General features: G+C 37.9%; 1 protein-coding gene and 1 long non-coding RNA gene across 6 annotated transcripts; one reads left to right on the top strand and one right to left on the bottom strand.

The window, feature by feature from the left end:
* The first annotated feature begins 60,096 nt into the window (after window positions 1-60,096).
* Window positions 60,097-107,269, top strand: LOC309579095. 2 transcript variants are annotated; one of them, XR_014226862.1, is made up of 4 exons: window positions 60,097-60,394; window positions 62,505-62,598; window positions 94,716-94,791; window positions 107,136-107,269. It is a non-coding gene; the product is annotated as an uncharacterized lncRNA (long non-coding RNA). The 2 variants fall into 2 exon arrangements; XR_014226863.1 differs by lacking the exon at window positions 107,136-107,269 and adding an exon at window positions 105,649-105,774.
* MRTFB (myocardin related transcription factor B) lies at window positions 64,247-134,647 on the bottom strand. Of its 4 annotated transcripts, XM_082292134.1 has the most exons (17): window positions 134,610-134,647; window positions 131,470-131,514; window positions 115,827-116,000; window positions 92,279-92,344; window positions 91,247-91,302; window positions 90,607-90,682; window positions 89,407-89,568; window positions 88,698-88,882; window positions 83,920-84,060; window positions 82,236-82,483; window positions 80,501-80,654; window positions 77,314-78,336; window positions 75,802-75,957; window positions 73,231-73,389; window positions 72,810-72,947; window positions 71,335-71,395; window positions 64,247-69,636 (listed from the first exon to the last, which is right to left on the bottom strand). In XM_082292134.1, the coding sequence occupies exons 3-17, from the start codon at window positions 115,978-115,980 to the stop codon at window positions 69,098-69,100; spliced, it is 3,318 nt and encodes a 1,105-aa protein (XP_082148260.1). In that variant the 5' UTR covers window positions 115,981-116,000; window positions 131,470-131,514; window positions 134,610-134,647; the 3' UTR covers window positions 64,247-69,097. The 4 variants fall into 4 exon arrangements, with proteins under 4 accessions (XP_082148260.1, XP_082148262.1, XP_082148263.1 ...); XM_082292136.1 differs by lacking the exon at window positions 75,802-75,957; XM_082292137.1 differs by lacking the exons at window positions 115,827-116,000; window positions 134,610-134,647.
* Window positions 134,648-143,311: the final 8,664 nt, after the last annotated feature.

Raw genomic sequence — 143,311 nt, 5'->3', positions numbered from 1 at the left:
TTGAATCCTAATCTGTGATCTGTTTTTAATCCATTGAATGACTGAAAATACGATTGTATTAAAGTTGATTGCTTCAAAAAAATTTTTTTGAAGTTAGCAGTTCCTTTTATAAGCCTCAAAAAGCTTTGCACTGTTACTGAGGTAAGAATGGCTATTTTGTTTGATTCTGAATATGTTACAACTTTGAATATTTCTTTCAAATTGGATTTTACACTTAGAATGTTTAAGGATGACTGAACATGTTTAGTTCATGTATATACTCAGGGGGGTGGAGTTTTTTTAAATTAGATGTTAGATGACTTAATTGTAGGATGCTTCTTACTTCAAAAATAAGTCTGCTCCAAGCATATGCATGTGTCTACCATTTAAAATTTTTGCACTAGGGGAAGTTTCTTGCCTCATTTGTAATAAATAACTGATGCATATTTGCTAACAATATCACAGTAATGTAAAATTGACTCTCCATTCTGTTTAGAAAAGGTTTGCGCTTCAGCCTTTCCTTTCAATTCTCTCATATGCTCGATTTAATTTCAGTTATCCTATTTTTGATGTGCTGTTGAGAAGCTGCCAGTTACGATTAGAAACTTCTTACTACAATAGCGTAGAATTGCTGAAAGTGGAAATAATAGTTCAGTTGTTTGGTCCTGTGCTGAGCATGTTGTCTTCAATGAATGATGCAGTGTTGCAAAGAGATGATTTACCAGAGAATTTCACCTCAGTATTACTGGGCTCCCTCACCTGTAGTCTAACCACCCTTTCTGCTGGGTTGTGCCATACTCCCCTGAGGTTTTACAGTAGTTGTTACTAAAACAGATTAAAGGATGCTGGTACTAAATGATGAGTCTGTGAAGAAGTTAATGGGAAGTGTTTATATTTTGGCAAATTTTAGGAGGTAAATGAGGTGTTGCTTGAAATGTTTAGCATTCCATTCTCATAGAACAGATCACTGTATTTTTAGTACTTCAGTCAGGTTTCTTAATTGAAGTAAATTCTTCTGTCTCGTAGAGGGTGCAGCACTAAGATGTTCTGAAGTGTTTATAACATCTTAATAATAATTTGTAATGGATATTTGCAACTATGCTGAGAGGAATTTTTGAGACTCACACCTTTGGTTTTAATAATGTCCAAGAACAGGAATTTAACATCTTATTGTTCATCTAATTCATGTCTAACATGAAATTTGGGATGAGGATGTGTCTGAAGTAAAGTGGCGATTCAGTGGCAGAATCACTTCTTTAATGTCTTTTAGCTTCTTTATGCCTTCTTTTTGCCTTTTGAAAAAAGAGCTAGAAGAATTAGACTAAATATAAACTAAGTATGAAAATATTTTAGGCTGATGGTTTTAACAAATACCTCTTTCCTTGCAACTACTTTGAAAAGTATTTTGAAACACTGATGATGACAGTAGTAGTAAGTCAATTAGGTATGAAGACTAGCTCATACTAAAATCTAAATTAATGTAGTTTATCCTGAAAAAAATTATAGCAGCAGCTATACAAACTCTACAAAACTGTTGAATTTGTAAGAAGACTAAAGAACAGAATGATGCTCAATTTAATATATTTCCATACTAGTAGCACTCAAATGTTAGCAGGTGGAGCTGTTTTTCTGCTGTGGAAGTAATCTGTGAAAGATGTGTGTTTGAAATTGCTACTCCAACATATAAAATAGATCTAATAAGCAACAGTAAAAAGTAGCATTTTCTGAGGAAAGTGTACTATTTTTCATGGCAAAAAAAGGCTTCAGTGTTCTGAGAGGATTCCCAGTATAGTCTGGCAATTTTTGAAGACATGCTGAATGTACAAACTCATATTTGAAGAGACATTGTCTGGTTTATTTTTGTGTGTATGATACCTAATCTTAGGGTGTGAGTTTTATGAGCACGAGCTAGAAGCTTTTGTGCATGTGTCCCAGTATCTTCAAAAGCATACAGACTTTCTTATTCTGGCTTGCCAAAACAGGCACTCAGACCCGTGTATTTTGGTGAAACAGAAGATTTTCTGTCAGTAGATGCTTTTCAATCTAGTGTAGATGTTTTCTCATATAAGGAATTTGGAAAGTTCTGTGTTTTTCTTCTACAGGAGTTCAGACAAGAAAAGAATTGTGATATGTCCTGAATTCCAGTTTCTTAAATAAAGGTTCTTCCCTGCGTTCCTTCCTGAGCATATTTCAACAGTTTTAGGTAATGCACAACTAATTTAAAGGTGGCTATCCCATTCTCATCTACTTCTATTTACAAAATGCTCCCTTATGTTAACTAAAGAAAACACTTTCTTGTTTCCTGAATGCATTTCTGAAAACAAACACACACAGAAACACAGCATTTAGAAATGCAGTAAAAAAACCTTTGAAAAATGTTGAATGTTTGCATTACATACAGTTTTACTTGTGTGTATTTTACCTTTATATTTAGGAATAAATTATTGGGATAAACGTTGTGCTTTGAATTGAACCTGGAGTACAATTTCAAATGTAATCACACAGTTTAAGGTAGGTTTGTGAACTGTAATCAATATTTATAGCTCTATTACTCATTTTGGCAAATAGGCTTCACGTTGTTTCTCTCTGCAAGAACTGAAATTATCACTGTGTTTGAAATTGCAGTCTCTTTACCTCTCACGGGCTGTTGTATGACTCAGGCAATCTGTGTAATCTCAGTGTGTTCATGGGTAGAGCACTGCATCTCCACATGCAGAATATTTACCTGAAGTGGAACATAAAATGAATAATCTGGCATGGTGACTGTTTAACTTACTGCAAGGATTGTGTTCAGCTGTGCTGCCACCAGTGCAAGGGGATTCCTGCAAGCGGGAAGGCTGGGGGCACTGACAAAGAGCTCATCTAACAGCCTGAGAACTGTGTATTGTCAAACATGATCAAAGCTAGAGAAAACTGCAAGAGTTTTGCTTGGAGGTAAAACCCAAAACCAAAACCAAAAAAATCCTACTATTCCTGAAGAAAAATGGACAAAGGTTATCAGTAAAGATGAGAAGAAGTGAATTAGTTGTTGAACTCTTGCCTATGTCTTCACATTTAATGTTTCTTAAACAGAACTGAAAAGTCTTGTGCAGGTAAAATTTTGTGCAGGGATGCCCTTTGACAAATGTGACATTAGAGTGAGAAAAGATAAAGTTTTTTTCCTGTCTTGTTGAATAGCATGCAATTCTATCAACACTGCCTGGAAGTGTTGAGCATTCAGCTGGACCACAGCATATAGATGTTTCACACTGGGGAAGATTTTATGTGTCTTGTCCTTATTAGCGACAACTAATTCATAGTCACTGATATACTACTGTTTAACATGAATGTAATAGTGTAACAAGCTCTAAGGTTGCTACTAGTTGTTTGCACAGCTCTTCTATTAAATGCCAATACTATGGTATTTATATCACAAACCTTTACAAGAACCTAGGGGGTTTTTTATGTTAGCAAACAGTACACAAACATTTAGTCAAATAGACACTGGAAAATGAAAGAAATGGTTTGTATTGTACAAATTCCTTTACTTGAGTCTTTTTACATCCTTAATAAGAACCCTGACACCTCATTTAGTCATTTAATTTTAGTTTGTAAAAGTGAGAAATATTTTCTTATCAAGCATTCCTAGTAGGTTTACTATCTGTATGTTTCTTTGGGACAGCTGGAAGATGCTAGATATACTTTAAGTTTTTCAGCTTTCTGCTTAGTTTTTCAGTTTATAGATAATTACTGTTAGCAGATTTTGCTGAGAAAGCCATCATGCAGTCTTTGAAGAGAATATTCAGTTTCTATTCCATCCTGGTTTTGGGAGGTCTTGGTCGTATTGCAAGGCACATTCTAAAAATAAAATACAAAAATGTGTTGTCTAGCTCTAGATGGGAGTATGTGATGACTGCAGATGTGTATATGATATGCACAGGAAGAATAAGGCCAAGCATTGGCATCTCAGTACTGTGGGAAACAGAACAGAGTAAGTGATCTTTCTGGCCTATAAATCTGACTGGAGTTATACTTGCTAACAGTCCAACTGTAGAAACTTCTGGGAAAAAACAGCAGGAAGCTGACACTTGTCTAGTGTTCTGAGTAATGTAAGTGCCAGCTAACTCATTTTCAGGAAACTTGGGGGTTTGTCCTTTTTTCTTAATGCTGAAATATATTTGCATATCAGATAGCTTTAGAGTTCAGTCTGGCAAAAAGGTCAGATGATTTTCAAGTTTCCTCTAAGGAGAAGTGAGTTGCTTGCCAAGTTTAATGTAGTCTAACCTAGAAAAACAGAAAGTAAAAATGTTTACTGTAGTGAGATGTAAATACAAGTACTTGTAGTAGATCAGAAAAATTTGCAAGACTTGTGAGTTTTATATATTTTTCATTGCTGCTCTTGCTTTGTGTATTCTGAACCTACCAGACATCAGTGTTTACTCCATAGATTAGGAGAGCCCTACTAAGATCTATCTATATTCAAACTAAAAAAAATCCCACCACACTGAATTTTCAAAACTTTTAGTGTAAACCACACAGAGCTATTATTGTAGATTACAAGCTGAGGGTGCTGCCATGTTCCAGACTTTTTTCTGTGGAACAGAAATCAGTGTGAATGATTCTGAGAGAAATTCCGAACTGTGCCAGTGATCTCTCTGGTTGGGTGGATCCAATTTAGCATGCTCTGTCTGGGTTTTAGGTAACTGAAATTATTACTGGAAACTGGAATGGAAAAAATGGGTAATATAAATAAGTTAAAGCATCCATAATCATAGATACACAGTATCTGCTTAGTAATAAAACCAAGGCAGGGAGTTAACAGCCCTTATAAAATTTGAAATATCCAAACAGAAGAATAACTGGAGAATTGACATAGTTGAATTGAAAATCATGAGTGCTTTACTTATATTTCATTAGAAGAAGGTAATGGCTTAGTGATTAAATAATATTATGCCACATTCAAAATCATAGTCTCCCACTCCCCCTTCATTTCCTGAAGTCTGAGCCATGTTTAAATCACAGTAGAACTGCTTGGCACTTAGTCATATTCAGACATGCCAGTTCATGCACTTCTCTGTGATCCAGCTCACTCTCACGTGGCTGCAACTGTCTCACACCTTTCATGCTCTGGAAGATGTTTTTTTCTTTTAGCACTGAGTTGAGAGGGAACTACAAATGCAAGGCTTGGAGTTTGAGCAGCTGCCTGAGTTCCCTTGTACAACGCCCAATTCTTATGCCATACGTGCTACTGGATATTGTATTCTACATTATCCTGAACTTGGAAGCTGAAAAGTCTCTAGAAATCATTTGTCTGAAACTAAAGCAATTCTTCATAGAGTGATTTGTCTCTCTTCCACCCTGGAATGTTTATCACAAGTTTAACACTGAAATTCCTGGTTGGTGGGAATCTGCAAACATTTTGATCTTTGTTATTATATGCACTTAGTTGAGATTTTATAACAAATATGAATAATGAATTTTTCTTCTCCTTCAGTTTATTTGTATTTCCACTGCTCTGATGAGGATTATACAGCAGCATACAACTTAACCAGAACAGTTCACAAATGCATATTCAAACTTGGTGTAGAATAAGATACAATTTAAAGGATTTCTTGGCTTCGCAGTGCTTTTTGTTCTTGAGACACAATCTTATTCTCAGAAGACAGAAATCCTTAATTATTGGTACTATATGTAAGTAGCTGTGGCTGGGAGACTCAAAATTGAGTCAACCTGCAGAGATTTAAAGTGTTTTGTAAATGTGAATTTAATATTGTATTTAGCTGAAGTTTTTAGTTGAGGATGATTCTTCAGGGAAGCTGTGAAGATTTACAGCATTGTAAGGGGAAACAGTACAGTATTTCCTGTCTTTGCTTGCTCTAGATAGAGTAAATTGCTCTGGCAATTTTACTGGCACTTCTTTCAGTTTACTATAAAATCGTATCACAATCAACTTCACATTTTTCCAACAAAATCAAACCAGAAAAATGAATATTTCAATAGATCCCAGGACTAGAACAGCTCTAGCACTTAATCTGATGGTTATTGTAGAGCTGTTTTAATGCTACAAAGTTACTAGAGGATGTTCTACTTAACTTATGTTTCATTCGTGTAATATGTGTGTTCTATTATCTAGTTTTGTTCTGTTATTCTTCCCTTTAATAGCCACCTAAAAGGAACAGCCACTGAATTGCTAAAAATGAGGATGAATGACACATTGTAAGGAAAGAGGCTCTATGCCAAATTCCACACATTTACACTGCCAACATTTATCCACAATGTTGGCAAAGTGGAGAAACACTTCTGAGCTGCTCTGTTATTTATGAGACAGATAATTTTTTTTCCTGGTAGGATGGTGCTGGATAATCTGATTTTCGTCACTGTCAGCTTAGCCACCAGTTTTTAGGGTGACATTGGGCAACACACTTTAACCCTTCTGTGTCTCTGGTTTCTCCATCTGTAAAATGGAAATGATAATTACATATCTGAAGCTACTCTGAGACTGAATTCAGCTAAGCTCCATAAGTATATTTTATTTTCATGTGAGGCATTATTGCATATTAAAAGAATAATTGCTTAAATGAATTTAGTACTTCTTTACTCGGGACTACGTGAATTTTTTCCATGAAAGCAGTACATGGTGAATTAACTTGTTTTACATCTATTATAAATTTTTTGACAAAATCAGGTATGACAGTTTTCTTCAATTTCATTTGACAAATATGATCATAAACACTTATTCCATAAACACATAAACAAGTTCTTCTGCCTCATTTGTTCTTTCTGAAATCATTCCTGGATCTGTCTGCACTGTAAAATACCATGTTTTTGTGTCTTGGTCCTTTCCCCTTCCCTCTGCCTCCATAGTGTTTTAACTAAGCTGTGTTATTCTGTATTTTAATTCACTGTGTGGGGACAGTGTTGTTTTATAGAGTCTTAGTTTATGCAGTGATCTCGCTCCCTGCCCCTCTCCACCTTCTTGTCCTGAAAAGACCTGCAATGCAACTTTTCCTGGTAAACTCCCAGCACAGAGCATGGAGTTAGAAATGTGTGTTCATTCGGTGAGGATGTTAGTTTAAACAATGTGTATGAAGGTTTTGTGAATTTGGAACGTAATCACTGTGTAAGAGATTTCATATAGAAGCTCATTCTGAGCAGTTCCCTTAGGCAAAAATACAAATTCTTACTTTTTGAGATGTCTTCACAACAGTAGGCACTGAAAGCATGCCTGGGGTCCCACAGATAAATATTCACTGTAAACCTACCTGGGCAGTTACATTGCTACACAGAAGCTGGTTTTTAATGCAACTTGAATGGTGCACAGGAATAATGCAGGTGGGAGGAGGTAGGGGAAATGAAGTATAAGAACAATTAGAATAGCTGTTCTTAGAAATCATAGTCCAAGTGTTCTTGGTTAATATTTCTGTATTCATGCAGGAATGGAGGTCTGTGGGACAACATAAACTTTTCATCTTGATATTTGTAGGAAAAGGCAAAATGTTTTTAAAATGCTTTGAATAAATACACAAAAATACTTTCCAGTGACATTTAGTATCTGCTACAGTTCTCTTCAAATATTCTCCTGGTGTAGTTTAAGCATCATGTAAGCACAAAGAGAAGGGTTTATCCTGTTGCATGTGGTCAGTGTTGTGAGACATACTAATTTCAGTTCACATCTAGTGCATTCCGTCTTCCCTAACAGACAGACCAGGACTCTGAGGTTCAGGCCACTTACTTGGAATGCTCTGATTGCATTACAAATGGGAGTAAGTTGAATCTGGATTTTGTTTGTTTTAATAATCTAATTATTATTTTTGCTTTTGAGTTTGTATGGAAGACAGAGCATACCAAAGAAGAAACAATGCTTCAATTTATTTTTTATTTCAACTTCCATGTATTCTCTCTTTGTATCCTTACAGTTTTATTTTTTGAATGAAGACTTTAACATTTATTTCACATTCAAGTTTTTTTTAAAGTTTCTACAAAGTCTTTCTTTTGTTTTATTCCAGTATAGTGTTTTCTCTTGTGCTGTGTTTGGACTTAATAGAACATCTAAGCAAAAAGTAAAGATTGCTTTTTTTATAAGTCGCGTACATTCTGCCAACTACGCACATTATCGGTGAGCCAGATATCTCCAGGAGAAGCCTTGTGAAGGTGGCTTGAAGGTGTCTGGGATATAAAAACCACACAGAGTAGAAACTCATAAAATACATTATTTATGCAGAGAGAGTTCTTTGAGTGTAGAGAAAAAGTCTCTGGGGCTCACAAAGAAAGGTAGCAAACTATAAAAAAATTTTTTAATTTGCTTAGGATATAATTCTTCATGTAATATATGCAGTGCCTGTAAAGTGCAGTATCCACGTCTGTAATAGAAGCACCTCAGGCTTGAACTTCAGCTTACTTTGGTCCAAAATAATTTAGCCAAGTTGAACCATACATAAGTCACTTACACTTTTTTTTAAATTTACAGTGTAAAGTTAAAAATGTTTTGCTGTGATATCAGTGTTGAATGTGTGCAGTAAAAGAGGGATTTTTGTGCAAATTAACTTTAGCATTTATAGCTTCCTGACCTTCATCTGACTTTTTTTTCGAAGTTGCAGTCTTAGATTGCTGCATCAGAAAATCACCTTTTTAAACAGAAATACTGTAATTAATGCTTCTGATTAAAAGCTTGTGGAGTCCTGGAGTACACAATGCTCTCAATTTAAAAGGTGAACATTTGTTAGTTTTCACATTATTTCCCTTGCCCTGAAGTAGTAGTGTGTGGACATGCATGTAACTTTAGTATCACAGGAACTTCTGAAGAAATCTTTCTTCTCCTAGTGCTGGGCTGTTGGACCCTCATGTGACAATGGGACAGACGGCATTGTTGGAGTGTGCATGAGGAGTGACTTGACCACCTTATGAAGCCTTGTAGGTAAAGAAAGGGAGAATGGAAAAGGCAAGTGCAATCAAGACTAATAGAATTGCAGTGTTGAAACACCACCCAACAGGCTTGCTTCAGTTGGAGGTTCTTTCTCCTTAAATATACAAGGAAGAGATTTATTAATATAAAGTAAAAATACGAATACCTTTCTTTTTTGTATTTTTAAAAAGTAACCTTTAGTTAGTTTCTTTAGTGTAGATCACATAAATAGGATCAGGAGTTTTTCCAAGATGAGGGAATATGAAGATGCTACAAAGTATATTGTGGGAATTATCTCCTCTAAAGGAATAGCTACATCTTAGATGAGCTATTGCCATTACAGTAAAAGCAATCAGAGTAACCTTCAAACCGTGCTAACATTGAATTATTTGGATTTTATAAGTTTTTGATTATATGCAACAGAGTTGATTGAGATTGCACTACAGTTATATGACAAGTCCCTTATGATAAAGGTACACATCGAAATGTGACTGTGGTTAAAACATCTGAGTGATTTTAATAGCAAGCTTTCCCTTGGTGGAAGATAGTGGGCAGGAGAAGTGTATTTAAGCCACCTATTTAAAATAATTTTGAAGTACAAAGCAAATTTTCCTTTATGGTCTGATGCTTAGGAGTTCAAGGAGCATTTGGACAATGCTCTCAGGCATATGGTGGGATTGTTGGGGTGTCCTGCACAGGGCCGGGAGTTGGACTCGATGATCCTTGTTGGGTCCCTTCCAACTCAGGATATTCTATGATTCCATGAAAATATGTAATAAATAAGTGGGAATTAAGAAAATACCATCTTTATTTGCAGAAGAGCCAAATGATGTAACAAGCTACTTTCTATTTCAGGATGACCTAATTAGTATATTAAGGCCAGGGTTTCCAAAGATTCATTGGTCTGACCTTCCTGAAAACTTTTTCTTCTTTCCCAAAAGCATACTGTAATTTCTTTGACCTCAATTTAAAAATCTTCAGTGCAGAATTCAAAGTCTTTAGGGACTTTGTATAGACCAAGTACAAACTGTGTGTTATTAACTGCTTTTTAATAAAAAGACCAATTTTATAAACAAGACACTCCAAATGTATTCAGGGCTGAACTTAATTTCACTTTTGCACAGGCTTATGCAAACCAATAGATGTTTGAAATTACTGAGTCAATAAATAGCAGTATATAATGAGATTTTGGTAACTAAATCAACTTCAGACAAGTTAGAGTTCAAGCCTTGTGCAAACAGGTGCAATTGAAGTGGCTTGAATGGATTTGATTATTGATGTTTCTTGGGTGGCTGAAAGAGACTGAGATAAAGCTTTTTGAGAGGCTGCACATAAGGGGGAGTTGCCAGTGTGTTTCCCCACGGAATTTTAAGATGTAAGTTTTACCTTGTGGAGAAATTTTCTATTTGAAATATTATAAATTTGCCATTGTTGCGCTTGCCAATGTTGTGTTACATTTGCAGCATGAGACCTCCTAATTTACCGCCCATTAGCTTGAGCTGTTTTGCCCATATACAATTAGAAATTATTAAATATGGTTTCAGTTAAACAATTTTCCCCTGAAAAGCTCAAATGGAATTTTAATTCAATAAATATCACCATTGGGAAGCCATCTGTTTGAAAAAGATCTAGGACTTGGAATCTAATATTTGTGTTTGCATTACCTGATATTGCATTGTTGACTCTTGCATTCATAATTATGTGAAACCCACACACAGGATATAAAAATACTGGGATTTATATAGTAACTCTAATAAATGTTTGTGATTATTTGTTTGCTGCTATAAATTGTCAGAACACCAATCAGTTGATCTCCTAACTTGCATTTCCCTAAAGAAATTTAATGTTCACAGTCTCCATCACTTCCCTAACCGATAATTATTTTTCATAAGTTAAGTGGAGAAATAATGTCATACACATGGCAAACTGTAAAAAACTTCATGTTTTGTTACCTTTTCCTTAGCAGTTTCCCATTTGGTGCTTTACTTTGGATGGTATATAAAGCCAATAAGCAGGTGGAAATTGGGTCATAGGAATCTTTCTGGTGCCAAAAACCAACTTAATGGAAACTGTTAAACATAGCTGTATTTTGTAAAGGAGCTTTACTGTTCTCATTTGACTTTGGCATAATGTTCTGTATTATGTATGTTTGAAACAATTGTAAATTAATGCTGAATCCAGTTGGCTCTCATCAGCCCCTGTCAACAGCAAACGCATTTCATACAGATATATGTTCACTGGAAATAGGAAGTCTTTTATTTGAAATGTTACAGCTTTACTTTTACATTTTTATGATATTTAAATTTCAATATTCTTAATCTAGACAAGAGCTGAAGCTGTAAAATTTGTCTACTGAAAGCTATTTGTTAGCTTAATGCTTACTTTGAAAATTATTAAATAAAAACAGGTTTTTGAGTAGGACTGACAGTTGAATGGGTGATATTTAATGCTGCACAGAAGTCTTAAATTTTCTGCTATTTTCATACCTGACTGACTGTCCTTAAAGACAGGTTTTTTGAAAGTCAGTATACAGCAACTACTGTTGTACTGTTGCTGTGTGCTTTTGGTGTACAAAAGTGGTAATTCAGAGGTTGACTTTGACATCCTGAAGTGGAGGGCTATTTTCTACATGAGTATGGAGTTCCAAAAGATATCTGAACTTCATATTTCACTCAGCTTTGCTTTTCCTTGTTCTTCTCCCTTGAGATTCAAGCCTACAATTCACTTTTTTTCTCAAGTAGATACTCATAATGAGAAAATAAATTAGAATGCATTCTGTACTATTCAGAGTACTAGTAGCAGGTCTTAGCTATTTGAATTATATAATAATTTATTTGTCATTAAATGGATATGTGCTTCCAAAAAAGGGAATTCATATAAAGATTTTACAGATCATATCCTATCCTACACTGACAGGAATAATAGTTGAAATAAAAATCAGGTTTATATCTGCAAGAAAAAAAAATTGAAATGCTGTAAAGGAAATATTTCTGGAGAAGTATTGTACTAATCAAGATTTTGCAAGATTTGCCATACAGTTGAAAGTTTCATTTACTTTTAAAAGTTTGGCAAGATGAGCAATTTTTTTGAGAACATGCAGATCTATTGTTAAACTCTAAATGCCTCTCAAAAGAAAAGACAAACATTTCATAATCTCTGTATCAGGATTTGTGGTAATGCAAATTCATGATATATGTTAATGCTTCCATCATTAGCCTTGATGTCTAATTTTGCAAAACATTAAATTTTCCATGAGCTAAGTGACACAAATTTTGCCATACTTTAATTTTTGTCTGAGTAATAAACCCAAAACAAGCTAGAATGCTCTGAAGTGACATACACAAAACTCTGTCAGATTTATTGATGTAAAATGTTTCAGAGTTTGTTTGTCACAGTTTGTCAGGGTTAGGGGTGAGTTAAAACTGTTTCTGGAATTTTAACATGTGAGTCACAGTGAGATCTTCAATAACGAATGTTTTGACCAGGTGTCCCAGGTGAAAAAAAAATTGGCCACTTAGATCTCACTGAAGAACAGTTCTATAGTTCTCTCTTGACCTTACTTTTTTATTAATGTTTTATTGTTTCCTGTATGGAGAGAAAAAACCCAACCAACATTCACACAGCTTCTTTTATGGTCATGCATGATTCACCACTATGGCAATCAAGCAAACCTTGGAAGAACACTGTGTGAGGGTTTGCCAGTGCTTTGAAGTGCAGGCAGCCAGAGCTGTTTGGACATGGTTTGACTTGAATTTTGTGCTAATGTGTGATTTCCAAAGTTCCTGCTTGTGGTTCTCCACCCAGAAAAAAAGAAGAAAATCACAATGCACCCTCATACTTTTTTCCTACAAACAAGTAAGAAATATGTAAAATGAAGAGGCATTGAAAGTATTAAAAATGCAAATTGCTATCTTATGAATAAATAATTCTTATGAGTAAAGAAGTCAAAGACAGAAATAGTTACCTATAATGTTAAGAAAACAGCTCTGAATGTTGTCCTGATCCTATTTTTGGTATATCTACAAATGGTTTGAAATTCCAGTTTAGTAGCTTGGATGTAATTTTACAATATATTGAAGAATATAGATTTCATTGGGAGCAAGTATTTGTCTCAGGTACGAAATCTTCCTCTGGCATAGAAAGAACAGACAAGTAACAGCTGAAATTTTGTAGAAGTTATTTAATGAAGAGCATCTCTGTAGTGACGATCCACTTGTAAGTATGACTGAATGGAAGGTTTCCTGAAATAATCATAATTATGTTAACTTTTATTGAAAGTGAAAATTTGACAACTGACCTGCAAATTTCAACTGATGCGATAGTGAGAAGAAACAGGCTTGTCACAGGCTTCATAGTGTCCAGTCAGCTGGAAATGCATTGCTTTGTTTCCATTCTTTCTCTTGAAGCCCATATACCTTTAAGCTTTGTTTGATCTAAGTGGAAAGCAGATTTCTCTCTGGTTCAGCTTTCAGTCAGATTATTTGTCTTCTATTCCTTGGTAAGTGTGAGACTTTGCTGGCTGCTTGCACGTGTGCCCCCCGCCAAGGATGAGCACTGACAGCTGTGTCACTACGTTCTCTGAAAGATTAAGCACAGCTTTTCCTTTTGCCCCCCTTTTACTCACTCAGGGTTTATAGTTCACCTCTTAGAAAGATGTGATAGTTGAAGGAGACAAGGACAGGTGTAAAAATTTCATAAAATCAATGATTCTTTGTATTAGCTGGCGTCTATCATACAGCTGAGAAAACACTGAATATACTGTGTATACTTCCCTTCCTCAGTTTTAATGTTGTTTTGGGCATAGTCTGTGCACTCTGTGGCGTGCACTTCTGTATATAGCTTTGCTAAATTATGATACATACATGTCTGTGTCACAGTTCTGAAGCCAGTTTCCTTTTCATTTGGCCAGCCCTCAGTTAGCAAAGCACACCTCACTGTTCCTTCTCCATGCACAAGTTTTCCATCTTTCTGTGATCCACAGCACTTCTGAAATGCTTTAGCTTTTGAGGTCTGGTTGTAGCTGTTGATCTTCCTTTCATTTTTGAGGGAAATCTGTAGCTTAAGACCCTGGCTTGCAGGAAGAGTTTGGGTGAATTTGTTGCCGTCTGGCTCAGACATTCCATTGTCATTTTATGTTCCCTCTTAACTGGAGGCTGCTAGGGTGGGACATTTTCCACAGCCCCACGTCTGAGACATGGATTAGTCAGCCCTGACAGCATATGGCTGATTTCACATCCTTTTAATACCTCTTAGGTATTTAATGATACAGCAGTTTCATAACCACGAACACAATTCCTACTTCACACACAGATAGATTTCCCACGTTGGCACAGAGCTTTTCCAAAGGTAATTTCTTAACAGTTCTGGGCATTTTACCTACAAGCTGCGCTGGTGGCATTCTCTATTTCATACAATACTTACTCACCTGACTGCTTCTTATGTGAAGAGTATGTAAGAGGTGTTAGTGTGGAATAAAATATGAAAAGTGAGAATTACCACACCACATAACTTCTAAGTAGAAAGGTGATTTACAAAGCCAGCAGCTGCTTTATATAAATCTTAAGATATAACCAGTACTTCTCTGAGCAAGAGAATCTCATACTGATTATGAATCAGAAACATGAGAAAAACTAATAGACACATAGAAGGCTAGAAGCTTGGAAACATAATTTTGGCTTCGAAAGTTGTGGTTTCAAAATCACAGAATCGCCAGGTTGGAAGAGACCTCTAAGAACATTGAGTCCAACCCTAACACCTCAACTAAACCATGGCACCAAGTGCCCCATCCAATCTTTTTTTAAACACTTCCAGGAGTGGTGATTCCACCACCTCCCCGGGCAGCCACATCTTTTTTTTTTCCTGTTGTTGTTTCAAAGAGAATAATAGCATTATCTGTTATTTTTGACTTGCACACAGTAAACTTCCAGATAGGAATGGTCATCTTGATCCTGGCTTCATACTCCTTCCTTGCTGTTATACCAGTTCAGGGAAGTGAACTGGCAGAAAATAATTCCCTTTTTGTAAGGATAACATCTTACTTGGTTCATTCCTTGAGCTTACTAAAAAAGATAAGCAGGGTCCTTTTGACCAGCATCTTGTCAGGAGATGCTGGTTTGGGGAGAGGGAGTAAGAATGTGTGACCAGAGACAAGAGGAGCCCCTAATGTTAGTGCCTAAGGACTTGCATTGCATTAGCTCCTTCACTTTCTCTGTCATGTTGAGCATTTTCAAATTAAATTGCATTACTTAGATTTTTCCCAGACTATTGTACATATGAACTTACTAGCTAAAACTCATAGTGTTAAAAACTCTTTAGAAGGAAGAATTATTAAGAGGTAATTTTAAGTGTTCCAATTTTATATCAATGTACATTTTATTATATCTGCTTGTATCTCATAGCGTTAAATATATTTCTTGTATATGAGGAATATAATTGAAAGAAATTTTATGCTTCAGATTCAGTGGGATTAATGTTTTGGCACTCAGTCCAAAAGTCTACAAATTCTAAATGAGTACTCCTAGAAGTTGTGCTGCTGTACTAAGTATCCACATGTGATAGTCTGGGATGTAGTTTGGATAACTACGAATACCACAGCAATCCTTAAAACAAACAAACACATGAAGTCCAAAGAAATAACAACTTAGAAAATCAACATGGTAAGCTTCTTCAAATTTTTTTTTAAAAGTAAACTAGGGACGTGTGTTCTGTATTATCCTTATTGAAAAACAAAGGTCTGGCAACTTTATTCTTTGAAATAGTGGAATGACCCAAAGGCTTGGAATTGAGATTTGATATTGGCAGGAAAGCAACCTGCCCATTGAGCATGTGCTTGTTGTTATTTCTGTGAAAAATCTATGTATTTAACCAAGATTTAACCCTTTTGGGAATAACTCCTAGTACGACCGCTAGATTTAAACAGTGAAATCTTTGATAATTGTATTCCCAATTATTTCCATAACCTCTCTCCACACGAAATATGTGCATACGAGCTCCACTGAGCTGTTGGATATGCACTGTCCCCTCACAGGTCTCAGTGTGACTGGACTGCAGATATTTGGGCATAATGAATTGAGAAATCTTTAACTGCTGTAGAAGGTAATTCAGCTGAACCCAACAAGCTCAGGAAGGCAGTTCTATCTACTGGGGCTTGAGGATGATAAAAAGTTAGTAAAAGGAGTGACATCTTAAGACTATCACAACTGTCTCTGAAGTGTTTGACCACATCTGGGGAACAGGTAGGTGAATTTCTTGGTTCCAGAGTTCACTTCATCTGTCAGCTCTGCAGCTTAGCTGTCCCATTCTAGGGCTGCAGAGCCACAGGAATATTGGCTTTGTGGTCATTGCGGGTCATGCGTCTGTGTGTTAAAATTTTAAAAATAGCAGCTTCATTTCACTTGCTCAGCAGTGATCTTTAGATTTGCCCCCCAGTTTTTATCCTGAGGAATTAGCATAAAAGGTTATGAACCTAAATTTTGGATATGGCTAGCATGAAAAAAGTGCAGTGTGTGAAAGGTTGGTCTTATTTGATATTACCAGCAGTTAATGGTTACAAAGTGTTTGCAGTTACTCAATCTTTTCACCTGCTGCTAAGAGACTTAAGAGACACAACAGTTAAATCTGATTATAATGGTTTAAAGGATGTTTTTCCAAGGCATTCTGGAAAACTACTGAACAGCAAAAGTTCTGAACTTGCTTTGTCTTTGTGAGTTAGAGATTTTTCTTTACAGAATCAATTTTATGTGTGAACCACCTTATATGAGTTACTGGTAGCTGTATAAATGAATTATTTTCAATGATTTAGCATGAATTCTGCTCTCTGTAATTTCTTTCACTCCTTGTAGTAGTTATTAAATAAGTATGAAATGTAATTATTTTAATTTTACAGAAATCCTGAGTAATTTAGGATTTCTCTAAGAATCCAGATGTTTGAAAAAACCATTTTTTAAAAGAAGTAATTCACTGGGATGGGAACATCAGTTTAATGTTGACCTTTCTCAGGCCTTTATCATCTTTAATAATTAAGATTTTTCATGACTAATTTTTTATGATTAGTCTGTTTAAATATTGGGTTCCTGACTGCACTATGACTAAGTGGTCTGGATACTTACATCTTAAACTGAGACCAGAAAGAATTCATCATTCATACAAAACTATGCAGTGAAATAAATCTCGAGCAACAAAATTCTAATCATCTCATAAGCACACATTAGTGCACATATAAAGCTACACATGGAACTTGCAAAGGGGAATCAGGAAGTCATCTCTCACCTTGTGCTGTCTCCAGTGTCTGTCAAAAATTAGTGCAAATGACTGTTAAAATACTGAGTACAAAATCTTAGTTTAAGTTACAGTTCACACACAAATGAATATGTATGTCAAGTGCCACAAAGGAAAGAATAAGGCCCCAAAAATCACTTCCTTTTAACTCCAGGTACTTGTTATTTTATGCTTTCATTTTATTGACATAAACATAATATTTAGAATGAAATAAACTACGTGTAAACAATTCTTTTATGTTGATTATCTTTTTCTCCTGAGCCTATTGAATCTTTGCAAAGCTTATGCAAGGATTCTATCATGTTCAATATTAGGCTTATCTGCTAAGAATGCTCTCCACTTGCTAAAAAGCTTCTCAGTTCCTGTCAGTCCTGGGAAAATACCTGGGAAAATTTCTAGTAACTCAAAATATTTTGGATAATTGACTTTCTGATAAATCAGTGCCATAATTAAACTCTAGTGAGTTTGCTGCATCCTTTGCATCTTGCCTATTAGATCTACCCCTTTTTTAAAGCATATTTTCATTAACAGTGCACTTCTTGAAAACAGCAACATTATTTACAATTTAAAAATGTGAAATTACTAATATGTAATGTTGCTTAAAAAGAAATTAACAATTTGTCCTTTGTATCAATTGATCTGTATGGACAGTCTGTTAGAAAATTGTAACTGAAGAGACAGAAAAGGAAGGGGGTTTTGGCTTTTGCTTTTCTTTTTAAATATTCCATTTAGTGAGTAATTATTCCATGGTTCTCCTATGCCAAGTATTCAAACAGCTTGATATCTATTCCAATGAGAAATTAAGCAGGTTTTTTAATGTTAATTTTAGCTTATGGTAGTGAGGACAATGTATTTTAAATATGCAGAAAATATAAAGCAAACTGTCTTAGTTTAGTGAAAAAAGAAGTACATAGACAATCCCATGCATTACTGCCAAAAGCATGACTTATAAATGAATAAAAATAGTGTATGGGTTGAATTCCATTCCTTGTTTTCCGTTACAGAATGGGATGTTTTCTTTTTTACATGAGTGGCAATGAAAGTGCATGAATTAAAAAGCAACAAAAAAACCCCCACCCAAAAACCAACCAAACAAAAACAACCCCAAAAAGAACCCTAAAAAAGAATTGCAGTTATTTCATAGAGCAATTTCTGTCTCATGGAGACCACAGTCTGAGAAGCTCTGATTAGAAAGGTTAGATTTTAACCAGCTGAATTTCATTGAAAACTTGGAGAATGAGAGAAATGGCAGTACAAAAAAATTTTTCTTGATAACCAGAGAGAGACTCACTTACCACATTCCCATAGTACAAATATTTGTGTGACTAGGTTTTCTGGTTCTTTTTTTGCCTACTCTGAGTCCTTGACAGCTTTTCTGTGTGGCTTTCTAATGTGGAATTCTTCTGGGCTTTTCCTAGAGAAGCACTGAAGAACACGAGAGAAGCACAAAGATTTTATTTCTCATGTTTTATTACCAGCTCCTCATTACCTTTACCTGCTGTATTATAAATGCACACACTGTGAGATAATACAAATAAAGGCACAGCACATAACAGAGATGTATAAAGAGTTTCAGAAAGCAGAGGTTCTAACCGAGGGGCATTATTTTGTACATGTGATTTGGGACCATGGAAAAAGAATTAGAAGTCTTGCTTAAAACTTCTGAAATTACTCAGGATTTTGTGGAGTGTTTAATTCAGATGTTTTTATTTCAAATTGTTCAAGTCTAAAAGCTAGCTAAAGGACTTTACAAAGGTATGTAATTTTGTCAGTGATCAATTGTATAGAAGAATATATCTTCAATGTCAAAATAGATGAAAAATCATAATGGTTGTATTTTAGTTTCATAAGCCTTTCAGAAAGTGAGAAACATCAAAAAATTGGGTGAATATGTGTGGTTTTGAATTTATTTTTGAGATGAAAATGGATATTTGAACAGCTGTGGTATGTCAGGGACTTGAGTGGATAAAGAGGAAATAAGCCAACAGAAACAGAATATTTGTGGGGATTTTAAATATTATATAAATAACATGTGCCATCCTTGAAACAATGCTACAGGGTACATCAGAGATATTCAGGACAGATTTGTAGTCATTGGTATTGTTCCCAGGGGAGTTCTTTTCCACACTGCTGTAGTCCATAGCTGTGCAAGTGTCCCTGAGTCCCTCCATGAGCATCATCTCCTCCTGAGGAACAGTCACCCCAGGAAAGTGCAGTGGAAAGAACACCTCTGTTCCCGAGGTCAGAACTGCTGCTGGTACAGATTCTGGGTTTTTTCTGACTGTAGCCACCATAAAGTACCACAATGTGTACACAGTAACCACTTAAGTCCACTATACTCTCAAGAGACAAGATACTGTTGCAAATTCTCACTAGCAGAGAAAAAATGCAGTGCTAGGAGAACAGTGCTTTTCCTCCAGCTTCTCAGGAAATAATTTGTAGTTATTTTAGCACTGAGAGACCAACAATCAGATTATTCAAATTTGTTTTACCAAGAAGCTAGGCAGGAAAGGTAGTCAGTGTTACAAATTATCTTCTTATCAGGTTTGCTATCCTGCTTACCTGTTCCAAACTCTACATTGACAAATTCCATTTTAGCAACTTGGAATTTGTCCCCTTTACTTCTGAAGCCAGATGAGAGGGAAATGTCTGTATATTTTCAGTTACCACAGAAATCTTTGTTTTACAGAAATCTTTAGAATTATTTTAAAATTTCCTTTCTATTGAAACCTTTCTTTTAAGATTTTTTTTTTTGGGGGGGGGGGGGGGAGTGGAAGGAATCTTTTTAAAATTCCTACTAATATAATTGTATCAAATGTAATATACTTTCATAATCATAATAATAATTAAATATTAGAATGGAGTACAGAGGTATTGACAATAACAGATTGAAAAACAGTAAGACTAAAATTATAGAAGAGGCCTACTAATTATTTACAGTCAGCTTGATGTTATCAGAGATTCTCAATACATAAATTGTCGCAGGAGTTGATATTTACAGGACACGTAGTACTTACCATCTTATATATTCCTTACAATACAATTCCCAAATATTATGATGAACCAAAAAGGGGAAAAAAAAGAAAAGAAAAAGGTGCTCTTGTTTGGGGGTTTTTGTTGTTGGTTTTGAGGTTTTTTTAAATGAAAAGGTGGAACTTTCCTTTTAAAAAAGATATGTATAATAATAATAATAATAAAATAGCAGACTTGTTGAGGCAAACACATTGAAGTCATTCAGAAAAATAACTGCATGACATCATGGGAGAAAGATAGAACCAAAAAAGGATAAGTTTTGTACGCCAAATAGCTTCTATTCATTCCCAAAGAATTTGTCCTACTCGCACAAGAATTGGGAGAAAGAAAGAAAGAAATAAAACCTTTGTCGTTGGAAGCTCACAAAACACAAATATGTTGTCCCAGATAGAAAAGGTCAAAAAAGTAAAAAAAAAAAATAAAATAAAGCCATGATTCTAATCATGAATGCTTACTGAGAAATACTGAACTGCTGCTTAAAAAAACAGTTCAAGTTACTCCCAGTAATCCAAAGAACTCCCAGAGCCATTGTGAATCCCTATATTCTTTCATTATCTTACATTTTCAGCAAACTAGTATAGGATGATTTTTGACACATTTTTCTGTCTTGATCACTCAGAGCAGCAGGAAGAATTTTACACCTTTATGAATTTAGCAAGGTGATTCCCAGACACTTTCTTGGCACTAGGAAATGTCAGAAACATGGGCTGCTCCACAAGCTGATCTGTGCCCTGTAGCTTATCCTGTTCTTAGCAAATAATTGTATTGTCTAAACCCACCTGCATAGTTCAGGAGGAAATGAAGCCTTTGGGTTCAGAAGGCTTCCAGGACTAAAGTACTACATAGTCTCAGGTTTCATGCCCCTTGACACATCCAGGTTACTTTGAAATAAATGCTGTGCTAAATACCATGAGGTAAATCTTGCTCTTCTGCCACAGGCCTGTTTATCTGTTTCTTTACCTGTCCTATTATTATTTTGTGGCTTTCTGTACTTCAAGGGCATCTGTCTCTGGACAGGTACCTGCTCCCTGCCTCTTTTTTGCCTCTACGTTGTCTAATGATGACCACTTGCCATCACTGCTCCTTCCCTCCTGTTGTTTGCAATTTTCACATCATGTAGTTCAATCCATTATCTTAATAGAAATCTTATTTGTCCTTGAATGCATGCAGTATGCTTAAAAATGAGTATATTATCAAATTAACATATAGAAGTCCTTGAAATTGATGTTTCTGAGGATGTTGTTAAGTTCATGCACTATGTTAGTCACAGAGTTCTCCTTTTATTAAACAGAATGAAGGAGCTGCTCTTGTCGAGAAGAAAATAGAACAGCAAAAAAAAAGGTGTCAGAAGTTTACAAAAGCAGGAAGGTAATATCAATAGGGAAGTGGCTGTGTTGTCTGAAATCTGAAAAGGAACTTGTTGAAATGGATATAGCTGGACAAGATTAGGATAGTTGGGTACCTTTTAGTGCACATATATAAGTAATCACAATTATTTTCTTGAATTGTACTGGGGCTACCTTCAGAAGGTGGTCCATCTTAAAGTAGTGTTATTGTCATGCTGGAATGTAGTTTCCAGGAATAACACCTAAGGCTTCAGGGATATACTGGTGCTTAAAAGCAGATTTGCTGGCTTCCTGGCATATAGACTTTGATAAGCTTCATTTACAAAATAATGACATAGAGTATTTGAGACACTTTTAGCTTTGTGATTTAAAGCCAAACAACAGTAATCCTAAAGTGCCGAAACACTAGGAAGGAAGTGCCATTCTTAGAGGAACTTAGATCATGAAAATTGCTCTTTAAGACCGTGCAGAGTTTGAAGGCAGCAGACCAAATCAGACTAAAAATGTGGCTGTAATGATGAGCAGTGCCATTTGAATGTTTTACAGTACTAGTATGAGATTTCTGAACTTCTGGGCACAGGCTTTGTACCGTGGAAACATGGTATTACTGTTACCAATAATTTTGGTTCCATTTGTTTATATGCATGTGTGGATTTAAAATCACAGTTGTACTGTGGCATGTATGTATCTTAGGTACTTCATATGTATTTTCCTAATGACAAAGTTTTAATGTTAAAGTTAAGGAACATTTTTCACTTGTGAAGGATGTGAGTCTAAACTTCTCAGCAATTTTTTTGTTAAGACAAGATGCATCCTTTATGTCACTTTTGGAGGGAGGTGAAGTGACATTACCTACACACATTCCGATGAAAGCTACATTTTGCTGCAAACTTGAAGAGTAAATGTTAGTTTAAAATAATTTTTTTGCTACCATTATGCTTACAAAGAATTTCCGTAGTAGTAATGTTGTTTCCATGATAGTCTTCAATGCTACATGATGTGCTACACAATACAAATTGGCCTACTACCTGTAGGCTTACATTTGATTTGCTGCTGTCTGTAGTTATGCAGGATTGGTTCTAGGGAATCACCAGTTAAAAAAACTCAAATAACACCATTAATTTCAGAGCTATGAGTTGTGTGTATTCAAACATCCATTTCTGATGGACCAGTTCCCAGGTAATTTCTGTGAGCTGATTGTTCTGAGCCTTGCTCAACTCAGAAATTAAGTTTTTATGTCTTCTGTAACAATGTTCTCTCTCCACCTTTTTAAAAATTGGCTGTTTAGTCTCAGTTTGTTATTCTAGAGTTCCTGAAGAGTCAGTTCCCAGGGAATGGCCACCATTTTTTTCCCGGTAAAGAAGTAGTCACTTCCAGAAGGCAGCTTTTCTGCTTTCCATTTTCCCCAGATTGTGCAGACAGTGCAGGTTTAGATGAACAATTTTATTGGTGTATCTACAAAAAATCAATTCCCCTGAATCATGACGGTAAGGGTCCTGCTTCTTCTGCTTTGTTTTCTTACAATGATAGAAAGCACTGAGAAAGTCTTCCAATTAGTATTTTATGCTGGCAGAGTCCTCTTTAGAAAGCCTGTGTGAAATACACATATGTGGTAGCAACTAAAAAAGGAAAGACCTTTTCTTCTGCACTGTCCAGAAAGAATTCCACATCCTTATTAAATTCACTCTAAAAATGTAACTGAACAAGCCTGCAGATTTACTTAGTAAATTGTCATCTAAATCCATTGAGCAAAGAAGTGTTTACTGTAATAGTCCAGAAATCTTTATAAGTGTAATAGTTAATCCCTTACAATTCAGGCCCAACAAAAATGTGTGCCAATATTACTTTCTCATAATTGAAGCATATTCATCTTTCTAAACAGATGAAATGCATTTGTCATATTTATCAGGAGATCTAGGGAGAAAAACACAGCTTTCTATCTGAACCTTTAGAAAGAGTAAGGGAGTTGTAGGTGGGGCATAAAAAAGGAGTCATGACAACTTTTTTTTTTCATGTAGGTACAAGGAAACACCACCCACAAAGGTAATCAAGGTCTATATTTAGGAATAGCTTTCAAAAACTTATGGTTCAGATTACTTCAATTGCCAGCACTTCAGAGCCTGATTCCCGAAATGAGAAAATGATACGTGGAGAATAAATAGAAGCACATTCAGTGTTTCATTTTTTGGCATTATTAATACATTTTAGATGGCATGTACTAGTAAAACGCAGAGCACAGCATTGGAATTTGGATCAAATTATACGTTTTATTTGTTTTGTTTCTTCCAACAGAGATAAATTAAAACAAATCCTGTGTGAGCTGGTTTGAGTTCAGCATTTTGCAACCAGTGCAGTTAAGTAAGCAATTGAACTAACCTATACACTGTTTGTCAAATCTTTTCTTATAAACTAATGAATTTGAGTACATAAAAAGCTCTTCTTACTGTTATATTCCAAGTGGTGTATGTGGTGATACATAAAATAAACATCCATAGAGAAAAACCACTTTTAGTTTTTATAGTTAGTAGATTGATGTTAAAGGGAAATCCAAAACTCCCTGCAAATGAATTTTAACCCATAAGCCCAGTAAAACAATGGCCAAGTATGCAATCTGCCTCACAAAAAGATTGTTTAATGTCTTCACTGCTCTAAAAGAACTTGGTGTGGCCTTCAATCTCAAAGACAACTTCACCTGTTGCAAAGGTTGACTGAATTATCAAAACATGTCATAGAATAAGAAGTTCAAGGTGTTATTTCTTTTATTTTTTAAAGCCATGTGCAGCTGTAAAGGTTTTGCTTCTATACATTGGAATAGAAAGAAGAGTTTTCACATGACAGTATTATTGCAAAGGATTTTAGGCATGAACTGATTGTGGATTTTTTAACCATTTTGAAGATTAGCAATATGAACAAGGTATTTTAATAATAATGCCATTAATAATGTATTTGTTAATAAAGTGGAAGATTTAAAAATTATTAGTAATAGCAGAATATGAAATTGAACGTCGTGGGGGATGGTCAAAAAGGAAGGGGACAGCAGAACACAAAGCTGCTACAGCATTATCCTGTTAGAGTTGTAAAGGGTAACCAGGCATGTTAAAAACAGTATAAGGTTAAGAGGAAAAATGAAGAAACAAACCTATTTTAAAAGCATTTGATCAAATTAGATGTCTTTTACTATTGCAGACTACAAAGAACAGGTGAATTTTCCTGTAACTTAACTGCAAGTACTACTTTTATTCAGTAATCCAAGTCATTTCTCTTTCACTAAGTATGAAAATAAAAAATTGTAGAATAAACTAAGGAAAATAATTTTCTGTCATCCAGAAGATAAGCAAGAAGTGAGTAACAGGATGAGTTTGTGAACAACAAACCGAGTTAAGCGAGTTTGATTTCCCTCTACAACAGGGTAGCAGCTCTTGTGAACGAGGAATAGGCAGCTATATATTTTAATTTTAATAAAGCTTTTGAAAAATGTCTCAATCTATCTAGAGAAATGCAATCTAGGTCATACATTGACAACATTAAGTGCTGTATGCCAGATTGAATTTCCCTCTCCAAATTATGTGATTAAGTTGTGAGATGTCACATCTCACACAAGATGCTTTGTGCTGGTAATGTTGCCTCTCAAATTTGGTGGCTTCTCATACATGACCCGGTGAGTGTGCAGTGAGCCCTGCTGTAAGGGCAGGCACGAGGACAGAGACACAAACAGAGGATGAGAGCACTGTAACACGCAATAGCTCAAAGAAGCTGAGCTCTGCCTGCTAGCCAGCTTTGTTAGCTCTCCTGATAACAACTGGAAAGGCTACTGAAAACCCAATATTTACTGAACATACTCTGTTTTGAACAGGTGCAATATAACTGTGCATCTGTCTTCTGGACTTTCTCACAGCAAGTCAAAATATATACAAAAGTTTCTGTTACTCTTGCTGTAGATTTAGTGGTGTTTGAAAAGTACTCATAATATTATTAGCTGTGGAAACCTTTTGCTTCTTGGTCCATAGCAAGTGGAACTGCTCAGCAGTGAAAATGTGAAGAGATGTATTTGGAACCAGTGCTCACAGCTTGAGAAATAACAGGTGATAATGAATCAACACCAACAGCTAACTGTTCATTCTGTGCTAAACTGTCCAAAGCTTGGCTTGGAAGCACAAGAATTAATTAGCTGATGTTAGGAATAGAAGCAATGATCAGTAATGGACCACCTGGGCATATTCATGTTCACTGAAGTCAGTGGATAGTGCTGATGTCAGCAAGAGAGAGCAGGACTGATGCAAGCCAAGAAAGTAAAGAGTGACCTGGGTCTGCTTCTGAGTTTTGTTTTGGAGGTAGATTAGTAGCAGAGTTTTCTGTCTGGTGAATGACTCTGATCTGTTACTCATCAACTAAATAAGCCAACACAGAATTAAAACAAAGCAACTCTCCTGCAAATGAAGCAGAGTGCGGGTGCCAGCTGTGCTCAGCTTTTGCTCCAGAGTGAACCTGTCAGCCTGCACATTCAGACAGTTGTTATCACTATATGTGGGGAGAGGATCAAAGAAAAGATATTGAGAACAACTCAGATAAAGTCTTCTGGAGTCCAAATCCAAACAATTCATTTATGTGAGAGCAGCAAAAAATCTTCATGAAAAGTTGGAAAATACTTCCATAACAGTAAGGAGGAAGTATTCTTCTGTTAGCACATCTTCATTCAGTCATTCACAGACTGTATTTTGTCCAGCATAACTTTAGGTGCTGGTTTGTAAATTTTGAGTGTAGTCATCTTAAGAGGTCTCATGTCATCATCAGAAAGTTACTTTCGGAGCAAGTAAGTTTTCAGTGCTCAGCCTTCCTAAAGTTTCAGTTGCCTATGGAAGTAGCTTTCTTTCTGGCTTGGAGTCACTCCACAGCTGGAGCCAGTTACAGATGCTTTTGACAGGTGTAAAATACCTCTGACACAAAGGGCTTCTGAGCTTAACTCCACACAAATGCAACAGCTGCATTTCCCCTCAAGTCCCTCCTGTCTTAGAGGTATAGCGAGGAACAGGTGAGAGGATCATAGCTAAAATACATCATGGACTGAATGCTCTCAGCTCTGGCTGTTCTGTGCCATTAGGGAACCTCTGCACAAGAATGAAAATCTGTGTTTGATTAGGTCTGCAGTAGGTCCTTAGTCCAAGGGATCATGCCCTTGGGTATGATTTGAAGCATGGTGCTTAACAAGGTATATTTTGCTTCCTCAACCTGAAGAGAGGATTGGTCATGAGCAACAGACTACCTCAAAGTTTATACCAGCTAGCACATGGCAGAGATGTTGCCTTGTCATCTTTGGGCACTATCTGTAATATTTTCTTATATTTAAATTTTTTTCAGTTTGACTATCAAGCATACACACACTCTCCCCAACCACCTTTTTGAGGTCTTCCTTTCTAATCGTCATTTTTCAGTCACTGTTGAGATAATTAACAAAAATGAATAAGAAAACTGGAAATTGTGAGTTTAATAATCATTAATATTATTATATTTCGGATTGTGTTAATTTTTTTCTTTGTAGAAATAGTAAGTGAGGGCAGGGGCTGGGTATACCCCACAGTGGCATACAAGACATAATTTTAGTAAATTACAGCAAAGCAATTAGAGAATGAACTTAGTTTTACTGCTATTTTCTGGACTTTTTTACTGCTATTTTCTGGACTTCTTTATACCAAATAAAATACTTGGTTTCATAATTATAGGTAATAAGAAAAAAATTGAAGAAACTAATGACCAAACAAAAACATGTTTCATATTTGATCGTTTAGATACAAACTAAATTTCCTTTCATATGACAAAAATTGCATTAAAACTGCTGTTAATTACAGTACCTCTTAGTTCCATAAGTAGTGTATCTTTAAAAAGAAAGCTCAGTAAATTGGCTTAAAGTCAAGATGGTTTAAACTGCAGAGCTCACGCTGAGCATGGCAAAGCATCCAGTGATGCAAAGGACCTTTGAAAGGAAGTTGTACAGTATAGATTTGTAGAGCTTTGAATCTAAAGATGAGTTGAATGGAGCTCATAGAAGTAGTAAGACTACACAGGGATATTTCTGCTTTGAATGGCTTGGTAGGAATGTATCAAGGATGCACACAAAGAATAAGGGAGCAGTAGTATCTTCCACTGGGATTCCAGATATCTGCTGCAGAATATTAGGAATTGTTTTGGAAGCAAGGGCTTTCTGACACTTTTATTAGGTGATCCAGATATTTCTTGATCCAATAAAGATGTGATCCTATGAATCTGCTCTAGGTGTACCTGCTTCATGATCTCCAGAGATCCCTTCCAACCCCAACTGTTCGGTGCTTCTCTGTGACAAATGTCTGAGACAGCCACTGTCCTGCCTACCACAGCCAGCCACAGAGCAAAGAATTACTCGGCTAAGAAAAGCCAACATTTCATTAACCCATCAGGTGTAAAAGCACGAGGAAAGCAGAAAAGATGTGCAAAGTAAAATAAAGCTTTACGAGAAGACCCCAGAGGACTACAGTAGAGGTGAAGAGAATATAGTCAGCCTTTACAAAATCATGGTTAACCAGCATTGGGCTGAACAAGATAAAATGTGGGAAGAGGAGTATACTGGTATGATCTGGCTTATTGACATACTTGTATACAAATACTTTGACTAGCATGGGTAATTGTAATAACTTAAATATCAAAAGTCCTAGCAAGAATTTGCTGCAAGACACTACAATTAGTAACTCACATTTTAAAATGTTGATAAAACAGCAGAATTCAGCAAGACTGCTGTTTTTACAGGACATTAAAGGATAGCTATTAAAACTTTCTGTCCTGCACATGAGTATTTTGAATGATGCAAATTACAGTTCTGTGCTTCCCTCCAAAGGTCTGTAGGCAATAAGATTTCTCTTTCCAAATGTCGTTTTTTTTCTTTAAAGAATGTGTGTTCATGATTAAACCAAGCTTGCTCTCCTACCTAATTTTTTGGAGAAGAACCATCTTTCTATTGGTGTATTATAGGAATGAAGCTCCCTCCCCCGTCACAGAAGATGGCACAATTCAGAAGAAGTTGTTTCAGAACATTCTCAGTTTAATTACAGGATCAGTGAACACAGCAACATTTTCTTGGCAACAGGTAGAAAAGCTGGCAGTTACTCCGTTTCTCTGGAGCAGTTTCTTGGCATTACATCCCTGCACTAGAAACTTGGATTTCATTTCTTACTGTTTTTTTCTGTTCCCCTGCTTCATTTCCTCTTTATCAGTTTTCTCCTAGTGGTACATAAAAATAACATGCTGCATTGTTTGTTATGAAGAAAAAATTATCTCATTTGCTGTTAAAATTCATAAACAGCAATGGAATGTGGTAAGAATCCTATGCATATGCATTATCTCATAATAAATAAGGTAAATGAAGATCATGAAGAAGAGATAAGTGTTGAATGTTAAACTGCTGCAATTGTCGTGGCTAAACTTATATATTAAAATATATTACATGCATAAGAAAAAATCAGTTAGGTTTATAATGTAAATCTACTGGTACATCAGGCAAGAGAAAACCTTTAGGGTAGAAAGACAGAGAATAGCCACCAGCAGTACTCATGACTTATGGTAGTGTTTAATCGCTGTAGCCTTACTGCCCCACTGCTCCATGGAGTTCATATCTATTGATGACTGCGTATATTAAGTTGAATTTAATACTTGGAAGTAGATATCATATATTATGAACAGTGTTTTTCAGAAAAAAACCTATTGTTCTCCTTCCCTTGTCCCTTTGAGAGACAAAACAAAATAAATAAGAGATGTAACTGCTGACTGAAAAGAAAGATGGTGTAAGTCCTGTGTATCTTTACTTTTCTGTACTTCAATATAGTCATACACAGAGAATATGAAGAATTAATCAACAATCTGCACTGGATCAATGATGGAGCTCTCTGGGCAAAGATGAGCCATAAAGAATGGCACACTTAATAGTAACTGAAAGAAGTTTTAGGAAATAATTTGTATACCTGTCTAGCATTCAAAACCATCTCACTTTTTGCTATTTACTTACCTTTGTTTTTATCATTGTAGCTTTTAATGCAATCCCAAAATAGTTTTAGTAATAATTTTCTCTTCATAAATAAAATGTATTATTGCTCAGATACATCATTATTTTTGTGTTTGTACAGCATATGGAAGATACAAACAGATTCTTCATGGAGCATGCCATGCCTGTACTCTGGCATTATAATGTTAGTTCGTTTTTGTAGCTCTACACAAGCTCATTTCATCCAAAGGGAAAAACCAGCATTAGAAATGTTTCTTTTCTGTCGTCCTTTCCGCTTACTTAATGCCATTGTACAACAGTAATTGAATGTGACTCCCCTTACTGATCCGCATCATGTCCATTGTCACATCTCGAAACAGTTTCTGGTTTTACAGTTTCTAGGACTGGAAGGAGTACTAAGATAATGAAATTTTTTCAATTTTTTTTTGTCTTAGGAAGTAATTTTGCCCTAGTGCCAAAGTAAAATATTTAAATTCCTATTTTGAGGTCTGCAAATCAGAAAGTAGGACAGTACTTTATTAGGTTAGGATGTTAACACTGTGTTTGTGTTGAATGCAGAGCTTTAGAGTTGGGGTTTCTTAATATGAATTGTGAAACAGTTTCTGCACATTTTTACCCTTCCATAAAAACAAAACAAAATATTTTCAGAGGTAGTGAGGAACAGGACCAGAAGAGTTAACAGTCAAACAGTACAGCTTCTGGAGAACTTTAAACTTGTCCTTTAAAAACTCAGCACAGTTGTAGCCTACAATTTCAGTTTAAATTTTTGTATGATGCTATGAAGTGTTTACAAGACTTTGCAGTGTTTTTCACCAAGTCTGGAAAAAATACATTAAAGTTCTTTCCAAAAGTGTTGATTACCTGGATGTAGCTCTCACGTAAGTGCCTTGAGCTTATCCCTAATAAATAATGTTTTTTAAGACAGGGGTGGCATAGATCTCTACCCACAAATGCTAGATTTTCTGCATAATTTCTGTATACTGTAGTCTGTCAGGAAAACTGTTAATAGAACTAGAGAATGTTTCTTTTTCTGCAGAGACACCTCCATTCTGGGGCAAGATTCTGTTTATCTGATTATGTACATAGAAAATATTAAATTCAATGCCCTGTGTCTTCAAATAGTTTATTGAATCAGGCTGGTATTACTTAGAGTCATTTGCTGAACCTGGGTGCTAAATTATGCAAGTCCTTGGAAGCAAGACTCATGTTCAGCTACTCACTTGTTCAGGTATGTCACTAAATTATGCCTCAAAACAGGGCTGTACTGAACCTTTATGATATTTTTGTATATTTAAAAAATTTTTAAATATCTACATACAGTATCTGAATTTGATTTCAAAGGATTTGTCTGAGAAAGACAAACTGGAATGTTATTCCATTGGTTTTAGTTCTTTTTCAGAACTCATTTGAGCACTTAGAGAAGAATTTTCTATTTAATGCTACTTTTAGTAGTATTCTTCTCAGATTTTAGTACTCTTCTCATATGTTCTTTCTTTGGAAAGAATATTAAAGATGGATTTGCTCTTTTCATCTTGTTTCTTCTTTTCCTCTTTTCTACATTCTTACACTACAGTGTATATAATGATAAATATGAGAGTAATGCCTGCTGATTTTGACTCACTTTGGATGATAAATATGAGTAAACACTAATGATTTTGACTCACTTGTGATTTTCTTTTAGGGCTTTCTCCTTTTATTTTCAGGCTTAATCATGGCTATTTAAAAAATATTTGCTGTCTTCACAGAAGTTCCCAAAGGATTTTTGACTATGACTTGGGTGTGTCCTGTTATTCTTACATGTATAATTGATCCACATATACATGTTGGTAATTAACTGCCAGTTAAGTACAAATCTCCTTATTTTTTTCCAAATATAAAATACACTCTTTTCCTATCATGCTGTGCCACACTTAAAACAGTGTTTGAGGAATTAACCCCATCTTTATTTAGATGTGCTCATCCTGGTAAAAGATAAAAAAATATTTTGGTAGCTAAACTTAATAGGCTTTTAATTGTTCTACTTTTACTAGATTTAGTATCACAATTTGGTGCAAGAATATAATCTTTTTTCCTGAGGTGCCCAAGATTGTCATGTTTCCAGATTGAAAGTACTTAGAAGTCCAGACTTATTTCAGCAATTTTCTGTACTCTGAATCTAGAGTGAATATTCTGTTTCCACTTTCAAATGTGAAGAAATAGTTTCTTTTTTCTTTTAAAAGTCTTTGTTTTATTTATTCCTAAGAGAATATTTACTTAATCACTGGTATTTACTATGACTACTCAATAGTGTGTGTGCTTCTGCAAATTTTGCAGAAGTTGTAAGTCACTTATTTGCAGAGTAGAGGCTTACCATTAGTCTGGTTATCTTACAATTTTCTGATAATAAATGTGAGAAAAAAGTTTTTTCTGAACTGAAATTGTGGCCATTTATAACTTACTTTTGACCCATTCTAGTGTAGAAAGCAAGAAAATTTGTTTCCAATTTTTCACATATCTCATTTTCAGTTTGATTTTTATTTTTCACAATTATTTTCATATGCTGTTTTCTTTTAACTGAGTTGTATTATTGCCATTTACAATATCAACCCACACAAGAGTGAGGGATAGAGAACAGAAAGAAAAAGTAAGAATAAACAACTTATAATCATAATAATTCTTAATTAGCTGCTGCTTTAGATCCTTTAAACATGGTGATAATTAATGTGGAAAGCTCTGGAAGCCTTCATAAGCTAGCTTGATCATCTGAAGAATGCCGGTACATATTAGGGAAAGTTCATGATTCATACACAAGGATTAAGCCAAGAGAATCTCGTGACCTAAGCAGCCTGGCTCTCCAGTGGTAAAAATGGGATTTTCTTATCTTATGAAAAACAGTAATTGTGACAGACAGCAGGGATGGAAGCAGACAGGACACGTTTGGTTTTGGAGCGAGCAACACGTGGGGTGTGGGGACATCGCTGTTTTGGCACATTGCTGGTACCATGATAGAAATACACTTAAACTGCAGCACACAAAGTGTTCCACAGGGATGAATCAGAACATTCCTGAGAAATGGTAGTGAGGACAATTGTAACATGAAATGTGAGGGAGTTTTATGTTCAACATCTGAGTTATCCTTAAGAAATTTTTAGTCATTTGCCTGATTGCTCTTCCCTGGGTGCTAAGCACTTAAACCCAAACACATGAATATGTGTCACAGTGTGGTAGGTGGACAATACTGGATGTAAGATTTGGAGGGATGACATGAAATCTAATCCTATTTCTAATAGTAAATATTGACTTGACAGAGTCAGTCAGCTTCAATACTTCAATTTCCACAACTGCGTTAATAATTAAACTTTTGATCTGTATGTTTAGAGCCTTGAAAAGAAAAGGCATTTGAGATATGAACAATAAGGGATGCACAGCATAAGTGAGCATTGCAAACCAACTCCCTGAGAGAGTCACATAAACACACTATCCTTTTGCAGAGCTCATTGATATAAACAATCTTGGTTATATTTAGATGCCTTGCCACCTCTATTCTTCCCTCCTTTTTTTAGTGCTCTATCTCACTGTATTTGACAAATTGGAGGGGAAAATGAAAGTACAAAAGCTGTAACCATCATCACTTTTTAACAGGAATCTGCATTCACAAGCATGAGAGAAGTAAAACACATATTGCTTTCATTTCCTTCTAAGAGTGGATGAATATCAGCAGGCAAAAATGTAATCACTGTATATAATTGATGATCCTCTTGGCTTCTTTAAAAACCATGCTGGCAAATTCCTTAGCCTTCCCAATGCTGAGATTTCTGGTAGGCATTGAGGGTTTCAGTGGTAGCTTTTTTGGGAACTGCAGAGGTGGGGTCACAGCAAACTCGTTTTTGTACAGTCTTGTATCGTACAAAGCAGTTATAAGGAATGATGCTGTAAGTGACATACACAGGCAAGCCACTCACTTTAATATTACATCAGGGGGTTGGTTTGAGTTCTGTGGAGAAAATACATTTAAAGCTTCTTGCAAAGAGATGATTTCTAGGAAAAATTTCCCATCATTACACTCTTGTGCTTTGCCGTGACCCCTCACATTTATGTGTATTTACACCTTCCTTTGCCATCCTGTTGAGTTGAAGTTGAAATAAAAAAGTCATACAATGAAAAAGTATAATCCATAGCAGTACATACAGTAAATTCCATTACTACTATAAATGATATCTTTGCTACTATTAGCTAGAGATATCTTATTTACTAGCATTTTTTTCCTATAATCATTGTATGTGCAAGAAGGTGTCTGCCGCAGACAAAAGTGGGCCCTAGGGCATTTGTGAGGATTATATAGTCTTTCAAAAATCTATACAGTTTGTATTGGGAAAAGTATTTTGTTCATGTTTTATTCTCATTCCAAAGTTATGCTCATTGTGAATATCTAAATACACATAATATACATGATCCTCACACTTGCACGGACACAAATTACCTCAGTTTTCAACGTAGCTTTAAATAACAGAATATTTTTCCCTTAGGAAAGGAATAAGCAAAACAAGGATTATGGCAAAATTTAGATACTTTCATTTTCCCATAAACATTGTAAAACAAAAGCAAAATATACTTTTATTTATTTTCTGTTGAGTCAAAAGAATAAAAATTCTTCAGTTCTCCATGGCATTGCATCCAGGCAGTCCGGTTCCTCTGTGGAGTTCCATCATTGAATTACATTCGGTGAAGATTACAGAGCTTCTTGCAAAAGCAGAGTTTGCCCAGGGAAGAATATCACATTTATATATCACAAATAAAAAACTACTGCTAGAATGTTATAAAGATTTAGGATTTAGATTTTGGAGCCAAAGACACCTCTATACTTATTGTCTTCTTCTTTATGACTATTGCCACTATCCATAATTCATAATTATAAAGGATTTCTTCATAATAGGAAATGGGCTGAACAACTCAATTTTAGAAATACCTGGAAAACAGAGATTATTGGAAAAACAATGCTGCATTTTGCTGAGTTTTAACTTGCAGTATTTATTTTGACAACCTTTAAAAATTTCATGTAAGTAACAGAAACTCAGTCTTTATCAACATTTTCGGAATATGGTGTATGGACTCTGTATATTCCCCCAATGCCCTTAAATTCCACAGAGTGGGGCTCCCCACAGAGTGCTCTGCAGCAAGCTTGTATCAGAGAACAGCTATTTGCTAAATCTTTCTAAAAATAAGTAACTTGGGCATTTTTGTTAACAGTAGTTAATTTGAACAACCTCATTGTAATGTGTCTTAATTAAGAGATACCTGTTTTTCCCAACTATAAGCCATTTTTAGATAACAAACCAATCCAGGTTTACAAAGCTCTGACGTAAGGCTGAAATGCATTTTTTCAAATGGAGCAGATTTCATTACTAAATCAAACCTTCCCACAAACAGAACAGATAGCAGAAACTCTAATAACACATCCATAAGTCTTTCATTAAAAGCTGACACAGATATAGCAAAGATAACTAAAGTCATGTGGTTATTTAAATAGATTTTTCAGAGCATAAATATTTTTCACAGTGAAATTATAGTAAAGTCTCTCAGAAAATTGTTGCAAAGCTGATTTTCTTGTAAAAGTGAGAGAGATTTCTGCAGTATTTATATACTCTTACACATGATAAATGGTGTCAGTGCTGTCTTTTTTATTAGCATGTCTTTCCTACAGTATTTATGACTTAAGAGGATTAATAGTATTGGCTGCAGTCAAATTGAGTGCTGAGAGCACTGTGAAGGCTTCTCCTACGTATTTTAACTAAACTATTGCATTTTAGGAGAGACTCTTAGGCTAACAACAGAGTTTGCCTTTTCCAGTAAATCCTTAAAAGATTTTCTATTGCAATTTTTCCATGCTTCAAATGTGCTTTTTACATTATTCACTATAGTCAAGCACTTGCTTTGAGGATAAACCTTATGCTACATTCTACGATGGGGAGTAAGAGTTACATTAATAATGGGTGTTAAGAAGAGTGTAAATATTGAGTGAAAATGTATATGTGTATAATTGAAATATGGAATCAATTATTTGTTGTGCAAAGTGTGAAATAACACCTACAAGCAATACATCTGAACATGAGTTTTAAGGACAAAATGTAGTTTTCCCAGATGATTTCTGGATTATGCTCCTCATTTGATAGTGGTCTGCAGCTCAAAGCAAGTACCTGAGATGTGTCTCATCATCACAACAGCTCTTTATTTGGTGTAACTACTGGAGCAATGTAAAATAACATAGTTATCAGGCAACATGCTTTTTTATAACAAAGTCAAGCAGTCTCCTTCTTGCCTGAGGTCACAGCCTGGCCCAGACAGTGTTTGGTGTGAAGGGACATACAGATACAGATACACAGCCGTGGGACACTTCGCCCTCACACACACAAATTCTCATTAGAGTGGCAACTCCCACTGCAGCAAAGGAGCCTGTTTAGATGCAGAATTAAGTGTAGGATTTATGGTTAATTTGTTGTGCCCTCTCCTGCTAAACCAACAGGAGTATTCCAGAGGAATGAGTACAAAGAAATTGCCAATAGTAATATCTAGAAGGTCATCGTCCTTATTTATTCAGTGTGTTAATCCAGCTATCAGAGTCCGTGTTCCATAGAGAACCTCCTCTGGGACAGGCACCAGCCGTTTTTAACAACCAGCATTTACAGTCTCCAATATTTTATCACTCTGCATTTAATAGGAGAGGGAACCTTCCTTGTTCAGCACAGTTTTACAAACTGGGATCTTAGTTTTATGAATACAGCAAAAGCTTTTCACTTTGGTAAATAATTAAGCATGAAAATTTTAGCATGGATAATTCCTTCACTTTTGTAATGGTTTCACATACTTCAGACTTACTAATTCTCCAGATTCCAAATGAATCACGGCCAAAATCTCTCAAGTTTCATGTTATTACCTGTCACCAGTACTATTTGCTGTGTTGAAATGAAACCAAAATCAGCTCAGGCACACTGAATGTGTTAAAGAGAATTTGATCCAGGTTTCTAGTTGATTTAAAAGCAAAACAGCCTGTTCAAATCAAGACTCTTTTCATAAAGTGAGATTTGGTTTTCAACTCGCACCAATCTATGTAACACTCATAATTTATAAAAGTGATTTTTAGGGTGAAATATAGAAACAGGGACTTAGAATAAAATGTTCTGTCAAAAGAATGTTTTGACGTATTTCATTAGAAGCAAAATGGTCTTTTACAAATCTATTTATTTGAAGGTATGCTAAACTTATGGTTGTGCAGATCAGCTTCTGATTTCAAAGCCTTGTAGAGATGTCAGGTAATAGAGACACCTGTTTCTGCTGTTCTTGATTTTCAGTAGGGATTCTCTAATTAAAGAAATTTGATAGTTTCATTATAATTTATACCACAGGGATTTTTACAACAAAATGTTTAGTGTACACTCTTATACTGTAGAAAGTTTTATCAATATGATAATAATGACATAAAAATCTTACTGCCAGTAATTTTACAGAGGCAATTACTAACTGTTTTGTCATTTAGACTTTATCTTTAATCATGTAACTTCTTGTGAGTCAAATGTCTAGTTGCTTTATTTATTATGTGATATTAGCCTTGTCTAGTACAATTTAGAATGTGTTTACAGGTGGAAATTATTTCTGCATGATAAACGCATTATATTTTCTATATTCATGCTCAATTTTCTGTTGTCATATAGAGTATCTGTAGGTTGCAGGAATAGATTTGTGCAGTTTATAAGTTGGTGTCATAAACAGAGTAGGCAGCAACAATGAGACAATAATAGAATACTCCATTTTTTTCAGGATTTCTTCTGATCTTGTATGTAAGAAAAATAATATGCTGACTTTTCATTTTTTAATCCTCCAAGGAACATAGTGACTTTAAGGATAATTAATCCCTCCTTACTTTGAGTGTCTAAAATCTAGGGACCATGATGAACAAGAAGACTGTTTATCAGTGAAGAGTAATGAATACTGTCAAAGAGTGATTCATCCTCTCACATGATAAGCATCTAAGGTAGGTAGGACTCAAAGAGGAATTTGCTGAGTTTTGAAAGATTCTACTCTGAATCTGGATTTACCTACAAAACCAGACACCATCTTTAGGGGGGTTAAGCTGTTAGGTAACCCTACAATTATTGAAATGTGGGTTTTATAGAAAGGGGGTATTTCCTTTCCATCTACTAAAGCAAACCATAAGTGTGTATATATAGCTATATATATCTAAATATGTACTGGTTAGGTCTTGCTCCTTAAATGATCATTTTAATCACTTAAATTTGACCTTGGCTAAAAACAATCAATATGGCTGTAAATCTAAAAATTAAGTAGAAATAGATACTTCATTTATAGGAGTACAGATAAGGTATTTCCCATATTATCAAAAATCATTTAATAAAGATTTATTAAATTTTTAGATTTTGTTTCTTCACTAAGAACTAAATTAGTCATGCTCTGTAGGAATACTTTCTAATACTCTACTCAGTTTATACTCCTCTGTAAAGACCTTACTATTCAGCTCTGTAGTATTTTTTTTTCTATAGAGGAGGACTATATTCTTTCAATTCCCTTCATCTTTACATTCCGTTTGCTGCTTTACTAGGATTAACAAAGCGTTCCAAGTATTTTAACAGGAAAGTAATACATTCACAAAAATTCTCATTAAATCCTTATCTTCAAGTTACAAAAGACTGCACTTTTTAATGATTAAAAACCACATACTGAAGCAGCACATACTTAGAGAATGATTCTGACAGTACTTTGGTTGGACAGATTTGGGAAGATCCCTCTCTTCGCTACCACATTGTTGTGTCTTGGAGTTCTTTTACTGCCGTAATAAAGACTGAATTATTACTCAGGGACATAACGTGTTTATCAAAGCCTAATGAACACATCTGTTATTAAAACAATTCCAATATGGAAATGTGCAGTTTTAAATTTAGAGGATCAAATGATATTTGTGTTTGTACGAGGTAAGGCTACAAATACAGCTAAATAGCACCTTTGCATCAAAGGTTTGTTGCCTTGCAAGATTTATGTCTGTTTCATTAAAATCTGTAAGGATTCTTAATTCATACTATATTATTTTTAAAATTCAGAAGAAACTCTATGTAATTCTAATCAGTACTGGAATACATGATGTAAGAGCAGACGAGGTGCATTATCTGAGCAGAGATAAACACCAGAACTTGTTGGGATGAATTCCTGTGTAGTACTCCTGGTGCACCACCTCAGAGCCATTACTTCAGAAAAGTTTCTCTACCTCCAAATAAACAGAATTCCCTACAACACATTCTGAAATGAGGAGTTTCAGAATCAGGGCCTGCTCACAATATGCATCCTCCAAAAAAAAACCCCAAAACTGCTGGCCTATTGTTTTAGATCAGGGGCCCTTGAAGTGCCTTTGTAGATTACTTTTGCAATAATGTATGACACCCAACCTAACCTAATAAAATCTATTTTAAAAAGTTTAAAAAATCTGTTTTAGGCAAGAAGAAGAGTCTAAAGTGCTACATCAGTGATCTTTTATGATATATGAGCTTTATTTTACCTTAAACATTAAATCTGTCAGACCCAATTTAAGACAATATTATCAAACAATATTCTCTTCCATTTTATCTTAGTTTTGTTAGCTCCTTACAGCACAAACTGTGCAAAATATTCTTAAACCTCAGAAGACAAATGCTATCTGTCTGTTTTCTGTGCTTGCCATATGTGATCTATTCATCTTAGGAAATACCCTCAGCTAAGTTGTTGGTGTGAATTTGAAAGACAGTTGATTCTTTAAGCAGTGTGATGCTCCTGTAGGCAGCCAGTCAGTTCATCTGGGACATTTCTTGTTGTTCCTGCATTCTCACAGGTTACTATTTATGATACGGGCTTGCATAAATTCCCTTGATCCACTGGTAAAAAGCCAATGGAATGATGATCCATTAGTATCCTGCTTTCTTCTTGCCACAGGGAAGGTACAGTAGTTTCATAAGATGTGCTACCTGCTGATTATCACAATATAGACTATGACAAAACAGATATCTGCTGATTATCACAATACAAAGGCCTGCTGCTGTGAAATACCACACAGTTGGGAGGAATTTCATTGCACTGCAAGAAGATTTTAACTTCACAAAAGGCTTAAATTGAAATGTACACCTTACAGACCATCCTCCCAGACTGCTCACATTCTGAATCTTTTAGAGCTACTCTTAGCACCAGTTGCTTAATAGTGAAACTGTCTCCTGTATCAAGAGACCTCTAATTTTAGTGTCCTTTTTCATGAAGGCTGTATCCCACACCTGAATTTACACATACATGTCACTGTCTGGTCTGATGTCTAATTTTTAATATTCTGGATTGGATAATCAAAAGAATCCAGAATAAGCAACTAAATATGTGAATTTAATAAAAAACTGATTGAAAAATAATCTAATAAATTATTGAACTTATTTAATTAATTGAAAATATCTAGCATGCCAATAGCAATACTTCTGTGCAATTAGCCTCAGAGCAGTTCAATTTAAAAAATAATAACCCCTAGTTGACTAATATTAATATGGTGAATAAAAATACTACCAAGAAAACTGTTTATCCTTTCAAGGAAGCCAAGAATCTGCACACAAACAATTTCTGTCTTGTAGAAGAATGTGTCTGAGAATACAGAGGAAAAAAAGCCCGTGCTCTTTCTCCTTCAAAACAGACAGGAGTGTGTTTATTTTCACCAAATATACACGCGTGACACTCTTATGAGTATTCAGTTGCTGTAAGAGCAAAACTTTTTTATTCTTTTCCATAAACATCCTGCACATGCATCTCCCATGACTGTGCCCTCAATAAAGGAGGCAGGAAGTCATGACTGTCAGTGTATTCAGTTGCGAGCTCGCAGTGAGAAGCCAAGGCAAAGGACACAATTCTTACACAATGGGCAAAGGTACCTACATTCCACAGTGCCAAGCAACCATCAGTTCCAGAAGTTCCTAGTCCTTACCCTTGCCTTACTTCGGGCATCTGGGAATCATTGAAATCTTGCAAATAACTGAAAGTATTACCTGACTTGTCACTGACCACATCTTGCTAAAGTGTACATTTGATCTTATCCTAATTTTCTTGTCCCTTTTACCCCATATTGTGAGACAGGATATTAAAATAAGCTCTTCTTATGCCTTTGACAAAGTGTAACAACATTTGCCAGACAAAATGTCGGAATTTTCTCCTAAATGTGTTATTATTATTTCTCTAGAGCCATAAAAATTGGCATACCACAAATGACAGGGGTGCCTTAAAGTCTGTCTTAGTGGAGGAAAGGGATTATAGAATAGTATGGTTACTTTTGTAAGGAAAAAAAAAAGAATCTAAAATAATTGTTCAATAAAATACATGATACAAAAAAAGTCATTACAGTGTAGGATATGTCTCTTCCTGCAATCTAGAAAGACCTTTTTCCTTATGTTTTTATCATCTGTGATTAATATACTCACATACAGGTTTTGCCAGTAAACTCTGATCCTACATCACTGCCTTATCTCTTTGTTTTTCCTTGTTTATATTATACTGCACAGCCTTACAAAAAGGAAACTAAAAGTGACATTTGGGATGTATGGCAGGATTTTTAATATTTACTTTGGCAGATCTTGGTTAAAATACAGATTTGGTGACAATATCAAGAGCCAAACACTATCAATGTAAGGCATGTAGGCCTTACAGAAAAATAATCAGGCAAAAATTTAATTAGGCAAGTGCTAAATCAAGGGATACTTAAATGCACCATATTTAGTTTTCAATAACTACGACAGACAAAACCATGAAAACAAGATCTCAACATCTACAGCAGAACAGTTTTTGGCATTGACCAGTTATTTTTCATTTTTCAGCAGCACATCAGAACTTTCTACCACATTTATCTCTTGCTCAAATGAACTAATAAACTCCTGATACAACTCTTAATACCCCTTATCAACTTGTCACGCATGGCAGTGTTTGTTAACTTGCAACAAGAAAATGTTTATCTTTTTGCTACAGTGAAAGCAAGCAGCAGAACTGAAAGTTGATGTAAGAAGCAGCTGGTAAGTGGCCTGCAGTCTGGAGACTTTGCTTTACTCTTCTACTTTTTGTTCCCATGCCTTTTCTCAGCCCAAATTTTTCTGTATTCCTGATGCTGAAGATTGGCAATAATGATTTACAGCCTAAAAAATATTCCAAAATCAGGTACAGCGCCTTGAATTTATTATTTTTTCTTTCCAACCTCTTAACACCTGAGTGTTAAACACATACATCAGGACTGGGAGATGCAGAATCATCACACAGAACAGAAACAAAGTCCCTGTCTCCCAAATATGTTTAAAACTCCACGTTTCTGCTGTAACACTGCCATAGTCTGGTGCGTTAACATAAAATACTGAATTATTTTTAAATGTTCTGTCAGTAGAACAGGAAAACACATTTTTCTGTTCTCTGTAAAAAGATGAAAATATATAAAAATGTCAATACCACCCCATATTGTGCTTCATTAGAAATGTTACATTTTTTTTGTGCAATGGGATAAACTTGCTGTTAGAGGAATTGTGATATACTCTGCAGATTTGCTGTTCGAGGGTACTGCTCTGCTCGTATTCCTAGTGAAATCAGTTAAAACTGTTGCTAAAGCCTGACTGTTTTGTTTGCCAACCAGAGTTGTAGGCAGCTTTTCAGTTCCATTATTAACAGTGATAAAGGAAATTCTCTGAGGGAGCTGGGTGAGATGAAACTCAAGATGCAGCAGTTCACCATCTCTTGCTATCTTGTGGGTGACATCTGAGAAAAAGTCAGTGAAACCATAAAATAGCAATAATAAAAGTGCAGTGGGCTGTGCTTGCTGAGCAGCCGCAGCTGCAGCACAAAGGACAGAGGCACAGGGCGCCCTGCAGGAGGGAATGGTGTCCCCCAAGTCCCGCCAGGTGCCGGGGGGCTGCCAGGCACGGCCCCAGCCCCGCCACCGTCTCTCGGGGTGTGGTGGGACAGCCTGGCAAAGGTGGCCTTTGGGACACTGCCTCCACACCTGGCACGGCCAGGTCCTGCTTTACACGAAAACCCAGAGGCTTGAGTTGCCTAATTGGTGTCATTTTTCCACTCACACAACCCCCTCCGGGATGTTTGCAAGAGGTGTTATCAGGAAATTGCAGCTGTGGCTCCGTCTTTACTTCCTGGCAGGAGGAGTTACCTTTGGCTTTGGGTGGGTTTTTTTGACTTCTTGGAACTTTCTGTTTATTAACTGGATAATCTGGAAAGGAGGAGGTAGGAATGGAGCTGGTACAGAAAGATACTGTGTTTAAGGCCAGAGCTGACTATTCCAGATCAAAACGCATTCTGGAATGAGGTCGCAGCTGTATTGCTCCCTCCGACAGGTGAAGTGCTGGCAGATGCACCACCTTAGGTTCTGGCACTTAGGTTCTGGTCAGGACATTTGGCACTCCCCCCTCACTGGCCAAAGGACAAATCAGGGCCTAGACATCGAATCCAGAACCTCCTGCTGCAACATCCATCTCCTGGTGCTCAGACTGGAATCAGAACTCTATAGCTTTCACTTCAGATATATTCTAAGAAGAGGGGTTGTTTCCTTTTTGGTTTTAGTTTTTAAGGCCCAGAGTCTTAAAAGAATAAAACTGTGACATTCCAGCATAAATTAGAATAACTATAAGATGATTTTATACAAATTATCAAGGTACCAAATCTAGATTATTTGAATATGAGCTCAGATTATATCACAAAGTCTATGTTTGATTCAGACTACAGTCTGGGGACTTTGTGGGCTCACTCAGTTCTCCATATTGCCAACTGCAGTCATGGGATAATTTTGTTATGGATTAGTTCAGCACTCCAAAAATGACTAGCACAGATTCCCTGGCTTCATATAGGAATATCTTATTGCTTCCTCTGAATCAAAAGTGACCTGCTGCAATTCTGTTTGGTATTTACTCTGTTCTCACAGCTGAGATCTCCAAAAGCCTCAGACAGCAGTCATAGCAATGCTGTAGATTTTGCTTTTAAAGGAATATACAAAATACAATTTATCTGTGGAAAAGCAAGGAAAATTTTGAAGTAGATTTTCCTTAAAAAAAAAAAATAACAACCCAAGCCCCAGTAGCCAACAACAAAATTTTAGTTAAGAATTCCAGTTTCTCAGTTGATTATTTATTGGGTAATATCACCTGTTAAGTCTAACTACTGAATAAATTAATCATCTTCAAATATTTCAGCTTCTATTTTAATTTCTGAAATATAAAATAGGTCATCTTGATGAAAGCTGATTATAAAATATGTGGTTTCTTTTAATGATTTTTATTCACTTTCATTGATTCCTTGTATTGCTACAGTGTATGCACACAGTTTACTTCCAGCTATAGCCGAAATTATGTCAGCCATGGACTTCATAACTGACATTTGTACTTGTTGATAATACAATGATAAAGATCCACTTTAGTCAGAACCTTGGCACTAATGATTTAAAAATGGGAATAAAATTGTTTGCATACATTCAAAAGTTAACGAAAAATAAAACCATTTACACATCTTTAATCAGGTGTAAATGGCAACAAATTAACAAAATCTGAAACAGTTTAATATAATTGAGAAATGTAGTAGTGGCCATTTATTGATGGAGTCTATGTTTGCATTCACTTCTGCTCCCATAAGTAAGCATTCAGTGAAAAGATCCATTGCAGGCTGTGATGAATCTTTCCTTCACCTTTCTCCTGGCCACATTCTGGTGCTTTATTCTATAGACTTATTTACAGCATCTGGTTTCTCTCTTGCAGTTGCTACTCCTCTTGCTTTAGCTCTTTTCCACCTCTTTCTCTAGGCCAGTATGGAACTATTTGAGCTTTCCTGAGCAGCCTCCTTGTGCCACAGCCCAGTGCTGCTGCCTGTGCTCAAAGCCTGGCTCTGGAGTCACCTCCCTACAGATAACAGCACAGGAGCTGCACAGGGACCCCTCAGAATGGGCTGGAGCAGAATTGACAGTCTCTTAATTCAGAAAGAAACTGGATCTAACATACTGGAAGTGAAACAATATAGCAAGTAAATAAATAGACACTATTAAAATGGATCAGCCAAGTTCTGTGTTCTGAATAACATTTTAAATAGTGTACACACAGTTGAGGCAGTGTTCAGAACTTGAGATAAAAATGGGCTTATTCAATACATAAATGAGATTAGTGTCTCTTATTCAGCCTATTTAATAACTGCATGACTTTTCTTCTATTTTTGTTTATCTAATATGAGACTGCTGGTAATCACAAGAATTTAATATATCAGAAAAAACTAAAATGCTGTTAATGCTCTTCCATTTTGTAAAAGAATCAAAGAATTCTCATATTACTCATTTCTTGGCACATAAAAAATATTTAATATCTTTTCCACTGTAGAAATTCTACTTGAAAAATTACCTAGTTGCTACTGTCCTAACTTTTAGAGCAATTTGTTGATTCATGTTAATGTCTCTCGGCCCTATAATTAAAAGAAATCAAAATCCCTAAGAAGAGGCCAATAGAGATCTGTGCTTTGCTCATATTTAAGAAAACAATCAGAGGAAAAAAAAAATCTTTTACAAAATGTTTAATACTGAAATCTACTCACAGCCTATTCCCAGAATGCTATTAGCTTCAGTGGACAGCTTTACAGATGAGTTTTGCAGTTTTTCCTCTTGGGCTGTATCAGAGCCAAAGATTTTTGTGACATACTATTTCATACCAAAATGATTTAAAGACTTAAACAATTTGAAGCAAGTATTTGAATTCAGAAGTTTAAGCATGCATCTCAAACCATGTGCTTGACCCTCATTTTCTAATGCTTATTCTTCAGTGATAAAAATGTGTAAAAAAGATGACAGTTGTATGTCAGGTGATTCCTAGTAGATGTAAAAGGGACTGGAATATCATGTTACTTGTTTTGATCCTGTTCCTTGAATTTAATCTCGGGGTTGCTAGCTGTAAACATATATTTTTCTTGAAAGTAGTGTCCTACAATAAATGTATTCTTACATACTTACAGAGCACACATTCAGAAGGAATCTAACTTTTGCTACAACCTCTATGTATATAAGCAGGTATATATGCAAGAATGAGCTCTTCAATCAACAAGTTATTCATGCAAGAAATTATATGAATGATTGCTTACGCTAGGAAAAAAAATAATTCTGATATCCTTGAAAGATTAAATATAAAATGGTAACATAGGACAAATAGAAAATTAGATCAGTTGTAATGCTCAAATCTATTACAGTATTCTTTACATAGTACTGTGACTAGCATAGCCTTCAAAAGACTTTTATGGAAATCTCCACTCGGATCATATTAAGTCTTCTGTATAAAGGTGATATGATTTGTAGTTCAGAGAGTGCTCCCTTCACTGGTCCTTAATACTGCAGAACTCCAGAGAATATTTGCTGTTGCATGCTTTTTCTTCTAAGCATTTTCAATTAGATGCAGAGTCTTTACCTAGGAGTGTCACTTGGAAATAAAAAGAATGCTGAACATACACCTTGGCATGTTTAGAATAAAAACATGCAAAAAACCTTTATGAATAATATTAATAGCTCAATTAATTTCATTACCTTGTAAGTAACTGTAATTATAAGGCAGCTGGATAAGCCTCAAGCCAGTCTGTGTTATACCTTCCATTTATGTCAGAAGTTACTAGGGATCATCTTGTGATCAGTAGTCCAAATAGGAACACTGAAATATTGATATGAATATTTCAAATTAATGTAATGACTGTGTTTTCTACTCTCTGTCTATACATGAATTTGAAATGCTGTTGCATGTTGCAGTGTTTTGTGTTGAAGGACATATGCCAGCATGTTTTGACCTGTGAGTACAATATTGTTCAACACTGCTCATTCTGTCCTTCTAGAAAGGAATTTTCTTGTTACTGTAGTATTTCTCTGGCAGCAAAAGTTCTGAGCCTCAGTCGTATCAGCAAGCCTACTTTGTGACCTGTAGGACGTGGCTTGACCTGTGAGATTTTTGCTGCATGAAAAATGAAACACACTCCTATAGCAGAATGAAGAAGAACATCTCCCTGGAGATTAAACTTAAATATAAAAGTGGTTTGGCGAATCCACTCAGTTAGTTTCTTTCCTAGGTCACCAAATATTTTGAAGGCTATTTAAAGATATTAGTAGACACTGTCAGAGGGACCATGCAACACCATCTATAATTCCTTTTAAGCCAGTCAGTGAAATCAAGAGTACATTTAACACAAAGCAGTGACAGTACTGTGTGTGTCCCACACTCAGCTATTGAAATAAATGTTACCAGCACTGCACATGTCAAACTGATGATGTATTGCTCTGCAAGACCGAGACAACAAACCATGTTTGCATGTGTATTTTCTGCCTTCTCCTTCCAGAACTGGAAGACTGCAGGCTCCAGGGGAACCTGCCACCTAGCAGGAATAAACTGTGCCTTCGAGATCCCTGGCCATCTCTCCCATCATGGGAGGAGCCATAGAGCATGACTGCATTCCCAATGGACTGTGCCATCCTGCCTTCCTCAGAAGCCTCAGCAAGAGGTATGGCCACACATAGACCTTTTGAGTTGAGTAAGCATAGTATAGCTGACAACCCACAATATCTTCTTCAAGTTTAATCATAATTTTATTTTGAGACTGTATAAAAACAAGATTTGAATATTTTGGTGCATTCAATTTAAATAAATGTACTGGAGAGATATGTGCATTTGATAAATGGCCTGATGTGTATTTCCAAAAGCAGTAAATATTCTATGTGAAGCTCACTACAGGAGTCAATCAAGTTAGCTTGCAAAACATCTGTCATATTTTCAGAGACATAAATGCTAAATTCTTATGTAAAAAATCAAGTTAATTGCACCAAAAAATGAAACTGTCTTAAGCCAAAACAGATCCCTCTTCATAATCCCATGCAGTTATCAGCATGTCCCTTGGATTTATGACTTATGACATTTATTTACCAACAGGTGGTTGTGTATCTTGCCATTTATATTTTAAGCAACAGTAAACACAACTAAAAATAATGTAAGACAAACAAAATAAAACTCAGTGGTGTTTTTAAAGTGTTTTTAGAGAAAAGCTGTATTTATAAGCTAGGTCTTCAAGTAGTTCTCACCACGCCCAGCAACACAGAAGAATACTGCAAGAGCAATAAGGATTTTTAGGGGCATTATGATAGTGTAATGGAAACACATCTGCCCCCAAAAGTCCCTCATTTTCCCTGCTGTTAAGAGCCATGCAGGAAGTGGTGAATGCTGTGGAACATCAAGAATGAAACTATAAAGAAAAGATTTTTAAGTTAGAACAACTTTCCAACAATACTTCAGCATTTCATAATTTTCTGTTAGTCCACTGGACAGGAAAACTGTAGTTTTTCAAGGATCCTCTAATTCATTTGCTTTGGATGTATGAAATGGTTCTGTCCATGCAATAAAGTGAATTCTGAGGCAGCTACCTTAGAAATACTATTAATATTGGGAAGCAAAAAACATTTTGCATGAAGCCCAGACAATACAGGACAATTTTTCTTCTTTCAGCTCTCAAAAAAAACCCCGCCAAAAGCCACAAAAAAATCAAAACAGAAAAACAGGATAATCATCATTAACTGTTGACCTGCATTTCTCATTTTTAAGGATGCTTCAGTGATAGAGTGAACATTAGTTTATAGAAGAAAATTATACATAATAGAATTATAGAACATTTTTCATTTTAAAGAATTTTAAAATGTTTTCCAGTGAACTGTCTGGGCAGTTTTCCATACATACAGAAGGACCAGACAGAGTAAAAATACAAAAAGAATCCAAATTTCGTAAGCTGAATTATCCATACTTATAAACATCCTTAGTAAAACAAGTAGCACATTTGAACTTTAAGTTATGCCCTTTCAATTGACATGCCAATCAAAAGTCACTATTTTAAAATAATCCACACTGAATAGCACTTAACAGGCATATTCTTCACAGATTCTTGTAGCACAAAGCATAAAATATAATAATATTGTTGAAAAAAAGCAATGCTCAATTCCTCACATGAATTAATATTAGATTCTGTGTAATACATTTGCCCTTTGTTCGTGTTAAAATATAAAAAATCAACTCAATTATTTTCTCAGATTCCAGAAATTTTAACATGATCTCACTTCCATTTTTTATGGATGTAGGTCCAGTGAATTCAGTGGACATACTTCAGTCTTACACCAGCATCCAGGCACCTTCTGACAGAGGTGTGTGTGCTTTGTGTGATTTGAAATAACACTTTGATTACAAAAGAAAGCTTTAATACAAACAGCAGCAGCATCAAAGCAAAACCCAAGATTTTGCTGACCATATAGAAATTTTTAACAGCAGCAATGTATAACAACTAGAAATGCCCCTTCAGTAAAATTACTGCATTCACTTATTTCTCCTGACGCATGCGGGCCAGTTCTGAAACATTCTGAAATGATTTTTCTCACCTTGTCCTACAACCCTTTATATGTGTCTTGTTGTGGATGATAGAACACATTTTATATTTTTTTCATGTGTGTGTGTGTTTTGTTTCAATTCTTGTCCTGACCTACAAAAAATTGAAAAGCTTTACTTAAAAATTAATGTCTAGATACTCTTTTTTATTGGTTCATTTAGAAAGGCCATGATTGCAGTAAAAGGATTTGGATTGTCTGACTGAAGCTGAGAAACTTAAAATAGCAAAAATGCATCAATACTACTGTTGAACTGTAGTCTCCCCCATTAACAGCTAAATTAAAATTAACAGTATTAACTGAAAAGATCAAAATAGTTTTGTTTAAACGTTTTTCATGTATATCAACAATTTAAGTATTCAGTATATTAGGAAATCAGATAGGACTCATTTTTAAGACTTCTTTTGAGCTCAGCTAGGAGAAGGTATGCTCCAAACAAGAAAAGAAAAAAACCCTGGAGCCTATCTATAGAGAATTATGATTCCAATATTTAAAAGAAAAAAGTTGGTAATTAAAGAGCCTTATATCCAACAGGGAGTCACAGATCAGGGGTAACCTTCTGAAACCAGCTGCTAACGTGTAGTCCTGTCAGCTACCTCACAAAACCAGTTACCTCAGCAATGTGTGGGGCTTTATTTCTGTTGGTATTAGCTTTATTTACTCTGTAGGTGTTATAAGAAAGGTCGTGAAAAAAATTCACAAGCTGAATAAGGCCTATCCATTCACACTTGAATACAGAATTATTGCCCTTGCACCCAAACCTTGTAAACAGGAATTATTTGGGCATTTTCACAGCAGGCAAAAACCTCTGATTCTTTGTTTCTTTTTTCCATGTTTATACCTTTACCAAATTCTCTACATGTTTGCACTGTTTGACTGAGAAAAGCATATGGCATTGCAGCAAGAGATTAGTGTAGTTATTAACTGATGTGCACTGTGAACTGGGCAAATGAGGCTTTAAATTCATTAATTTTACCAGAAGCTTCATAGTCTCAAGCCACATGGACTGAACCACTTTTCTACCACGTCTTCCATTACAGGTGCAGCTTCCAGGTGATAGCAGTGTTTTTCCCCTAATATTTTAAATCCATTTTTAAAAATCCACTTCTTTGTTTTGTTTTTGCTTCCTACGCTTCTAAATACAATTTTTTAGGCAGGTAAAATGATCTTTTGAGTGATGTCTTTTAAAAATATGCCCGAACATACTGGTTTGTGTTTGCATAGACTTTCCTTGTGGCATGAGGTCCAGGTTTTACACAGGGAAGCAGTGCTGGTGTGTAACACTGCAACAGGGAGCAAAAAACAAGGCACAGTTTAAAAATCAGACCTTGGGTGTCTGTGTTCTTGCCCTGGAAAAACTCTGGATAGCTTCCTAGGAAAGGACAACTGATTCTGTAGCCTTTAGTAAGGCAAAATTTTCAGTTGTTCCAGGTCATGAGTTTCCAAACTTGAGGTCGTTACCTCTCTCTCTCTTATTCTATGGCTGGATCAGAGGGGAGTCACTAAACTTTTCTGTTCCAGCATGGGGTCAGGACGTGTCAAAGGTGGAGGCCTTGCTTTAGAAAATGCAGGCCCCAGACCAATCTCCAAACCATGCCACAGGATTCTGGTGGAGATCCTAATCTTTTCACTGCTTTCAATAAAATTTGAAAAGTAAACAGATTAGGCCATTTGATAATTCTCCGCTGATTCAGTGTGTTCATAAGCTGTTTTTTTAAAGGTTTGCTTAAAAATGCAAAAAAGTAATTCTAAAAATGTAGTTTTAAATTTATTCTAAATAGAAAGATAGCTAGTGGGACTTTCCATTTTATAAATTAAAAATGCAATAAATAATTGGGGTTGATATTTCTAAATATTATTTTTAAAATAATTAATGACATTTTTTATCTGAAGAAAAATTACTTTTTATTACAAACATACCATCTACTTTTTATCTTCTGTAAATGTATTTTTTCATATCAAATAGCAAGATAGACTGATCCCGGGTATTTAATTATTAATGCTCTGGATACACAGTGCACTTCAGGAGTCTCAGCTCTGAGGCCAGCACCCCAAGCTGCACGCAAACCTGCTGGGAAAACCAGTGTGAAGGAAAGAGATCAAATTTTTATAACACAGATGTTTAGGAAATCTATCACTGTTTTGTCTAATCATTAATTTAAGTAACACATACAAAATGAACACATTTACACTTTAAAATATGTGGATGATATCTATAGCAGCAGAAAACTGTCTGTTGTACTGCACGCCAGAGACAAACAGGAGCTCTTTTTGTAAGCTTATTAATGGGAAAATATGTGAATAAAAATATTGTATGAGGAAAGCCTACAGAAGTGTAACTGTGTTCATTTAAACAGTGTATTAATTCTATAGCTAGGTTATTGGTGCTAGAAGGAATGCAAGTGAATTTTATATCTCTTCAATAGAGAGTCAGATAGAATCTATTTTAAAAGATAATCTGAAAATGGCTGATTAACAAAGCGTGATACGTAAAGCACATCTTACTGGAAGTAGCTGTACAAAATTACATTTTAATTTAAGAGCTTTAAAGTAACAGTTGGTAAGAAGCTACTGTGGTATTTCAGCAGAGCAGAGCTGATCTTCACTGCTGTTTGGATATAAGTGTTTCTCTTTCCCCTTAAAGCAAGATCCTCACATTCATCCACTTCCTAATCTCTGATTCCCTCCTCTTACATTCTCAGAATACTAGAGAAGAAACCACAGGAGTTAAACCAATCCAATTCTGACAACTAGGAAGATTGGACAGGTCTGGAATGTATTCACAAATACACAAAATAGTACTATAATTCAAAACCAAAAAATTTCTGCAGTTAAGTTTTTAACTTAATTGGTTTATGACAATTTAACCTTTCATAAATGCTGCTTCTGAACAGCATTATTTCACAGAAAATAGTAGCTAAAAGGCATATTAGCATCACAGTTCTGACCTAAGCTCCTCCAAAGCAGATTTCAGTCTTAAAGAAGTGAGGAATTTGTTGCACTGAGGTTTGAATATGTCCTATTTCACTTGTGTTGCGATTATATTGCTGTAAAATGTAAAATGTCAGAATTCTATAGAAAACTCTTGATAATTCATCCTGGTATTCACTTGCATAAATGTACAGATTCTGCATATAGTCACATGATAAATCACATACCAACAAGTTTGCTTTAACAGTGTATCACTGTCTCACTTCAGCTGAATTTCCAGGCCTTTTTGAAATACTCAAATTGATTCAGTCTGTGTAGGTCGACATTTAAATTAACCTGACTGCAATGACAATGTGACCACAATGTGAATGTCTGGATGTTTATGTGTAGCTTAAGCAGGCGATTAGCTGGCATTAAATGTCAAAACTATGACAGATACGTTTACACCAACTGAGAGAATGCTCCTGCATGTATGCTGTGTGAATATGCTGTATATATGAAACATTCTATAAATTACATTGCATGAGTATCATGTGTTCATTCAGTGTTAAATATCTGTGCAGTATATTTGGAACCACGAGAAAGTTCAGTGCATCTAGCAGCGTTTTCAACACTTTCTAGAATCCCATGAGGAAAATACAGCTATGTAACTTTTAAGTAAAAATAGTACTTCCATTCTTTAGGATATTGATACCAAAATGTAAATAGTAACATGAACTTAAACTGCTCTACCAAGCTCAGGTTTACACTGCCTTACTCATAAAAATATATTCTACAACTTTTACCAGTACACAAATTAGCAGTCTTTAAACTGAATCATGGAATCAACTGAATACAGACCGTACACATGTAGACACACACACAGACACTCATGAAGGAGCAGCTCGTTCAAGAGATACATTGCAACTGAATACTTCATGAGCAAAAAAAATGAGGGGGGGATTGACAATACAAATGCTACCCGTGTTTTAAAGATTTTTTCAAGGTTTAAACTGTCTCTCTTTTCTAGTTACTGTCCTTTCTCCCAATTCACCTATATTGAGTAACCACCCTTTGAAAGGTGACTTTTTCTTCAGCTTTTGCTGGCTTTTTAAGAGAAAAACACCACCAACAGTTAGAAAACTTATATGTTTAACTTTCAGAGTTACTGTATTTTCTATCCACTTTTTATTGCTGAAGACAACATTAAAGTTAGAACATGATTATTATAAAGTGTGTAGTAGCCCTTTACTAAGTGCAGCAGTAGTTTACTACTAAGTTTACTGTCCAATGTAAGAGCCATAATGTGCTGTTTTCTTTTGCAGAACAAAGTGACCACCAAAAGCGGGACTTTGTGGGCCAGTTGGATAAAACATAAGCTCATCTCGCCCCCAAAACCCCGACTCTGGAACCACAGCCTTCCAAGATTCAATTTGTAAGTAAAAAGTATCTTTGTAAGATATGCCAAATCAACTGAGAGTGGGTAATTTCCAGACTAATCAAAAGAGAATCTTATAGCCCAGTTGCAATACACCCTCCTTCACTTTCTGGACAGCAGGAATTGCTAACAGACAGTAATTGGTTTTACTCATATTTTATGACCTATTTATCAAGCAGGTAAGAAGTACCTTTTCTAAGAGTCTATAAAATGACGCAGAATAACAGTTATTAGACCCAGCACTCCAAATATCTATTAAGATTTCTTCTCAAAGTATGTAACAAGTTCTTTATCTATTCTACTGTATTTCAGACTAAAATTGACACATTATAGAGAAATGTCTGTAATTATTCTAAAATTGTTATTTGTACAATAAACTAGAAATAATTTTCACTTGAAAATAGGTCTCTCCTTTACTAACAATGATAGTCTCTAGTATTCAGCTGTACGTCATCATCTTACTACCCTCAATATTATGTTTCGTAAGAACTTATTTCGAAGACGAAAGGACAAGTAGAAATTCACGGACAAAAGGAACATATAGTCTAAATCTTCACTTTATAATTCCAAAAGACCTTCTAAATAAAATCCAAGTTTAAAAGCATTATAGTTTACACTTAGATGGCTGAAGTAGGTTAATGCTGTCAGTTACTTTAAAAGAAACTAATTACTCTGCTTGAAAAGCCACTGTTACATTCATTCTGCTTTTGACAATCAAAATGCAGAGCCAAAGAATGCTGTCCTAGCTGAACTGCTTTATAATCATCAAATACATCCTGAAAGGAAAATACAGAGGAGTTGATAGAAATTCTGGCTAAGTAGAAATGTTTAAATAATTCCTCTTCCTACAGACCATACATTTTAAATGACTTATTTATGGCTGTGATGATTTAAGAGATTTTTCTGGCCATGCTTTCACACGAGCTGATCAGACGGTGCGTATCGACACCCCTCCGCACGCGCATTTGTAGTTATTTGTGCCTGGCGAAAGTCGCCGCAGAAGACATGCGGAGGCAGCGGGACGGGACCGGTGGCCGGACGCCGTGGGGAGCGGACACCGTGGGGAGCGGACACCTGTAGCTCCCGAGGGTGCTGGCACGGCGGCGATCCGCCCCTTCCCCGCGGGGCGCGGCGGGCCCGGCCCCTCGCCCGGCGCGCCCCCTCCGCGGCCTGCGGCAGGTGGGCGCGGGGCTGCGCCGGGAGCCGCCCGGGGCCGCGCGCCCGGCGATGCGCGGCCCCGCGGCGCCGCTGCTCCCGGGGCGCCTTTCCGCGGCCGCGCTGCCTCGGCCGCGCCCGCACGCCCGGGTGCCCGCCCGCCGCGGAGCCGCCCCATCCCCGCGCAGGGCGCGGCCCCGGCTGCCCGCAGAAGGGGGCGCGGGGCGGCGGCCGCACCTGCGGCCTCGGCGGGGACGTCGCGGGGCCGCGCTGCTCCCCGCGGGCGGGCGGGCGGGCGTGCGGCGCGGAGCGGAGCGGGGGCGCGGAGGGAGATCGCAACTCACCACTTGTCAGTGCCCCCGGCGATGCCCCCGCGAGCCGGGAATGGATCAGCGCCCGCAGCGAGCGGGGATCCCGAGCACAGGGAGCCGCTCGCCGGCCAGGTCCCCGTTCTTGAAAGGAGACAGCCCTCCGATCCTCGCTCCGAGCCGGCTCCTTCCGTTGGCAAAATCCTGACTCATTACATAAAAAGATCACCCTGCCAGGCGCCCTGAAACATTTCTTCATCACGGTCACGCCACAAGCTAAACAAGAGGCCACATCAAGGGGAGGGGGAGAGGGGGAAGCGGAGAGAAAAAAAAAAAATCCAGAGGTTTTTTTTTTCATTAAGATCCTCTTCCTTGAAAAAGGTGGGGGGGAAAAAGTGCAGGGAGAAAAAAAAAAAAAAAAAAAAGAGCAGCCACTAGGAAAAAAAACTAGAGAAGATTCACTCATTGTTGCCACAAAGACACCTCTCCCCTTCCCACTCCTTCTCCATGCTCATTCCTCCAACAGTGCTACAAAGACGTGCAGTCTGCGCCGGGAGTTGTGAGCCCGAGCCGTGAGCTCCTCAACTCCGCGGGGGCCGTGCCAGGAGACCCGGGGCGCACAGTCCTCCGAGAGGAGGTGTGGTGAGTCCAAGACCGTCCGAAAATTATTTTTTTCCTAGAAACTACCACCAAATATAGTAACAGGGAAGGGGTATTCCTAGAAATTCGGGAGACGTCAGAAAGGGAAGATTTGTGAAATTCAGCTTCACTTCCTGCAGAGGGCTCCTAGCACAGGGATAAAAAAAAAAGGCAATAAAGTGCTTTTCATGCTTCTCTGATCACATAATGGTTAAAAAAAAGAATGGTAAAACACTTAACTCACATTTCTCCGATACAATCTAGTAGTTTCATAAGGGAAGAATGCTAATCAGTAACCTCCTTTCCTCATTTTCTACTAATGTTTATTAGATGTCTATCTCCTGTATTTATTTTCCCCACATCCTCATATCAGACCTATGCATGCAGCAAATAAAAGGAATATGCATATGAGGGAAAAATGGGCCAAATGATAACCCTCCTACATATCACAGAAACACTGAGTGTTTGTGTGTTATTTTAAACAGGCTTTGCCGTTTGCATCTTTCGTGCTACACTGATGTGAATAATTCATGTCCCCACCGTAGATGTGTGCAATATTGTTACTCGCATGAATGGGAATTTGTAGGTTGCCTTTTATTTAAGGGCTTCAACACTGAGTACTACTGAGCACTGTCAGTCCCCATGGACTTAATGGTATCTTAGGCTCTTAATTAATTCAGTTCAGCAATTCACAGGATCAGGCCCTGACCGACAAACGCAGACCCGCACGCTGTCAGGACCCACATTATTCCTCATGTGTCTCCTAAATCTGTGTTTGCTTTGTGCTAGTGTCTAACACCCAACCCTTCCTGACTCACATCTTCTTAAAAAACACTGATACCTTCCATAGGAAGCAGAATTGAATGTTTGCAAAGCAGAGACGAATGAAGATGTTATTATAGGCTGTTAATTATATAGAGATGTCAGTGCATTTGTAATAAAGCATTATTTACCCAGGAACAGCAAAGGTTCCTATAAAAACCACAAAGCCAGCTTTTGGGGGAAGATAATAGATTTCAATGTATGCAACTCTTGCAGGTTAATTGGATTTCCTTAATGAAATTCCCCTCAGCCACATGAAATCCTTGGGTTTGTTCTTTGAATTTCATTATGACTTGCAGAGGCTTCTCTGCCCCCAAATCAAATGCAATAAAAACACTGGAGCTGGCTTCACTTCCGTGTTTTGTGAACACTCATATTTAATCAAAACTTGGTTACAGACACCTTGTCTGTCTGCAGTTTTGAAGGGGAATTAGCAGAGTTCACCTGACACTCCTGAGTGTGCTTTGACTCCTAAGTGTGTTTAACTGTTACTGCAGTGCTCAGTAAACAATTGCGTCAAAATACAGACCCAGGTTTCAGAGAGGTGCACCCACAGTGTTTCATTAGCAATAATGCCTGGTTAGAAGTAGATTTACTTTAAGTAATCTCCTGGAATTCAAAACAGCTCTAGTTAATTGCAAAAAGGCCTTTTTAATCTGTCTGGCTTACTTACGGCACACTGCTCCACTCTGCCTGTCACTCTCATTTCCTGAGTGAAAAAGTGAATGGCAGCTTCAAGCTCAGGATCTTTTAATCATTAAAAGAAATGGATGTGCTGTCCTCTGTTGGTCATACTGGTTGTCACAAGTGAAATTCAATTAAAAAGGCAGCAAGAGCCTGTTATAGTGACAAAAAAAAAAAAAGAATATGAAACTAAATTACATTTGTTTCACCTTCTGCTTTCACCAATAACACTGCACAGTGGAAGGGATTTTTTTTTATTTTTTTTTTATTTTTTTTAATGAGGCAATGATAGAAACTGGATTATGGAGAGGACTCGACTGTAGTACAGATTCTGCCTTGGGATTCCCCGGACCCTGGCTGCTGGTTTACCCTCTGTCCCTGGCATGTGGGTGCCACAGGGAGCTGCAGGCACCCTCCAGAGCCAGGGCTGCAGGGGGCTGCAGTGCTGCCAGCCACGTGGTGAGAGAGGAAGTTTCGGGTTTAAATTTCACATCACACGGTCTGGTCTGGGGACAGGGCTGTGTGTGCCAGTTGGTGCTCAGTGTAGTGACCCGTGTAGTGCGGTGCCACGGCAGATGGGCAGCCTCTCGGGGCGATGGCAGCCCGGCCTGTGCTGGGGGTGTGTAACGCAAATTCCCACTTGGCCTCTCCCGGGGTCCTTCCATGAGCCCTGATGTGCGGAAATGCCCTGCTCTGCAGAAATGCCCTACTCTGCACTCTGCTGCTAAGCAGTGGTGTGGCCTTGCTGGGTGCTCAGTTCAAGAATATGTAGCATCTGGAGAGGATCTGGTGAATTATAGCAAGGATGATTAGAGGTGTAGAAAACCTGGCCTAAAATGAGAGATTTTAAAATTTGGGCCTTTTGTTGTCTAGAAAAAGAAAGCTGAAGGCAAATAGAGCAACACTTTCAAAAAAGGTTTAACATCATGTAAATGAATCTGTTGTGGCAGTAGACCCATGTGATACGTTAATTATTTCTACCTCTTAACTGCTGCTAGAGTTACCATTTCTGGGCTGCACTAGTTTCTCCTGTGAGTGCACAGATAGTTTTCTAATTGCAAAATTAATTTCAAGTAAATAACCACAAGACGTATCTTAAAATGTTACTTAACAATACTGTGATCATGCTAATAGATTAGCAATGTTATTAAACAAAATATAAGTTCTGTCTGCAAACTGTGGTAAAACAGGCTCTGTGTTATCTGGTGTCTGTGTTACCTAACAGACTCACAGGCCTCGAACCATTGTTAAGAGGGTGAGACAGCCATAGCACTTGTGCATACCTGGCTTTGTCCTATAAATACATTATTTCTAAAAGACAAGCAAGAATTTATGAAAGCTTTACTCATCAGCGGCAAGGTGGCTCATCTCCACCCTCCCCGTGAGGATTATCCCTGTGGCTGGAGTAAGCAGAAAGAAGTATTTATCAGTTATATGTTTTGTCCTTGAGTTTGATTTTTGCACTTAGTTTTTACAACCCTCCTATGAAAGTAGTTTCAGGGATATGGATGTACCTCATTGTCCTTTGTATCTATAAGTAAAAATATCTAAGAATATTTACAAAATCCAGTGTAAATAGTTAAGGACGTTTATTTCTGTCCAAACAACAAATGCACAATTTATATTCTTGACTACAGTGGTGCAGAATATGAGGGGTAGATTTGTCAGGAAGATAACAAAGTTGATTGTGTGGACAGAATGGTCAGTAAAATTTCAAATGGTAAGTAAATATGAAACATGAATCAATAAAGATTTCCTTCAATTAGTAATGCTGTTACTATTTGCACTGTTAGGATAGCTTTAAGTGCTGTCCAAGCCTTAATTGTGTGTGTGGGTTTGGTGCCTGGTCCCATCAGTGTCACTGAGTTGGACCTCCTGGCTACTTGTGGTCCTGCTGGATCAGCTGTGTCCGAAGCGCCCAGTGTTGTTTCACCTGGAGAAGGGCAGCACTGCTCCGCTCCAGTGAGTGTAACCACCGCACCCCTTCCTTACCCGTTTTCAGTGTCACAGGGAGTTTTTGCTATTAAAAAATAGAAAATGTAAAGTACACACTAATCAGATTGCAAATAATCCAAGTGGTTAGTGATACAGATGAAGAAACCTCATGGTTCACTAATCAGAAGACAGAACCAAATTAATAAATACTTAATTATATGGTGGCAGGGTGGGGGTGAACCAGTGAAGGGGACCTGGGGGATTATAGGATGGTCTTGGTAACTGCAGCCTGTGGAGAAGGCTCTCTTCAAACAAGAGTTTGAAGCAGCTGCAGGCTGTCTTCAAACAACACTCTGCAGAGGCTCCACTTGTTCCTCCCAGGAATGACTCAATGTCGAGGTGGGCACCAGCATTTGCCTCAAGGGTGATGTGTAGAAAAGGGGTGTGACACGACTTCCACTCAGCCTCAGCAGTCACCTTGGCCTTACACATTTCAAAGTACTTTTTGTTTCTTCAGGATGAGCTCAGGGTCTCTTGAAAACAAGATCAGTCTCCAAGAAAAAAACGAAGAAAAAGTTTCTCTTGCTGCAGATGTAAGAAGAGAGGGCGTGCAGCCGCTGAGGGATGCAGCAGGAGTGACCAAGGTCAAGGCAAGAGGGGCAGGATATTCACCAGAACCCCTTGTTGGGGCCGGAAGAGCCGCTGCCGCCGGTGCGAGACCTCCGCTGCGTACCTGCTCTCGGAGGTCAAGCAGGGACCCGCCCCGGGGGATCGGCTCTGCCGTCGTCGGGTGCGCTCCGGCGGCCGGATTTCTGCGGGCCTCGGGGGCACCACCCCCACTACCAGGCGGGTCGAGCGCTCCACGGAGGGTCTCAGCTGCGCTCGCCGGGACGGGGCGGAGCTCCGCCTTCCCCTAAAAAGGAGGGGGACAGCTCCCGCCAGCGCGCACCCACCGAGGCACGGACGGGGTTCGAACCCGTGATCTTCGGTTTACGAGACCGACGCCTTACCACTTGGCCACCGCGCCTGCGTTAAAGCCGTCTCCTGACGCCCTTCTATCGCTGGCGCCACTCCCGCGTGCCCGCCCACATCCCGCCCTCGCAGGCGCCTGCGCCGCCACCTGCCGGGGGCGCGCGGTCCTGGGGCACTGAGGGCGCGGGGGGGGCTGAAGGGGCGGAACGGGAGGGAGGGGCGGGGACTGCTGCCGGTCCCCCTCCTCGTCTCGTTTCGGCTCTCGCTGCCGCTGCCCGGTCTCGCACTCTCTTCGTCTCCCGCTCTCTCCCGCTCTCTCCCGCTCTTGGAGCTGCCAGGAGGTTCCCCTCCAGCTGCGGCGGCGTCCTGAGGGCAGCGCCTTCTGCCCGCGTCGGGCCCAGGTCTGTGAGGGTGCGGTGCCCGGCGATGGCACTCGAAGCGCTGCTTCACACCGGCAGAACGGCTTAGAGAGGGAGAAAAAAGCGGGATTAAAACTTTACTCCTCCGAGAAGAGAAGCAGAAATGCAAAACGTTGGGATAATTAAATGGTAAATACTAAATTAAACACGCTTGCTGCCTGGTAGCTGTTCCCTCAAAACACTCAACTGTTGTGAAACGCAGAAAAGATACTAAAATATGTATTATTTTCCAGACTGGGTCTCCTAGATTTTTACAAGTGTGACCTGAAAATAAAGTTTTTAGTTTTTCATTTAATGTGCGTTGTGGAGGTCTGTTTAAATTCTCCAAGAAACTGCTGCTGGACACCCAAGTTCTATATTCCTTTTGGTTTGGTTTTGGTTTCCTTGTGGAAGAAGCATGTGAACATACTAGAGGTACATTTGTAAAGGCTGAGATCAGAGTTACTGATTTGGTAGTGCTGTAATGCAGGTGCATTAAAAAGTTGATACAGAACGAAAATAGCTTGGCTTGGAAGAGACCTTCAAAAGTTATCTAGTTGAAGCACCCTGCAACGAGCTGGGAAATAATTATGTATTGTTTTGGGATATTCTTTGAACTCTCATCATGGAAAGTCATGCTTGATGGCTTGACTGTATGAAAAAAAAATTTAGTTCTTTAAAAGTTATGATTTGTTAGTTTGTGTGTGATAACTCTATGCCTGCCTGTGTTTAAACAGAGTGATCTGAATTAGCTTGACCTGCAGTGGAAAGTGTGTAATTTAAATTATCTTACTGGATAGTCAGCCCTTGCTAAGTGTGTTTGCTGCTACCTTGGAAAAGCTGCCCCAAAGATGATCTGATTTTCCACTCCCTGTGGGCATAACTGATGGCCTGGCCAACCCGAATGCTTGCTGGAATTTATCTGCTAGTCTTGTTCATCATATGTCCTCATCTGGGCTATGGAAAGCTGGGCAGTGAGAATAGCACTGTTGTATTCTGCTTTTGTCTTGTCAGTGTAATCACTGCAGCATTTCAAAGTATGATGATATGTAGGAGTGGAAGCCACCTCCCTCAGCTCTCACACCTGTAATGTTTATGAAAGGTGTGACCTCAGAGGGCCACTTAGCTCCCCTGGCAGGAGGAGTTACTCTTAGTATTGCCAAGCTGGCAGCTGGAAGGAGTTCAATTTTAATCAGTCATGTTTGATGATATGCCATTTCTGGCCTACTTGCTTATTACAAAATATGCTCTTTTATGTGCCATACTTGCCAGTTTTAACTTGTCATCACAGTTCCTGTGCAGCTCACATCTGTGTTTATTAATGTTTTTGGATCCTTGTGAGCTGAGAGGTAATTTTGTGGTGAGAGAGAGGGCTGTTTGAATTGTTGGTGGAATTCATATGAGTTTTATGTCTTCAAATATGTTACATTTTAATAAATGTATTTGCTTGGCATCAGGAATAGTATTTAATGGCATATCAACTTCTATTCATCAAGTTCTTCCTTAACTGTATGGGGAGATGGAAACTTCAATTTGAATTCATAAAGATCTTCTAACTAGATTAAGAAGAAATATTTGATTTGGTTTAAAAAATTTGTCTACTCTAACTTCCTCAGTGTGTCTGGAAAAACTGCTTCTGTCTAAACAAAGTGCTGTTTAATGGTGAACTGATTTATCATGATAGTTTTTATAACTAAAAATGTAAACTTGATTTTTAAAAGTGTAATTGCCCTTTTGGTGTCTGGGTACTTTTGTTTGGGAGTGTCTTTTATGCTGGCCCTTACCCTTGTTTGAGCTCCATGTGAAAGCCCTTCCTCTTCACACTGAATCCTCCTCGTGCACTGTTCTCTTCTGACACAAGCTTCTTTTAAACACAACGTGGCTTTTCTAAAGGGAAGTCTTTAGAGGACTCCATTGCTGAAAAGATATTGTTGGAGATTTTGTTGGATGGATAAATAATCACCAGTTGATTTTTTTTTTTCTTTCTTTCATTAGCCTCACACATACGAGATGGAGGTGTTGCTTTAGGAGAGGCTTTGGTGTCTCTTTTCATGCGCAAAACCAGGCCTTTCAACTTTCCCTGACTTTTCTGAGATACAGGGGAGCAATCATATATATGCAGATTTGGTGCAACAGAGTTTTATAAAGGCTTGCTGTGGGGTAGCTGGAATGCTCCTCATTTGCAGTTATTTGAGCTTTGACTTTGTCTTGGCTGTATGAAAGAATGTTTCTATTCACTATTTTAACTTCTAATCCACAGCACTTGTCTTGGAGGGGTTCAAGAATGATGCAGTGGATGGCAGAGTGGCCCTGTAGTCCTTTTTCTGCAGAGAAGACTGGAGACTCAACTTCAGGTAATTTTTTTACATGAAAGGAAGTATTTATCTTAGAGTTACTCGTTACATTTATGGATAAACATGTGAAGGAAAAAATGCCAAGCCCTAGCTGTTGGGTCTCAGAAGCTCTAATTCATTTCTTTGATTTTGCGTTAGGAATGTCTTGGTAAGGTTGCAGACTATACTTCAGGGTGTGGGGAAATCCATGCAACTTCTTTGCCATCAAAGAAGTATCTCCTGCTTGAGACTGTACAAATACTCTAAGAAATAATGTTTCTCACAACATCTGTACAATATACAACAAGCCAATAAGCAGGAGCAAATGGCACTGAATGTGCTACAGAGTAAAGACAAATGTACTCGTGGCCATCTGTAGAACATGTTTGAATAAACTGAGGTTTTATTGACAATCAGGGTTTAGCCTGTGGAAAAAGTTCACTCAGCGTAATCTCAAATTTTATCAAGCCTTGTTTTGTGTTTACATCATAATAGTAATATGAACACAGCTTGTGAGGGAGGGTTATGTGTTTATGTTCTTTGTAATTGTAAAACAATCAAACCCCCAGACTGCCAGTTGGTACCAAAACAAGTGCTTTATCTCTGTTATACTCCAGCTGTAATTCCTGTAATGCACAAGTACATGGTTAAAAAGTGCTGCACTTATTTTGCAATATTTGTGTGTGGTGTGTAATAGCTGAAGGTAAGTTTGTGGCACATATAGCCTACAAACTTTTACAATGGTTAAAGTTCACAGAGAACAGGTATTTTATGAAATTTAGAGTGTTTATTAGTAATTTTTAATTTGTTCAGTTTTACTTAATTGCTACCTACTACTTTATGGGGTTTTTAATATTTGGCCAAGTTCTGATGTCATCAGCGTAGAACAGACTTTAATGAGGAAAGGGTGGGTGATTGGTACAGGTCTGCCTTCACAAGGGGAAGTGTAACACTAAGTATTTAAATGAACAGCTTCATCCTTAAAAGAAGCTTGTGCAAACAGCTCATAGCTCATTCTCCTGAAGAAATGCATTCTTCAGGTGTTCTAGCAGCTGAGCAGAATGCAAATCGCAAATACAAAATCTCACAACCCAACACATCTTGAAAACCTTGGAAGAATTTGGGAAAGTCATGTATTAAAGTGCATTACAAGAGGTATGTAGTAAGAGGACAAGGGGGAACAGATTAAAAATGAAATTGGGTATTATTAGGAGGAAGTTCTTTACTGTGAGGGTGGTGAGATACTGGAGTGAGTCACCCAGAGAAGCTGTGGCTGCCCCATCCCTGGCCGTGTCCAACGCCATGTTGGAAGGGGCTTGGAGCAACCTGGGATAGTGGAAGGTGCCCCTGCCCATAGCAGGGAACAAGACAAGCTTTAAGGTCCCTTTCAACCCAGGCCATTCTATGAGTAAATGACTCTCTACAAAAAAATTGCTTAAAAAAATGGAAGTCCAAACCTAAACTCTGAGGGTTCAGGAAATCTCTCTTCTTACAGATTTTGGCCCTGGTTTTGAAGACAAATCATTATTGTTTTGGAGTTTGTCTAAGTGCAGATTCATTCTTACTCCTTTTCGTGAGAAAGGTACCTAGAACATAGGCCAAATGTTTCAGACTCATAAAGGTCAAAATGATATTTTTCACTTTTAAGTAGTAACCACGGACAAATGAACACAGTTTTCCTTTTTTATTTGAGACACTTAGCAAAAATGCTGAATATCAAACATTTCCTCAGTAGCTACAATATTGCCACTATGTACAAAATATTTGATAAATGTAGTACACATATAAAAATACAGTATGCATTACATATATACAGTACAATGTGCAAAACATATGGCATTCAAACATACGGAATTGATTTTAGGGGTGCAAACAGCAAATACAAAGGCATCATGGTTTCTTCTAGAAAGGCAATACATAAACTGACGCCCTGATTGCCATAATTTGCATTTAGTAAAGTAGTGCTTAAATGAAGAGGGCCCCAGAGATAGGTGTTTATCTTCCTCTTTTCACAAAATGAGATGCTAAGACATAATTATGACTATGAAAATAAGAAGAGAAACACCTACTAGGGTTAGCGTTATTTCTACTGCAAGCAGTACTGTGAAGAAAATCCTATCTGGAAAAAAAGCCTGTGCTATTACTTACTACAAATTTCTCAAACAACAAAAAACAAATCTGTACTGTTAAACATCAAAAACAGCTTTGAAAATATCTACATCCTTAATTTTAGAAAAGTATGGATAACACTTCTGGGGACTTAATTTCCTATGTTTTAAAATACAAAGTGCCTCCTTTGGCAATATAAATGGCAATGCTTTGGTTCCTATTTAAATTTTTATATTATTATAATTTATTTTAGGCTGTCTTTTGAATATCTGAGCTGTATATTTTTATAAAAATAGTGTGATTATATAGTTATTAACCATTCCCTGCTTTTTTTGAGAATTTGCTCTCATAGCTAGAATGGCTTTTTTTGGCTAGATTTCTACAAATACATTTATGCACTTTTAACTTAAAAAGACTTTCTATTCAGTATTGGACACTACAGAATGATGTAGGTGTCACTTTTTTGCACTTTATTCCTAGCAAACTGGTATAAAAGGAATATTTGAGATTATTTCAGGTTTTAATGGATGCTCTTTATTGGCCATGTATACTATATGTAACTCAATTCCATGGATCTCACATAAAATACCTTCTGGAGGATGGTCTAGAAGTCACTGAAAGGTGATTTCATAGACCACAATACAAAGAGTTTAAACAGAACACTTAGTAGAGATAAGTGGAAGATTTTTTTTCCAGTTTTAATAGTTTGCTTTAAGTTTATAATATACTTAAGATGCCATCCAAATAATAATTGTTTACATCAGTGAGCTCTCCTGTGTTTTGATTACATAATGCCCTTCCAGTTCAATGTATTCTGTAATTGCATTTTCTCTGCCTTGAAAATAGTTCAGCAGCTTGTGCTTGGGTTCCAATTATGGTGCCTACACTTTTGAGGCATCTGAGTGTTTGAGATTATGTAACAGAAAAGTTTAATATTGACACTTCTGTTTTGACCACCATCTTCTCTGAACATGACTCCTGCTGGTGAATTCAGAAATACCTGGGAAATAAATGTCACTATTAAGTAGTCATTATTTCTAAAAGCTGTGGCCTCAGCTTTTTAAAGAGGTCTGATTCTGCAAGCGCACATTGCTGGATTACACTTAAAATTTCTGTGGAAAACAACTGCCATAAATTAATTTTATTCTCAGAGAGTATGACTATGCTTTTTAACTATTTCTAATGTTAAACAAAATTTTGCCTGTAAACTTCCTTGCTGTAACTGATGCTGAATGGCACTAAAAGTGCATAAAAAATTCCATTTCTCTACTGAACACAGGATGTGACTCCTCTTGAGTAATATGAGCCTTGTAAAACTTGTCTGAGCTCTCTCTGTGTCTAGATGTGTAAACAACCAACTTTTGATTTTCACACTGATTAAAAGGTATTCTTAATTACTTTGAAGGACCTACTAACACCACATTTGATAGGATGCATTCTGTTAGTATGCTGCAGCCATTAAATGGCAAATTTAGTGCCGGTGCATTCCTTTGCAACTGTTCTCTTAATGAGAAAGATTCAGTTCTGTGCAGTCAAACTGCACAGTCATCATTAAATTTCTAAGATGTATTGTATTTGTGCTACAAAAATTTTCACATAAAACATGCACACACAGAAGTCTAAGCAAAACCTATTTCTGCCATAAACAGGCATATACAACTATGGCAAACATATCACATTTCAGAACAAACTCTAAAGCAAACCATTTTATATAAGGTTTAATACACAATTCTGAAATGTACAAAAAAGTAATCACACATTCCCTACACTAGAATATATTTGTACTTCAGAAACTAAAATGATCCCTTAATTTTTTTTTTTTTTTTCAAATAGACGTTCAGAGTAGAAAGCTATACTGTACTGATAACAAGACATCTCAACTGTTTGGGTTTATTTCTGCACATTGATTCCTATGGGTTAATTAACATTCTACACTGCCAATAAGGATAATTTTGTAGCAAGATGACTTTGCCAGTTTCAAGCTCTATTTACATGCACATCAAAAATGACAGTACAGTTGCTCTAGGTTAATTTGTCCTCTAACAATTAATTTACTTGCCTCTCATTTAATCAGGAGGCAGGGTCAAAAGGGATAACTCTAATCACACATATGTTGTATGATGTCTGGTGTATCAAACATAATAAACCAACAGTACTGCAGAACACTAAATTTCATTCAGTCATTCTTATCAGACCAAGACTCCTTAATTCTTATTCTCGTAACAGCCGAGGGCACTTAGTATCTCAGAGTATTAGCTCCCAAGATAGAATGATGAACAGGAATGCAAAAAGGTGAATGTAAGTGTTCAGTGTTATTGAAAAATCCTATACCATCAAAGCTTAAGGCAGACAGTCCACATGTAATATTGTACTCAAGTATTGTAGGCACAGCAAGAAGGAATAAGGAATTGTGTCTTTCAACTGTGTGTAACAAAAATCTCCAAAGATTGTTTTCTTGCACTTAGTTTCATATTACAGTAATTCTTGGCCAGTAAAACTAGTGAAGATACATAATGATTTAAAGTGCTATAATTGATATGATGCTAACATATGGTATCAGTTTAAACCCTGAATCAATGATGTAATCCATTATTTTATCTGAAGCCAATGGAGTTCTGTAGTATCAGTAAACCAGACTGCATTATATGTGGAGATGCAAATTTGCTGTTAATTCCATAACATTTTCTGACAGAAGTATTTGTTTGGTGTTAACATGATTGTGTTGTGTTTTTCTTTTTGAAGAATGTGGTAAAGGTTGCTAAGTGGTTAACAGCTATTCACTGTTTTCAGTATTTCTTTGATACATATAGTAGGCAAAAGCTTTGGGGCATTTTTTCATTCATTCCTACAAAACTTTATTTTTGAAACTTTTTGGTGAGGAAAGAATAGTTTTCATACTAGAAAACATACCACGTTTCCCTGTTTCAGGAAATGGGGGACTGTTTCCTTTTATCTTAATTTAGGAATTCCCTAAAAGGAAATTCCAGTTTTGTGTTTGATTATCAGCCTCCATCATCTATGGCAACATTTAACAGCTATTACCTGAGAGACAACCATAGAATGTCAAAATATATTAATTCTACTTGAATTTTTTGTTTTTCTAACTGCTTTCATAATAGACTCTGAAAACAACAACTAAGGGTTTTAAAACAAAAAAAAATAATCACATGCTGTGCTGTGAGGTAAGAGCATAATTTTTGCTATTATGTTTCAGATATGCAATATACCTTCTTATCACAAAACAGTACATTCTGATACTGGTGTTTAGGATTCTCACTGAGCAGCTTCTCTGTTGGCTTCCCTGATGTTATGTAGTGGTAGACAAAGCTGTTCAATAGACAAAGTATTCATTAAGAAATGATGGTTGTCCTGTCAGTACTGTCCCCTGCAACTTGATCTCATCCTACAAACATCATGAGAGCATTGGGACTATTCTTGCATAGATGCTTGCAGGATTGTAGTGTACAACACTATTAATTAAACTTTTCTACTCCCTCAAACTGTTCTAATATGCTGAGATACCGGATTCAATGATCTAACAAATGTCCTCAAACACAAAGCAAAATAGGATATTTACTTCTATTATAGTAATCTCTTGTTTGAAGACCACTGTGTTCCCCTCTGTTCACAAAAATAAGCTATATAAAGTTAAAAGAGTATACAAATAACTGTCTGATATACACATTAAAACCTAGCTATTAAATCCAGAGCATTGCTATAGAAAATTCAGTGTTCTCAATATTACCTGGCATAGCTACAGTGGATTTCTTGCAGTTACACTTAATATCCCTTTGGATGCAGTTAAATTCCTCCCTCATGATTAAAGAATGGGGGAAGTGTTTTAAAATCCACAAAAGCAAAATATAAAAACAACTTGAACAAATTAAGAGACTAGATACATGAAATTTCACTGAACCAGCCAGTGCTTCTACTTGCCTTTGCCCTCACAATTAGTTCTGAACCTGGCTCAGGCTTTCCACAGGAACAATGAAGTGCAGTGATACCTCCCCTCCCCCAGACATTTGCTCACTGGGTCAATACAGAGAACTGACATCTCACTCTAAGTTTAGTCACGTTGTGTTGCTCATTTAAGCATTACAAAGTCAGAGACATAACTTCTTTCTTAAATATTTTTGATACATTTACCTTGGGGTACTTTTAATCACTAAGTACAATCATCCTTCCTTGATTTGTGAAATACAGCTTTCAGAGGGCCCTGATCTGCATTACTGATAGGTGCATAAAGTGATTGATTCACTGTTGTAAACTTGAAAATCAGTAAGGAATTAGCTTCAAGCATTTGTTCTTCCAAACATTACTGTCTTAATTTATGTTAACTGCAATCAGAATGGTGTAATAATGGACCTCTGCTGTAAAAAGACTTGCAGGTCATGTTCTCATTGGCTATAGCTTAATCCCAGTGCAACTGTAGATCTTGTGGATCTAGAAAGTCAGTGGAAAACACGCTCGGGGCAGCAGAACTGAGAGGGGTGAGTCCAGATGAGGAGCTGGGCATTGTAATGTCCAGCCATTCCATATTGTCCAAATTTGTATCGGGAAGGTCAAGAGACAGACAAGAATTATTAGTAGTAAACTGTGGGTCAGATGTTTCCATGGGTGAATGAGAGTGATCTAAAATGCTGGAGTGATTAAGCAGATCATTCTGGAGGTCTTCAATTAAAGAAAATGACTCTCTGTCCTCATTACTGCTTGTCAGTTGAGGAATTTCATTACCTGATGGTAAAGTTCCATCCAAGAGGGCTTCAAGTTGGTTTTCCAGACTTATAGACAAGCTGGTTGTTGGTTCTAAGGACACAGAAGGAGGGGCCATTTGGATCTGCGGAGGTGGACGGGATATCACTGTATTCACTGGCATTGTAGTGATGTTGGCTGTTACTGGTCTCATTTTAGATATGGGAGATGGTTCTTCTTTTATTGGAAGGGAAATCTCTGTAATAAAAAAACCCCACTGTTGAATTCAAAAAGATAATGACATAATATTCTCACGCTTAGAACTTCCAGCCCTTCTTTGCCCACTTTGAGATCCATCCACAGTGAATTCAGTGGAGTAACAGTCACTTTGCTGCTCTACTCACACACTTGCATACATCAGACTCTGGCAAGGCCTCCATGAACAACGAAGTATTTTAAAACAAGTTCCAGAGTTCTGCTTTCAGTGATAGTTCAGCCAAGTACTATGAGTATTGATGAAAAAAGGAGCATATTTCTAGACATTAGCTTTACCTCCTTCATGTTTATAGGTCTTCTCAGTAACTAGAATAATTATGGACCCAACACACTTCCTTGTCTAGAGAAGAATACCCAAACGAATTTTCAGTTTCATCCCTGTTTAGTACTGCCCATATTGGTTAATTAAGAGTCCACGAGATGAACTGATGTGATTAAGAAGCATTTATTCCCAATTCTAGAATCTAAAACTACACTTCTGTCAAGAAGTTCCATGTAAGATACTGGCAGTAACAATAAAGGGAACTAAAGCCTAACTTCCAATTTATTCTTAGATGTGAATGAAGCCCAAAAATAAGACAGACAAATATGCAAATAAATCCTCTACCACAGTGATGTTCCTACCAGCAAAAATATACCCAACAACATATTTTGTGCTCGTTTTCCAAGCAAAAACCCACATCCTTCTCACTCTCCTGAAGTACATTAGTAAACTAAACATTTTTCAGCGCAGAGCTTACTTACATTAAATGCAAGAGCTCTGAATGCTTTACTTTTTTTTTTCATAAAGATGATCATTAATTTAGCTTGAGTTCTTGACTACACAAGTCACTTATCTCAGATTGTCACTGTCTACTCACATTTTCTGCAGCTGACCTTGCAATTTGCTTTGAGAAAGGAAAAAATACTCTGATGTATAGAATAAGGCTAAAGTCTTCCAGTAGCCTACAACCAGTCACTTCTGCACTGGCATTCACTACTGTCAAGATCCTTATATGACAGTAGTTACAAACCATTCTGTTAATTGAATTGCTTGGCACCAGAATCTTTCCCAGTATTGTAATGGCTTCTTAGTCTACTAAGCCTCATTATGCCTGAAAGCCTCCTTCTTTTACTGCTGAGCTACTCTGTGTATTACTTTAGTTATTTCAGTGCCTTTCTGATAGCTCCCTTATTTTAACTGACATAAAGTTGTTATTCATTAATGTCTCTTTGTAGCTCATACATACTCTTCCCAGTAATGTATCTTTGATGTTTATGGTTGATAACACATGGTTATATTTAATGAAACTTTAGTATCAACATGCTTTAACTCTTACCTTATTATGTTCTTTGTATAATTTCAATAAACATTATATGGACTTGCTCAACTTTTCCAATTTCGATAAAGTATGTCTGTGCTAACCTAAGGTGTTATTTTAATCATTTGAATGCTGTAGAGATTATTGCAAAGGTCTGCCTGAGCTAATTTGCAAGCAGTGAAGTTCCACAGCAGGTTGACTGTATGTGTTTTGGTAAATATTTTCTTTAATAAGGAACTATGCAAACTTTCAGATATTTAGCTTCATTCAGGCTGGATAGCTTCTAACTGTTCCTAAAAGAATTCTCATTTGATTATAGCAGTGAGTTTTTATTACCAGGTTTTAAATCTCTACATCACACAGCTGTCAATGAGCTTACCTCCACTCTTGATGAGAATATCAAAAAGATCATCCATCTGCTGACTGTGTGCACTGGAAATCTGTAGTGCAGGAGAACAGGGTTATTCTCTTTCATGTAGTATTTTTTCCTATGCTCATTGTTTCTAATTTCTCTCAACGGTATGTACTAACCTATGATCAAGATTAAAATGCTTAATATGAAATAGTCTATCTATAAAACAGATACTCTGGAGAGACATTTGCAATCCCTGTGGTTGGTTTCAGTACAAAGGAATAGGGAGAAAGCATGACAAAGATTTCATGGAGGTAACCTAGGAGAGAGGTGCAGAGAGCTAGAGATCAGAAGGGGAGTTACTGGCCCTGTTTTGTATGGGTAATAGTAACTGCAGTACTTTGGTGCTTGCAAACCCTGCTCTACTTTCTCTCAGAGACAGCCTGTGAATGGCCATCATGTAAGATGCATTTTATTAGGTATCTTTGGCGTTTTTTCCCAATTTGTAGATTTATGTTCTTTTATTTTTTAAAGGGGGTAAGCTTTCAGGAACTGTTTGTCTCTGTTTTAAATGGCCATCCCCTAAATATCTGAACCTTAAGCAAAAGGTAACAACCCCCCCCCCCCAAACCTACTCATTCAAAAACAAGTCTAGAAAAAGTGGAGACTTTCATGAAGGTCTCAAGAAGTGTTTTAAACCATCGCTTATACTCCAGAAATGGGAAGTGATTTTTCATCAGGAGATCCAGTGGGGAGCCCCTGTCTAACTGGTAGTGATAGAGTGACCTAAGACAAATCTGTGTGCCTTCACTGTGGGGATGTCCCACACACGCCAAGAACACAGGAAATGGCATCAGACAGCCATAGCTCTGCCTGAGATCTGCCACCACAAAAACCCAACCAACACTAGGGGCTATAAGGTTTTATCTTTTGGGATGGTTCTGAAGTGCATGAAGTTAGGGATACTCATTAGTTTTCTTTACAAATTGCTTCCGATACGAAGAACTTTTACCCTTACCAAGGTAAACTGGCAAAGCACTACACAGGATTACTCACCAAGATCACTAAATACAGATTCTTTTCAAGCAAGCACCTATGCTCATGTTTCCCAGTGTGTATAAACATGTTCACACACATTCTCCTCGAGTTTACTCACTTTGGAATATATAAACATATTTCCTCTCTTAAGTGTGAGGTTTGGGTATCACACATCCTCAAAACAAGTCAGCTGAAGGCTAGTTATGGTTAAGTAGCAATGGCAGCATTATTGCAATTATATGTATCACCAACTGGGAATTGTAAGACTTATTTACATACATACTGCTTTAATAAAAGAATAATGAAACAGGAGTCCTGTAGTTAAACACAATTATGAAGCTAGTAACAGGGTATGTTAGAAAATCTTGACACCAAACAAAAAAAAAGCCTAAAAAAAGCAATGGTTTTGGTAATTGCAGAGAAAAGCTCTCTTCTTAACAGACTAAAGAAGAAAAAACAACTACCTCATGGTGTGATGGCTGAATATTGCGGGTCTGTTTTATGGCCTCTTCGTAACGAGGAGGATCTTTTGTCTTGGACACTGTGTTGTTGAAGAGGGGTTGCTGAACAATGTAAGGCTGGGCTTGAGATGGAGACCCAGGCTGTGTGAAATAGCAAAGTAATTACTAAATAATGTGATTTAGTGAATTCAAGATGTATCAAGCTCTACAGATTCTATTTTGTCCCATCAATCTATGTATTAGTGTAATCAGAGGGATAAAATAAGTTTCTTTCTCCCCTTCTCACACATATGCATATGCAAGCATCATTAAAATCTACAAAACATTCTTCCTTGAGTGAACTGCCGTATATAAATAGTCACATGTTATATAAGAATAATAATATAAACCTGAACTTTATGGAACATTGTTGGGCTATCCTTACCTTGTTGGGAGCAGCAGGTCCATTCTGCACAGAGGGGACCTGATTACCACCAGGGTGAATGTTAGAGTTTGATGTTTTATTAATAAAAGATTGTGAAGGTGTTGTAACTGGTGCAGTCTGATAGGAAAATACTGCATTTGATGTGGCAGGTGGAAAAACCTGTAAAGGATTAACACATCGGTCTTAGATTGTGGGTTTTTTATTTAAAAAAAAAAAAAAAAAGGTAACATTGGGTAAATTACATTAATAAAATTGAACACTTTTTTCCTAAAATACTTGCTTAAATTCCCTATTACGTGAATGTTATTTATACTGATTTTTCCTTTCAGTGGAATAATTTGTAAATCCAGAACAGTTAGTCTCTGAAAGAAACTTTGTGCTCTGACATGCTTTCATTCATCACTCATTACTAAAAACATTTTCCTGCAATTTTTCAGGAAGCGTAAGGAAAGCGTACTGAACAGTTCAATAGCATATCCATGATTTCCCCACCTAGTGGACAGTTAATAACATGAACTGATTTCTGACTTGATACAAACTGTACCTATATTCACACTTGCCCTCTCCTGCCGTTTTTAAGACAGAACGGTTTGGTCTATGCCATGTAATTCTAATTTCTTTTGGAAAGTAACTACAGGTATCTATGAGGACTGAGGGAGAGGCAAAAGATAAAACTGATGAACACGGTTATCAACTATAAATTTGGTTACTGGTATTTAAACTTTTTATTTCTTCAACTGATAGTCCACATACTCATTGCAAATGATTCCTAGCAGTATCCTACTTCTCATACTTTTGAGTTAAAGGGAGATGAAGAGAAGGGCATAAGGCTGTTCTTTTAAATTCAGTATCACTCCCAGATATCTTTACGACAAAGGTACAAATCTTAGGTCATGGATGGAGAGAGGTAGATCTAATGCTGAATGTATGAGGGGTGTCCTGATCTGTTATATCACATCAGTATTTTCATTTTGATGTAAAAACCAGTGCAGTTATGCTGCCCTGTTTCCTCTGTAAAAGAGGGCAAGAAAGCTGGGAGAAAACCAGCTGGGATAGGCAGGCTGCAAACTGTGCTGGGAACTGTGTGGTCTTCATGACAACTGATCTGAATAGTGGGAAGGACAGGAGGTACAGATCTTGGTTATGTCCTGCAGACATTTCAAGGAACTTGTAGGCAGCAATGGCAGCAATCTGCCAGTCTCTGGCACAAGTACATGCCTCAGAATGACTAGAAAATTTCTCTATAGGACCTGTTGAATTAACAAGGTAAGATTAGCCCCTCACCAAATCCCAGAGAACCTGCATAAAATCTGCTTTTGGACCTGTGTCAGTTTTAACTTCTGGAGGATAACCTCAATGTCCATGAAATTAAACAGATTGAACAAGCAGTCTAAAGAGTATGGATGCTCCTTTAGCTGTGTTCCTCTTTATTAGCCAGCTCGCTAGAGAATGGCACGGCACAATCATACATCTTCTAAGGTAAGTTCTCATCTGGAACAAGAGCCCCAGCAGATCATATTAGGTGACACTGCTCAGCTACAATCCCCAAATCCCAACAGAACATGGGGTTCATGATGCACTTTAGTAAACTGAAATAAGAACTTTGAAGGTTGAGATATTTTATAACAGTTACATAATATACTGTAAAAATTACCCTCTTCATCTTGGAATTTCAGGTGTTTCTGAATCATCTGTCCCTAGGGGCAGGCTGAAAAACCTTGCTGTCCTAAATAATAGGAGGCCTACAGTCAATAGCACTGATAAGGAAGTAATAAAGGTCCAAAACTAATCGCCAGGTTCCTGATAATAGAGGTCAGTCTGGAAGAGGCTCAGAGGAGGAGAAAACCTTTTCTTTTGTGATGACTGGTGTTGATGGGTTGATATCAGTTCCCATATGAACATGACTAGATTGGCAGTCACAACTGTACATCCAGTGCTGATGAACATCTGTTGGAATAGGACATTACAGACCTGATTGTTTTTGGTAGAGAGGAAGATAAGGATCTCTCTCTGAATCATACCCTGCATTCCTTAGGAAGAGGTATGGTAGGGTTTTGACTCATTGGAATTACCATCCTCAGGGTCTGAGTCCATAGCTTTCTTCATAAGGAGGGATGAAATCAACACAGGAAGTAAGAAAACCAAAATTAACTTCTATAAAAGAATAAATCTCTGAAGTCATAGGTAAAAACTTTCTCTTAAGAACTGCCTACAACAATCTTCCATTTCGAGTCAGTGGCAAACAAGAGAAACTGACTGGAATACACTTGGTACACACCACTTGTGCCAAGTGTGAGGAAGGATGTAGTAAGGGTCATGCCCCATCATTAAGATGAAAAGTCTTTAGACAAAGTATTTATTTACAACTGAAAACTAAAGTCCTGCACAGACTAAAATTTTGGAAAGAGAAGGAGTTACAAGCCCACTGTATCACACAGAAAAACATGGTACAGATGTTAGGTGACTTGATAATTTATATATAACAAAGATGACACATAAAAGATTCTAAAAGGACTGCCTAGAACTAGATTATACAACTATTTATCTTAATGTTTATTGCTATCCACAAACCTTTCTGATTTGTTGGGTCTGACCAAGTGCATGCTGCATGATGGTATTTTGTTTTGATTGTGGAGTATGCATCTGAGGTGCTGTCTGCACCAGGCCAGAGGAAGAAATAGGAGCAGGTATTTGTGATGGGGTCTGTATTCCAGCTTGTGATTGAGCCTAAAGGATGAAGATAAAATATTTGCATTATTTGTATCTCAAGGTAAGTTACATCATGTAAAAACCTATTGCACACCTTATGCAGAATAGCAGTAACGTATTCTGGGAGGGATGAGTGTGAGCGGTACAGGAAACCAAACTGTTACTGTGTTTGGTATTGGGGAATTCCCAGCTAAAAGGTGATGGTTTTTCTGCCAACAAAGTTAAGAAAAAGACAAACTGGAGAGAGCCCAGTAGATACTGATGAAAATAACAGGGCACAAGAGTGAGCACAAATCAGTAAGAAAGGACTGTAAGAACTGGTTTGAGTAACCAGAAGACAAAACTGATGATGCAGAAAGAGGTTGCTTTTAAGACCATGGTAATTTTTAAGGGCCAATGCAGAGCAAGAAGTGTGTCCAACCTCATGAAAAGCAATTTCACATAGTAGTGGAAAACTTTCTGGAGTATCGGTGAAGTAAAATACCAGGACAAACTGCTGTTACAGAATTCTAGCAGGGTTTTAGAACAATTCAGGTGGAGATCTGGGTGTATAGCTCCTAGGAATAGTTCTTGCACTGCAGACTAGGGCCCATCCTCAACAGAACTTTCCACCCTTCATAAGGATTGCTAAATGTACTGCCGCACAGGCTTGCAGCAAGCCTAGGCCCACAGCATGCACAACAGCCAAGGACACACTACAGCTGGAAGAATACTTTGCTGCCATCATAGGGGGCAGGAGATGTTCCAACAATGCCACTGGAAAGTGCATTACTGCTTAATTCTACCTCAGACCAACAGGTTACACTGATTCAGCTTGGTCAGATTACTCTTATACCGCTGCATTTATAGCCTGTCTTGGTTTATGCTGTATTTATTCACTGTGATACTAGCTATAATCAGGCTAGAAATAGTATTTGCATAACCATGGTTTATTTTTCTAAGTCCACAGGAAAGTTCTACCACCAGGCATTCACATTTTTAAATATAATGAGACACCGCCACACAAGAAAGTTCATGTCTTGCAAACAGGGCTATCTCAAAATAAAGTACTGAGACTGTAGCTCTCTATTACAGTTTGCAGTTAACAAAATGGTGATATATGCTACTATTAATCAAATTGTGCATGGAGGCAGCACATGGTGAGACAATTGCTTTTCAGGAAAGAGTATCTGGGAACAAAAGTTGCAAAGAAACAAGTATTAGAAGCAGGTATTATGAGATTGGTTCTTAAGCTTTTCTACTGTTTCCCTTAAGCAAAAACAGGCTAAGCCTGATTTTTAAATTAATCTTACATGCAGCACATTTACCTATTTACAATAAGTTATGAAATACTGCCATGCAGTTTACACGATAAAAAAATAGAAACAACCTTACCTGCAACTTGATATTTCCGACTGGTAACTGCACTGCAGTAGCAGCATTCGGTCCCTGGATAGACAGTGGGAGGAGCAGCTGGGCAGTTCCTTGGGTAGTTAATAAAGCTTGAGGCTGGGCAACAACTGCAGTTTGTGGCTGCCTCTGTGGACTAACATAAAACTGAGAAATGGCATTCTGAGGTTCAGCTTTGGCCACGGGTATCTCCTGCTTGATAACAACTGCCTTTTTGGCAACTGGATTCTGGCCACTGGTGTACACTGACTGTCCTAAGGAATGGCTGGCTACAGGTACAGATTGACTTGTACTTGAGCAGTCAGCAGGAGCAGTTTCATCTTTGACAGCAGCACTGAATTGCTTCTGTTCCAAAGCAGCTGAGTTACCAAAAGTCTGAGACTGTTGCTGTTGTCCCCTTTTTTCAACCTCAAGCTGCATTTTCAATACTTCCACAAGTTTTTGCTCTTGTTCCAGTTTTCTTTTGAGCTCTTCAATCTGCTTTTCTTTTTCTTGAAGCTTGCGGTCCTTTTCTGCTACATCAAACTCCATGGTTGAGATGCTTCCACTGCTGCGATTCTGATTCTCCTCGTTTGTGTTTGCTCTCAGTGGTGAAGTACTTAGGAACTGGGACGGTGACATCATGGTCATTTCTGGGAAAGTATCTGCCATACTCGTATCATCTGTGCTTAGACTTGACTGTTCAGAAGGAGAGGGAGATATAGGCAAAGGAGAGCTAATGTTTTCAGTATTTACTGCTTTGCTGCCAGGTCCAGTAGATGTTTTTTCTGGAGGGAAGCTGGATATTGTATTAACCACTGGTTTATTGAGTGTTGCAACAGGAAATGCCACAGTCACTTCCCCAGTGTTACCTGTGGCCCCACTAGAAGTGGTCACTGTCACAGAGGTACTTGTAGCGACCCCATTGTTGTTAAGATCTTGATATGTTTTCAGACGCTCAATGAGATCTGTTTTTGTTCCAGACACTGGTAATCCCCTCAGTTTCAACTCCATTTTAAGTTCTGCTACCTGACATAAAATAAAATAAAATACTATAATAAAAAAGGAAAATTTAAAACTTACTGATATACATTCTTATTACATCTTAATAATAAAAATTATTTGCATTAGCATATTTGCTAGTTATTACACCTCTGGGTTCTGATAGCATGATGATCCATTAACATATTTCCATGACCTCCTACTTACTTCAGTGCTTAAGTGGCCAAAACCTTAGTAGTTTTCAGTTGTACAGTGAATAGTAGCAAACTGATGATGTTTGATCATAAATATTCAACATGGAAAAATGCACCTACAGCTCCAGTTCTGAGCTAAAATCCTCTGAAGCAAACCAGCAGACAATGGCAGCAGTGCAGATAAAAGGAGTGAACAGCAGCACCCTGAACCCCTTTGTTACACCATCAGGACAGACAGATCTGTTTCTGAGAAACTTTATCAGGTCAGTTGATGATTCAATAGACTCATCAAACAAAAAAGCCTCTCTTGCTAATTAGCAACCAAACAGTTACTCTATGTGCCATCTGGGTTTCTTTTACATAGACAGTAAAAGCAGTCAAAATTACTTTCTAACAGAAAAATGTTCTCAGTTTTTTCCAATAAGATTACAAAGTAAAGAGCAAATGTGTTGAGTGTAAATTAATTCTCTGCTTCAAAATATCAGTTAAAGAAAAACAGTCACGAAGAATGGCTTATGTTTATCATAAACATGCACCACAGCTAACTGCACAGTTTGGGCTCTATGCATGTTAGATCTACCTCTAACAGAACAAAAGGTAGTGACCTCAGTAGCATTTCAGTACTCAGCCAGTCTAGAATTTAAGTTGGAAGTCTTTGTGATTTGGAAATGATGAAAAGTCACAGCAATACATTTTACATCTCTAAAAACCACAGCAATTTTATGTTAAATAACTCCCTAGCCAATACCAGACTTTCCCCCAGTATGGTACCCTCTACACTTGAGAGCGTGTTCTAATTTTTCTGGTTTTTAACAATTCATTTCTGAACTCTTAATCAGAACTGATTTAGCTGATTCAGTGGTAAAACCACCACCACCAGGTCTGCAAGGAAGGCTGATGTTAGTGTTGCCACATCAGCAGGAATACCAATAAATTGTGCAGAAATAGGTACGTGAATCGCTTTAATCACTGCAAAGCACAATTTCAGGTAATAACTTAAATATCTGTAGAAGGTTTTAGTTAAAAATTTAAAGATTGAAAAACTTATTTCAAATGCTGTTGTTTGAATTGCATTTTATAGACTTATTTCATATTAAAAAGATTGGCTTTAACTTAGGACAATACATTACTGTCTTGAGAATCTGATCTTCCAAAATGTCTTCTTTTTATCCCTTCAAGTTTAAAAAAATCCTCCCTCCCACCCCTCACAAACCTTGGTAAAGGCAGAGAGAAAGGAATGAATTGCCCACTAGATGTCCCTACCCTGCTGCTCAGGTTTGGCACATTCCTGCAGCTGCTGAATCCTAAACCCCCACAAGCTCCTTCAGATTTGTAATTAGGTCCCTCAGTCTTTATTCCTGCTAATGTATTGCAGAAGGAAGAAGATCCTATGCAATGCCCTCATAGTGCAACCTGAACAGTCTACACAGTTAATTATAACTTCAAGAAACTTCTACAAAATTTGGTGCTCATTTTCAGATTATGTGTTGAACTCTGGTAAGATCTTTTCTGTTCTCTTTTTACAGTCTTAAACTTTCTGTTTCTATTTATGCCAGCAACCTCTCTGAATATGTTTTTATTAGGGCATCTTTTACTTTATATTACCTAACTAAACCTCTTCACCGATACACTGAAATTGTGATGAGGAAATTACTGCTCCAGTGTTTAAATCTACTGAGCTGAAATTTCACATGAAGTGAACCTCACAGTTTACCCAAGGTGTCATAGTGAGGGACCTATAAAATGTATCTGAAATTCTTCCTCTTCTAATTCTTTGAGAAAGAAATGTTATTTCTGGAACATATGCATATGAGGAGTCAAATATTTCAGTCCAGAGGAGTTGTGTATGAAAACTTTGACAATCTTATTCTAACCAATTAGGAGGAAAGTACAGTTTTCATTGGTATCAATTACCAGGCATATTCTTGACAGTAACAGTCCACATGCTATGAATTACAGTAGTGCACAGGAATGGACAAATCCCTCTTATGTTTTACCTTCAAGTCATCCAAGCTTGAAGGTAGAGGTCCTGGTTTCCTGCTAGGAACATTACTGTTCTGTCTTGGTGAGCTGGCAGCTGATGTTGGTGTACTGTTGTTCAAAGTATTCAGTGGTGAATTCCCATTGTTGCTCTGTTTGTCATTCAGTGGCCTTCACGTAATAGGAAAAAGAGGGACAAGAATGTCAATGCTAAATGTAGTATGTTTTCAATCAAGAGGCTGTGATTCTGAATCTCATGTCTGTGAAGCTAACGAACAAATTTAACTTTTTTAACAAGTAACAAATACATGCTTAACCTAACACGGTACCACTAAGTATTTTCAGTAAAACAAAACAGACAAGAAAAAGAGAGCAGTATGTTGCTATTTTGGTTTGGTTTTGCAGTTAAGCATACCAACTTAACGCTTCATAGTTTTGATTCTTGTCAAGGTATCTCTGAAGAACACTATGGACTGCAAACTCAGTTTATAAAAATTAATCATCAGCCAGGGTAATCAGTTAGTTTTTTGTCTGGCATCAATAACCACCCCCCAGCACTGAACTCTGTGTATCAACCCTTCCATAGATGTCTAATGTTCACACATAGTACACACTGACATAAACCAGCTCACTTTGAAGATGATGCATTTTTATTAGCTGCACTCAAGAATCTCACACAAGGATTTCGAAGTAATCATAAAAGATTCAAAATGCCACCATTTCCACTAGGTACATAAGTCAGCTCTTTTATTTCTTTCAGCTGATTTATGAAGAAATGTTTCTGAAATGTCAGTAAATGAAACATAAGAAGCGTGGGCAAGCAGGCAGAAACATCGCCAGTCCAAATGTTAGGACACATGATAATTATAAATACAACCACAGATGGTAGCTTTAACTTTTCTAGCCTCACTTGCTGAGGAAAAAGAACTCAGTGAAAACTAATTTAAACAGCTGAAAGTCAATTTGAATTTAGGGTTGTGTGACTGTGCCATGTTACACGTTAAGCACTTCTAGGAAAAGATTGGTCTTAGATGATGAGACCAAAACTCTGCAGATAGTCAGCTTCTTGTTTTGTTATGGGGTGCTGGTAACTCTTGAAACATTTGTTTTTCTGACTGCTTCTACCTATAAACCAGTGAGTGTACTTCTCACTGTTAAAAGTGCTAAAGATCAGTACTAATGAGGAACTCATATAAACATTAGAGATGAGGCTATAAACAACAGACAGATCTTAACAAATTTAAAATTACTATTTTGTCTTTATTTGTAAACTGCAAAAATGTGGTTTGGGAATCTGATGTAAAAAAAATAAACCCACAAGAATAGTGTATGTCTTTGTAAAAGACATGGTCTGTAAGCTTCTCTTCTGCTCTGCCTACCCATGTAATATTTGAGTGAAAACGGTGTCAAAACTTTCTTGATTTTGCACAAATGCTTTTGAGTTTCAAATATGCATTTGGTCAGAAAAAACGCATCTGACCCATTAGATGTTCTGTTTCCATGTCACATAAAAATAACTAGGACGACTTCAAGGCTTATCAGACTTCAGGACTATTTTAACAAGATTAACAATCTCATCACCTTGTTAAATAAGGCAAATAATACCCACAGTGATGCACAATGCCATTTAAAGTTTTCTTGGGTTCCAACTGTCTCTTTAATGTTTGCAAACCATGTTTACTTCTAAAGCCCCAAGCCTGTAACTGATGTATATGTCTTTTCTTTAAAGGACACAAATAATGCTTCACATACTTCAGTGGTGCAGGTAGAATTGTCTGGTAGTTGTAGTGTTGTTGCTGTTGGCTCAGGATCTGCAGCTGCAAAAACAGTTGCTGCTGTTGTAGCAGACGAGCATAGTTGGAGTCCATCTGTGGCTCATTTTTCTCACCTTTCTGATCAGGTGGAATATATTGATGATACTTCAATTTTTTCACCCTTGGCTTAGGTTCTTTACATTTCTTGCTCCGATGCTTATCATTTGGGTTCTTTGGGTGGCTTTGCTGTTTATGGATGGAAAAGATTGAAACAAAACCACAACAGATGTCATTTAAAGCAGTTATGCATGGCACAGAGATGCAGCCTACCAGAGTACTTTTACTGTAGAGAGCTGCTGAAAACAATTGTCCCTGAAAACATCCCCAAATGAACCATCCTTGGAAGGTTAACATACTGCAGCTGGCTTATCCCCTGCAAAAGTAGAGGTCATCAAATCACAGTTTGTGAAGGGTTTTTTAAAGATGGCACAGCTAAGGGATTCTACTAGTCATGACCTGTCATTGCAAAGAGGCATTCTTCTTAAACAGGTAAGTTCAAAGCCACTTAGCAGTTTGTGGAAGTAAAAGCCAGTATCCTAAATTCCATCTGTAAACATTCGAGGTACTTAGAGGTCTAGACTAAAAGCATGGACAGACACTCCTATAAATTACAGGCAGCAGTATCTTCATTAGCAATACCTGCTCAAGTAGTAAAACTCTTCCTTTACAAGCTCTTTGAAATTATTTTGAGTGAAAAATTGAAGGCAGTTACCTATCATACAGCAGGTATCAAAACAGAAATGCTGTGTTGATCCATGCACATTTCCTACACAGATAGCCTCTTTTAGGGCATATCTGAATTTGTCTTTAAGGTCCTGCATAAAGTAAGCTGGTAGAAGTCCAGTGATTTCAAAGGATATAGCCAAATTTATATTAGAAATTGACTGCCAGAGGTCATCCTTGTACACATGAGTTAATTTCATGTAGTTAAGTAGAAGTCTGCATACATATATTCATTAACACAGCAGACAGGGAAGTTACTGAAATGAAACATTACAGACATCTAACACAAATCCCTCTTTAACTGTATTTGAAAGGGTTTTCAGTGCTGCTGACTAGGTCAGTGCAGAAAGGAGAACTGAGCACATTCTTCAGATATTCAACAACAAGGACACAGTAACTTCTCCCTCACAATGCATTCTGCTTATACATTAAATCAACTAAGAAAATAGTTGTGGAAAAGGAGCAGTGCTGTTCACCACTTTGGTTACAGGTAGGCTATGAATGCAGTGACTCTTTCTATTCAATGATCCTCCATACAAAACTAGATGAGAAGATAGATAGAAAAAGAAAGTAGAAACTCTGTATTGCAAAAATCTATTGTCCTTACTTCTTAAATCCTCCATAGCAATGTAATGCACAATTCTGCCTGACAACTTTTGTCAACTGTACTGTAAGGACCTCTTGGAATAATGAGCTGGTCCCTACAAGTGATACTGGCTGACCTTAGCACACAAAAGCTTTGAGTCACCAGCCCAATATGCTCCTTTGAACAGTAGCAGAAGTTGTTCTTAGCTACAGGCACTGTAAGGTTACTTGGGTAGTTTTCCATTACACACAGCACTGGAAAAGGACACAAATGAAGAATGTTGTCCTCAGGGGCCACAGTTCCAGGTACCCACCTTCACTAACGTTGGCCCAGGCTTTGCTGCAGATACAGTGGTTGTGGTCAGGGTGGTTGCAGCAGTGGAACGTGTCACGTGCTGTTCGATTGTAGAGGGAGTTTTGAGGAATTCAGGAACTGGAGAGGTTAAAGGTGGATACTAGTATTAAAAAAATATAAGGAAAAAGAGAAACATTAAAAACATCGACCGCCTGAGTATCTGGAAAAAATGTGAAAAAGTTAAGACAATTTACTCTCATGTCAAATTCACACAGTATTTTTCAGAGGAATGGTGAAAACAGAACTCCTGTACATGTGTATGAGTATTCTAATAAGGGCACATGTTGGCACACTTCAAATATAGCAAATAAAATAAAATGGTTTCTTACCTTGACTTCTTAGTTAGCTAAGAAAACACTGCTTTATAACTCTAAAATTGAGGCCTTCAGTATTTTTTGTCTGTGGAGTCAGAATTTTGTGTTCACAAGGAGAATCTTACCATCCAAACAAGTACTGTCAGAAAAGCATTGCTTTCATAAAGGTCAAACATCAACACAGGCAAACAAACTTCTTGTTTCAGAATGATCACGCAGCAGGACAGCAGGTATATTTTGAAGACACCCTTCCTATGGTATTTTTACAGAATCCCACCTCTGACTGTGCCAGGAGGTGCATTTCTTCTGTATCTGATGTCAGCAGAAGTGTAAACCCAAACTTCACTCAGCTTGTCATACCAATTTTTATTGTACTGAAATTGGTTTGTGATTTTAAGTCTTAAAGAAATCTTTTGACTTCCTTCTGTGGTGAATATCCCTCTGATGGAATACAGGCTCTACATAAAAGATCTCAGTCCTTGTGTTCCACACAAAGAAATTTTTACTCTTTTCTCACAAACATATTTTTCATTCTCTGATTATCCTTACCTGTTACAGGTAACTGTGTTAACAGTTTTCATTCGTCTTTCTTGGATATAAGTAACTGAAAATGTACAAGATATTCCATGTAGGGTCTCACTGGATCCTTACGGTGGCATTAGCACTTCTACTGGCATCATCTCTTCTGACAAACTTGCAATTTTACAGAGGATGTCCACAGTAGCTCCCTGACTCCACTGCTGAACACTGTACCTCAGCTCTCTTCATCCCCAGTTTTCTCTTGAGACAAGAGTCCCCAGGTTTCCACATTTCTTTGTCATGGGAAGGAGGGGCATTGTGTATTTTTCTTTCCAAGAACTATTCATTCTATTGGAATTGCATTTCTCTCCTAAAAGCCAAATCAACCAGTTCTTTTTGCATAATGACAATCCAACTGTGTGCTAACTATGCCTTCCTGCTAACTATGCCTTCCTGCTTTTGTTAGGTGAGCCATTCTTACGTCAAGGTTGTTAATGGTAACATGAAGCCAGAATGTCCCAAATCAACTCCCACAGAGCACTGGTACCAGCTTCCTTTCAGCCCAGGACTTCCCTCCTTCTGTCTCATTTCTGGTAATCTCCATCCTCATTTTGCTAGTGTTTAATATCATCCAGTAAAAAATCCAGCCAGATGACATCAGTTGCACTTCCATTGTTTAAGAAAGCAATTAGATCACCTAGTACAATGTTCCTTTTATAAAAGCCCCTTCTTTATATTCCTATCAGTAAACATCCTTTTACTTCCAAATTAATTCCAAGACTTGGATTCTAATTAAGTCCGACAGGTACTTCTTTCTGTTTAATTTCTTCCCGTACCTTTCCCTTATTCTTCCATGAGATTGTACCACAAAGAACTTAAATCAGTTTGCTAAAAACACTTGGTACACATTTTGCAACTCTGTGTCCTACTTCTTTTGTATTTCTGGGATAGCAGTTCCCAAGCTGCCAGTCTGCATGCACGAGCTCTCTGACTTTTGCTTACAGTTAATTTGTAATAAATTTCCATTTTATCATTGTGTTTCATTTAGACATTTTGCTGTGTTCCCAACCATCAGCTGCCAAGAGGCAACTATAGCTGCCTTCCCATAACCCAGCAAAACTGAATAGTGGGTTTGATCCTTCTGCCCTGAAGCCACACAGAGGAACAGCTCCTGCTGAGTGCTTTAGTAAATGGCAGGATTTACCCGGCCCTCCCTACTCACTGAAACATTGTACACATGCCTGTCCTGGGCTCCTGTCAGTTTATGGTGGCAGGCTGAAGATACAAATGTCTCTATTTTTATACCCAAGTTTCAGAGTGTTTGCTCTGGAAAGCATCTGATATCTGCACCATGTTACTTGCTGGACTTTCACAAGAATTGGGAGGGGACATTAGAGGGACTTAGCCTTTGAAAAAAGGTTCTGGATGCTGTATTCCAACATATTGCACCCCTGTTGCTATCCAGTTTAAAAGGCTTATTCTAGTTACGCCAGTAAAATTTTAAAAAGCACTTAGTTTGTCTTTGAATCAAAGTGTCAAGTACCATATTACCATAAGACACAGAAGAATTAAAATGACCTCATGATTTTCACTATTTCTTAATTTCTTTTTATCATGAAGTCCCAACTAAACACCATTTTAAATGTTTGCTACTTCACTTATTCATTACATAATCTTTTACTATTCTGATCCTTCTTGAACCCAAACAATTTGACTTCAAACATACTATTTAGTAACCCTTTATAGACTAGGAAAACAAATTCATGATGATAGCACAGCAAAACTTTTCAAAATGGGAAAGTTAGTAAATTTTTTAAAAAGCCCAAACAAAACCAAGACAACAAAAAAAGCACCACCAAACCCCCAAATTACTCTTTAATTTACATTGTGTGAAAATCATGGTGTTAAACATTCTCCTATTAGCAGAGAGTAAATTACTTTTTCCTTACAATAGTCTTTTTCCTAACCTACATGCAAAGCTTTTTACAGACTTCCCAATTCTACCTGCAAGTGTTAGATGAGGCAATGAGCCATGTACATAATTTACGTTACATATTTTTTAATTCAAAAAACTGGATTTAACAGGTCTTGACTTCTTAACTTGATTACTTCATAAACTAGTAATTATTTAATATGAACAGATCCCTCTTTCCAAATAATATGACTTCTGCACCTTTTCTGCTAGATTCCAACAAGAATCTAGCAGGTCAACAAGCTACAGTGAATATATTAAGAAAAGAGTTATTCTGTGCCATCAAGCAAAATTCTTCAGCTGTTTTGAAGATAACTGTTTAATATCTTCTGAATTGTGAATACCCCAATTTGATCTGTTTAGAGTATGACTAAAACACCTAATCCTTACCAGATGCAAATACACTGGGTTAAAGCAAGCTTTAGGTCATCAGTCAACAAGACCTGAAGGTTCTCAAAATTATGTTACATCCTCTGAAGTCTGGAAATGTGCGGAGGAGGAAGCCTTGAAAAGAACTCTGGCTGCACTCTGCTTTATTCAAAACATTCTTTGTATTTTTTTGTTGTAATAAAATTTAAAATTTATCAGAGGAAATTAAAAGAATAAAGGAGCCATTCCCAGACACGTCTCCTGTAGAGACCTGCTGTGCTGTTATTCTTTAATTCAAAAGGAACAATAAGGTAAGCATCTGTTTTATTCTGCAGAAGAGCAACTTCTCATTTTAAATGTGGGCACAGAAGTGGCTGTAATATGATATGAAATCCATAAGCAAAGGCTCGAAGTTCTTTCTATTTGAAGTGCTTTTTCAATCAAGTTCAAGTGCCTTACTTTTTGTTTCTGCAATCACAGATCTCTCTTATGCTTCCTACTTGGAAGGCTTTTGGCATGTATTGCTTTGAGCATTTTTATTTAACTCTCCATTAGGAACCTAATTTCTTACTCAGGAATCTAATTTCAGGTGGTTTGTTTTCAATTTATTCAACACAAATTATGTTCTCTCAACATGAAACCCAATTCACATCATAATCTGTGTGTTAGGGAACAATGAAATAAAATGGATGTGCCGTACTTTGTGTCCAGCATTGTTTCTGAATATGATCTTTGCAATGGTGTTTCTATCTACTGTGGTAATATGAAAACCAAGGAGAGTAATTCCAGATCCTGAACCACTCAGTTGTCAAGTGTCCACGGTCATCAAGACAATATAGTCTTTGGAGCATTAACAAGAGCTATCTCTTTTTTACTTATTTAACAGTTCAATTTTACATTACTTTCTGCAGTAAGGAGCAAATCCACAGCTCTCTAAATCCGCACACATTTAAATGCTCTGTTATAAAGGTAACATTTTATCTGCCATGACACAGTTACTTTCCTTTCTTTGTAAGTACCTTGAGAAAATACTAAAAGCCTCATAGAAAAATCAACATAAATGTTATTTTGATTTCTTAAATAGTAAATTCCTTAGGCAGTATTCTAAAACTATAGTAAAGAATATTTAAATTATGTGGGAAACCTTTTTTTTTTATGGACTCTTCTGAAGATAATGGAACTGATGTCAACTGTTGTTGTTTCAGCTAAGTTTAATTCTAAATGAGTTCAAGACCTTGCCCAGAAGGAAGGCAGACATTAAGTAATCAATAACAGCTGGAGTAAACCATTGCCATGACCTTTTAAACAATTTCTGGGAAAGCTGCAGATCTTCTATGGGTCATAATGAATTTCAGGGAATTTATGGCTTCTCTGCAGCCTATGGGAATTTCATCACTGCCACCAGCTAAGCCAGGGTTCTACAGTATGCACTCCCAACTAGAAAAGAGAATCCCAGATATCCCTTCGTAGCAGCAGATATATTCATTCCGTGTGAAACGCCCCATTTCTACAGTGCCAGACCAAAAAACATACTGTGAAGATTTTAACATTTAAAAACTGTACCTGTGTTGATGTAGCAGCATTTGGGGTTATAGGTGAGGGTGAGTCACTTGTTTTTGGCTCACCAGGGGAAGCTGCTGAACCCTGGGATTCTTGGCTGGCTGGTTGATCTGGTGATAAAGCATCACTGCTGTCTTCATCAAATGAGAAATCATCCAAAGCTTGAGGGTAATTCTCTTGTCCAACTGCTAAAATGTTTACATAGAAAGAAACAATGTTTTTTTTAATTGCACAATTTAATTTAGACATTCATGGCAGAATTAGCTAATTGCTGGAAAATGACCAGTTTTCAGCAGTCTAAACATATGGTACCTAATTTATTGTGTTTGTAATGTAAGCACCATATTAAATCACATTCAAGGAATCAATAAAACCAAGTGTGGAGCAGAAGTAGTTTTAGTAAGAGATTAAAAGGTACATTCAACAGATGTGGAGTGTACACAGACACCTATGGCAGGCTGAGAAATGGCCACAGATGTTTGATTACTTTGTAATAATTTTTATTAAAAAACAAGTACTTTCAAAATTTCATATAAAAATAGGATTACTTTATTAAAATGATAACAGAGTTTAGGTCTCAGAAGCTGAAAGAGTTAAGTAGTAATAAACTTAGCATATGTTATCTTCTAGTGAACTTTACCCTCAGGAATTAAATTTTTATTTTCCACAGTGCCGTGTAGATCACAGACAGAGCTGTGAGATTTCTACTTGCCTATAATGGCTTCTTTAACACTGGAGTCTACAGGAAGAATATTTTTTTCTACCAGTTCCATAGGGCCAGGTCTCTGAGCAATCTTCTCATTCAGATCATCTGCCAACCGAGCTCTCTTCAGTTTCATCTGAGTGGCTTGTAGTGAAGGCTCTGCAAAGGTCTCTAAAAGAATATATTGATTTAAATATTCTGTTCCAACTTTCCCCCGATTTCATGACAAACAACATCGTCTTGTCTTTGCAATAACCATTCCACCTTTATCAAAGCCGTCAAGTACAACTCTGAAAATTCTCAAATTAATAAGCAGAAATATGACCATGTTTTTCAAGAAATCTAATCTCCTTTATAACAGCAATAAGAAAAGGCTTTCATAAACATCTCTATAATGTCCAACAATAAAGCAGTGAATATATAATAACAAATACCAGTTATAATCTAGAGCATTTGCTGCTCTAACGGTTTTCCAATGTGAGCTATGGTAAAGGTTTAATTAGTCCATTGATTTTTGGGCTCTCTCTTCACAAATATCTTTTAAGTTTACCTTAAAAATATCTTCTAGCAAAAATCTGAGTCTTTAGAATTGCTTTTCAATAAAATTGTGGAGATTGTCAATATGGATGTGATCTATCAGTAATCAGGCTCCTACCAGGATTTAGTATTCAAATACCTGTTTGGAAAACTAATGGCTATTGAGTTTTCTTGGATTATGGTTATTTGGTAATTTCTGTGCTTGAAAAGCTCATGGTGAAACACAGTAATCCAGCCCCATCCATCAAGAGACTTGTTTCCAATCACCTGAGCAACAAGGAAAATAATGAGGCAGGGTAACAGTCACACTTATTAAAGGTTCTTCAGGGCTGGGGGAGAGCACAAGGCTGTCAGGTCATTTTACGGCATGAGTAGAAATTGAAGCAATATAAACACTCCATGCACACACACCATAATATAATTACCATTATAGAATAAGAACAATATGCAACAGCAAACAAATACACTGCTGAGAATATCTACACTGCCACAGATGTATCTATTACTATAGAGATTTAGAATACAGACTACCACAGACACTGCAGAGGTAGAGAAATAGAGCATATAAACCTTTAGAAATAATTCACATCAAAGTGTAATTCAGCGAGACAACTGAGAGCACAACCAAGTCCCTGCTGTGAGCAGCTCCAAAGGCCCAGAGCTGGCACGTACCTTCCAGGATGTGCATTCTGACCAGCTCCGAGCGGTCCGGCCTGCTGCGGATCTTGTGCTTCAAGAAATTTTCAGTCTTAAAAGAAATGAGGAAACAGCATTAGCTACTGTTCACTTAAAAACTCAAAGCAGTTTGATAAATCGCCTGCATCCAATCAATGAAGAGCTGCAGTTTCATTCTGATGGGTGGGTATCACTGTCAGAGCACGGGCAGTAGAGGGGTTCCTTTTTTTGTTCAATTTTCCTAGCAGTTAAGCAGGGCTGATGGATTTCCAGCTTCCCCAAACAAGACGGGAATGTTTCTGGATTTGATCCCACACCACCACATAACCACAATAGTACAGATTTTCTACAGAAATACTGCACAAGCATCATCTACCCAAGTATCCAATCCTTAACTGGAGGTAGCTATGTGTTAACCCCCTGTAAATTTAAACCCCTACACTGATCTCTGAAGGCTTAGAAAAGTTCCTCTCAGATTTGACACCCATATTTTATTTTAATGAATTCTCCCAAAATAAAAGCACACATTATTACTGTAATGGTAAGAATTTTTCCATGTACTCAGAGAATTTAGTATCGCAAAAAAACGACTATCCATTTCCAGATGTTAATCACAAGTTTACATGAAGTGGTTTACCCTGGCTCGTTCCAGGCTCTTTATCTGCTCATGGAATGCAGCTGGACTTTTCAAGGCTGTGAAGGGAGAGTAAGAGTTAAACTGACAGGAAGTGATTTTCCAAAGAAATATGCTAACCAGAATGTCTGTATGGGTGTTTAACACCACCTCAGAGTCGTGTTTGCATCTGACCAGGCTTACATTTGATTCCTGCTAGTTGTATTCACCTATATTTAGCATAGATGAGCAATACTCCTATATAGAATACTTGGAATATTTGATTTTAACAGATTATTACTATGTAATGGTTAACTTTTTTGCTATGTACAAAGGTGTTCGTTTATTAATCAAAACTGTCCCACAGTAGAAATTTTATGGGGTAAGGTTTAGAATGCCAAAATGACATTTAACTTATTTGACTGAGTTGTCTGGCTGTCCATACCTCATACTTGCTGTTATTAGAGAGAGCTGGACCTTCCCTTAAGAACTATGTGTTGATTAAAAAAAAAAATAGAAAACTGTAGAGGCCTTTAATGTTCAGCTGAGAAAAAAGAATGATAGTTAGCTGCTAAATAGCCAAAAAGAGTAAAAAAACCACTATTCTCCTTGAAATAACATAAATTGTAGAGCGCTCCATCTCAGTGCTGTCCACTTACAGATTCTCCATGTTTTCTGTGCGCCCCTCATTTGTCGGACAACCCTTGTCATTACATGCTTTAAAAACTGCTGTCTTTGTTATTAATGTCCACTCATTTAAGTAATTCAGTTTATTTAGTAAATTATTCATAATTATTTGAATAGAGAAAATAAGAGCAGAATCAGACTATGTTTACAAATCCTTGCATTTTCATCATGATGGCTATTTTCACTGAAACATGATGTAAGCACGGTGAATTTACTACAGGCTCACTTCAGTTATCAAAAGGATCCCACAAGTCTTTTCAAATGCTAGTTACTTTTAATGATCTCACAGAAACGCTCATCTTCATTATCTTATATATTCAATTCATAATTAATACCATAAAAATACAAATTACTAGAAGTAAGTCTTACGTGGCATGATGCCCTGGTCCACCAGCTGTTCTCGTGTCCGTCTCTGTTGCAGCCTCAGCTGAAGTACTGACAAAAGAAAACATTCATTTCTGTGTAAACAGTCTCCTCACAAAGTGCAAAACCCCATTCAAATGATACCAAGTATTGCAACTTTAGAAATACTGTTTGCTGTGTGTATTCAGATCCAACAGTAAGCCCTAAGACCCATCCTAGGCAAGAGCTGCTAACACAGTTCCCAGAGATTAATTCCATCCCCTCTTTCATTGGAGTTTGCTGCTTCTCAGTCACATATGATGCTAGGACTGTATTTCCTACATGCAACCACTTTTCCTATCAGCCAGGCCTCAAAAGGGGTGTTAAGCTTACATCGAGAAAACAGTGAGGTAAAAAGATTTTAAACCATAAACTGGAACACATAATAATTATAGAGCCTTATTGTATGTCCTAAGCCAATCTTACATGACTTCACTGTGGTGAAATAGAATGATGTTTGCAGACCATTTTAGAAGAAAAGCTCTATGTGTTTAGTTGATTATTTCATATTAAGGTTTTTTTTTTTTTTAATATAAAGCCTGATTGTACATTTAAATAAACCTTGCTGAAACAAAAGAAACTGAAGAGAAGCGGGATTTTATCTGCCTTACTTAAAAACAACTAAAAGGTGTTACAATCAGGAACAGACCTTATTCTCTCTCTCAATATCAGAAAATGTTGGTTTTTTGATTGAGATATGTGTTATGATAATTATTTAAAGGACAAAATAAATCCAATACTGTCAAATGTGAAAAACCTGTTTATAAAGCTTCAGAGGTAATTTCTTATGTTTCATTACATTTAATATAAAGTTTCTTATCATTACCACGTGAGTAACCAATGTGACGTAAATTAAATACAACACCAGAAACCACAAAACTTGGGGGAAGATGTAGACATAAAAGCTTTATACTTTCAAAGATTATGGCTTTTTGTTCCCAGGGAAAAAAAAAAAAGTAAAAAAAAAAAAAAGTTGTTTCTTTCTTCTACTGTTCCCTTCCCCTTGTTTCTATGTCAGTTTACCATAATGCTTCATTATCTCTTTGACACATATAGCTACTATCCCGAAGTGAAATTTCATCTTCTGAACAAGGGATGGTCAAGAGAAAAAATACATTAAAGATGTAATATTTACATGCTGAAATGCAGACATGAGAGTTTATTATGGGTGTATGATTATAGTATGCTGTTCCTATTGTATTTCACAAGGAAGCAAAACAAGCTAATGCATTGTCCAAAACATCAAAATGAATGTAATTTCTAAAAAATTAAGCTAAGGACAAAGTTCATTGTTTCCAGAATTTAAAAGGAACCAGCTTATTTCCTGTTCTGCAGTACAGGAAGGATATTCCTCTGGCTAAAGCATTAAAACCGGGAATAGCAAGTCCTGAAAACAAGGACATTATTTTCTTGTGTCACACAAACATTGAGAGTTCAAATACAAACATTTCAGGGCTGTGGCACAGCAGATCTGTTCAGACTTTACAATATTGTTACACAAGAATCACAAAGGACAGAGATGGGAGAATGCAAAAGAACAACACTAAAATATAAACTGACGAAAAGTCATTCAAACGGTATTGAGTTCCTCTGGAAACTTGAAAATACCTGCTTTAAGTAGGGCAATGTATTTTCCAAGTAATATTAACTGTAAAAAGTTAACTGAAGAATTACTTTAGAATAGTTTGGTTTTGTGTTCCTTAGTTTCCTGTGGCTCCAGGTAAGCCATGACCTCTTGTTAAGGTATCTCTCACCAGAAGGTGCAAACTTGTACTGCCTGGAGTCCTGCACCAGCTTTACTAAATAAGTGTGCATTAAAAAAAAATCATTTCAATGGAAATGCATTTCAGGCATACAGTATAATGTTGTGATGTTAAGTTTCTAATCCTGGGGTACATCACGAGCACAAAGCATGGAGAAACTCACTGACTGCTGTGGTGTTCACAGGAAAGCAAAAGAACTCTGATATGTTCTTGTTTGGGGTTCCTTGCTTCCAAGTAGAAAGGTAAGAAAGCTCAGTCAGCCTTAAAACTGTATGTGCAATCCCTTTAAAAAATCTTAAATAAGTTTTATCCGCCCAAATGATGTGAAAGACAATTTATAAGCAGGTTGGCAAGACTACTGTATTCCAGTATTTTTAGTCCTGAGTAGATTAAAACTTGTCTTTCTTCTGTTCTTTGCTTAAACTATGCTTTCTTTTACATCACTAGGAGACTGTGACAAGGCTTGAAAATCATGTCCTGCTCTGGGCAGGAAGCTCATCCATGCTAACACCTCTATTTGGTCCTAATTCACACTGTACTTAAATCTGGCTTGCTTGGAACACGAAGCGAATGACAGATGCACCTACCAAATCTTTTACCTAGTTACAGGTCAGTTTTAAACACATGCCTCTGTATTTCAGGCCCAAGATCTTCAAGCAAAATGATCTGCTCCAACATCAGTGATGCCCATAGTAGAGCTAATATATGTCAGACACAGTAAGTAAACCAGAATTAGTATTTCTTTTTCAGTTCCATTACCTGAAACACAGTAGGTCAACAAGTGAAGGCTGGCAATATCACAGCAGGTGCAGGAATGTTAATACTGCTGTGACTCATATACCAAAATATCATAGGCAGGTATCTATTACAAAACAATGCATTTATGGTGATATTCCTGATTTCTAATATGTTTTTTTATCCAGACTTTCTTTTTCACTTTCACAGCTTTCCCATAAAGCCCATTTTGTAGGTGTAGCTGGTTCAGCTATAACTACCTAAGGATTGCTAGAACTGTGCTTTCAATATTAGTAATCACAAGTGGGAAAGAACATTATTATTGAATATATCATACTGAACATTATTTCTAAATATAGAAATATTTAAACTACTGTGTAGTTTAGGAATGTATCTATGACTTGTGGCTTCAACTATGGTCAGATATTTGGCTTAAGCTTTGCAGAAAGAGTAAAAACTGACCCATATCCTAAATGTTCAGTGTAACAAGAGAATATGCAGAGGACTACAGCAAAAGGGAGAGAGGAACAATAAGAATGAACCTGCACATAAACATTATGTGCTCACGTGTGAAGCTTTAGCATTTTTTAACAAAAACATATAACAAACCATTCTTGTCTCTCATAACATTACTTGTCTGCCCATCATCTGTTAATATAAACTGGGCATTACAAAGCAATAACAGAGGATTTTGAAGTTGTCCCATCTGTATCTGGACAAGTCATAAAAACAGTGGGAAAACTGAGAAAACTAGAGATACAGAAGATACAGAACATGTAGTTATTCACTACTAAATAAGTATCATGAACTTATATATTACATAATAAGGAAAGGACAGCCTGTAGCATGACTAATAGGGAAGCACTGCAGGGGGAATGCTAAAGAAGAGATGACTCATAGTTAGAAAGATGGTATAAGATAATAACTGAAGATTTTGACTTGACCAGAGCAAGGAGGTTAAACAGAAACAGAGCTGGATGAAAACCAGATGTTTGCTTTTGCAATCAACTCCAAAACTAATGTTGAAAATCAGTTTCTTGTCTGAACTTTTTGAGCAGCTGAATGCATTATTAAAGAAAAGAAAATTTTCAAATAGAAAGCAATTGTGAATAAAAACTCTAAATATATTATTTTTAGAAGTTGGGAAGCTAAAAAGGTTTTGCTTTTCAGCCTCTACAGTGACACAAAATAAAAAGCAGAGCTGTTTCTAAGGAAGAAGTAGTAACACCCATCTGTGAGTTGCATAGCTTCATGTAGTCAGAGCACACCTGGGTTACAGGTCTGGGTGTCAGATCAGGTGGTCACGCTACAGGTCAGGCATGACCCTTCCACTGTCTCTAGTTACAGACAGATGCATATCTTTATACTGGAGGTGAACCTGAAGTGGGTTTAAAGGAAGGGAACGGGAATGAGGTTTGTGAAAAGCTCAGAAGGAAATGGAGACTCACAAGAAGCAGCTCAAAGAACAGCCAGCCAGATAGGCTGGGAGTCATGGAAACTAAATCACACGTTTTCAATAAGGAAAATATGATGAAATTATCTTCAGAGACAAGGATGAACCATCTGATAATTGCACTTATGGCAAAGAATTGCTCATTTATTTCTGTGAGAACAGAATGCAGGTTGGTTTAAATCTAATGTAATTAAAGCTAATACAGACTTTGCTTATCATATATATGGAAATCCATAGAGCAAGAGGTTTCTAGAACAGTCAGTAACACACAAGGTGTGGATAAAAGGACACAGCCTAAAAAAATTTTTTTTAAAAATCTAAAAACCACTGAAGCATTAGCCTAATATTATATATATTTATATTTTACTACTTGTTCTAGTGTAGGTTGGGGTTTGGATTTTTTTCCTTCTTTTGTTTTCCCCCCCCCTCCCATTTATTTCAAAGAACCATTTACAGACAAGCCATCATGGAATCTGGGGAAGGGAGAATTTGAAAGACAGAAGGTGCAGGTACTACAAAGCATTCCCCTTGGAATGGTACTTACTCAAACATTGTGTTTAACAGATGGTTCTTATCAGAGTAAATCCATTCAGCTTGTTGCCAGATAGTTTACCTTTCACTTTTACACTTTTAAAATCAGGCAGCTACCTATGTAACATCTAAAATCATAGACAATCTCCAAATTAAAGGCACAGAATTAACAAATATTTAGATATGTTAATACACTATTAATGTTGTTAATACTGTTCCTCCTATTTAAAGTACATGTGCAAAAGAAGGGCTATGTTAACACCACGGAGCAAATGTAGTTGCTAAAAGAGAGTACAAATATTTTGCACTTCACATTATCTAGCAGGAATCCTCCTTCACACCACTGCAACTCTAAAAATTGTCTGTGAACTGCTTCTGAATAAAAGCCATGCACAGAGAGGTCAGTCAGATTCTTGCTTTGACTGAGGGAGAAGGGAGGATACTCTCTTTTGTTTTCAACTAAGCATACAATTTTAACACTTGAACACCAGGTGGAGAGATTCCAAAATTTCCATGTGTTTTCTTAAGTCAATAAAATGATCATTAAAGCTTGGATAGCTTATTTAATGCTTACTGACAAAACAAAAAAGCATAATCCCTCCTCACACTAAGAACATCTGGTTATCTGACTCTCATAGTCAGAAGAAGTCTTGTGACTGCACTGGAGGTAGAGATTTTTCGCCAGCTGAAAAGCTGAGTGCCAGAGGCTGGTGCTCCCACTCTTAAACACTCTGCTGTTAGCACACCAGGGAATCAACACTTCTCTAAGCCAGGGAATGGAGATGATGGGTGCAGAAGGGGGAGGTCATCTGTTAACCAATGCACTTGATTATGTGGAAGTGTATTTCTGTAAAGCAGTAACTTTTATAAAGCCAATAGCTCTGTTCTCACAATGTGAGTCCTGCTCAGGTTCACACACACTGTGCCCTAAAGGGGCAGAGATTGAGGATAACCAGAACCAGCAGCTCCTCAGTCTCCTGCTGAAGCGCTCTAAGGGGGTGACTGCAGGAGAAGTGCCACAACCAGGCACTTGAGGGGAGACAGCACGTTTTGTATAAACCCTTGGAAAGGCAGCAAACAGAGCAGTCTGAGCATGTCTTACTCGCTGTGAGCGGCAGAATGAGTGAAATAAAGTGTATTATTAAGTCACCTAGAACAAACAGCTTTTATCAGAGCTGAGCAAGTGATTCCTGTTACGAATCTGTAATGTGTATCCTATAGAAGAGCAGCCTCAAAGTAGTACTACATAATCACAAGCACTGGAATGTAAAGAGGCCAAAAATAAATTGATAGTTGTCCTGCAGGAACAATGCTATCTACACTGATTGACAAGCTTTCACCACTGCTTCTTGCCTTGAAAAAAACCAGAACACATACTGTGCACAGTTCCAGTACTAATAACTCCACATGTAACACAGTTTATTACAGAGCCTATTAATTTAAGATCAAATTTTATCTTTTTATAGAAGGTACTAAGAAACAGCAAATAGTTGTTGCCATTTCCCAATTACACACCTGAAACAAACATTTCACCATGGACAAGGGGTCCAGCAGATACCACACAGTCCTTTCAAATTGCAGCAAGAAGAAAAACAATGCATCAAGATTTTTTTAATGTTCTGTATGTAATAATCTCATTCTTTCTCCCAAAGTTAAAATCCAATGGATATTACCTATTTAAACCTTTAAAACTGCAAGTAAAAATGAGAAAATGTAATGTCCAACATTCCGGCATACCCCCTTGGAAATTTCCAAGAGCGGCAGAAACTCCAGCGCAGGCTGCTAGGCTGGCTGCCATGGAAACAGACAGTGCTGGAAACACGGCCGTTTCCTTTAAATGAAAAGCTGTTAAACTGAAAGCCTCCATTTCTTTCTGCCAGCTTCCAACAGCTTTTCTGCAGCTGGTGCCCCTCGGACACTGAGGCCAAAGCACAGCGGGTAGAGGCTCCCGGCAGGTGCTGCAGTAGCACCGTGGCACCGGGCACAACAGATGGACATAGAACTGTCCCCTGGGCTGAGGAACTTGTACCCTGAACGCGAGTGTGTGAGCAGCAGGGTGGCGGCGAATAGAGCAGAGAATTCATCAGGTGCAGGTGAACTACAGGAGTGATCCGAGCATCAGCTTTGTCCTGGAATTGTGGCCCAGCTTCACAGGGCAGCAGTTACAGAACTGCAGAACCTAAGTACCAAGAACTCTCTGTGCATCCTGCACTTGTAACCCTGCACCCCAAACCCCACCTGCTCGCACCCAAAAGTTTGCATTTCCTAAACACCGTAATTTTAGGTTAATCTTCCAGAGATAGGTTTTGCTTTCTCCTGAGCTGTGATTATTTCTCCCTCAACTCTATGATGAGGTAATGTACTCTATTTACAAAAAAATAGTTACTCTTTCCCACTAGTATTTGTTCTGCGAATAATTAAAAAAAATTGTAGAAAGTATATTTTGTATAGTAAGTAAAAGAGCGGGTGATATGCAAGGTACATACTTCAGGAAGGTTATGGAATATGGTAGTTTGCACATGGTATTACACATTCCATCAGAATCAAAGTCAAAAATTCGTTAATATAATGTTCACTTCATTTATATGGCATGTCAAAGAAGGAGAGGAGGGAAAACCATGAAAATAGCTACCTGTAATTTGTTGGAAGTGATTTTAAATAAGTTGTACAGCATTTTAAAGATAAAATGCATTTAAAATTGGGGTACTCATTCCCCATCAGCCTGAAGATGGTAATACAGTATGTTAAATACTCTCAATTTTAAAACAAAAGTAAGTCATCACCAATTCATCTTGTAAAAAATACCAGAGATAATCTAATCATGGGTGAATATGTTATGCTGGGTTCGGTCTTCCAAACTTCCATGTACGCCAGGATATAATTTTTAAAAGGAAGTATTTTACTTAGTTTAACTTGGTTTTGTTTAAAAAAACCCCTTAATTACTTGTTATATAATTTTAATGTTCTTTTTTCCATTATTGTATAAACGATTTTTCTGCTAAGATTATATTCAAGATAATAAAGAAAAGTAAAACAGCTCTTTTCCATATTCATTTTAAGCAGTTGTTCAGACATACTTCCATTTCATCTTAGAAATGTACTGTGTAAGTGTAAAGTATGTGAGAGGAGACTACTGAGGGCCATTTCAGATAATCTCTCCAGAATTCTGGAGAGAAGCCCTGCAGGACCTCCAAATCTCTTAAATGACACCACTGTGAGTTAAAGCTTTTGTAGCCAGTGCTGATGCTCAAGTAAATGCTTCCAGCATCCACTGAAAGCAGAAAATGAAAACCTGGATGGCAAAGAGAGCTCCATGTAAACTTAACATTTGGAACAAACATATGAACTATAACAATATCATTAGCTGAGAGGCTTAAATGACTAGGATATAGGACAATCTGTATTGTATCCTATTGCTATGGAACATGTTGCTTAGAAACAAGCCAGAACATACACAAGCCTCCAAACAAATTACTGGGATGTCTGCTGGGATGAATATATATATATGCATGGATATGTAAAAAGCAAAATCTATACTTTTCACAATTGTTTACATCTCTAAAATGAGAAAAATCATGACCATCTTGGGTGAAAAGTCTCAATAAACTAAAGCTTATATTTCCAATTTCTGTAAAATTGCATAACTTAAGTATATTAACAATAACATTTTCTAATCTGCAAGTACTATTCTGCTTAGTACAGTCTTCTGATTTTTTAAAAAATAATCTGCATTTCTTCAAATACTACTATTAGCCAAAAAGTGTACTTTCAAGGGACTCATGAAACTTGAGCTTAAATTCTACGTCTACTACAATTTCCTTTGTGATAATTTGGAGTGTATTAAATTGAATGATGACAAATGATTTCCAGCCAAGCCCCCTCCATTGTCCATGCTATTCCTAGGCACAGCGAACAAAATGCACACCCAAGCAGATTCTCCAACTCAGGAGACTACACATCAATTCAAAACAGAGGAAGGTGGATTGCCACTGAGCTGCCTGATTGCAGACGGGGATGTGAGCAATGATACTGAGTCAACTCTGCTACACAGGCAGCACCAGACTCTGCAGATGCTCAGTGGGTGAGTCCAGCTGATCACAGAGATGGGGAAGTTGCTGCATTGGGGAGGACCCTGCATTAGAGGCTGAGGCTCAAACACGTTGTGCTGGATGTGACAGGAAAGAAGAATCCCCCAGCAGAGCAGCAAAGCAGACAGTGGTTTCAGAGTGTGGTTTCCTAACTCAGTATGACCTCACACAGGATTACTGATGGAAAGCCAATGGTCTGTGCCTTCCTCCAACCCCAGCTGCTTCTGCTGCTTCCACCCTGGCAGAGATGCCTCCTGTCAGGTCTGTGCTCTGCCCTGGATGCAAACCAGCACCATTAAATAAGTGCTCTTCAGTAATACCTGGTCACTGATCCCACTCGCTTTGGGCTGCGTAACTCCCTAATGCCAACATGAGAAAGAAGCTGGCAGTAAGCAGGGTAGGGCTGGGGCATTTCCTCCAATGCTACAGGATGCTATAATGTATATCAATAGCTTAAGCAAACAGTTGGGCTGGATGTGAATACACCTGCTCTTGGCAGCAGCAGTCTTAATCCTAACCTTTTATAAAACTTCAAGAAATCTTAAAGTTGCCATAGCAAGTTTTTTATAAGCTCTTGGTTAGCCACCATCATCTTCTAATTGTATACAGATTACATACAAAATCAAATTAGTACATCGTAGTCTTGGGTTTATTGAAGTAGTTAAGCATGTGTTTATTACAATGGTATTACAATATATTTATTATTCATTTAAGTGCTACACTGAAGAAGAAAATTCTGTGGAATAAGTGCTGATTTATTTTTACGACATACAATTATCCCACTGACATTTAAGAGACTGTTTATGGTAGAGTTTAACACAGCCCCTCAGGATCAGTACACGGAATTTACAGTGCTTCCTTTATTAACAAAGGAATAACATTTTTTTCGCCAGTATTTTTCTCATTATCTGTGTCTCAAGAAACCTGATGGACTACCCCTGATAAGGGGTCATAAAACCACCTCTAAACACCAGAAAGCACAACTTAGAGGTTTTCTTAACAAAAAACCCCAACCCAACCAACCAACCCCAACAAACCAACAGCGGAATCTTTATCATGCCAGTGCAGGAGAGCAGAAGAGGTCAAGAGTATCATCAATACTCAATATGCCAGCAGTAGCAGGAAGTCTATTGAATAAACAATTCTCATGCAACATGGATTTGATTGCAAGGGATGAGGGAAAGAAATCCTTCCTGGTAATCTGTTACTCAGACAGCACAAAGACAATTCCAGTGCACACCTGAGAAATCCACTCATTTTACCCTTATCCTGTTTCCAGCACTTGCCAGTCTCCAGTTCCTCACAAACCAGTAAATTTAAAATTCAAAACAAATCCAGGAAAGAAATTATGTTTCAAGGTGGAAAGAAAATTTCCTTCCTGGCTAGTTTTTTTTTTTTAATTTAGAGTAGTCTGCAGGCAACTGGTAACTTTGAAACTCAAGATTATCATATGAAAAATATGGTGCAAACAAACTGGGATCCAACCTCCTTTTAAATTCCACCTAAGACAGCACTGAACTGATCTGTTTCACCAATTCAATACTGTGTCTTCAAGAGTCCTGCACGCTCATACAGCTCATCCGTCTTTATACTGAAACAATTCAGGGTACAAAGCAAGACTTCCTCAACTCCAGTGCTGTTAGAAACCTTTCGATCTGCAGTCCAGATATATTCCCAGTTCCTAATACATGCACTGTTTGATGACACTGAATCTTCCTTAGTGACTGTATGTACATTTAAGGCTTTTCACTTGAATTTTCCAATGTTTTCGTTGCTTACTTGACAGAGCTACAAGATGTTGCAGGAGGTACAGTCAATGGTATAGGAATTTCTGAAAAAGCTGTTTAATTAGCACTGTGTGGTTGGCCTCAGAGACAGAAAATATCTTTGTTCCTTGCTTGTACAAAAGGTAATTTTGATCAGACAGATAAAAGTAAGAGCTGTTTTCACAAAAAAGGCAATATGCAACAATAATATCTGAGCTGTTTACAAGAAAGTAGGGTAATTAAGAGGACTTCCTCCAATGCTACAGGATGCTATAATGTGTATCAATAGCCTAAGCAAAGAAAAAACTTCAGCTCTGCAATCTAAATTGCTCATGTCCTTAGTATTAATTTGCTGAAGACAGTGCTGGGGTTTTTGTTTCCATCAAAAGTCTCTTACCTTATAAAGAAATACTAAGCAAAAAAAAGAATTGCACCTCATAATTCTCTTAAGGTTAATTGCTCTCTCTAATTGCTAAAATAAGCACTGTACTATCTCAGGATTTTTAGATTTATCAAACCTGTGCAAAGCAGATTATGAAACAAAGGCACCTTTTGAATTACTGGATCTCTACATACTTCATCTAGGTTTGCCAATACATTTTTAATTTTTGCAGCTCTTACAATTCACATACTGTATTTCTAAGTATTTTTGTGTCCTAAGGAAGAAACGTTTGAGAATTCACGTGGCAAAACCAGCCACATTATTTTAAGGAAAAAGAAAGGAGGAGAAAAGAGGAAGGGAAGAAAAAGAGACAGAATGGCACAAGTTAATTTAGAAGATACTGTTCTGTAAAATAAATTGTCTTACAATTTATGTTTTTAAAAAAGTAAAATATGTTCTCTGTATTTAAATAGGATTAAACTAACAACTGCAACTGAATTTTTAAAAATCTATAAAATATCTGAACTACATATTTCATACCATTATAAACTGGAAATGTGAAGCTCTGTTTTAGTCTCTCTAGATGTAAATCAAGCAGATTTGGAGTGTTTTCAATAATTCATTCTATACACCACAAGAAAGAAAATGATTGCTTTTCTAAGCTTTGGAAGGAAGAAAGGTTGGAAGAGGAGATCCTGTAGTCACTCAAACTCTCAAGAAGAGGTTCACTATTTTAATCATTACATTGCCAAACTTGGGAGAGATAAAAGGATAAGCAACATTCACTGGGGAAAAGTGAAAATGGAGAACAGGTACTAAAACAGAAAAGGAAGCAAAGAGAGTGATTATGGAAAACAATTATATATTCTTTTATGCACTGAATAATTTAAGCTCTAAATTAAGCTCTAAAATATTCATTAATTTTGACTGGCAGAGTGTCCCATAATTGCAGGTTTTTTGCTACTCTGACAGACCATCATTACTGTAAGGTACATTCTTTCATCCACTTTCTACATAACTGACATGCTTGAAGAGGCCTGCAGATGATCATTACCGTGGTTACTCATTAGCCCACCTACACTACCCACCGTGCTGGGTTTTGCCATGTTTTTCTCCCCTTTATTTCTTGGTTGCTTACCCCAGATAGGTTTTGTTTCCCTACAGCACTGCCCACTCCTCTGTCCCTCTGAACTTCCTCGCTTCCTTCTCTCTCACTATTATCCCCAGAGCCTCAGCACCAGCAGGGGCAGCTTTAACTGGGCCTGTTCCGAGTTGTGAGGCAAAAACACCCCGGGAAGGAGGCCACTGCTGGCCCTTTCTTTCAGTCACTGTCTCCCAGTCAGTACTTTCCTGCCACTAAGGAAGCAGAACTGTTCTGCTCTCAGCCACTGCCACATGCAGCAACACTCAACCTCCTATTACCCTTCTAATCAATAACAGACCTTTGGTATCAGTACAGTACATAAAAATCGGTGTTTTCTCTAGCTCTAACTTAAAGCTAAGTAATGGGGTTTTTAAACTAACCTGTCAGGTACTGAATTTGATAATGAATATGGGCTACCTTTTTGCCATTTTAAACATTATTAAGGTCCAAATTTAAAAACAATGAACAAAACCCCCAAACAAACCCAGCATTTAAATTCTGAGAAAGGCAAGATCTCATGTAGAAGTCTTGCCACCACATCAAGAGAGAAATCTCCGAATCACCAGACAATCCAGAGATACCTGAAGGAAAAGCCAAGGCAGAGTGCTGTAAAAGGAAAGCAGGAATTTTGTCTACTACAAATACAGTTTGTGTCTGATTGATTAAGAAGCTGGAGTTGAGCCCAGAGCTGCAAGAGCCTGGTGTGTTAACTCACACCAGTATCAGACCACTCTGGGCAGGCTGGCAGCCGACCTCCAGAGGTCTCTTCCTTCTCCTCCTTCCCCCAGGCCAGCTGGAAGAATCCTGCCTGCCAGGAGTAAGACAGCATCTTTGTTAGGTCTCAGCAGCATTACTGCCTCAGCCTAGCAAAGATTACTTTAAATTAATCTCGTATAGTTCTATTAGTCAGCTTTAAACGATGTTCCAAATATTCTCAGACTATTGCTATTTTACAACTAATGCCTGCGCATTTTATCAATTTAATGCCCAGTCTAAATCAAGTAATTTAAAAAAGATATAATGTGGTCTGAAAAGCACATGTCTCAAAACCAGAATCAAATGTAATTTAAAGTATGAGGGGAGGAGGGAATTCCAAAGAAAGACAAGAGCTGAGAAAAGCACTATTGAAACTGAGGTAGCAATATGTCTAATACTAAAGGTTTGTGGGGTTTTATTTTGACATGCCATATTTAATGATGTTTATTTCATTAAATTTATTTCAATAGTGACATTTTGAAGCACTTTGTGCAATATTTACAGGGCAATTTCAGAGTCCTTCATTATTTCAAGACTAAATGATACTCTGAAGAGACTACTTGATTGCTCATTTTTCTTCATACTACCATTTCTATCAAGCTATCATCATCGTTATTTTACTAGTCTCAGGTAAAATTTAAATTCAGCTTTTAGAGGTTTTTTCTTCAGAGGGAAAACAATACCTCATTTAATGTACAAAAACTCTTCCTGACCTGCAGCATTACACCAGACATGCTGGTGAACTGAATGTGCCCAGGACTTCTGCATTCTCTGTCCCCCAACCAGCAAGTGACTGACCTTCCTTGAGACTTTTCTGGCTGTTCACCTCAAGGCATTCCTTCTCCTTCAGTGGCTTAAGATCCCCTGCAGGCAAGATCTCGGAAAAGCCCTGCTGCTGTTTCTTGGAGCTATCGATCATGGTTGGAATCCTTCAGAATGGCAATATCCACCAGAGAAAAAACGCAGGCCGCAGTGGGCAGCGGTGCAGTGCGGTCCGCACAGGGCCCGGTGCGGTGTCCTACGGCAGCAGCCCCGGCGCCGCCGCGCCGCCCATGGCGCTGCCCCTGCCCGCCCGCCCCGGCTCGGCTCGGCTCTGTGTGCCCGCTCCCAGCCTGCAGCCGCTCTCACGGCGGCCACCGAGCATGTGAAGCACAACTCCCAAACCCCGCCTCTCTTCCCAGATAGACACTCCCCCTTTCCCTTTAGTTACGCTCGCTTCCTCCGCACATTGGTGTTTCAGTATGCAGTTCGGTGGTCAATCATCTGACAAAGAATGAGTCAAGCGGTTAAAAATAAATCCAGCAGTTGCTGGAGCAGTATTCGCTGATACCTAAGAAAACTACTGCTGAGGGCTCTCTCCCTTTCCCCCCTTCCTTCTCCCTGCCCCCACCTCAGAACACTGCTGCAGGCAGCAGAAATACTTCATCTTTGCCTGACCGGCACATTCATTACTCATTAAATTTCACCAGTAAACAAAGCTGCACAGTGGCATTTCAAAAAGTTATGTTAAGGAACCTTTCCACCCACCCCAACCCCAGGTCTAGTTTCAGAGACATTTATCTATCAGAGGTAACTGGGAAAACCAGAGATTATTTCCATGCCTTTCCTTGCAGTATGGGAGATTCTGTGCCTTGTTGTAAATATCTAAGCCCCGAGTATTTTATTATTTTCCTTTTTGCATTAGTTACACATCTCATTATTCCCAGCAGTTTCATGAGTATTTCCTCCCACAGTTTCTGATCTGCCATTCTCTGCTGCACATCCCATTTATCTTACATGAGTCATCAACTTCATTGTCAACCTGGAAGATTTCAGGGAAATGGATCTCCTCTAATTATCTGCCATTGGCCATGAGGGAACAGCAGACAAGTCTGCATTTAATTTCCTGTACTTAGAGAAAATAAACTATACATAATGTTAAGTAGTCTCTACATGTCAACCAGTAACTCTGGCAGGTGTATTTTCCCTTCCCTTTGGCCTAAAAATGCTATAATTGCACACATTTTCCACACCTCTACTATGTAATTTTAAATCTTTCAGCCTGAAATTATAAAGGACGTCTCCATTCAGAAAAACTTGTTTCACTTCCACAGAGTCAGATTTAAAAAGATCTATATACAATCACAAACACCTGATACAGAATTTTTTGAAGCAGAAACTAGAAAAAAAATGTAACCATCTTTTCCTCTTTGAATCTCTCTACAAGACAATCATTCAGCACCGACTCTTCACCTTTACAGTGCACTACCGAGGCAAGTGATACCACGGGGTGTGAAGCTGCCTGACCCAGCCAGCAGGATTTGGAAGCCTCTCCCTGTTTGCCTGCTGCTGGAAGAAGCGAGACCTAGATCTGCTCAGAACTGCAGCCTCAAAGGAGTCATGAGCTCACCAGGCTTTAGCAACTTCTTGACATGTAACGAGCTGACAATACAGGCAAAAAACTCTTTGCAGCATGAATGATTTGAGGCCACTCTCCCAGCCTAAAAATCAGTTGTTTGCACATCATTTGCACAAAAATTATCAGCTTAAATTATGTTTTGCTTAAATACAAGCTACAGACTATTCCAATACATTTGCTTTTGCAGTGATTTTTACTGAACAGAAGAAAAAAAATACTGTGGAAAAGCTCCTTCATAAATCAAACTAACTTCCTCACTGCCTGCAGCTGAACACTTACTGTGCATAAGAAACAAAGTTACTGTTGAGAAACTCCACACATTCAGAAAATAAGAACTCAGGCAGAATACAAACACATACTGCTTAAACACACACTAAACTCTGACACAGTCAAAACAGAAACTTACACACTTACAGATATAACAGATTATAACTCCATATTTTCATTGTGCCAAGAGAGAAGCTAAAAGTTTGGATGGATTAATTATATTCTAACAGTATAACAATACATAACAGCAGAATTTTTTTCAAGGGAAGGGTACAGTGCACTTCACACACTCTGATTTCCCAATGATTCAGAAAACAGAATACTTTGAAATTTTAAAAATTCCATGCTGTAATGAGGAAGCGTGTAATTAAAGAACCCAGAGTAAGACATTTTCCTTCAAACATCGTATTTCAGAAGGAAGATCTATCCATTCCTATCTGTTTATAGTGCTTTATATAAACTGCGAGTGCCCAGTGCTCATGTGAAAGCTGGTCACAGTAACAGCAGTGGGGTGGGAGTGGTTCAAGCCTTCAGGGGCATTTCTCTTGTTCAGAAAAATGAGTTTAGCCAGGAGTTCGTGCTATCCACTCCTCCCCCTTTCCCAAGGGTACCCACTCAGAGCAGATCAATGTGCTTCAGCTCCTTGGAGTTATGCCTAATATTCGGCTTTAAGTTCACCTCTTAGATCAAGCTTAGCACAGAGATGAATATTTTAAAAGACCTTCAAGAAGTCTGATCAAAATCTCAACAGTAAAAACAGCAAAAAACTTTAGTAAGAAAAGCAGGAATCACAGAATTTATGTAAAATAAGAATGAGGAAATTCTTGTACAGACTAGGAGAGATGAATGGTCAAAACGATGCTGTGTATTTTTCATGTAACCAAATATTGCCGTTGCCAATAAATGCTGTACAATATTGAATAGTTGGATGGGGGCAGACATAACAAATGAAGACAAAGACGTAACAAATGAAGACAAAGAAAAGATGCCTTTGAAGAAGAAAATAGTTCTGCTCTGGATTCAGTTATACTGTGAATATTGAGAATATCTGGATATTCTGCTCAAGGAGAAGTTTCTCTTAAATCCCTGCATGAAGAATAACATTTATCTCCCACATCATGAAAAAATATTCCTATTCCAACAACCTCTTGTTTTCCCAGCAGTCTTGAATATACATTAATCCAAGCTCAATTGATAACTTGGTTTTACTGGTTACTTGAATGAGCAACAATATAGTTCTTGTATTTTTAGTAATAAGGCTTCAAAGAAAAAATAATCATCATCTCAACATGTCTGCTGGAAAAGTCTCAAGCTCTGATACAGTTTCACAGGCACCTGGGGGCATCTCACAGCTCCCAGCTCCACAGCACTGGAACATGGAAAAGCGGATGTTCTTATAAAGGACTTTGTCAACATTCCTAAGAGCTGTATTAGAAGGAACAGAAACACTGTTAGCACGTTCCAGTACTAAATTCACCTGCTCACTACCAATAGCCAGTGTTCAAAGGTATCCTGTGCAGGTCCCATGTGAATCAAGGCAAAGAGCCACCTGTGATCCCCATTGCTGACCCACCTGCCACTTAAGGGCTCCCTCTTCCCTGCCCAATGAAATAAATTTGTAACTCCCCTAGAATGGTTCACATATGTTCTTACCTTTGCATGCTAAAGCACCACAGTGACTCCTCAGATTTACTTATGCACTTTCAAATCTGATGGTAATTTTTTAAGCTCTTATGAAGTAAAAGATACACAACAAGCTCTTGGTTTCAATGAAAATTAAATCTGTTAGAATTTGCATTATCTTCAGAGGGCAGAAGTACCGCTCATTTGAATTTCAATTTAAGTTGAATATATTGCATAAGAGTGGGTGAAATGAAGAAAAAAGGCCTCAGAATGGAACGTCTCTGTCAGTTCCATAAACCAGAATCCAGTAACATCTCATTTAATAGCAATGTATTGCGCAAGTTTTTCATAACGTTTGCTTTACATCTAAGGTCATCAGCGTTTGCTCCTTCCATTCTTCTGCAACACAAATTTCCAAGTGTTCTGCCAACCTTCAGCCTATGGAAAAAGTGTTATCTAAAAAGTGGAAGTGTCTAGTAGATACTAACCAAAATTCCAAAGCACAGGAGGAAGCAATGCAGCCCCACGGTACCTCCCCAGTGCCTGCTTGTCTGCCTCTCACAACAGACCCTTATCTGGGTGAAGTATCAGAGATCTGCTGAGTGACATCACTGACTGGGAGCCACTGCACAACCTTATTAAACATCAAGTAACTAAGCAACAATTGCTTTAACAGTACATTCCAACTCTTCACATCATATGGAACTCATTCCTTTGCAATCCCATAAAAAAGAAAAACAAAACCAAACCAAATGCCCTTGGGTATTTAAACTCTTTCACTACCACAATAACATTTTTAAGTGGGAAAAAAGCCTAATTACTCAAATACCTATTTCACCTTGGCTTTACATACACCTTGATGAATATCTTGGTGCTTTATATTGTGTTAGGATAATCTAGTTCTTGATCATGGTGTAGTAATTTCTTCACATAGGAAAATAGTGCTCTGACTACACAAACTAAAGCATTAGTTTACATAACCCCTATTATAATTAATTCTATTACTCCTATAAACATTAAGAACATTACTTCCAATTGTTAATTAAGGGGTTTTGTTTTGGGGGGGGTCTGTTCTGCCTATATTCTCTACCATTGTGGCAACAAAGACCCAAACAACGCAAATAATGGTCACCATCTACCTCAGTCACTCTTCTCAGAAAAATACCAAACACTTACAGTGATGTCAAATTTGTAAGTCTGCATGTTCTGCTTCTCTTCTCCCACTAAAACCCACACAAATTCCTTTTAAGGGAGGACATATGTTGGCAGTATTCACTGCTTAAATGAAAACTACCTTCCATTTGGTCTTGTCCATATACACAGCTAAATTAATAAATATTTTTAAAGTGTGTATATAAAGTACATAAAAATACGCATTTTTGTATACGTTTAACTATACACATCCACATTTAACTGAATACATATAAATCCTTTAGAGGACAATATTTAGTCACCCATTGTGCTACCTATGACTTGCAAAAGATGCCTACAATAAGTGCTGCACACCAATTACCAGTTCTGTTTGCTCCGTGTTACTTTCTTGTAGTGGCCCTGTCACAAGGTGACACTTCAATGACAACATTTGCAGTTAGGATTTAGTTCTAACAACTTAAAACAATTATACAGTGGAATTTAAAATTAACTCAACATTCTTTTCAAGCCGTGCATTTAGTTGTGCACAAAGAATTTCAAGAAAAAAGGTCAGAATAAGACAGTTTGATCAAGCAAACTTGAAAAGAAAACATGCTTTCTGTATCTCCTGTAATCACTCAAATGCCAAGCCCTCAAACAAGATTTCATATATACCAGATGCCTTGAATTGAGTCAGTCACAGGTCATGTCTCCTGTGTTAATCTCTTCACAATAAGCAGATAATTAAAAAAAATAATATCTATAAATCAAACTAAAATGATGGAATGTTTGTTTAGAAGTTTACCAAATGGAATGACCCTGCTGGAATTCTTTCATGTAGCCTGTGAAAATGTCAGAATATATTCCATTTAAGAGGTCACAGTCCCTAGAGATCTCTGAGTTTTGGCTTGTGTGTCTTTTCACATGCTTTAATATTTGAAAATTGTTCCTTGTAGACACTGACTGATGGCCTGGGAATGCTAGGATTGTGGGAACTGGCGGTACCAATGACAAAGACAGACTCACTGGGAAATCAGTACCTACTCAGTTTGCGCTCTCATCTCGGAACAGATAGGACAGCATTCAAATATTTACAGGGAGACCAACGGACATTTGTTTTTTCTACTGACGTTAAAAACCAAACAAAACCCCAAAAACACACCCCCAAAAACCAGAGCACTCCCAAAAAAACCCAAAGCATAGAGACAAATATATATTAATTACAATATGCTGTGTGTTTTTACCAAAGATGATTTAGTAGAATATTTGCATGGGATGTTCCATGGGCTATTAAAATCTTAATGCAAAGACAAACCCCAGAATCACGGAGGCTGGCAGAAGCCTCTTGAGATCACCTGGCCCAAGCCCTGCTGGAGCAGGGTCAGCTGCAACAGGCTGCCCAGGACAGTGCCCAGTCTGATTTTTAGTATCTCCATGGATGGAGATTCCACAGCCTCTCTGGGCAACCACTGTACACACACACATTATTTATGCACTACACTAAAAATGCACACACACATTTCTACTGTAAACTTACACAAACTGTCCACTTTATCTAGATAGGTCTGTCAGGATACACTTCCCCTGGAGTCTGGTTTTGTGGGGGGTTTTTATGTTTGTTTTGCTGATGCTGTTGGGGGGTGGTGCTGTTAATCAGAGTATCTGCATGCTGTTTTCCAGATCTCACTGCTTTCAGCTTAGTGATTATGAAACTACTGAATTTAAGACGACATTTTCAATTATTTTCTGTGCCAAGCTATTGCTTTAATCAGAACTAAGTTTTCCATTTTTTGTTCTCTAGACTTTCCACTAGCCATTTTTCTACACTGTGTCTCTCCCAGCTCTCTCAAGAAAATAAATTCTAAGCACAGTGACCTACCTATGTATCATTACAAGAGGAAAAAACACACCTAATCACTGATGTTAGAGGAGTGAAGAAAAACCTGTCATATACAGATGCAAGGAGAATGTCCTGAATGTCACCTGACTCCCTAACATCAAATTTGGAGTTCAAATCTATTCACTGCACAGAGGATTGAGGATTTGTTCAGAAGCCATAAAACTATGTCAAGAATGTATGTTACCAGTGCTACATACTGAGGGAGTGGAAGATAAGAGATAACAGGCAAACTAATATACCACAACTCTTTTAGATGCCAGAAAAATTCCCTTGGATCATCAAATTTATTTAAGTAATACCATTAGGTTAAGTGGGATGTGGATTTCATTCAGTTATTTTAAGAACTGTGTCTCCCAGCTGACTTGACTGGTCCCTTAGGAGGACTCAATATACACCATTTGGAGTATTTGTTTTTGTTTGGGTTTGTGTTGGGTTTTTGTGTGTGTGTGTGTTCCACCTTCCCCTGAATTCCCCACAGTTCCCCACGAGCTCTCCAGCACCAAAGGAAGCTGCAATTCTCACTTGACCTTCGGTGTGTCTGGGTCTCTGCTCCTGAGTGTCCCTGTTCTTACGCAGCCAGGGGCATTGCTTTCTTTGGGCTGATTTATGCTTATTGAGATTTTACCAGTCTTGCTTTAAGATGTTCACTGTCCCAAGGCTTTTTTCCTATAAAACATCCAAGACTTGGTTCTTCTCTCAATTAGCCCAATTCGGCAGGAGAACAGTTGCTGCCAGCCATGGGAGGCACAGCACCGCCTTCTCTACTCTCCTCCAGTTCATGATACACAACCCCAAAGAGAAGCAGAAGCAATCCCGTTCCTACACTGACTCTGAGTTTGGAGGAGCAGACACCTCACAGCCCCCACCACCTCGAACAGAACTGCTTCTCTACCACGAAGAGGGCAGGGAACGGGCACACTCCCCTTCTGACAGGATTTATGGCCAGATGCAGAGCTGAAGGGCAGTCAGTGGCCTGGACAGGAGCCAGCCACTTATCCACCCATTTTTCAAAGACATAACCAGGCTCCCGCCTGTGGATGACAACTGCACAAGAGCAACTTACATGTCTCTTTTTCAGAAATTAGTAGCCACTGTGACAAGAAGATTTTGGCACAAGGAGATAGTCAAGGAAGCCACTGCAGAGCCAAGAGAGATTGCTGTAAAACACAAGCTCAGAGCTTTCTATTTTACGCGTATCTTGAAATAATGATTGCATGGCTCCTCACACCCTGACCTTCACAGCTCCCTCTATCAGCCAAAGTGGCATGCTCATCAATTCTGGAAAAGTACTAATTCAGCATGCAAAAAAACTCTGGTCATGCACTGCTTCCTTTTTTTGATGGTATCTACATGTGCAATCTCTTCCCATCATTTGGCTCTGAAACAGCAGGTTGGAAAGCTGCAGGCAGCATCATTCCCATCCACCCTCCTGCTGTCAGCAGCAGACAGCCTATCCTTGCCTCCCTTGCCACCTCCTGGCTCTCAGACAGAAGCTCGTGAAACTGTGGTACAGTGTGTGGGCAGCACATTGTTCTGACTGGTACTTGGGCTGTGCCACGCTGCTGCTACTCTCATCAGCCTTCCTCCACTGCAGCCCAATTCAGCACCCAGTCATCAGTCTTCTCCCTCCTGCTTCCAATGAGCCTCCTCCATGGCACTCTTCCCTTCCCCCAAGCTGTCCTTCCTAAGGACACAGCATCTTGCCTAAAAAGCACACACACTGGACCCAACCTGGCATCCTTCAGGCAGGGATGCAAACCCAGAGCCTGTTTACCAAACTCCTTTTTTGTGAGCAGCCCCACTGCTCATGACAGGGACTGTACACCCGTGGTTGTCATGAGACTGCCAGAATCACAGACACATCTTCGTCATCACTCAGGAGGTGACAAGTGTGAAAAGCAGAGCCAATGAAATGGTAACTTTTGCTACTTTTTAGCAAGTGGAACAAGAGTTGGCCTCCAGAGAAACAGGCACGATAAGACACTGCAATATACAGGGCACAGGTTTACATGATCAATGTGCTGTATGTGCTGCCTAATTATCCAGAAAGATACAGACTAACGAGAACCTGAAATTAGTTTCATTAACAATCCAGTATTGCCCACAGCCATGAACTTGAAAACAGCTCAAATGAAATAGGAGAACCTTAAAATTGTGACAGTCCAGGAGACCAACATACAACATCCACCTCTCAAAATTATCCATTTGTCTTTATTCAGGGAGTAAATACCTGCATGTAATAAGTGACTGGAAAAGCTTAAGCTCCTAATGCGTTCCAACTGTTTTATTATTGATCTTCTGCTGGAAGTTAAAACTTCTTCAACAGAGTTGGCACAGCATATAAATGTTCCTTTGTAAACTCAAGGGACAATAATTCCACTGCAGCTTAAACTAACCATGAGAATTTGCAGCAAACCCACTGAGCTGTGCCCACCCAAACTCTTACACCTGCTTTGCTCTGTGACTGGGATCTCTGGGGCAGAGGGCAGGGGAGAGAAGGAAAATGTGAAAAAGGAGAAGGTAATAACAGCTCCAGTGACTGCTGGCTCACCAGGCATGCTGTGATTACCTCCATGGTAAACAAAACCAATCCAGAGCAGAAGCCTCCTACCCTTGTAGTGACATTGGAAAAGCTGGAAACACGGTTTCTGTACTAACTTGTGCAAGTCAGCTTAACAACACTGCAGAACAACACTAGAACAGTTCAGCCTTCTACTGGACTACTGCCAAAAGACTAATTCAAGTAAACAAAGATTTAAAGGATCACTACCAAAGCTCACAGTAAGCATAATGCTTCCTGCATAAAAATATCCAACCAAAAAATACCCTGAAACACTTCAGAATTTTTTTAAGTGCCACCGTATTTCTGTGAACTGCAATCTCTTATGCTTATTCACTTTATAATGTAGTCACATGCTAAAATACTCTTGCAAATATCCAGTGTTTGGTAAAAAGTAACAACAAAGACCAAATATTAAAACTACTTTTAATTTGAACCCATCAAGTTCAACATTCACTTTTACAAATCTTCTGACTTTCATCATTTCTACAAAAAAAAGTGTTTCTAACCAAATTAAGCAAAATTACTAAATCTGAACTTATAGCTAAGCAATAGTTTGGCTGCTCTGGAGGTTTGACATGACACAGATCAATGACACCACATCCATTTCAGTTTTACAGGAAATTAAGAAAAAACAATTTTTCCAGAAGTGTACTAATATTGAATTAAACTTTCTGGGATAGAATGTGAAACATTAATTATGTATTATTTTGCAGAAAAAAAACCTTGTTCTTGAAAAATTATATCTTTTTTTCTGATAATAACTCTCAAAAACATCTCATAAATACTTGTAGTATACACCAGCTGTAGTTTTAAAACTACTTAAAAATCTACACAACTCCATTGTAGGCCCCAGAGTGTGCCCGCTGGTTCTCCAAGAGCTCTCCTGGCGGGTGAAGCTCCCGGGACAGACTTCCCAACCCCTGGCACACCTGGACGTGGCAGGAGCAGGCGAGGAGAGTCCCTCGCGGTTCCGGCGCGGCCCGTCCCCGTGACCCCGCGCAGCCCGGGCACTCACCATTCTTGCGCTCGGTGAGGGGCGGCAGGCAGGGGCTGGGCTGCAGCGACAGCCCCCGCAGCTCGTGCGCCACGGCCTCGCTGTGCGGGCTGGGCGCCAGCCGCGCCGGGGGCCCGGGCTCGTCCTCGCCGTCCGCCGGCCCCGCGGGCTCCATCCCGGGCACGCCTCGGCGCTCTGCGGAAACAAGGCGGCTCTGGTCACACTCTGCTCCAGCAACACCGAGAAACGCTTCAGACACTGCTTTGCCTACACATTTGGGGTATGGTCAGTTCCTTCGCACGCAAACCTCAACTTCAGAATTACACAGGCATTACCTACTGATTTCCCACAAATATTACGGGTTGGAAAAAATATAGTCAGGGAATGGATGTAGAGGCAATTTAACAGAGAAGCAGGACAGTTTCTCTGCTCACTGACAAAAATCAGCCAGTATTAACCCTCACGACGGATGTTCAGAAGCTCCCGTGCCCCACCCTGTGCCCCCACCCGCGTATCAGCACAACATCCCCTGTTTTCAGTAGCTTCTATTAGAGAATGCTGAATAAATATATTGTACTAACATACAAATGGCTTTTAGTATTTTGAAGCTCTGCACAACTCTCCTTCAGATCTCAAATTAACGTTAGTATTGACACAGGACTTCACACCACCAAAGGACTGTATGAGAACTAGTTAATCCTCAGTCTCACCAGCAAGGAAGACATTTGGCCATGAATATTTTAAAATTAATTTTACTGCGCACTAGTTACTTATTGTTAAAATACTTCACAGAGTTAAATAAAAGTCCCAATTCATTATTTCCTTCCTTTCTATCATTAGTGTGGTACTTAATCTACAATAAGGAGAGACAGAAATATGAATTATTGGTACAGCCTTTTTATAACTTAGAGAACTATCAAGTCATTAAAATTCCAATAAATCAATATGGACTTCAATGAAGTCCTGTCCCTGGATTCTCAGAAACTTGAATGATATGAAATATTAACAATTCCAAAAGATCCATAAAAACGAAGAAATGCCTTATTATTGTGAGATTAAAAAAAAATAATTCCTAAGAAACACAACTGCTTGCCATAGTCAACCTTAAATTTCAAACTTCAAATATTCTGAATATAAACACCACATGTGCTGGTGTGTGTATTCAAAGGTTTTTAAAATGCAATATATGTTTCAATGATTAATCCCAAAATATTTCAAATGTTAACATGATATTTAAAAAACCAAGATGACAAAAAATTATCATGACCACCAAAGAATGGCCTACACTACAAAAGGGTAGAGAATCATGTTCTGAAAGTGTGAATTGAAAAATAAGAAATACAAGCAAGTACTGCTTGATATACACCTAAATAGAACAATTATCATGGTTAAGTGCATATTTTTCATTATTTTCCCTAGTTACAAACTGGTACGTTCACATTAAATGAAGACACATTAACTTACCGTTATGCAAGATTTTTTTCTTTGTTCTTAGCTTTTAGAAGCATAATTTACTCAGCTCTCACTCGATTTCCTGACATTACACTCTCCTCAAACTCCCACTCACCCATACAAATTAAGTACATTATTAACCAAGCAGGTCTCTTCAGAGCAGAATTTAAGTGAAAATGTAGCTGCTTATCTGCTCATATTCACAGCATTTTATCCACAATTTACTAGATATGAATTGCCTTGGAGAGACTTTTCAAAGAGATTAAGCCACATGAGCTGTATTCATGCTTTCAAACCCAGATGAAATTAATAGAAACACCTTCTTGTACTAAAGGTTTAGCATGTGTTGTTCTGCAGGTCAGCTTTGACTATTCTTTTCCCCATGACAGATAACTAAACCTCATGCTTTGAATGAAACCAGCTTGACTTTCATCACTTCTGCAATGCACTGTGGAATTGGTAATGTGTCCATCTCTTAATTTTTGTTTCAGGAATGTACAGAAATGTGGGTTTATTGTCCAGATACAACTGAGAACACAGCATGCGATAATTAAATTATGTTGACTGCAGCACAGCAGCACAACTCAAAAGTAGTTTGACTTCCCACACAAAATGTGCTTGATCTATGATTTGAGCAATTATAAAATATGTTGGACGGGACCTTCTGGAGGTCATCTTGTCCATGCCCCTGTCTCATGGGATTACCAGATCTCAGGAATTTGTCTTGTCTGAAAATTTCCAAAGCAGGTGATTTCACCATCTCTGGGTAACCTCACTATGAATGCTTTGCCCACCCCTTTCACACAATTTTTCCTGCTGATAATGACTCTCAGTTCACTGTGGTTTCATACAGTACATGAATTTCGTCATTAGGAAACCTCTAAATCGACAGTTCTCTAGTGCAGAACTCTAACCCTAACTTTAAACTTTCCAATTCACAGTAAAGTAACAGGCATTGCATTTCCCTTCTCCTAAAGGCTGCTAAAAACCCAGGTATTTCCTCAAATGATCCTTTAACACTAGAACAACCCTATTGCTATGTTGCTACATAATGTTTGAACAAAAGACACTCTAGAATTCCCAGAAAGTCTAAATTCCTCAAATTCTTTACTCGTATCTCAAATCACATTTTGCTCTCATTTCTTTTAATTATTACTTATGAAGTGCTGCTGTATCAGACTGCAGAAATATTTCTGAGCTAAGAACAACAAATTCTCTTAACCCTCCCCAAAAAGGAAAACACACATCCCCACCCAACATTTATAGGGGTTTTTTGTATGGGGGAAAAAAGTCAGTGACCTACATCATCAACATCTAGCTTAGATACACTAGGATCCTTACAGCTCCTTACTGAATCAATGAACAGAACTTCTAAAAAATATTATAAAGATGACAAACTGAAAACTTGCAATAGAAATATATAAATAATTAATGTGATTCTTAGCTCTTGTTCTATTAGAATCTAAAGAATTCAGCTGTTCAGCTTTCTGAAGACAACTCCTAAAGTTGGCATCCATGAAATTACTAGTTTGTTTTTGGCATAAGGTTTTCCTTATCAATTGACAAACTAATCTGGAAACTTAAAAATTACTTTCATAAATACCTTTCCAAACAAATAAACAAAAAAGAAATAAATGAGGAAAAAAGACATTTCTTTGTAAACATCTTTTTACACTGCTGCATGTATGAGATAATAAACCATTACCATTTTCTAGCACACTCATTTTAACTGCTCCAGATGAATACAACAGGCTACAGCCAGCAGCATTTACTTCACATGAAACTCAACTAAAGATATGCAGAATGTCTCCCATCTATTTTCAGACTTCAAAAGCCATTTCATTCTCATGTTTCTAATACAACTAGTTGTTTGTACATTAACAATTCAAACACAAAAACGAGTAGTAGAAAACATTAGTTCACCTTGTTTAAAATCAAACCCTGTACAATAAACACTTTATCCAGCAACCATATGCAAAACTGAGAAACCTCTGATTTAGAATGTAAAGCACATGATACTCTCATATTTTATATTAGATAACAATTTGCCTCATCTTTCTCATTTCTTTGAAGCCTCCTCAATCTTGAAGAATTATTTCATGTTTGCCATCTGCATTTACAGATGGTAACCATTATCTGTGTAACCCCTGACTTGAAGCAGACCTATACACAAAGTATATTAATAACATAACTGAAACTCAACAGTAAAAAAACATGTACAGGAAAAACAGAATTTTAAAAACCCCATATTAATACAAGTTTCGGTATCCTACTTCGCATAATCCAAGAAAGCACCTTTTATACCAGGCTGATCGTACAGAAATCAGTTGTCACTTCAGGGGTTTCTGCTCCCTTCCTTGAAATTAAGAAACCTAAAGTTGTGTGAGCCATCACTCTGCTAGGGATGAAAACCATTTCTCCTTGTGAACTGTAGGAAAGCATAATACCAATTTATTTCTGGCAACTAAAAATACATTTACTCAATTGTTCTAATAGTCCAAAATTATTTCAGGTGGTTGTTTTTTTGTTTTTCATTTTAACATAGAATTCAGCAAAATGTTTAAGAGTAGTAAAGTGAAAATTAGAAAAAAGGTATTTTCCTACTTAGTCTTTAGAATACATTATCAAAATACAATCTGCACCAGCACTGCTAGGAAGGCTTCGGTTTGCATTTCCCCGACAAGTACATAGGAACAGTGTTCCAGTACTGGCAAACCAGAACTCCTGTACAATGTATGAGCCTTATGTAAGTGTTCTCACAGATTGTAGGTGGTTGCTATCTTCTTAACTGCTGAAGACAAATGCTCTTTTTATTTTTAAACATTTTATCTTCAAAAGACAAAATGTATTTCCTTGGAAAAATCATATAAGGAGGGAAATACATATTTCCCTGCTACTTGAGACACCAGAACTGGTATTTTATTTGGCACAAACTGTGAAATCTGGATGACACTTTGGTAGTAAATCAGCTTTTATTTTAGCAATCTGCTGGAAAATAACAGTTCAAGAATCATAGTACATTCAAGCTTTGGCCAAGTCAACTGGCTGACATTAACACTGCTCAACCACTCACACCTGCAAGGAACCTGGGTCACTATATACATTGCAATATTGAATTGAATTAATAGTCACAAGATATTAGCAATACCAGTTCCAGGATTTACAGAATCATGGAATGGACATGAGCATTCAGTTTCTCCATTTATAAAACTCAGTAAAATTTAAAACTAGCAGTTTGTAATCCACCAGAATCTTCAGTGGGGAGGATACTAGAACTGTAAAATGTTGGGTTTGTTTTTGTTTTTCTTACTTTTTTCTTCAGTGTATCAGAAAACACTAAAAAAGACCCTTAAGAAGTGTAAGATCCAGCAGGTTAACTAACAGCTGCCAAGGAAGGCCATTGCATTAAGCTCTCTAGTCTCCCTGTTAGTGCCTGGAAAGACTTGGAGATCTGTGCAGTGAGAAGAGTAATTTCTGACACTGAGGCCAATAAGCACATTGGGGGCTGTTATAGTTTCAAATATTCCTTCCATTTGAGCACTGGGCATTAATGATTTGTACCTGAAAGAATGTGAGAAGTCACAGTCTGACTTGGCAATTCCCATCACCTCTCATGAAGAAGGACAAGGACTGTGCTTTCAGAATGCAGCAGACCCCTACCAGTGCCTACACAAGCCTACAGCGAACCTCCTTCCTAGGCTGCAAATTAGTCCAGTCCCAGTCCAGACCCTTGGAATGCTCAGTATCTCCTTTCTTCCAAGGATCAACACACATCGGACTTGAACATAAACAAAGTAGTCGGGAACATTCAGCTCACTGAACAATCTGGGAACTGGAAGCTATGGGAGTCACTTCCCGGAGACAAGCCTGGGGATGAAACACCCACTCCAAGGAGAGGGAGAGATGCAGAGTTTTAAAGGATGGCTCCTCTTGGCATGCTGCCTATCAGCAAGGGGTAAAGCGAAAATAAAGAAACAAATCATGGTCTCGGCTGCAGTCTCTATCTCCATCTGTTCCTGGAGCAACACCAAAGGGAGGCTGTGCTACAAAGAGGGTACCGCCCCTCAGCCCAGCCACAGCGGCTGCCCGGAGCTCAGGAACGCCGTGAAGGCTGCGCTGGCACGAGCCCGATCGGACGGGCACAGCTTCACCTCTGCTGTCCTGACACCCATCGTGCAGACACCATCTTAGTGCAGCAGGTGAACTTTGACATGAAAATTGACATTGAATTATTATATTGAAAGAGAAACTGCAATCCTACAGTGTTGATAAACTTAATTAATTAAGTTTTGTGGTCAAATACAGGGCAACAAGGATTTAAATCATACAGCTATTTTTATGAAGGTAATTATACAAAAGCAGAAAAAGATGAGAAATAGCAGCAGCTGACTAACCATGAGTAATCATCTTGGATTATGCATTATTAAAAACTCACTATTACTACTCATTTCTTTAAAAAACAGTGAGCAGAAGTATTTGACAAAACTGAGGTCCTGTCACGCTTCTCACCATACCAGTACCTGGAATAACGTGTTTCTTCCAGGAGCACAGAATCCTTCTGGACTGGGCTGGTCAATACTGCAGAAAAATGTCCACTTCTATTAAATAACTGAGATTAAATTTTTGTAACTGTCTGCTCTAGCTAAATTAATACCACTGAACAAACACCAGAAGACCTCCAGAAACTCATTTAACACTTCTGCATATTTTGATGACAATGCTACATTGAGATTCTCTTTACTAGTTCTTCAAAGGAAATCTTTATATCTTTGGACTGATCAAAAAATTAAAAATAAATAAGCTACTGGCAAATGGACATTGTACACTAGGTAATGTATAGTAAATTACTTGTATCTGGACAGAGGCTGGGGATGAGTCAGGAGAATCCTTGATGATACAGTCCCTCCAGTGCTGCCTCCAGGCAGGAAAAAAAAAAGATCACAGTAATTGGTAACGGGAGCTGTGCCCTGCTAAGTGCAAATGAATTACCCGACAGTGTGGGGCTGTGAGGAATAAAGGCAGCCTCCCACAGCTCCATTAAAGCGTGGGGAAACTAAAGCCTACCCTGTCGCTGTGTAGGGCCATAGAGATGATTTATCTATTCTTTTCTCACATTACTGCCTTCTCAAACGAACCTGTTCAAACAAGAGTTGGTGAAGTCTTCTGGGCTACACATAAACCTTCACTGGAAAGAATCTACCTCACAGCAATGTTGAGAAGTTTAGCGTTTAAATACCTTAAGGTCTCATACAAATGTTTTAAGTAGTTGTAAATACTACAACTATCTTCTGTATTCACATTTCAAGGGCTTTAAAATGATAATAAGAGAATTTATTCAAAATGCTAAACTTCTTACAAATATTTTAAGTAAAGCAAGCAAAGGTTCAATATGCACAATATTAATGACTGAAACAAAACTCATACCTTCAGATGAAAGTGATGTTTAAATTGTTAAATCTTCCTTTAAGAAACAGTTGTGAAACTCTGCAGTGTGCACAAAAATCAATAAATCGGTCTGAGGAACCAAACAAAAAGTAAAGTCTAAAATTAGCTGCCTCTTAAAGGTAATACACAGTCAACAATCTCCATCTTCAAGGAGAAGTCTGAACTACTCTGCTATTTCACCCTGTGACAGAGAGATGCTCACCTAGGGAGCTGTTTAAGACCAAGCATGGAAGCAAACATCCATTAACCCATCCAGATAACTCAGGACAGCTTTTAATTTACCTTTTACCAATAATACAATACTTACTAAGCAGAAGCTAAGTTGTGCTAACTTTCTGTGTTTGTAGCAGAGTTCATACAGATTTGTGCTGAAAACTCTGAATCGTGAGAGGACGATGAATTATTTCATTTACAGCTGAGTCCATCTTTTCTAAGAGCTGCTGTCTGAGCACTCAGCAGCAACCAGAATTCTGGCCACAATACTTGGAAGTGTAAAACACGTTGTCCCATGACTTGTAAGTGAAGGACTTCAGACACAGTCCTCAACTACTTTTTACTTTTAATCAGCTTATGAGCACACATAATTTGATTTAATCTCATCTTTTCTGTGGATATTCGTAATAAACAATGCTCCTATGAAGGCAACATTAATTGGTTCAGCTGTATCAACGTGATTAAATAAATACAAGGCTGTCATAGCACATATCCTCACTAGTTCTATTAAAATAAAGAGCTTCATAAAAATACTTAAAACTAGATAGGCAAAACGTGAAGTAGTATCTTGTTTAGATGTTACACACACTACATATGGAAATACGCTGTGTGCAAATGCTCAGAAAAATCTAAACATGACAGTCCTATTTTTTAGTCTGTGAAGATGATGTTGATTGTCAATATTCTACATTTGCTTTACTACTCTAATTTAAAAAGCTGATATTAATACTGGCAAGAAGTACATTTAGACTCAGTTTACAAAGCAACACTAGATCAGTGTTTCTTTGCCTTGCTAAATTTAGGTGTAAAAAAGAAACCAACCAACCAACAACAAAAAGCTATCTGCATTAGTGTGGTGTGCAAACGTATGATGCTTCTAGTTTCTAACCCTCATAAATGTCTACATATTTAAATTAGATTCATTTTTTACAATGAAACATAGTGACATATGATTTCAGAAGCAACTTATTTGAGCTCCAATTAGCAAAAAATCCGAAGTTCTTAATTTCAGTTTTAATACAAAGTGCTTTGCAGTAGTGTTTGAATAATTGTGAGATCAACTCAGATTAACCTGCCCAAAAGCAAGTTCAGTTCTTCTGGTCTACGACAGAACTTTGTGGAAGGAAATAGTAAGATCCTATGTGCTCCATGATTTTCTGTGGCCAGCAAACATAAGGTGTAGCCAGAAGAATCTATTTGTGTAATTGAAGTTGCCAACATATGAAAAAATCAAAACCCGAGTGTTTGCTTTGGTATTATAAATGCACATGATAGCTCAGTCAATAATTAGTAATTTTTATCAATGAATTGAATCATAATCTTTCACAATTCCTCTGTGTATTCAGATACCTTTGATAGCCAAAATAGTGATCTATCTTAACAATGAATGATGGTAGAGCTCTTAAGGCATTTCAGGAAAGGTTAGATGACTCCATGATTTCATTTGTTTGCTTGGATACTGTGAGATGTTCCCATTTATGACTAAGCTGCAGGTGCTATTATGTTTATTTTACTGCCTGTAAACCAAGCCCTTGAACTGAACAAAGCAAGGAAAGCACAAGGATTCAAGTCAAAGAGGAAGGAACTACAGGACTGCTTCCCATTGAACGTGCTGTTTTCTACCTCCCATCGTAAGTGTGACTGAACATTGCACAATCATTTCTATTAGATGAAATTTCTTGAAAAATCTATACTTTGCTTCTTTTTATATCTACACACTGTTACAGAGATTAGCAAAATTTTATTAAAGTAATATTTGGTATTCTCTTAAAAAATACAATCATCTCCTATTGGACAGAATTTAACATACTGTTCACATTCAGCAATAAACTAAGTGCTAATTAGACATTTCAAAATAATGTAAACATAATTAGAGATTACAAGCAATGACAGTTTAGAGGATCTTGCAAAAATCAGAATGATTATGTCTGAGCTGAAATTCAGTGACATGTGCAGAAGGTCCTCAATTAAGCAGTACCTACTCACAACCTTAGGACAACTAAGAAAACCTCTCTTTCACAAACCTTTTGCTGCATATTGACTTGGACCAGCACAGCTACTGTAAGGTATTAACAGTGCAAACAATAACTTGAATTAGCTCCCATGGAAACCAGTAACTTGTTGCTCCCAACTTCTGAAAATAAAACTTTTCGTATTTAACCTGCTAATGGCCAAAAGAAAAACTTAGAAGGTGACAGATTAATGTTTAATTAAAAAAAAGATAAAAATCAACTTGCAGTACATCTTAAGCAGTAGCTATTTACTGTGCATTCTTTACCTGATTTGCACCAAGTGCTAAGAGTTCATCTACAATATTCTTTCCAGTTTCTTACTTCTGATCATGTAACCACCATGTAAAATCATGGCAGAGCCTTACCACATGTATTTAACTGTCTCAAATTACTGGTTTTACTTTAAAGTTATTAGAAATATTTAATCTTCTTCTCTATTCTATTTCCTTTAACTAGAAAGAAAACAGAGGCCTGGTAGCACACAATTGATGTGTCTGGTTTACAAGTTCATGGGACAATCTCTTCAGCAATTTAGCCGACATGCAGTGACAAATTTTGAACAGCAACAAAAGCACAATTAAGGGCTAATTAAAGGTGGTGGTGAAAGTATTAAGATTATTTTTTTATAGTACTGCTGTCCTGCTTAGACAAAACCATTTTTGGTGAGCTACAACCTTAGATTCTGAAGGCACTCCTGGAATTCCCAAAGGTATCTCACAATTAGCTACATACATTAAAGACACATGTTCCTCCCATACCTGCTGGGTGGGTATGAATGCTCATCTTCCTCAACTAAACAGAGACAGAGACACAACATTTTGGCAATCCCACAATACCACTTTGAGCTATTGCCAGCTCTTCTACTCAATACGTATAAATTATTCTCTCCTGTATTTTTCATTGTTCTGGAGTCACAATGAGGCCCACCCTTACAGCCAAAGCTGCCTCTGGAACAGGGCAAATATGTTTATTTTCTTGGCTTAAAAGCATTACTTTCTATTACAAATTCTAAAAAGGACTTTGAAGGGAAAGAGCAGTTTTTTCATCTCTTATACGAGCTATCATTTAGATTCATGGCTCCAGGAGGATGATCCCCTTCCTCCCCAGTTTCAGCTTTCTCAAAGTTAGACCTGCTGATACAGCAGGGATAAAGAAGTTGTTCCACCTTACTGGGAAGCAGAACAGTGTCACACTGCACTGATCACCTGCTCAGATTCCACATCGTGTTAAGTGGCCACAGTTTTTATACAGCAGTGACAAAAGGTCACAGTGTGAATACAATGATATCACTTGTAATAGATTTACACTTTACAGCATCTCCCCAAGAATTAAAGTGGGTTTAACAGAAGCAACAAGGATGCATACTGAAAGAATGCTAAATTCCATGCAGTTAAGCAGACTTCCAGGAAGAAAAATCCCACAACAAACCACAAAATCCCCACCCTGAGATTGCTAAACACTGGTAATTAAGCATGAAGAGATACCACAGACATTGAATTATCACTAACAGAAAAATTAATAAATTTGTTAAAGACAAAATTACACTCTTCACTAAAAAAAAGCCAAATTTTTACTTTTCAAATCAAACACATTCCTTCTAATAAGGACAATCCTCTCTGTGAACAGGGTAAAGGAATATCACTTATTGCTTCTTTATAAATACAGATTCAAGATTATGAGTGATATAGCTTAATCTCCAGATCAACACCCATATTCTAAAATAATCATAAAAAGTATGTTATTAGTATGGTGCCTGAAAATTCTGATGTTCTAAACAGTTTAATGCTATAATCCATAGTCCATGCCCTCAGTGCTTTAAGAACCAAATTCTCACGGTCTCCAAAGCTAAAATGTACTTGAATTCCATTTTCCCTACTGAAATTAGCTAAAGACTAATAGGGCAGAAACTCTGGGTCAGGAGAGTTTATGTTGCCTGAGGCCGGTTTCAAAGAAGACTTATCTGTTAAACTATTGTGTTCCAATGTTTCATTCCATGCAAAGCTGCTTGTTTAAAAATATATAAGAAAGAGATGGTAACATAAAATTCATTACAGTAGATTACAAATTTCTGCACCTAGCAGCTGTCACACATCTACTTTCTGTAGTTCTGGTAGTTTGAGCAGCACTCAAAATATTTAAAAAAGATACTACAAAGCTTTATTAGAAACTCCATTGGAAAATACTGACTATCTGATGAAAAAAAGATATTCATTAAATATCATCTGGTCAGATATAAATACTGTAGCCATGGGGTTTCTTCTCTTAGTTTATTTTCATTGGGTTTTTTTCTAGCATCGGACAATAGTTATTTTTTCCCCAGATCACGTCAGTACCCACTTTCCTGATTTCTATTCCTGAATTTTTAATTTTTTCTATCCTCCATGTATCACTGAATCACCTCAACTCAGCTTTACCCATCAAAAATGCTTCCTTGATAGCCTTTTCTTGACCATGCTCCTCAGCCAGCCACCACAAGGCTTGGCTTAGGCTTTCCAAAGTCTACTACAGATGGCAAGAACCCACAGGCAGATGGGAGATGCTATGGAATTCTATCCTCTGCACCACCTTCAGGCCCCAACTGCTCCAGGTATTTGAGGAGCAGTAGATGTAGAACTGTGTCTGTGTCTAGGGGTCTCCTGTGAGTGTGGTTTACTCGGCAGCAAAGGGAAGCACGTCCCAGTGTTTTATTCAGCCCCTGTGTCTGACGGCTGGGCTGGCTCCACACTCCCCACAGCATTCCCAGGGCAGCAAAGATGAACTATGGGCAGGAGTAGGTCCTCACCACCTGCATTTCACCCTTTCCAAGAGACTCCACTTTTCTCTTTTCCCAATTCTGCAGGACAAGTTTTTAAAATTAGGCTTATGATGCAGGACCTGGTAAAAGAGCCATCAAATGGTTTAACTGGCAGAACAGAGGAAGGGTGGAACATCTGGCAGAAGAAGGAGGATCTGATTCCAGAAGAAATCACAAATTACACTCTGTTATTCATAGAAGCAAAAAAAGTTGGTTAAAACTGTCTACAGACATAGAGAGAATTATTTAGGGCTTGATTCACACTGGAAGACTTACAATTCCTATAACCATAAAGATGGCTTATATTTTGCAAAAACTGTCAGCATTTGCTCAGTACTTTGTATTTGAGTGCTGCTGTATTATTTGACATTAACATAAAGAAGCATTACTATAATTAACCCAAATTCAGAAATAAAAAAGACTGCAAAATAAAGCGGTAACTTCTCTTGAATTAAGTATTTACTAGAAACACTCCAAGTGAGCTCTACCCTCATAAACTGGGTATTAAAAACCTTCTGCTGTACAGACACTCCAAGTGAAATTAGTGTTGAAAACATTAAGTCGAAAATGGTGATGTTTCCATTTGTTTCTATAAATTCCTAATTCACACAGGTTACAAGTCCTTAACAAAAACCTTATCAATATACTAAATATATTTATAAAGAGTATAGCTGTGCTAAGAGTACAAGTTACATACTGAAAAACATTAGCAAAACATTAAGGCATTTCTTTTTTCATACCTTAGTTGTACTGTCCATGGAAAAATATGTTTAAAATTTTATTTTTAAAGAGAAAATCCTAAAAAAATAGCATACCAAGTGATATGTAATGAAAAAACACACTCAACAGTAGTTCAGAGAGATTTATTAGTCCATTCAAAAACTCCTAAAATAACACACAAATGGTACAATTCAGATCAACCATAATGAACACGGAGATCCCATTAGTTTCTGTATAGCCATCTCAGTATATTCAGCAAGCTCCATTTTCAGAATACACCAGTCCTGAGACCCTCACCTGCCTGAGCACCAAGGAAAATTATAAAAGTACAAAACACTTCCTTGCATTCCCACTTCCAGTCGCTCATGTACAAAGGAATGTGCCAAGATGGCCAATTCACAATGTACAAAAAGACTGGTAACACACCTTATGCAGCATTTTAAAACACAATGTGAGATTAACGATGACACTGGGTGCTCTCAACACCCAAGTACAAACACCAAACCCCTAATTCCCATCTTACACCGAACCCCTGCCAATGTACACAGGTACAATGTACCTGTACACAGAATTGCACCTGTAGCACTGTGAGGAGGAGACAGCCACCACAGACACATTCACATGCACACTGCTTTCCCTGGGTCACAACATTACTTTCCTAAAGCTTTACTACCATGTGGTTCTAAATCCTGAAAAGCTTTAAGCGTTGTGTTCAACTTTGTGCAATCCATTTAGTGTCAGAAATGCATGCTTAAAGCTTTGCTGGATTGCAACTTTACCAAGCTATATATTTTCAATTTTAAAAATATGGGGAACAAAATTAAGCATTGCAGCAATGTATTAGACAGAATTTCAGTAGCTGGAATTCTATGTCTCATCTACCTTTTTTGTGTAGGAAATACTGAGAAGTTTGCCACTACTTGAGATGCAAGAACCATTTTGGGTATTAACTGAACTTTACTGAATACACTAACAATCTGAACTGATTTTAATGATTTTCTCTGCTGAATTTTTATGAGATACCTCTTTTACATTTAAAGAATTACTAGCAAACTGATTTAAATGTCTCTAGAATCTGTAAACAAGTTTCCAGCAACTGTTCCCTAGCCTTCCAGCAGGCTTCTAGCATTAGACACAAAACGTGGAAATAAGAACACAACTGCATGTCCTTCTCAGGTATGTAACTAGGACTCATTATGTCATAAATCCAATTAGAAGGGTAGAAAAACAGTGGGTTTCCTTTTTGTCTTTATTTTTTGTTTTGTTCATTTGTGTTTCATTAGTTGGTGTGAAGATCAAAAATTAGTGTAACTACGACTTCTCTCTCACTTTGTTGCTTTTGGCACCATGCCCAGATAAAAGCCCCTTTTCAAACATAAAATTAATGGCTTAAGCCAAGTACCAAATATGAAATCTTAAAATACTCTCTACTGAGTCAACAATCACAGACATGCAGTTCATTGCACAAGTGCAAAACTGTTACGTGAACATCTGGATTTAATAACAGTAACCTGAACACTTCAATAAATTCTGTAATGTGCATTTGCTTTGGAGTTTCAGGATATGGGAGATTTTTGTGGTATACATCAATCTTTCACAGAAGGAAAGTTTGAAAAAAGTTGTATTCCATAACTAACACTGTGCAATTTTAGCTCTTGAACTTCAGGTGCTAAAGAGGTTTAAAAACAATGCCAGGAATACTGGTTCCCTGTCCTCAGCACAGCACGGAATAATTTCATTTGAAGAAGCAAACATGAAACATTCATGGCTGTAAAGTGCAAATAGTCTTAATCTCAGTTGTTCATCTTTTTTTTTTTGGATATGCAGCTAAAAAAGCAGCAGTTTTATTCACAGTAATAATCAAAGGTTGCAGATTTTCCAAAGGAGGACACAAAGTGAACTGGTTTGCCAAGTCTAATCAAACCTGCTCTTCATGGAGCCTGCACACAACCCTAAAACACACCTTGCCTTCAGGTTAGGGGAAGCTCCCCTACCTTTAAGTGTTTCCAGTTGGGATTTTTTGCCTAACACAGTTTTGGGGTTTGTTGGAATACATCAATGCTACAGATACATACCCCCTTCTGTGTATATCCAGTTCTGTACGTGTTGTTCTTCCAGTCTCTGGAGAAGCTCTTAGCCATGAAAGTTGTGTGCAGTGTCTGCTTTTTCTGTAGAGCTGGAACCAATGTTCTGGTTCATCTAGGAGGGCTCAGTGGAAACTATCAAGAGGCTTTAAGTTTGATGCTCTGTCTTGGTTATCCTGAAAATCAGGCAACCTGTTCCACCCCCCTTTTTCCCATACAAAAGATAAGGAGGGAGGGGCAGGATCAGAATTTTCACAATTTAGGGACCAGCTAAACACCAGAAGCACACAGTTCCAGAACCGAGAATGTGCTAGTCAATATAACCCAAATTCCTTGTTTTACTAAGCTGCTCGACTTCCCAACACCACCTGAAACAGCACTATCAGCATCCATTCTTGTTTACTCCCTTTGAGACAGAAGTTTCCTCATGTAATAACTGGATTGATTTAACCAAACCACATGGGGTCTGGGTGCCCCCGGGAAGTGCTGTGCTGGTACAAGCCTGAGTCACTGCAGAAAAACTGATAAAAATAAACAAAATGCTCTCAGGCCAAAGTATTAGTACCAAAACTATTCCCATTTGGAAAAAGTCTAACATCTGTGAAGGCTTGTAAGCATGACAGTCCTTTAAAAAGAGAAAATATTGTTTAATCAGCATATGAATATTTAAGTCATAATCTTAAGAGATGATTAAAACCCACTTATATCAAAGGCCAAAGCATAAAATCACAGTAACTTGCTCTTAAGTTTATGTAATACAAGTATTACATATGACCAAATTTCTGTTTGTATAGGAACAAATCTCTTGGAAAACCTTCCATTTTAACAGGATTATAAAACCAGCACAATTTAAGGGGATACACTGCTCACTAAAAAAATAGCACAGCAGCTTTATTAAAAAAATGTATTTAGAAAGTTTAAAATTTTTAAGACACAGCACTTACCTTGTATCTCTAGCACCCTTCTAAAGTGTCTGTTTCAGCACATTCCTGGATGGTTGGAAAGTAAAAAGGAAAACCAAAAATCACAAAGATGTCTCAATGATTCTTTATTTTAAGTTACGTAATTTGTTCTACCTGAGAACTTAAAGCCTTAAGAATACTAGTTCAGCTTTCTCAGTTTCTGCAGTTTTAGGATGTTAAAATGTGTTACTGGGTTGAAATCCTGAGAGTAAAATGATTTCAATATATTCTTTGTGCATCTTTTAGCACCTTTCATATTCCTACTCAAATACCAAGATGGTATTTGTCTTTCCAGTTACCTCTGGCAAGAACAGCAGCACCAGAGGTGCATCACCTGCTCCTTTTAACTCAACTAAAGTATACAAACCCAGCCCTAGTTCTTTCTTCACATTTGGAAGTGCCAATTATACAACAGAAATATATTTTAGTTTTCTATAGATTCCAATACAATGGAACCTTTACAAAAAAAAGAAATGTGTTCACACCCCCATTTTGTCTTTTTGCTATGTCACCAGCTGAAATGGATTTGTTCCAACACTTCATTTATTAAAATATTTTAGAGTATGTGTGTACATATACAGACACATATGAGTAAGTCAATAGAAACCTACTGCACACTATATGTAGAAAAGTTTAAAAAGTCAGTTATTTTTAAGTCTGGCATTTATCAAATGCTGTTTCATACAGTAACTCTAATGCGGTTTTCCAGTTTTGGCTTTGAACCCACAGGTATCAGACTTAAAACATCCCATACATTGCTCAGCCACACAATTTTACTTTTGATCCCAGAGATGAATCCTAACAGATTATTTTTAATTCTTTTAAAGGCTGAAGCTGGTGTTATGGTTTCTGTACATATCAGTGACAGAGGGTAAAAGCTGAACATGTAAAAAACCAAACCAAAACACACAAGACAAAGAGGTTACAAGATGGAAATGCCAAAAAGGCCCACAAAAATAAATGGCCTATGATAAAATATATTCCCTCTTCCTTCCAATAATCATTTCTTCAGTAATCTAAATACTGTTTAAAAAACCCCGAACCACAACTAAGTATATTCCCTATCCAATATTATATTCATCCATCGTATCATCAATTATCTAATTTCATTGCTAGGATAACAAGCAAAAGTTCCAATTTTAAAAATATTTTAAGTGTATAAACCACTAAATTTGTCTCAATACCTGGGTATTAACCCTCACTATTAAAGCTTTTTTATAATACCTCATTCAACAGAATCTGACAAATAGAAAAGGTAAATATTAAGGTGATTTCCATGTTATTGTATGACTGCTTCTAAAAACTCATTTGCATCATTAAATTCAGTTTTCTACACTTCTCCAAATACTGCCAAATCCTGAAAGATGTTCTGCGCTTCCAATAATGTGGTAAGGATCTTCAGCTTCCAGATGTTTTTACTTGCTTCATAACTGGTGCCATTACCAGACAGCAATCTTGTCTAGTTTTAAATGCAAGTTATACCACAAAGTCACATCTGCCCTAAGTAATTACACAGGAAAGAAAGCTTCAGGAAGGAACAAGATAAAATGTCACACATTAAGAGAATAATTTTATGAAATGCCAGCTGTGCCCTTTTTGAGAGCTTTAAAACCTCAATTAATTCAAAACCTGGGTGTTTTTTATCATAAAGGAAAAGATGCAGCGTGAGGAAGACATGTGAACAACTCCCCATAAACAAGAACTTGAGAACATGCTGCACCCACAGGACAGTGTAAGCTTGGCTTTTTTTCTTAAGAGGCGAGTGATGTTTAAGTTTTAAGTATTTTAGACATATTGACATACCAGATTTCACGGTAGTGTTTTTGAAACATTCATGAAAAGATAATTTTTCTGATACTTCATAACTAGACAAGTTATTCACTTTAAATCCTGTAGTCTTTATTTCAGCTAATTGCCCGCTGCAGCCAGAAGTCCTGGTATTATCTCTCGACTGCAGTGAGACTGACTAACAGCAGTTTTCTGCACCGCACACTTGCACGCCAATACAAGACTCACGTAAATGGAACAAAGGCAAATGTATTTGCTGGCAGAAATGCACGGCACGGCAGCACAGCTCTCCACCTGGCTCCCCGCGTCCCAAAGAATGTCACTGCCGCAAGCGTCAGTCAAGTGACCTGCACCCGGGATGGGGGTCTGTGCATACAGGTGCTGTGCATACACTTGTTTACAAAGCTGATTCTAGAATCGTGGAATCGTCGAGCTTGAAAGTGACCTTTAATATTGTCCAGTCCAACCATCAAACCAGCACTACCACCGAAACCTCCAAACTGTATCACCCAGCGCCACATCCAGTCCTTAAAAAGCCTTACGGATGGTGACTCCCCCACCTTCTTGGGCAACCTATTCCAATGCCTGACCACCCTAAAACGGATTAACCAAGTGCCATCTAAAATCCACGTAACGTCGCAGAAAACAAGTCGAACTCGTTAACAGTCCCTGGTCTAAGGGTCGCTCTTCTCACAGCTCAGTGAGCTCCGCTGCAGCTGCACGACTGGGGTCACGGAGGGCTCACGTCTCCCCTCCGCGGCTCCAGGCGAGGCGCTCCCATCTCAACGCCCGCAGGCTTCGGGCCGGGCCCGCAGTGCCTCCCTGCTGCTCACAGCCCTGCACCTCACCCGGGAGCGAGCGTTCCTTACTAACAAATAATAACACGGGATACGTCCACCAGCGGCCGCACGGCAGGGGCCGGGCCGGTGCGAGCCGCGTCCCAGGACGCAGTGCGGGCACCGGCACCTCCACCTGCTCGGGACCCAGAGCGGCCCGGCGAAGCTGGGGGGCCGCCCCCCACCGTGTCCCCTGCTGCAGCCCCGCGGGAACCCTGCCCGCCCCCGGCAGGGAGGGGGTGGCCGCCACTCTCGGCACTCCCGCCCGCCCCAACCTCCTTCAGAAGGTTCTGCGGGCGGGGCGGCGCGCAGCCCACCCCGGGGCCGGGCGGCGGCGGCTGCCGGCGGTGCCACTCCCGCTCAGCGGCGTGGCCCGGCCCGGCCCGGCCCGGCCCGTTCCAGCGCGCGGCATCGCGGCCGACTCGTGAGGCCCGGACCCCGTGAGGCGGCGCCCGCCCGCGCGCGCCCCGCGCCCCCCGCCCGCGCTGTCCCGCTCACCCCGGCCCGCCGCGGCCATGTTCCTCTCGCGAGCTCTGCGCCCGGGACCGCCCTCCCCGGGCGCGCGCCCCGGCGGTTGGCCCGCGGGCGGGGGCGGGGGAGCCGCGCGCCCTGGCGCCGCGCACGTGCGGGAGGCGGAGCGGCACATCCGGGCACTCCTGCCCTCAGAGAGCGGGCGTGGGGGGAGTTGTTACCGGCTGCCCCCGGAACGGAGTCACTGAACCATGGAGGTTGGAAAAGAGCTCTGAGATCATCGGGTTCAACCTATGACCGAGCACCACCGTGTCAACCAGAGCATGGCACTAAGGGCCACGTCCAGCCTGTCCCTTAACACCTCAAGGGACGGTGACTCCACCACCTCCCTGGGCAGCCCGTTCCAATGTCTAATCACCCTTTCTGGGAAGAAATTCCTTCTGTGTCCTACATAAGCCTCCACTGGCGCGGCTTAATACTGTGTCCTCTCTTCCTATCGCTGGTTGCCTGGGAGAAGAGATCGACCCCTACTGCTACAACCTCCTTTCAGGTACTTGAAGAGCAATAAGTCTCCCCTGAGCCTACTTTTCTCCCGGCTGAGCCCCCTCAGCTGCTCCTCATAGGAGCTGTGCTTCAGACCCTTCCCCAGCTTCGTTGCCTTTCTCTGGACACACACCAATCCCTCAATGTCCTTCCTGAATTGAGGGATCCAGGAACTGGACTCAGCTCTCGAGGAGTGCCCTCACCAGGGCCGAGTGCAGGACAGTCGCTTCCCCAGTCCTGCTGGCCACACTATTCCTGGTGCAGGCATTTTTGAAAGTTCTCTGGGGTCACTCCCCAGGCCCAGGCAAATCGCCCCGTCCCTCACACCCGTGCCTCGGCCGAGGCGGCCCCGCCGCTCCCTGGGGGCGCCGAGCAGTGGCGGGAGGGCCGGACCGACCCGTGCCCGGGGCTTTGTCCTGGGGCGGGCGGAGGCTGTGACTGGTGAGCAGAGCTCGGTCCCTCAGCGCTCTCCTCCGGGTGCTGCAGTCGCTTGGATTTGAAATTCGAAGCAAAACTCAGGGCATGGCTTCAAATGTTGGCTGTGCAAACAGTCACAAACAAGATGGGACTCATACCTCGTGTATTTCACCTTCAGGCTTAGCTGTCAGTGTCTGAGGTGACTGAACTTGATTCAACATCAAGCCAATCACGAGGAAAAAAAATTCTTCAAAGAAGTTTTGGAAACCTGATGATTTATGCTTGAGAATGTGCAATAGAGAGCACAGGCATTTATTCTGTGAGCAGAATATGATCATGCATGCACACAATAATTTATTGCACACATTGTGCAACACTGTGCTCACAGTGAATACCTAACAAGTTGACTTTTACTAATACTGAGCCAGTCCTGTTCTGTAAGTACATACTGCATCAGGCCCAGTATTATGCAACCCTGCTTTTGGGTTGTACTTCTTTTAGCTCACAGATTAAGGACTAAGCTGCCACTTGGTGCAATGGTCTAATACAGGTTTTTTATTATTTGCAAGTTGCTGATGTCCAGGAGCTTGCTAAGAGACTGCATCGAGCTTACCTACGTACTGACCAAGCAAAACATGGTTCCCTGCACCAAAAGAGTTTTTCAGTGCTCTTGTTCAGAAGTGATACTGCAGGTATAAAAAAAGAGACAGTTTTTATTTCCTTTTAATTTTAAGATGACATTCCAATATACTTCACTATAAATTAATGCTTTGACATTTAAAGAATTACTTATGCAATTTGTTTTAGATGGATAGGAAGGTTATTTTTTTGTTAGGCTTTGTAAAACAGGGTAAATTTCTCTTATGTTTCTCTAGATTACAGTTATCTAATCAGATTTGGTCCAATTCCAGAAGCAAACTAAAACCAACAAAGACATGGAAACTTAGCAATTAACTATGTAAAGATCTCAAAAACAGTAATTTGGTCCAGATTTACTTCAGTCCCTCTTCAAATGAAATAGTTCATTCAGATGTAGTCTGCCTTTAAAACCAGAATGCAAACAACTACAAAGAAGTTCTCAATCTACTGTATAGCATCTAATCAATCAAATTAGGATTACAAAGCAGTTAAGGTGTCTTGCTGTGCAATTACATTTTTTGAACAAGGTCTGAAAACTTTGGAAACTAAGGTGGCAAAAGGATACGAATTCAGTGGATGTCTGTTTGCAAATCATTACCTAAGACCAAGCAGTTACTGGTGCTAACAGCAGGAAAAGGTGACAGAGATGTGTGTAACTGGGAAGTAGGTGAGACTCATACAGTTAAAAAGAACTGTGGAATAACTATTGGAATGCCTTTAGTTGGATGCCTTTTAGCATGGACAAGTGCATTTAAGATGGTCAGGAATTTGTAGAGAATGAAGACATTTATAAACAAATTCTTACTCAACAGTAGTTGTGTTTTAACAGAAATCAAGGATTCAATCAAACTTTGCTACATCTGTTTTTCACATTTAGTCTTGAACAAGTCAGGGAGGCTTCATCCCAGTGGCCATGTCTAGAAAATTTATATCGTCCTTCAAAATTACTGAATGTTTGGTGCTGCCCTTTTTTATGAAATATTCTAATTTTTTAATATTTTTGGAGTAAAACATTGGTCTAGAAAGTTCTAGGAAAAATAATAATTGAACAGCAACACAAAAGCCTCACTTACAAATTCAATGGCGCACACAAATCCAAAAGTAATTAGGGAAAAACAGACTTATAATGTAAATACTACCAGAGAATTTGGAGTGTGAATGCTACTGAAGATGAGATGTCAGATAATTATGCCAAAGAAACTATGTTAGGATTTTAAAATTTTTCTCAAATGCACGAGGTAAAAGGAATAGTTGCTATATGACTCCGTCTTTGAATTGTTTATATTTGCAAAGAATTCTTTATTTTTAACGTTCCTAAAAGCACAAGATATCCCTTTGCTAGCAAGAGATTATGTTGATGAAGTTCTGTCTGCTTCTTCACCTTTTTTTTCCTTTAAGTTAGCCAAGACATTGAAAACCCAGAAACATAAAAAGATTAGCTGTGATTTTAGACGATGGCAACATATAAATCAAGTTTCTCTCGTTATGTAAGAATTGAACTTACATAGTTGTTACAGAAATGCAGATCACCTCTGTGGAGAGTGCATGAAATATGAAGCAATAAGCATGAACAAGAGCATTGTGCAAGAGGTGTGAATCTCTTTAATGTTACAGTGCAGCCTAGATCATTGTAGTTATTCCAATGGCTGCATTAATGCCCATTCATTGATTAGAAGGGTATAGACAGGGTTCATATTGCAGAACACATGGAGTTTTCCTTGATGAAAAATACTATAGAACTTGAAAAGCCTGGGAAAAAGATGTCTGAGACAAAGGGTTAAGGGTTTGGCATTAAACATAGATGGTGCTCATTTCTTGAAGTAATTTGTGTTTTATGAAACAACATGATGATAGGAGTCAATGAAAAAGACACATTTAAAGCAGCAAATAGCTACTTAAAAACAGTTTCTTCCATAAAATCACTCTATGGAAATTGTCCAGCTCCACACAATTGTTCTTGACTTTTGAGCACCACCTTTCCTGTCTTGGGTATGGACATGTACAACGCTTCCTTCTTCTTGCAGAATAGTTCAACAAGAGCCCTGGGCATTTGCATCCAAGAGTAATAACGGACTCTATGTTCCCTTTTTTACAACATAAAAAGGATAAGAAGCAGTGGTACAATGGTTGAAGCTGTGAGAGCAGTGCTATGCTCTGCAATGAAAGGATGAACCCAACTCTTCTTCTCTTGCTTTCAAACCAATGTTCTGCTGTTAGAAACTGCTGAACATGAAAAGCAGATAAATGACACAATATCAGTATTTTAATATTCCAATTAATGCACAGATAAAATTATTTGTTGTGCTTTATAGTGAATATGTATTTAATCATGCAATTGTAAGCTGTATATTTTAGGGAAGGATTGTTTGTTTAGTGAAGCAATGCAAACATATTTTAGGAATTATTCAGAAATTAGCAATGCTTTTCAGTTCTAGTACAGGCTTTATATAAAGAATTTGTTTATTCTAGAGATGCAAACACTGTGTTCAGATTTGTTAACAAAGACAATTAATTTAATAATGCAATATTAAATTTAATTAATTTAAAATATGCAATAATATATTCTGTAGTAGTGTCAACTACATATTCAATGGGGGTATTAAATTTCTAGATAAAATTCATTGAGTAAAGACCACAATTTTCCCATCTAACTTGGAGGATTGCAGAATAGTAGTGCAATTGGTTTACAGTTAAGCAAGCTACTTTGAAACTAGGGCAAGAACTACTACAGCTTCTCCTTGTGTCATATAATTTGTAATTATTATGTTTCAATATATTCCTTAAAGGCCTGAGATCAAAAGATTGACAAAACATATTATGCGAGGAAGAAGTAACTACTTTATCCACAGAGCATTCTCCAAAGAGCTTTAGCTGAGGGGAAATGGATGAGTTATTGTTACAATGTTATTTGGATTTGTATAAGCTTTTAACACTAGTTACAAAATGGCAGCATAGTTAACAAGGGGTGGTTCTCTCACAGGGGAACAACACCTTGAGTTCAATAGAAAACAAAGGACAGGAATGTCTTTGTGAAGTATCCTGTTGTGGCTGCTCTTCGAGGGAGCATGCTGGACTAGATGGACTTTTAGTGTAAACCACAGAACCAGTTCTTATTTGACAAGGAAATTGAAAAAAGGAAAAGACAGCATTTATCAGCCTAATAGATAAGAACAAAAGCAAAAAAATAGGAAAACCTATCACCAGATTACTGGTTAAATTAGTAGGTTAAGTAAGTAGTATAAATCATTATGAAATTGAAACAGCCATGTTACAGAAACATTAGTCTGACCTTATCCCTGAAATAAAGTTTTTGAGAAACTTGCAAACTGAACTCACTGATTCTGCAGAAGGGATTCAATGTCTGGGAGCAGCGATCCTGCAGTTTTGGTCTCCATTGCCAACTGTAGTCACGCTGGCCTTACTGGATGGAGCTCACTGGAGGTCATCAGGGGCTTCTCATAAAAGAAAACCAGATTGCACTTCAGGTTACATCTGAGACAATAATATAACTGATCACCATTGGCTGTTATTACATTAGGTTTTAACACTGCCAAAGAGTGGTTATTCGTATTAATTGTAAACTTAGTCTTGCACTGAAGCTTGAATAGTCTGTCACAAGGAATGGATATTTATTAATGGCATTTAAGTTATATTTTTTCATTTTCATTTGATCTTTCCATTGGTTTCTTTCCTTTAATCTTCCTAATAACTTCTCTTTTCTTTCTCCTATGGTGTACCTGTATCCCCTCTATCAGCCCATTTTGCCCACATGAGACCTTTCTGCCTGTTTTTCCTCTCATGTAGAGGCAGCCTCACCTTTGAATACGTGTGTATTCCATCTCTGCAGCCTCCTCATGCCTCTTTTCTCCTCATTTGCCTGTTCCTTTAAGCAACAGGACACATGCCAGAGACTGCTGTTCTTTCATGTCTCAGCCATAGTCCTGCAGTTTTGCAGAAATTGGAGGCTTGCAGGGAGGAGATTGAGTTGGCAACAGGAGTCTGCCTACCTACCCCTAGGCTGCAGATTTTGTACCTGCTCCCTGTCCTTTTACTTAACAGCTGGTAGAGACAAAAAGAGGTGAACAAAGATAAAAAACCCGACTCTGTTTCTCTTTCCTCCAGGTATACCAAAAAGAGTGAGGAAAAGGTCACTATCGACTGGTGCTAGTGCAAAAAATTTGGCTTTGAACATATGCTTGTGTAGATGTAAAGTAGGGCAGTAGGTGAATATAAATGCCCAGGTTACTACAGCTATTCTGTTAATATTTTAATTTATATGAAAGAAGAATCTTCTTCAATAAACAATACTCCTTGTCAAAACAGTGGTGGCCTAAACAGTGGCAGAACAGTGCAGCTGCTCCAAGTTTGGGGTGTATAACTAGGGGTGGTGCCAGGTAGAATTGTTGCTTTGGTGAGTGCTGAGGCATCTGGAAGGATATGAAAAGTCATAGACTAATGTGTGTGGATTTGGGCCAGTGCCTGTGTGAGAAGCATTTGTTAGTTGTGGAGCTCTAAAGGCTGCTACAGTTAGCCAAGGAGACTTGGGAAGCTTTTGGGATATCCCTTTGGGAAATGTTTTTCTGGAGAGCTGAGGGTACGTGCTTTGGTTTGGCAGAGGACTCCAGGATCTCCAATCAGTCTCTTGCTAATGGTTAAAAAACCTTAACAAACAAGAAGCCTGAATGATGGTAATTATAGTCTTATTTACTGCTGTCCTGTAGAAAGGCCAGCAAGAAAATACACAATTTATCACCTTGGTGCTGGTTTAGCAAGAACCTTCTGTGTTTTCTGTAGAAATGTAGGGAAAGACCTGCTGTAGTATCAAGTGTGTCTTTTCTCTCACTGGAAGGAAGGCATCTTCTGCTTCAGGCCACATACTCCCCAGGATCAACAATGTTATTCAGCTTTATGATTTGTTCATTTCCTGCATATTGAATATGGAGATGATGGTCATTTTACACCTTAAAATGATTGCTCATTTTGTTTAACTGAGCTACCAGTGTAGAGCAGTTAAACTGCAAGCACAAGTGTGAGGAATTAACTGCCCACAGCTGGTGAAAGATCCTGAACTCTTTGTCACTTGCTTATCTTGGTCTTCAAGAACGAGGATTTCTGAAATTTCTGGCAGTGAATCAAAGCTTTTGTGGAGAGGATTTTTGCAGTGGGGATGTTTGGTATTAGTTTTAGAACACTGGCAGCCAGCCCTTTCCTTCTAATTAATGAGAGAGAGATTTTCTAACAGAGAGAGCTCCTTGATTTAATTTTAATTTTTGTCAGAATGCCCAGAGCATTGAATAGGTGTCTGATCATTGGAACAACATCCTTAGCACAGATCGAAAGAATTAATACAATTAATTTACTACCACCACAGGAAAAATTCTAAGATTTCTTTTATACAGATTGAGACTGATAATGAATATGCAAACCCAAATGTACAATACTCTTGCCTTTTCTATGATGCAAGTTCAATTTCTCATGTAAAGCTGAGGGCTGAGAGGCAGAAAGCAATTCCTTTGAGAATGGAGATGGAGGTGAGATGGAGGCTTTTCTAATTCCTTTTTGGTGACTGGAGAGTCCATGGGCTACTTGTCTCAGGTAGTAACTGAAACCTTTTCCCAATGATTGCAGCTATCTTAGTGCTGATCTTATTTTGTTTTAGAGCATTTTGGAATATAGTTATAATGCAAGCTTGGCAAAAGAACAGTGTAAAATGGAAAAATAGCAAAATGTGCGGAGACTGCTGTTCATTTTGTGAGGCAAAGCTTGTGACTTAAGAATGCTGCTTAGCAACAGATGGGGAAAATCTGAAGGTGATCACATCATCTTGCAGTCCCTGAAAATTAATTATTCATGTTCATTCTGCCTTTTAAGTCCCATCCTTTTCATGCTCCTGTTCTGCTTGTTCCTTGGGATGAGGAGTGTGAGATGGCTCAGCCATGTAACCCAGTTTTGTTATCCCCCATTCTCATGCTGATGCAGCGGTGATGCAGCTGCAGAGCTCTAGCTCAGGGTGCTCCAGTTCTCTGTCCCACTATGCTGTACACAATGCCTATTGATCCCTAGGGAATAGGACCCAGAGGTGTCTGGGAAGGAGGGAAGGACTGGCACCCCAGACCGTGCAACTTCTGTGGATGACTGTGTCACTAAGCACACAAGTCTGTCTCTATCAGCACCATTCAGCACCAACCCTTGGTGCAACTCCTCCTCTGCAACTTCTCACACCTTGTTCTCCAACAGTTTGACTTCATATATCTTTTTCATACTTTCAAAGAGCACAGGGTGGCTTTTCTTTCCTAAGTTTGATTTCCTTAGGAAATGACCCAGATTCCAGATTGAAAAATTTATTTTATGGTATTGCTAATGAAATTGGCAGATTGTGGAATTTGGGAAGCTGTAAAGTCCCCATTTGATTCATGTGCCACCACCATCATTCAGCATGCACAGAGTAGAAGCATAAATACAATATTATAAATTGGCAAGTAGTGTTTAATTTATTTATCTGCAGAGGCCTTCCCTGTAAACCAAGGCTTATGTTGACCAAGTCATTAATCAACTTCTCAGGCTTAAAGTATAAACATTTCATATCCAGCTGAAAGATTCGTTTGCATAAATAGTTAAGGAAGCAATGATTTGCATTGATATTTAACTGGTATATGCCACCAGGGATGTTTTTACTTTTCCCTGGGGGAACTTCAACTTTTCAAATGCAGTTATGACACAACATAGCATGTGAATTACCCAGAACAGTTACTGCTTTTTTGTTGTTTCTTATTAGCCCAAAAGCAAGGCACCTTCAAGGAAAGATAATGGTTTTCTCTACATAGAGCATTGAGAAAACTTTGGGGTGAATTCTTCAAGATATTGCTTAGGGATAAACCTGCAGACTATGAGAAGTTTTTTGTGTAAAAAATGTCACCATATATTAATTATGCTTACTACTTAATAAAACCACATTCAAAGACTTGATCATATGCCTAGATCCTCTAGCTGGCATCTACGCAGAACTGGGGAAAAAAATCTACCATCATATAGCTGCTAATTTGAGCTTCTAAATTGAAGGTTTCAATGTTCAGTTAAGGTGCAATTAGTTGAAAATGAGGTATTATGTACCAAAATCCCCATGTCAGCTT

The sequence above is a fragment of the Coloeus monedula genome, assembly GCF_965178545.1.
Source record: "Coloeus monedula genome assembly, chromosome: 16".
Taxonomy (NCBI): domain Eukaryota; kingdom Metazoa; phylum Chordata; class Aves; order Passeriformes; family Corvidae; genus Coloeus; species Coloeus monedula.
The sequence above is the reverse complement of the archived record's forward strand: the minus strand, read 5'-3'. Positions and strand labels throughout refer to the sequence as shown.

Bases quoted from the DNA above. Each gene is read 5' to 3' on its own strand.
- MRTFB (XM_082292134.1), bottom strand. From the start codon at position 115,980: ATGGAGCCCGCGGGGCCGGCGGACGGCGAGGACGAGCCCGGGCCCCCG. The intron at 91,303-92,278 runs GTAAGACTTACT...CTCCCTTCACAG, and splicing joins GGACCAGGGCATCATGCCAC to CCTTGAAAAGTCCAGCTGCA. The intron at 72,948-73,230 runs GTAAGGATAGCC...TATTTCACACAG, and splicing joins GACCTGCTGCTCCCAACAAG to CCTGGGTCTCCATCTCAAGC.